The sequence below is a fragment of the Amblyomma maculatum genome, chromosome 1 (genome assembly GCF_055883805.1).
Source record: "Amblyomma maculatum isolate TAMU_Amacu chromosome 1, ASM5588380v1, whole genome shotgun sequence".
NCBI classification, from domain to species: domain Eukaryota; kingdom Metazoa; phylum Arthropoda; class Arachnida; order Ixodida; family Ixodidae; genus Amblyomma; species Amblyomma maculatum.
The window spans coordinates 243,421,754-243,555,476 of record NC_139344.1 but is presented as its reverse complement, the minus strand read 5'-3'; the positions used below and the strand labels follow the sequence as shown (position 1 = coordinate 243,555,476).

The 133,723-nt window shown below is 47.6% G+C and overlaps 1 protein-coding gene across 6 annotated transcripts; it reads left to right on the top strand.

Moving 5' to 3' along the window:
- Positions 1 to 20,078: 20,078 nt before the first annotated feature.
- On the top strand, positions 20,079 to 102,860 carry LOC146206089 (transmembrane protein 163a-like). 6 transcript variants are annotated; one of them, XM_084590735.1, is made up of 10 exons: positions 20,079 to 20,525; positions 40,724 to 40,904; positions 70,694 to 70,830; positions 92,896 to 93,033; positions 94,601 to 94,644; positions 94,723 to 94,808; positions 97,914 to 98,010; positions 99,434 to 99,545; positions 99,815 to 99,956; positions 101,653 to 102,860. In XM_084590735.1, the coding sequence occupies exons 3-10, from the start codon at positions 70,773 to 70,775 to the stop codon at positions 101,705 to 101,707; spliced, it is 732 nt and encodes a 243-aa protein (XP_084446861.1). In that variant the 5' UTR covers positions 20,079 to 20,525; positions 40,724 to 40,904; positions 70,694 to 70,772; the 3' UTR covers positions 101,708 to 102,860. The 6 variants fall into 6 exon arrangements, with proteins under 6 accessions (XP_084446861.1, XP_084446860.1, XP_084446864.1 ...); XM_084590736.1 differs by lacking the exon at positions 20,079 to 20,525 and adding an exon at positions 37,683 to 37,818; XM_084590734.1 differs by lacking the exon at positions 40,724 to 40,904 and having other exon boundaries at positions 20,080 to 20,525.
- The last annotated feature ends 30,863 nt before the right edge of the window (positions 102,861 to 133,723 follow it).

Genomic DNA, 133,723 nt, shown 5'->3' with positions numbered 1-133,723 from the left:
CCAACTCTGCACTTAACTGGCAATCCTCTCGACCTCCTCGCCTACCCTTTTGTGGTCGGTTTAATATAAGGCCTACATGGGTACCACGTTACTGCGCATAGGCCCATAATGCAATACAAAGAGTTTATCCCATCTGACCCACGTGAATAAGATTCGTATTAGAAATAAAACAAGCCAGTTCTTACTATAAACTGAAAAGACAAATACTGTTGACCCTAGTGACGACGACAACAATGACGATATGCTCTTATTCTTTTCATGCCACATAGCGCTAAACAGACAGGGGCACAGCGAGACACACGGGACGGGCGCTTTTTTTTTAGCGCCCGCCCCGTATGTCTCGCTGTGTCCCTGTCTGTTTAGCGCTATGTGGCAAGAAAACCGACACCAACTCGCCCAAGCCTCCATTCTTGCTCTCTTTATTATTTCGAAAAAAAAAATTGATTGCCGAGCTTTTTTTTAATACACTGTACGTTGTCTTACGCCAGAATGCATTAAATTAGGAAAAAAATAGGAATACAGTCGTGCCTCGTTAGTATGGACGTTTTAGTTTCCGACCAAAACTGTCTATAAAGCGAGTCATCCATAATAACGAGTCGTGAATAAAAACGAAAAGTATATAACTGAGAAAAAAATATAATTAATGGCTGCTGTTTTAATTAATTTGGGTATTTAAACACAGCCGAGATGTCGATGCTACCCTCTTCTCCATGAATCCGTCGACCCGAAACGTCATGTCTGTTCTTAAACCTTGTCAGCCATCCTCTTGAGTAGCTGAAGCCAGTAACGTCTAGACATAGCGTAGAATAATATTTCTCAGTAAACATCCCCCTGTTTTACTGAACAAAAATTCCGTAAGTCATCACAAGTAAAGCCTATCAAGGCGGAGGAGAAGCACCCATAAGTTACCGAGGCAGCGAGCCTTCTCTTGAAGCATTTGTCGCTCACGACAGCACCATTCGCGTGCACATTCCCGAACCACGTTAACAAGGCTGACTCTCTTCGAACTGTGCTGGGCGCTGTCGGACTGTGGCTTTCGCTGCGATGCCGACGTTGAGCCATTTATCGGAGTCCTGTAGTATCGATGCTACCGTCGACCTGACGAGGCTGAGGCCTAGTTGAACTTCAGTCCAGTCTTTCACGGCTTGGATTGACTGAGATGGCTTTTGCCACTTGTATTCACAGATTTCCCGCTTCGCGCCTAAGTTCAGCTCCATTCTTTTGCGTTTAACTCCCGCTATGCCAAAAGTCAAACAAAAGTTGAGGGTTACAGGCATCTGCTTCTTTGCACTCTTTTTCCCTATAGTTAACCTCCCTGACTTTCCGTTCTTCTGATTCTCCCTTTTTTGCCTTGTACTGTTTCTGTAAGGAAGCGAGGGAGTCAAGCTGGCAGGCTACTATACAGAGGGCTATCAAACAGCCCTTTCCTGTGCCGTTTGTATGTGTTCCTATGAAACAAACACTGCAAGCTGAAGTACAGTTTAGAACGACGGCTAGCCGACTACGAAGAGCTCAGACCTTGTCAAGCCGCATCTTTGACTCAAGGCGAAGCCGACATGCGGATCACTGTGGTGCAAAATGTGGTAGTTCGGCAGCGCAACAGTGACGAAAACCAGGAGCATGAGAAGGAAGGGCGTCCAGGACGGGACGCCCGGTCCTGGTTGCGTGCTCGTCGCCTTTCTTTTGTCGCTCTACTTCGTGAGTGTGACTTAACCCTGACCGAAAAGCGTTAACGGCTTCATGGAACACACTTTGTGTTCTGGGATAGAAAAACTTCTGTTCCCACCCCAGTTTTGGCACTTGTCTTTCTTCCTATTATTTCTTTCTTACGCTTTTACCGGCCTCTCTTCTGTTCACGTTCAGCAGAATTTATTGCGACCACATGTTGCTGTTTTCCCGACTGCGGCCTCTCGTTGCGGCGCTGCCGCTGCACCCAGAAATCTCCCGGTTCCCTCCTATTGGGGTCTTTCTTAGTTAGCTGACCCTCGGTTTGCTGTGTACGATCCCTGCTATCCACCCTCCTTTTCTCCTCCTCCTCCCTTCATTTCCGCTCTTGCGCCCCCCCCCCCCTCCCCTCCCCTCCTAAAACGACGACACGCCCGCTTTGGTTCTTTCCAACTCCACAGGAGTCGTTCAGGCATCCGACCGTATCGGCTGTCGCATAGGTTCCCGGTCTGCGCACCCGTTCGGACTCCCCTGCTTTTTAACGCGGTAGCGTTAAGGAGCTCGTGTCGCAGAAAAGCCGGTGTCGTCGGCGTCGTTGGCAGTGAGCGATAAATCCCGGCATGCACTTCATAAATAAAAAGCAACTTCCAAGCAAGACGTTTCGCCGTGCACCCTCACGGGTTGTAAAATCAAGCGACTTTCCTTTCTTTAGATCACTATCTTCGCTCACCCGCTTCTCCCCTTCGGGCCGCGCGGGTACCGGTGCGAGGATGCCCCAATACCCTTGCGTTTAGTAAGTTTTCTCGACGAGGTGCAATAACGCTATTGCGTTCCACTCTTGAAGGCGAAGCTTAAGCGTCCTCCAATTTTTTTTTTTCGATGTCCATATTAACGAGACAAAAATACATGGGCCGAATAGGCTGTGTGCATTCATCCCCTGTCCATTGTTCAGAGAGCGAGTTTCTATATTAACGAGGCATAAATACATTGAAAAATCTTCGCCCCCAGAAAAACTGTCCATAATTCGGGTCCTCCATATTAACGGATGTCATATTAACGGGGACAAATTTTCCATAATAGCCACTCATGAAACGGGACTTGTGAAGACTAAATCCCCAACGAAACAAACAAAAGAGGAAAAGACAGCAAAACACCAATTAATCATAAAACTCGACCAACGCCGAATAAACCTTCAGAAAATTTCGAAGAGGAATGCTGTTTATCTTATGAGGTCCCAACCGGCCACTCCTGGGCGTTTGTTATAATTCTGTGATCCCGTGGCGTATTGCAAGAATTAGCGAAATTGCTTCTTCGAACACCACGCTTATATTAAAAAATTACAAGAGTCGGAACTGCTAGGAAAGAGGGTTAAACGTGAACCACTTTGCTGTCGCGAACATCGGCTCGCCCGTAAAATTTCGCCGGAGCAAAATGTCCAACTCCCACCCGCCTAAAAAAAAAAAAAAAACACGCGATATAAATACTCGTACGTCTGAACTGAATACTGGATGCCATTTCGCCAACAATTCTGAGACGAGCTTCTCTGTGGTATTCACTTGTTTTCCTTTGAAGACTGAACTAAAGAGCGTTTCCTGCTCCAAACAAGCACCCTGGTTCAGCGTATCGCTAAAGCGCCTCCTAAATAAGAAGAAGCGCATTTTCCGGCTGCTGAAAAATTCAAAAATTGCTGATAAATGGCCCCTTTATCGTGCTGTCGCGTCACAGTACAAGCAGGCGCTGCAGAGCGCTAAGCATGTTTTTTGTCATGACACACTGCATCATTTGCTCGTTTCTAACCCGCAAAAATTTTGGAACGTCGTAAATATGCGCAAAACAAAATAGGTCCGACTTCGCTCTATAAATAATATCCCGGTTCCCCCTCACAAGTGTTGCATTGCTTTGAACAATACATTTTTATCATCCTTTAGTAATTCCGTGGTTTCCACCTTACCCGATATTGCGGTTTCTGAATCGATTCAGATGGAGCCTACAACTATCAATGATGAGGGTGTTGCCAGGCTTATTCAGAAAGGAAAGCTTGCTTCAGCTGCAGGAGTCGACGGTATTAGTTATAAGTTCTTGAAGAGTACATGTTTATATTCATCCATGATGTTGTCCGAAATTTTTACGCAGTCCATCCGCAGCGCATCACTGCCTGACGACTGGAGGATCGCCAAGGTGGTTCCAGTCCACAAGTCTGGTGACGTTCATAATCCTAATAACTACAGGCCTATTTCCTTAACATCTATTCCACGCAAGCTCCTTGAACATATTATCTATTCACACCTTGTTGACTATCTGGAAACTAATTCGTTTTTTACAGATTCACAGCATGGTTTTCGTAAGCATCATTCATGTGAAACTCAATTAATTGCATTCACTAATGACTTGATTTTTGCACTGAACCACTCCCCTCTCATTGATTGCATATTTATCGACTTTGCAAAGGCTTTTGACACCGTGTCACACCAACTGTTACTTTATAAGTTAAGTAAATTAAATATTGATAATGGTATTTTAAAGTGGATTGAGTGTTTTTTAAGTAATCGAAGTCAGTATGTAAATGCTAACGATCATGACTCCCCCATTTCCCCCGTAACCTCTGGCGTTCCGCAAGGATCAGTTCTAGGACCTCTTCTTTTCCTTATCTATATTAATGATCTTCCTTCCTCAGTTACTTCCAAAATAAGACTTTTCGCTGATGACTGTGTTTTGTACAGAGAAGTTACTAACCAAGATGATGCATGCGCTCTTCAAAATGATCTGAACATAACTGGAACTTGGTGTAATACCTGGCTTATGAAACTAAATGTTAACAAATGTAAATTAATGAGAATTACGCGCACGACTAATCACAACATTCCGTGCTCATACTCTCTTGATGACACCCCACTGACCAAAGTTAACAAGTATAAGTATCTTGGTGTTCAAATAACTGATGATCTGTCCTGGAAGGCTCACATTGAATATATTACTAACGATGCCAACCGCATGCTCGGCTTCATTCGTCGCAACTTTTCCCTTGCCCCTATCTCTGTGAAACTACTGCTCTACAAAACACTCGTCCGCTCAAAAATTGAGTACGCTACTTCAGTGTGGGATCCATACACTAACTCTCTCATTGTGTTGCTCGAGTCCATCCAAAATCGCTCTGCAAGGTTCATAATGTCTAATTACTCCCGCCATGCCAGTGTTACAGAAATGAAAAGAACGCTTAATCTTCCGGATCTTGCCATTCGGCGCCGCATTTCGCGCCTTTGCACATTTCATAAAATATATTACGGCAACGAAAACTTAAAGCAGTCCCTTACTCCTCCGGCGCACATATCGTCCCGCAGAGATCACCACATAAAGGTGCACATCCCACAGTGCAGGACTGTCCAATATCTTAATTCCCCAGAACTGCCTCGAACTGGAATCACCTGCCCTCCACCGTCGTCGTCATCAATGATTCTGAAAAATTCAAGGATACTGTTAATGCTTATGAATTGTAACTGTTTATTTGCTTGTTTCTTTTTATTCTTATTTTTTTCCCCACTCCTCTCTGTAACGCCTGACCGGCCTTGAGAGTAATAAAATGAAATGAAATTGAAATAAACTGCACGGTGGTGTCTCCGAAGCAGCTTCGCCGCATGCACCGTACGTGAATCTAGAGAAACCGTTTCCCAGTTAGTGTCGTATACAACAGAAAGGAGGCGAGCAAGCAGCCCGGAGGGACCGCGCTCCCTGTTGTGCACGCGCTCCTCCCTTCGCCGTCCGTCTCCATGGCATCTGGTTTTGCTCAGAGTGAATGCCGAACTGTCACCAATGCACACCAAAAGGCAGTGGCGTATGTGTGCCAGCTCCGCTTTCAAGATAGATCGCGCTTTCCAAGACTTGCAAAAGAAAAAGAAAAAAAAAACAAACTAAATGACCGCGCCGGTAAGTGGAGAGGAGGGTTGTGCTATGGGCCTCTGAAAAGATGCCAAAGAAAGAGCCTAATGTGAGGGAAAAAGCCTGTTTTCTTTTCGGCAGTGTACGAACTTAATTGACATACAAGCAAATATAGATAAAGAAATACCATGTTGACGAAAGTAATAACAAATGTCGCACACTAAAAACAGAAGAGAACTGCGCTTCCCAGAGCGTATAGAAGGTTTGAGACATCGACTTAGTACTGCATTCCCGAGTACCAGCATGTGATTGGTTTCATTCACGTATATCTAAATTGATTTTTAAAGAAAAAAACAAATGTCTGAAAAAATTATTCCGACATCTGGCCACAAATATTTTCATCCAATTGATTTGTCCGTCTCGAGCAGACGGGAGCACAAAAGGGACACGCTCAGTTCGCCACACCAATTCGTCCGTCTAGACACCAAAATGTCGAGCCGGAAACCATCTCAATACTTTCTAGCTCATAAAAAGATCTAGGAGAACGCTTTTCTTTTTTTTTTCTGCGCCTGAATAAGAGATTTCAAGAGAAACCTGATATTATGAAGTTAAGAATCCCTTACTCTCCTCCTTCCTCCTGCATTGCTTGATTTCACTAGAATTTGAGAGAGAATCAAATGGCCTTAGCGGTGCAAAAACTTTTTGTTTTTCATTGGGCTTTACTGTATGCAAGCCCCATATATTTTTTGTATCTTCTATCTCGACAAATAGTTAACATGCGCAGGCTTCTTTCCTGTATATCAGCTGCGTCTTATAAGCTGTGCCGTCCGTTTCATCCTGTTGCACGTTTTACCGCTACACTAGCACCTTCATCCCATTGCAGTTTTTCGGGGCCACCTGTGAATATTGCCGCGAAACCTTCAAAACAGTATTTGTTGTTTTTTAACAGCCGCCGGCATACAGGCTTATCACTCTGATTCTGGACCGCATATCAGTTCCGTAATCTTTGTTTGTTAATGCTCGATGTCGCGAGTCACACCTTTATCAGTTTTGTTGTAGCGCAAGATGCACCGAGATCTGTCTCGAAGGTTCCGGCCACTTGGGTGTCTTTCCACAATGTTCCAGCCCGTGCTGGTAGCTGTTTGCGACGTTATCTAGATTGTTCTGTGCAGCCTTTAAATTGAGCGTTGCCGAGTGTGACGAGAATTCTTTGTTCGACGATCGACGAGCACGTTAGTTTCTATCGCCGCCGCCGAGTTGCTTAGTTCTTTTGCGGGCGCAAGTCAGCCCAAATAAACAGTTTCTTTAGTGCAGTCATCGACCCTTCAATTGTGTCGTCGACCTCGTCACCACTACGTGACATCTGGTGGAGGTGCTGCCTTTGATCCTTCAAGCGAAGACCCAAGCCGTGTTCCTGTCGCCCTGCAAGACCAGCCTACAGGTCACCGAGCCAGCCGCCGACTTCAAGGCCTACAACCCGAACACGGTCTGCTGCTTGACCCCAGTCGATCTCGGAAGGCATCGACGCTGAAAATGGCCCAGCCTACAGCACCGGTTATTTTCGTCCAACCCCGGGAGCCCCCCTGCTTCCATGGACTACCGGATGAAGATGCGGGAGATTGGATGGACCTTTTCGACCGTGTGGCAGATTTCAACGGCTGGAATGACGCCGCGAAACTTAGGCAAGTCTACTTTGTTCTTCAAGGACATGCCCGAGTTTGGTTCGAAAATCATGAGGCAACTATGAAGGATTGGGAGACTTTCAAGGAAGCGTTTCTGACTGCCTTTTCAAGCATCGTCCGAAAGGAAAGAGCCCAGGCCCTCCTTCAGTCAAGACTGCAACTTCCTAACGAGTCTGTCCTGGCGTACGTTGAGGAGATAAAGCGCCTCTTTCGCCGCGCCGACCCTAACATGACTGAAGGTGAGAGAGTCAAACTTTTAATGCGAGGCGTCAAAGAATCGCTTTTTGGAAATCTTGTCCGAAATCCGCCAAAAACAGTGGCGGAATTTGAAACGGAAGCGTCTGTCATCGAGAAGACGTTGTACACCCGGATGCGCCACTACGAGCGGCCACTTCTGCCAGACTACTCAAGCCACTACCCCAGCGCATCTACAAGTGGAGAGAACCTTCGTGACCTCATCCGGGAGATCGTGCGAGAGGAGCTCCGCCGAATGCAGCCATCATCGCAACAACCCCAGGTGGCGACGCTCGCGGACGTCGTCCGTGAAGAAGTGCAGCAGGCGCTGGGCGTTCCTGAAGCGACGGCTGCGACTTTTCCAGCACAAGAGGCAACAGCGATGAACCACGCTGGTGCATTACGTCGCCCTCCGCCCCGACGTGATGACTTTCCGAGCCCTCGCCGCTACCGGCCTGTTCCTGAAAACCGCACCTTGGCTCCCGCCCGCCAAGCCTACCAACGACCAACAAGCCCCAGGAAGTGCGACGCATGGAGGACAGCGAACAACCGGCCATTATGCTTCCACTGCGGTGAGGCCGGCCACATTCTGCGGCACTGCCCGTACCGACGAATCGGTCTCCGCGGATTTGCAGTCGACGCTCCACGACCACGCCCAGGTGAACGACCGCAAGAAATCGACGACTATCTGCGTAGCGGTGAGATTGCGCCACCAAGCCGTCGATTCAGGTCTCCATCGCCGTTCAGGGCCCGCTTTGCGTCGCCAGGACGTAACTATGATGATAGTGTGCGCGGAAGGTCCCCAAGCCCCCGTAGGGGAAACTAAAGGCAGCAACCTTTGGAGGTGCGGTTGCTCAACGGCGAAAAGACGAAGATCCGCCGACGACCACTAACGACGACGCTACCATTTCATCGCCGCTCCACACGACGACATTGGCGTCAACACGACCAGAGTGCAAGCAGACACCGCCGCCCAGCGAAGTACCGTTTATGCCCCGACCATGACCTGAAGAAACGACGGAGCCGAGATCGGACACTAAGGCGCACGTGCAATGCGAGGACGCGAACAAGTGACCTTGAAGTATGTCGACGGTCGCAGAGTCACTGCCCTAGTAGACACCGGAGCTGACTATTCAGTCATTAGTGGACCGTTAGCCGCTCAGCTAAGAAAAGTTACCACCGCTTGGGATGGCCCGCTGATTCGCACAGCAGGTGGCAACCTGATTACTCCATCGGGACGATGCACTGCAAGAATAACCGTAAATTGGCGTACTTACCCCACCAGCTTTGTGGTCTTGCAGCAGTGCTCCCGCGACATGATTTTAGACATGGACTTCCTAAATGAACATAGGGCTATCATCGACCTGCGATCCAAGCTCATCAAGCTCTCTGCAGACAAAGCCATTCCTGCTACGACGACGTCGATGCAACACATCCCTCTAAACGTCCTCGACGAAGAATTGAACGTCCCGCCCCGATCGAGTATCGCAGTCTGCGTAGGTAGCGCCAACATCGAAACCGCTGAAGGCATCGTCGAAGGAAATATCCAATTGCTCTTAGAATGAGGTGTCGGCATCGCAAGAGGCATCACGAAATTCCGGAGAGGTCAAGCTCAGGTTCTGGTAACAAACTTCACCGAAGAATATCGGCATCTCAACAAGGGCACGACGATCGCCTTTCTCGATGAATTAGCGGACCTCAAAGATGTATTCACCCTCCACGACCAAACGCTGGAAGACGCACCGGACCTATTCCGTCAGCCCACATTTGACATCAACCCGGCATTGACCCACAACAGGAAAGACCAGATTCTCAGTCTGCTTCAAAGCTACGAGGAGTGCTTCTCATCGTCATTGAAGGTACGACAAACACCACTGGCCAAGCATCGCATAATAACTGACGAACACGCCCGACCTCTGCGCCAGAGCCCTTATCGTGTATCGCCGCGAGAACGCCAGACCATTCGCGATCAAGTTGAGGAAATGCTGCGTGATGACGTAATCCAGCCATCGAACAGCCCCTGGGCGGCACCAGTCGTTTTGGTCAAGAAGAAAGACAGCACACTTCGCTTCTGCGTTGATTACCGCCGCTTGAATAGCATAACGAAGAAGGATGTCTACCCGCTTCCCCGCATCGACGACACTCTCGACCGGCTCTGCAATGCAAGGTACTTCTCATCGATGGACCTGAAGAGCGGATATTGGCAAATTGAGGTCGACGAAAGAGATCGCGAGAAGACAGCATTCATCACACCGGACGGCCTTTATGAATTTAAGGTGATGCCATTTGGCCTCTGCTCCGCACCAGCCACGTTTCAACGAGTAATGGACACAGTCCTGGCAGGCTTGAAGTGGCAAATTTGTTTGGTATATTTGGACGACGTTGTTGTCTTCTCGTCAAACTTTGAAGACCACCTAAAACGACTACAGACAGTGCTGGAAGCCATCAAGTCATCGGGGCTAACGCTAAAAGCAGAGAAGTGTCACTTCGCCTACGAAGAACTCCGATTCCTAGGTCACATCGTTAGCAAGGACGGTATTCGCCCAGACCCGGAGAAAACAGCTGCAATCGCACAATTCCCACCGCTTGCCGACAAGAAAGCTGTGCGCCGATTCCTTGGGCTGTGCGTTTATTATCGACGATTTGTCAAACTTTTCGCGGATCGCCGAACCGTTGACGCAGCTTACAAAGGCTGACGTACCTTTTAAATGGGAAGCGCCGCAAGGAGAAGCCTTCGACGAACTTAAGCGCCGCCTGCAATGCCCTCCTGTACTTGGCCACTTTGGTGAAAACGCCGAGACCGAAATTCACACCGACGCGAGCAGTGTAGGCCTAGGAGCCATTCTCGTCCAGAAGACTGCCGGACAGGAAAAAGTAATCGCCTACGCTAGCAGGTCTCTCACAAAAGCCGAAGTCAATTACTCGACGACCGAGAAGGAGTGCCTTGCGATCATCTGGGCTACTTCTAAGTTTCGTCCATACCTATACGGCCGACCATTCAAGGTGGTAAGCGACCATCACGCGCTCTGCTGGCTGGCTAATTTGAAAGATCCTTCCGTCCGCCTTGCCAGATGGAGCCTACGACTTCAAGAATTTGACATGACTGTAGTCTATAAGTCGGGCAGGAAGCATTCCGACGCAGACTGCTTATCCCGCGCTCCCGTCGATTCTCCCCCGAAGGACGATGACGATGACGCCTTTTTGGGACCGGTAAGCGCCAGCAGTTTCGCAGAACAACAGCGATCAGACCCTGAGCTGAAAGCGCTAGCCGATTACTTGGAAGGAAAGACCGCTTCCCCTCCTGGTGTGTTCAGGCGACATTTATCATCCTTCTCGTTAAGCAATGGCCTTCTCGTGAAGAAGAACTTTGCACCCAACAAGACCGCGCAGCTTCTCGTAGTGCCTAAAACCCTTCGGCAAGAAATTCTGCAGGCGTTGCACGATGAGCCCACAGCAGGCCACCTCGGATTTGCGCGCACGTTGCGTCGAATCCAGGAGAAGTATTACTGGCCGCGACTGCCTGCCGAAGTTTCCCACTACGTGAAGACGTGTCGTGAGTGCCAACGACGCAAGACGCCGCCGATCAGACCAGCGGGACTACTAAACCCGATTCCGCCCCCAATCCTGCCCTTTCAACAAATTGGGATGGATCTCCTCGGCCCCTTTCCATCTTCGTATATGGGTAACAAGTGGATCATCGTGGCCACTGACTACATTACCCGTTACGCCGAAGCAAGAGCACTACCAAATGGTACCGCGGCAGAAGTCGCCAAATTTTTTGTCGAACAAATTCTCTTGCGACACGGCGCCCCAGAAGTGCTCATCACGGACAGGGGAACGGCGTTTACGGCAGAGTTGACGCAAGCCATCCTGGAATACAGTCACACAAGCCATCGACGAACAACTGCGTACCATCCCCAGACCAATGGCCTTACGGAGCGCTTGAACAAAACGATCGCGGACATGATCGCTATGTACGTCGACGCTGAACACAAGACCTGGGACGCCATCTTGCCGTACGTGATCTTCGCGTATAACACGGCAGTCCAGGAGACGACTAGAGCGACCCCGTTTAAGCTTGTGTACGGCAGGGAGCCCACGACGACGCTCGACGCAATGCTGCCGCACGTAACCAACGAGGACAACCTTGACGTCGCCGCCTACCTGCAGCGTGCAGAGGAAGCTCGACGACTCGCACGGCTGCGTATTAAAGACCAACAGCGCACCGACAGCCGACGATACAATTTACGACGACGCCACGCAGAGTACAATCCAGGAGACCAAGTGTGGGTTTGGACACCAATTCGCCGTCGCGGATTAAGTGAAAAGTTGTTGCGTCGATACTTTGGACCATACAAAATCCTTCGCGGCGTCGGACCACTGGACTATGAAGTCATTCCCGACGGAACGTCAGCATCACAACGGCGACGCGCACGCCCAGAAATTGTACATCTTGTGCGACTGAAGCCATATTACGCGCGTTAAAGAATCTGTGGTGTTTAAACTTTGCAGTGTTTATGTTTAAGTTTCTCTGTTCTGGAACATCGAGGCGATGTTTTTTAAGTGGGGAGTAATGCCGCGAAACCTTCAAAATAGTATTTGTTGTTTTTTAACAGCCGCCGGCATACAGGCTTATCACTCTGATTCTGGACCGCATATCAGTTCCGTAATCTTTGTTTGTTAATGCTCGATGTCGCGAGTCACACCTTTATCAGCTTTGTTGTAGCGCAAGATGCACCGAGATCTGTCTCGAAGGTTTCGGCCACTTGGGTGTCTTTCCACAATGTTCCAGCCCGTGCTGGTAGCTGTTTGCGACGTTATCTAGATTGTTCTGTGCAGCCTTTAAATTGAGCGTTGCCGAGTGTGACGAGAATTCTTTGTTCGACGATCGACGAGCACGTTAGTTTCTATCGCCGCCGCCCAGTTGCTTAGTTCTTTTGCGGGCGCAAGTCAGCCCAAATAAACAATTTCTTTAGTGCAGTCATCGACCCTTCAATTGTGTCGTCGACCTACGTGACAATATATTAGAAGAAACAAGCAGCATAAGGCCAAATAGAGGTTTTTCTGGAGAATACAATATAAATTTACAGGACCGGAATATAGAACGATGACGTACAATTCGGAAGGGAGGACTTTGATAAAATGCTCAGATGGTATTGTGCCGGTTTTCCTGGTTTGGTCATGTTTTCCTTTCTTTGTATACCTGTCAGTATCACGTGCTCTAACAATTTCGGTGCACCATTTTCTGTTGTTTCCGTGTAATGTACAGCGGGGTCCTTTATCGAATGTAAGGCAGCAGCCGTGACGTTAGCGCCTGAAAACGGGCATGCACACGACAAACAGTTCTGCTTCGCGCCGTCTGCGCAAAGACAATTTGCTTCGCTTTTTAGTTTGCTTGTTTCTTTGCGGCATCCGACAAAGGCACCCCAGTTAATCAACGTGAGTTATGTGCTTTGCACGCTCCTGGGTGTTTGAGTCTGCGGCAAGCATCGGCACAAACAAATCAGAGAAAACGGGGGTGGCGGGGGGGGGGGGGGGGGGGGGGCATGAAGAGTTCGCGAAGTAAAAAAAAAAAAATATCTCCTTCCAAGAAGACCAGAGGGAAGCGTCCTCGGGCTGCGGACATTACGGTGGAATGCCGAAAGTTGGGCAGGGGCTGCGGCATCCGGTCGTCCGAACGAGGGGTAACCAAACACCGAGAGTCTGCGGGCACACCGCGGCAGTACGCTCGAGCTCCGCGTCAAAAGGGGCGCTCTTCAAAGAAAGCCGCGGCAACAGCAAAAAGCCTGGACCTCACAATTTCGACCTCACACAATGACGACCTCACTCAACCTCAAACTCACGCGTCAGTTCGAGGTCCAATTTCGTAACCTCACTCAAAAATTGGAGGACGCTTAAGCTTCGCCTTCAAGAGTGGAACGCGATAGCGTTATTGCACCTCATCGAGAAAACGTGTTAAACGCAAGGGTATTGGGGCATCCTCGCACCGGTACCCGCGCGGCCCGAAGGGGAGAAGCGGGTGAGCGAAGATAGTGATCTAAAGAAAGGAAAGACGCTTGATTTTACAACCCGTGAGGGTGCAAGGCGAAACGTCTTGCTTGGAAGTTGCTTTTTATTTATGAAGTGTATGCCGGGATTTATCGCTCACTGCCAACGACGCCGACGACACCGGCTTTTCTGCGACACGAGCTCCTTAACGCTACCGCGTTAAAAATTTCGAGCTGTCGCCGACCTCACCTCAATCCGTGAGGTTGAGGTCATTTTGAAGTTGAGGTCGACCTCATGAGGTTGCCCACCTCTGGTGCCCGCTATCCCCCGGCATTTGCCGGGAGAGGCGGCGGAAGACGACCGCTCTCGTTGCCGGCTGGATCCAGAAGCTCTCTCGTCTTCTCGCGGGAACCCGCGTAGACGTCTTGGTGGCGCACCCATCGCTGGTCTCCTTCCCCCAAGGGGAGGTATTTACCTCCTCTCCCAGCCGGCGCTGCCATGAAGCTCGTTGGGGTGGTGGTGGTCGGTCGCGGCGAAGGGGGAGGAAACTGGTTTTCCACAGTTATGACTACGATATGTTGCAATGGCCTCTTTTCAAAAATAGGGGACGTACGCTCAAGCTTTGCCTTAGATGCGATAGCACTTTCAACAGCGTTTTTTCATGCCGCGAAGTTTTTAAATATTTTTTGTTTAAATTGGTCTTCGGGGAAAGGAAGGCGCAATATCTGTCTCACATCTCGGTGGATACCTACACTTACAATTAACGGTATACCTTTGGAGGCATTACATATGTCGTCGACTCGAACCCCTATCGCAAACTAGCCCCCGTCTTGGCTAGTAGACCTAAACGTATGCTAAATAGAAAGGGAAATGTTATATGACACCACCTAGAACGGTGCGTAAATAACGGTTGCGTCAGTTGCGTCGAAATCACGTGCGTTTAAGCGAGTTCGATTCCACGGGTCTGCAAAAATATTTCTTTTGCTTCCTAGCGATTTTCACATATATACGTATAACGCCGACACCGGCTTTCTGCGCCACGGAGCCCTTACGCTATCGCGCAAAATGGGATCCATATTGTTTTCTACCGACAGGCAGTGACACTCCCTTGAACCAAACTACACCAATCCAGAAATGCTGCGCCATCCTGATAAATATTTAGATAATTGTGCCAAACTGCCCCTGAATTTTCTCTGAATTGCTCCAAAAATAAAACGGAGCAGGCGAACGCACACAAAAAACAAAACAAATTTGCGGCGCGGTGCATCAGCGGATGCGAATGCACACGCCTTGTGTACATGTGGAAAATCAGGAGCCACACTTTTGATGACCGCTTCATCAGTCTTTTCTTTTTTATCGCTTCAGCAGCAGTTCGGAAGAAGCAGCGCAGTTTTTACATGAACGCGTGTTCCATACGTTTTGCTTTTGCGGCAGTCGTGCATGGTCGTGTACAATGTTGAAGAGAACGTACACACTAGCATGTATGGTTTGGTTTGTGAAGTTTAAAGTCCCAAAGCGAATATGAGAGGCGCCGTAGTGGAGGGCTCCGGAAATTTCGACTACCTGGGGTTTTTTAACGTGCACTGACATCGCATAGCACATGGGCGCCTAGCTTTTCGCCTCGATCGAAAAGCAGACTCGCGTGTATACATTGGCAAAAGTTTGCAAAAGTTTTCCTTACTCACTCAGAAAACGCACGTACAGAAAATGACAGAATTGTAAAGCTTTTTCGAATATCTACGAATACCTGTTTGAATGTAGTGGTATGATGACAAATTCAGCCCGATAAATTGCGTAAACCATTTGCAGTCGCAGTTTCCGCCTCTTGGAACCGGATCGCGCCTGCGTCTCCCATGTACTGTCGTTGCCAAAAGTGTAGAGCTCAGGGGGTCTGCTTCTGAGCCGTGTAGTGGCGCTGATTTAGAATTAGTGGAGGTCCTTCCCATTGGAGAGGGTACGTAGGACAAAAAATCTTGTCATTAAGAGATTCGGAACAATGGAAATGTATTTCAGGCCACAAGAAGTGGCTTAGAAGCACACCCTTTGGGCTCTACACTTTTGACAAAGACTGTACCTTCATTTTTAACCAGTTTTCTAGGTGGCAGAAAAATTTAAGTGCGCTCCCCAGAGGGCGTCACATCTCGTGGAAAAGCTTCGCGAATAATTTCGCCAATAAAACGTTCGCCAACTGTCACAATAAGATGTGGCTCGTGAACAAGATGCTCGAGACTATTCATCATTTCAAAGGCCATTTACGAGCTCATTTACGGGCGAAAAGCAGCAGCGGCCGCGTGCTCGTGTTGTTCAGGGAGCACAATCCCTAAAATTCTACAGTGTGTTTCACTTTTAGGGGAACACGCGAATGTGCGGCAGCACTGTTCGAGCGCGCCAGTGGGTCCGTCCAGGCCGCGAAGAGATGTGAAGTGACGGACAACGCAACATACTACTTTCAGTTACTTCTGCGCCTGTGCCACTTCTTTTTTCTTTTTTTCCTACCCTTTTTTTTTACGATGCGTGGCTTCTCGCATGCACAGGCGCTGCGAAGAGCGCGGGCCGCACACTTGCGTGATAAGGAATTGACGGGAGTCACCACCCTGCACACGTACTGTAGACATCTTCACCCATGGAGGACATGTGTCATTTTGGTGAGATGAATCGTGCCTCTCTGATTCTGGGTCATGGTTCAATACAATTGGCGTTATAAAGCACATACCGCACTTTTCCAGGACACACTATACCTCAAAATGCCCAGCACAGTCATGGCACTATAGTTCCGCGCTGCTCGTTACAAGAAATTCGGGACAGCCTCTACTTCGAGCCGCTGCTTGTAGCTCTTCAATCTGAAAAGCCGCATTTTTCGTTACAACTCATCTCACAGATGGAGGACTAGGATTTTCCACTGAATTTAAGTTCTCGGTGAACTTCTGCATACCACAAAGACAGCGGTGTCTCGATGCCTCGACTAATTTTGGTTCCAAAACCATGCAGTGACGGCGCCAAGAGGAGGTGAGTGGTGGCGGAGGTCATCCCCAAATATGCTGGACCCCATCAATGTCACAAAACTACATGCCTTCGAAAAACTGAATGTTTCTTCCTCATCCTCACCGTATGCGTCGCCTCACTACAATTAAATTTTCTAACGCTGCTCCTGTCCAAATCGAGTCCTCTATATGGAAACGTAGAAACCTTAGAGCCATCTGGGTGACAGATAAACCGTATTTTTAAAGCATCTTTAGCTCCAATGGCGTTTTTTCATCGCCCTAAAATAGAATACGGACTAAGCTTTCTAATGCCTAGTACCGTGTTTAAGGGAACAAAAAAGAACATTGTCCAAAATATTTACCTTTTCAGAATGCTGTTAACCCGTCGTAAACGAGCGGTGTAAATGCTCAAAAACATTCTCAGACCAAATTTTCGCTGCCGTCATGAGCCCCCCCCCCCCCCCCCCCTTTTTTTTTTCTCAGAAATAAACACAGCCGATAGTTTCTTGTCATGGGCTGCGTGGCGGCAAAATAAATCAAATTAGACAGCTTCCCCAATTGATGGTAACTATGCATGCGCCCATCTTGAACATGTGTGAACTGTCACTTCATATAACGGACATGTGGCGAGTTTTCAGTGCTCAGGACGTGGCTTATGCCGCGATTGCCCTGCCTCTTTTAATCGGTAAGACCAAGTCGCCATGCTCGGCGACAAAGAGTGGCACGAGATTATCGGACAGTTGAGATAGGACCAACCTTTGTTGAATTCATCAAAAGTATTTCTTGGCGCGTCTCGAAGAGCAAGGCTTGTATGGACTGTGGGCTCGTTTCATTCACGGTCAGTAGGGGCAAGCGTGAGCCGAAGCAGTTTGCTCGAACTTAGCGCACAATTCAGAACAAAACATCCGTTTTCACGACTCGCTCGGGCGCTGTTGAGAGGGCGTTGCAGTAAGAGCGTGCGTTTATTATTTTTTTTTTCTGCAATTTGCCGAGTGGAGGTGAGTACCTGGGCACCGGTTTCGTCAATCCTCGACCGTAAAGTGCTAGGAACGGCGGAACGGTGAGCCGACGCGGCGTCGCTGGCATCAACATATGCAAACATAGGCGCCTTTGTTTTCCGCGGACGGAACTCGTCTCATAGCCTCGCAGATAACGAAATACCAGAAAATGCTTCACCCGAAGAGGTGCTAGGTGCACTCGTAAAAGCAAGGTTTGTAGAAAGCCGCCTTATATAGGTCGTGGTTAAACTTTAGCGTACGCTAAAGACAAAAAAGGTATACTACGAGAAAAAAAGTTTGATAAAGTAAGTGCTGGACTTGAAGTTTCGGGGTGCATTAGATATGGTTTCTTTATGCGAGGAAATGTTTGCAGCGAGAAGTAGGTTGGGATGCCGTGTAAACACGGTGCGCAGACGCCGGCTATACTCTGCCTCATCTCTACCGAGTTATGTGGGCGAAAAATAAAAAAAAAAAGACAAAGTGTGATTTTAGAAATGCAACAAATCAGATTATAAAGTACGAAACTGGACGATTCAAGCTCAGAGAGCTCGAGATAAGTACAGCTAACAACATGCGCGTGCGCAGCTACTAGAAATAATTCTCGCAGGAGGTTCCAATAATTCTTTCACTATGGAAGTGTAAATACACAAAGTTCGTGCGTCAAAAAGGCTCTTTGAAATCTGGAAGATGATAACGTAAGCCGCATTTTCGAGCCTTGGGATGAAGTTTTCGAAGCTGCGACGAAAAGGTTATGGGCCACTCTTTGAGTGGTCCATGTATTCTTATAGTTTGTAGCAAAACGATTGCCGTATGAGCCGATAACTTCCGTGATTGCGATTGTGGAAATTGCTGTGGCATGGGCCACATTATGCTGCGTGTCGTGCATATGGTGTATCTGCAGAGAGCGTGCTGCACGGGCACTGCTCGCCAAGGAGAAGCCGGCATTGCGACCGACGAGTAGTCACTATGTGACCTCTCCGAACAACGGGAACTTCCGCAAGTTCAAGCCGCATATTTCAGTATCATGCTTATTCAGTGCATGGACGTAATGAACATGGTCACCATATTTTACCTTTTTTGCGTTCCAAAATGCAGAGGCCGTTTGGGTTCCAATTTCTGGCGTAGTTCCCTCAGCGAGCAGTTTTTTATCTGGCTTGCAGATCTCCACAAGATAGATACGCTTATTTCTTTTTTTTTTTTGTCTCTCTTTTGAGGCAAATGAATGCGAAAACAGTGCGGTCGGTCTTCAAAATGCTACTGAGAGAGGGTCTTTATATGCCTATGCCCTATAGGCATGGTGTTGCTTCATTATCTGTTTTGTGGGATTTACTAAGATTAACGGGCCCGAAAAAGTTGCAAAGCTGCATTGATGCTACATTGAAACACGTGTATACTCGCGACGCTTCGCGCGAATGCACAACGCGCGGAAGCTTCTGTGAATTCACGGTGGTGGCTAACCGCAGTGTGACGTAGATGGTTGCCAGCAACGAGCTGAGTGCCAGGGTTTCTTTGCGCGCACTCGCTGCGAGCGAATTTTTAAAGCGGTTGGCTGTGAGGCAGGATAAACGAGATATTGGCCGCTGTTCTGCTTGTGCTTCCGACTTTGGAGACTAGCTGTTGCTTCGTGGCACATTGCCTCATTTGCACTGCAAGCCCAGCGCTTAGCTTGTGAGTGCATCGCTTCGACCCGACGTCGAATCTAGACAAGGCGGAAGGAAGCCTCAGCGCCGGTCCCAGAAAAAAAAAAAAAAAAAAAGAAAAAAAAGCTACGCATTTAAAGGTCAACGAGGTCATTGGCTCGGTGCGGATCGCGTTTCTGCTCATTGAAGGGCAGCAACAGCAGCAATAACGAAGCTTGGCATTTTCCATCGGTATAGGAGTGGATGCATCAGGAAAAACAAAACGAATATGCAGATAAGAGCAAGGTCAGGCGTGTATTCACCGGCAGCCAAAACCTTTACTTGGAAGTGGAATAAAATCTTGGGAAAAAACGGTGCACATGATCACATTTTTGCCATACTGGATATTCTGTATTCGTTTTGTTTTTTCGTTTCCTTCAATAAATGATAATAATAATAATAATAATAATAATAATAATAACAACAACAACGCTACAACGGTTGATGGCATATGTTAAAACCGGATAAAAGAAATTGGTACTGCTACGTTATACGCTACATATCTTAGGCGAACGTCCGCCTGTTGGATCAGGTAAGGTGGCAAAGACAGACACAGAAAAGGAACATTTGCGAGTTGTGGCCTTACCTTTAGCATCACATATGTGGCATGAACCGATCTGTCATTAGCAATGATCATTTCGGACACAATGTTCCTATTGAATACTTGGATACGTGACACCGGGCACCATGAATTGAGCTTTGAAATGGAGGTTAACTTGACCATTAGTGCTGAAGGGTCAAACTGTGGCACAAGTTCTAATCTGACGTTCGTGCATTGCGGGCAAATCGTCGCGCATCCCGCATCCAACTACGCTTGGAAAACATCTAAACTACGTTTGCGGAAATAAGTAGTGGCTCAGGTTAGTTTCGTGCTCAAGTAGACGCATGCATGTCGCCGCTGAGATATCACTTGCACTTGCTCTCAGGATGACTATCAATGTGAAGCATCGTACAACAGATATGACCGCGTCGGCGGCGAGAGTGCCGTCCTGTTGCCGCTTGCCGCGTGTGACCGCACGGCACGTGGAGTGCGGGAATGAGTAGCAGGCTGCGGCCGTCTCTGCTTGGCGGTAGAGAGGACTGCGACAGCGGAGGCGAACGCTGACAATCGCGGCTGTGCCGAAGCTGCAGCCGGCGGAGCCCAACTTGACTGACACACAGAAACTTCCGCCCTGTGTCCACACGCCTGCAAGCTACCGTTCGAGCGTCGTCTTTTTTTTATTGGAATACCGCATTCCACGGTGCGCAAGTGTGCGAACAAAGCGACGCCCGTGTGAAATCGGAGGGACTACCGCAGCAGTCTGCCTTGACGTGATCTTCGTCTGCATGCCGTTCGCGCGGGTTGGAGTCGCTGACATTCGCTCGACGTGAGCTTCGGAGCTGAGGGTATCACCTTGCGGCCAAGCGCAGCTGCTGCTGGCAATGGTAAGAACTTTGTGCATACTCTCTGCAGGGTTACTCTTCCTGCCAATAATGTTTTTTTTTTTCCTTTGTTGTCTCCTGCAACAACAAAGAAATGTATCCCTGCGGTAAAGTTCAGGTACCTGGAATTTGCACTGCCCCTACTGCATCCCGCACCTTTCTGTGCAACGTAGCATATTTCACTTCAGCTGTTATTGATCAAGTGTGATTTTACGCAAGTTCCTTTCACCTGTAACGCTAAGTTTAAGCTCTTATGTCATTGAGTACTAATACAACGAAAAGGGGGTGGGAATGTGCAGAAGACACGTCTTCCACACGTTGTATGTTCCACATGACGCATAGTTACCTGGCGCCCTGCATACCTGCTGTCACACTTATAGCAAAAGCTTCATTGCGGATGCTGGAAGCCTTGCAGAGTTGTGTGCGCTGCACAGGGGCCGATCTGATGATCTGCCCCCTTCAAAGGAATGTTTGTACGAGCAACTTGCAAGCGGGCCTTTTGAGTATCGTCAAGCGCCACATTATTTCAACTCGGGACTTGTGGACAGCTAATGAATGTACAGTAGGAAGCACAGATTTTTTTTCTGTTGAACAGCTGGCCACTAAACTTATAGGTAAGAAGCGGTATCCGAATTTTAGTAGAGCGAAATGCAAAACCATGTGCTCACCTCTGACTGGATTTTACGGAGATAGCTGATCTAGTGGTGCATCTGCGTAATTTAGGAGCCATCTGTTATGAGTGTAACACATTTTCTGTGGTCAGTGATATTCCGAGCATATCTGCCTAACCAACAAGAAAAAGGAAAGTGTATGCACGAAGGTACGGGATATACAACGAGGTGGTCGGTCCTGCATCACTTTTAGGCGACTCGGGCAAATGTTTTCGCATGGGTCACTGTTTCAGCATCAGAATATAAGTTCCATGCCAAACTTGTTGGGACGTCACCAGGACGCCATAAAATGAGCGAATAGCCGAGTTGCACTTGTGCCAGTGCGCGTACAGTCAAGTTGTAAGCTTTGGCCACTAACACTGGAGCACGTGTCGTTCATTACGCAGGTCCAGTACAGCGAAGGCCCACTGCACTATCGCAGTTAGCACTTAGGTCGCACGCATTTCTTGTTGCCTGCAGCTGGTTGTCCGCTAGAGTAATTGCTGTAATAAGAGTAATTACTTATCGACATCCACCCAAGCGCTACAAAGGAAAAGCTCTACAGCTTGCCTTTGTAGCCGTATGGCTACGCTTGGGTGGACGTCAGTGAGTGTAATTATTCCCTTATTACAAATCTACTTCACCTTGGGGAATTCTTCTATTTATTCGACCAGTCATTGCTGATAGCAAACCGCGGCTGTGCTGCTATAATGGACGCCAGGCCATGTGCATGCCGGAAGCAGATTTCGAGCTACTTACCCGTATGCATGCCATGGTCTGCAACTAACTAGGCGGCCCATCGTGGCGCGTTCCAGCGAGGGTACAGAGAGTACTGGGTAAGATGGGAAAGAACAGTGCCACACTGCTCAAGAAACCGAGGCTCGCTAGCTGGAAGATCGTCGAAGAAACTGCGCGCTATGGAAACACTGGGCCACGCTGCAAGTATCTAATGCACGTGCGTTTACTCTCATAAAGCTTACGGCTGTCGCGTTCACCATTTCTTTCAGGATCGATGCGTCAGTATCGTCGATAAGAGCGTACAGGCGCTCCTGAAAGAAGTGGAGAGCGCAAGCGATTGCCGCCCCCCCCCCCCCCCCCCTCGTGATACTGCTGCCGCCGCTGCCAGCGCCCTGCAGCACAAATGTGCTTGCACCTAAGCTTCCAACCGCGCTTCACTTAACATGGGAGGATGTTCCATCGGTGGACGACAGCGGAAAGACATGGTGTCTAGAATCACTGAGGCTAGGGGCCATAGCACTGCTTGCGAACACGTACCGTAGCATCATTGGTCGACTCGTTCCTTTTGTCACCGAGCATATATATGGTGAATTCAAAGCCCGCTGCTTGAGCGCGTCCCTGATGGGTGGGCTGTTGAGGACAGAGAAGCAAGCAGTAAAATTATTTGCAGTCATTAGTCTAAAAGTTGCATATTGAGGGGGTGTATTCAGAAAAATAAGTACTGTTCAGACTGCTTACAGGAACTCTGGACAATTCTCTCGTGCTTAGTGTTACGACCAAGCATCCGCATTTGCGCGCTCTATTGTTCGCCTGTGGGCATGGATAAGTGCTGTGAATATGTGGTGATGGTCCAATGGCTCTAAGTGAGCCTGTTTCCAGGAATCCTGTTTTGTAAGCCTGTTTTGCTTTGTGGACACTCTGCAAATGCCAAATTGACCCTGCCAAGAGAACGTCTGGAAAAACACAAAGAAACGTCCCCCTGCGGGAAATGCAGGAAGTGCTTTCTTTCTTTTGTTCACCCTTCCAGTCGATAAGCCCTATCGTCCAGTGAGGAATGCCTCCTATGCAAAGGAGACGACAGAGTGACATGTCCGCTGACGTGCAGGACAAGAAAGGAGCATGACTCATACGGCCATTAAGTGATTTCCCGGGAATGCAGGAAAGATTTGCAATTGTCGAAAAGGGACAATGTTGGGAGCCCTATGCGGCGCGCACGTGTACTTGGGTTTCTGAGAAGTAAATCCTCTTGCCGGAACCAGCTGCCTATCGATTCTTGGCTGAAGAATAGAAATGTACCTCCTCTCCTCGCCGTTCCCAAGCTTTTCCCGCCAACAAGTGATCACGCCCAACGAAACAATGCCGGACCAGTCAGTGCTTCAGACCATCAGTGCAGTGATGTGTTCGATTGGATGCCGATATCTGAGGGGCGTGCCCTGGATTTGGTTGGTCAGCATCTTCAGAGAGGGGCTGGACATAGGGGGGGGTTTAAGGACGCTGCAGAGCACGAAATGTCGCTCTGGGCCCTGGGTAAACGGCTCATCCAGTCGCTTCTCGCTATGAACTCTTAACGCTTGCCATTTTGCTGATGTACCCTTCTTTTTCGTGTAAATAATCTTGTAAATAAGTTTCTCAAAGTGCCATTAAACCTGCTTGTACATATTTCACCAACTTCGAAGATTCAATCCTACTTCAACCCCGAGTCTCTGCACGCTACCAAGTGAAGGCCGGGTCGTCATAGCCCCAGCGTCACGACAACTGGTGACCAGCGTTGGGATCTGAATCTACAAGCCACAACATCTGATGACTGGAGGTGGGATCTGGATCTACAAGCTACAACATCTGGTGATTCGAGGTGGATCAGAATCTACAAGCCACAACATCTGGTGATCGGAGGTGGCATCTCAAGCAACAAGCAGGAGCAACAATCGGCCAACAAGAGAGCAGCTCGGAACATCGATCGCATGTGTGGGTGAGTGCTTGGCTTTTCTTCTGATGTGGACCAGGTTCTAGAACAGGGTTAGATTTTAGAACTGGTAAAGAGAGTGTGGAAACGCCTTTAGGTTTGGTAGTTTGCACAGTTGTTTTGGAAGTAGCCGACACTCGGAGCGATCATGGACCTACAAAAGCTGCAGAAACCGGAACTGTTGCAATTGTGTGAGGAATTGGGAATTGATACAAGTGGTTTGGCACGAAAACCTTTGATTATAAAGGCAATCACAGATTTGGGAGCCGATGATGAGGAGCTCAGTGAAGCATGGAACCTCATCGCCCAAAAAAAGGAGGAACAGCTCAGACAGCAGAAAGAGCGGGAAAAAGAGGAAAAGAGGCGTGAGCGTGAACTTGAGAGGGAAAAAGAGGAAAGGGAGCGCGAACGTCAGAGGGAAAAAGAGGAAAGGGAGCGCGAACGTCAGAGGGAAAAAGAGGAAAGGGAGCGTGAACTTGAGAGAGAAAAAGAGGAAAGGGAGCACGAACGTGAGAAGCTTGAGAGAGAAGCAAAAAAGCGGGAGCTAGAAATTGAGCTCCGGAAATTAGAAGTAGAGTTGAGCAAGAGGTCGGGCAATTGTCCCCAGCTAGCGGTACCTCTTCTCAACAAGGAGGCAGATTTCAAGATGTCAAAGTACATGCAGCCATATGTGATATCAGGGGATATCGGTCTGTATCTGGGTAACTTTGAGCGAACTTGCGAAGAACTGTCCTTCCAGCGAGACACGTGGTCTCAGAGATTATTGACGGTTCTGCCCTGCGAGGCAGCGGAGGTTGTCGCGCGGCTAAACAAGGAGGACGCGGACAACTACGAGAAGGTCAAAGCTTGCCTTCTGATTTTCGGAGACAGAGATGTGCAGGCCTTAACACGTTCAAAGGCGCGAGAACTAGCTACACTGCTCATTTCAGAAAAATCAACAGCGGAGGAAACGGCAGTTAAAACAGTGGTAAATGCGGAAAATAGCGGGCCAGAAAACTTTGAGAGCGAGGCATCTCAGATAAGTCAACATGAAAGTGAGCTTGATAAGACACGGAATGAGGACGTTCTTGAAAGTAACCTCTTGCCGCCAGTGTCTAGTAATCTCACGAGACTTTTAAGTGGAACCCGAGAGGACTTAGCTATGGAGCAAGCCAATGATCCCAAGAATAAGCTCGAAGTACAGTGGGAAGGACCTGCTAAAGTCGTTGCAGAGCTTTCTGACACTAACTACGCAGTGAAAATCCCCGATAGGCGTAAAGCAGTGCGCATTTATCATTGCAATCTTATGAAGCCTTATGTGCAGAAGGAAGCCGTGGTAAATCTAACGTTAAACCTTCCCGAGGAGATGGGGGATAACTTGATTTGCCTCAGCGGAAAAGGAAGCAACGCTCAGGAGCTTCACAAAAAGACGGAGCAGAGAGGAGAACTAAAGAAATCCCAGCTGTCCGATCTGGGCGAGCTAATAACAGAGTTTGAGGCCTGCTTCGTGGACAGGCCAGGCAGAACTGATTTGACTGAGCACGATATTGAGCTGACTTCAGACGTGCCAGTGCGATCAAGGTGCTACCGATTTTCTCCAAGGCAAAGAGAAATTCTGGATAGGGAAGTAACTCGCATGCTGGAATTGGGAGTAATAAAACCCTCGGAAAGCGATTATGCTTCGCCTATGATCTTAGTAGAAGCTCCAGGTAAAGACCCTAGGCCTGTGGTAGACTACCGAAAGCTAAATTCTCTCACCAGGGATCAAGTGTATCCTATTCCGAATATTGAGGAGAGAGTAGAACAGGTCAGTAGAGCGGCATATGTGACTACGCTGGACCTTACTCGAGGATACTGGAAAGTACCGCTCACTGAACGCGCCAGCAGATACGCGGCTTTCATCACTCCGACGGGCAGCTACCAGCCAACAATGATGAGTTTCGGGCTCAAAAATGCTCCATTTTGTTTTTCCCGACTCATGGATAGGGTTTTAAAGGGGTGTGAAACATTCGCGGTGCCTTATTTAGACGACATTGCGGTTTTTTCCGACTCATGGGCGGACCATATGGTACATCTAAGAGCTGTACTGAGCCTTTTGCGTCAAGCTGGACTAACCGTAAAGGCCGAGAAATGTTGCCTGGCAAGGGCGACCGTGGACTACTTGGGTCACAATGTAGGTCAAGGTTTCAGGAAACCCAGCGAGATTAAGATTTCTGCGGTAGCAGACTACCCGCGGCCGAGCACGAAGACGGAAATTCGGGCATTCTTAGGGCTGACGGGATACTACAATCACTACATCCCTAACTATTCAGCTTTGGCTAGCCCTCTGACCGACGCTCTCCGCAAGACAGAACCGACAAATGTAGTCTGGGACGAACAAAAGGAAGCCTCCTTCGTAAACCTGAAGGCTGTGCTGATTAGCCGTCCGGTATTGCGAGCTCCAGACTATGGCCGAGAATTCACGGTCCAGTGTGATGCCAGTGATCGAGGGTTAGGTGCCGTTCTCTGCCAGAGAGATGACGACGGTAATGAGCACCCCGTGCTCTACCTGAGCAGAAAACTGAGTTCTAGAGAGAGGGCTTATTGCGCGTCAGAGAAAGAGTGCGGTTGCATTGTATGGGCCATTCAAAAATTGCAGTGCTATCTTGGAGGGGCCAAATTCACCGTAGAGACGGACCATTGTCCCCTGGCTTGGCTGCAAACTGCGACATCGAAGAACAGTCGCCTTCTTAGGTGGAGCTTGATTTTACAGCAGTACAATTTTGAAATAAGATACAAAAAGGGGAAGTTAAATGGGAATGCGGACGCGCTTAGCCGCTCTTTCTAAGCGGTCCGAGATGTTCCTCACCATGTATCCAAATTGATAATCAGGTTTTTTTTTTTTTTTCGTGCGCTTGTATATGTGTGGCTATGTAAAGCAGCACGTTTGGTTTTCTAGGAATACGTGGGTCCTGAACGTCTTGAGAGTGGGCTTTTCTCGAACAACAATGGCAGTTTTCTTTTAACCTGGTCTCTTCAGACGGGAGCCGAGTGCTTGCTTCGACATGTGGTTGAGTTTCAGACAGCTCGAGCAATTTGGCCTACAACAATCAAGACAACGCGACAAGCAACAGCGAGCTTCAAGCGTTCACGTGCAGGCCATTAAGTCGTCTCTTCATGCAGCAGCTGGGACTGCTGCCCTCCGAGACTCTTCTGGCGGGGGAGGAGGCTGTTACGACCAAGCATCCGCATTTGCGCGCTCTATTGTTCGCCTGTGGGCATGGATAAGTGCTGTGAATATGTGGTGATGGTCCAATGGCTCTAAGTGAGCCTGTTTCCAGGAATCCTGTTTTGTAAGCCTGTTTTGCTTTGTGGACACTCTGCAAATGCCAAATTGACCCTGCCAAGAGAACGTCTGGAAAAACACAAAGAAACGTCCCCCTGCGGGAAATGCAGGAAGTGCTTTCTTTCTTTTGTTCACCCTTCCAGTCGATAAGCCCTATCGTCCAGTGAGGAATGCCTCCTATGCAAAGGAGACGACAGAGTGACATGTCCGCTGACGTGCAGGACAAGAAAGGAGCATGACTCATACGGCCATTAAGTGATTTCCCGGGAATGCAGGAAAGATTTGCAATTGTCGAAAAGGGACAATGTTGGGAGCCCTATGCGGCGCGCACGTGTACTTGGGTTTCTGAGAAGTAAATCCTCTTGCCGGAACCAGCTGCCTATCGATTCTTGGCTGAAGAATAGAAATGTACCTCCTCTCCTCGCCGTTCCCAAGCTTTTCCCGCCAACAAGTGATCACGCCCAACGAAACAATGCCGGACCAGTCAGTGCTTCAGACCATCAGTGCAGTGATGTGTTCGATTGGATGCCGATATCTGAGGGGCGTGCCCTGGATTTGGTTGGTCAGCATCTTCAGAGAGGGGCTGGACATAGGGGGGGTTTTAAGGACGCTGCAGAGCACGAAATGTCGCTCTGGGCCCTGGGTAAACGGCTCATCCAGTCGCTTCTCGCTATGAACTCTTAACGCTTGCCATTTTGCTGATGTACCCTTCTTTTTCGTGTAAATAATCTTGTAAATAAGTTTCTCAAAGTGCCATTAAACCTGCTTGTACATATTTCACCAACTTCGAAGATTCAATCCTACTTCAACCCCGAGTCTCTGCACGCTACCAAGTGAAGGCCGGGTCGTCATAGCCCCAGCGTCACGACATTAGCTTTCAGAACTCAGCTTTTGCGCGCTCGTTCCTGGCTTTAGCGGCCACACTGTCGGCGTAACCGGTGAGCAGCTATTGGGTGGCTCAGGGGCCACACTATTGCAGTTGGCAATAGCCAAGCTGAGGTGCGACATTCTGCTCTGCCTACCGCAACCCGCCATGGTCACCGAGAACACGCACTTCTCAAACAGTCTGGTGAATTGTAGCGTGGGGATCCTGAGGCGCCGCTTGGCGCTATTGCGTCCTATAAAGGCAAATATAATAGGTACCCGAGATGGGGTGCCCCGGGTGGCCACCCTATATAAGTATTGCAAGCATTGTGAATGGTACAGCTGTGACGCCTGGGACAGCTGTGGAAATGTAGAGTGAAGCGGAGGAGGAGGGTAGGCGATGGGCATTGTGAGTGAAAATCACGACCACGCCTCTGTCAGCAAGTTATCAGGCCACATGGAATTCAGGCATGGAGGGGGTATAGGCTGGTATAGATTGCTGGCCGACAGTTCAGCTGCCAACTCGGCGGCTGTCAGATGAGAGGGTGACATGAGAATCTAACCTGGGACCCCTGGATCCCGAGTCAGACATGCAGCTTTTAGGCCACGTAGGGACATTCGTACGACTTTGGTAAAGCGAGTATTCATATCTGCTATATGCTCCTGCACATAACTTGGAAGTCTATGACTCTATGCTGGTATGTATGTTTTATGACGTGTGATATAACAGGGGCTCCGATTAAGAAAGCAGTGATTAAGCGGGCAGCAGAGGGCATGGGCGGGAACGTAAATCGGAAAGGGGAGCCGCAAACGACAGTCATTAAGATAGTTGCATCATGCCCTTAGAGGCAGAGCATAAGGATTGCTCAAATTACCCGAGGAAAAATGTCTGGGCTGAAGAGAAACGCCCACGCGCGCCGCTCGAGGCAAGGTGGCTGAAACACGCCGACGGCTCCGGCAGGTGTCATGAAAGCGCCTCCTTTATAAAAGTTACGAAATGGGAAATTGAGTGTTACGTGAAGGATGGTTATGGGGGACAATATGTAGGCTCAATCTGTCCATGTATGTAGAAACATGCCTCTCAAATTCTTTCCCTCTACATATCGCAAAACTAAAATGCCTGGACAGTTGCACTCAAATTTCGCGTTACCGAGTATCGTAATCGTCGGTCAAATATTTTCCAGAGTAAAAGTCACGCATGCGCAGTTATTGTTAAGAGCCTATAAATGCCGTGAGTATTCATATCTGCCAGCGTGTTGGTCGCAGATAAAGACCTATGCATTATCGTTTGTCGTTTCTTATGTGATCCATTTAAATTACTTGCTGGTTATTTCGCCCGGAGGAGAAAATACTGTTATCGGGCAAAGTAGTATTTGTTCAGGGGCGGACTTGTGTAAACGTGCAAGGTGGGTGTGTTTTGTGTGCTCGTGCGTGTGTATGTGTGTGCGGGGGGGGGGGGGGCGAGGGCGTTGCAAATGTCTACTATTTAGAATTGCCTGTTGTGTACTGCCAGCATTGCCCTTGTATGCCAGCATTAAGCAAGTTTATAAAAATGTGCTTTCTTTCAGTGAGAGGAGGGGGCGTCATTTTATTTGTGACGGCAACATGGGCTTCAATTTTATGGTCGCATGCTGCTGAGCCCAATGAAGCGGGACCGATTCATTGCCGCAGCGGCCGCATTTGATGAAGGCGAGATCCCAGAACGCCTGCATGCTGGGCAGCTTCTATACACGCCAAATTACCGCGGATGCTACTAAAAAATCAAAGCCACCACGGCGTCTATCATGGTCGATGTGCAACTTTCGGACGTTAATTAAACCGCGCGTAACATAAAATTTGGAGGTCGCTTAAGCTTCGCCTTCAAGAGTGGAACGCGATAGCGTTATTGTACCTCGTTCGCACCGCCCACTCATTCGCTCGGTATGCTCTGGAGTCACACAGTGTTCGGCGCGGCAACGAAACGTGCGCCTGAGCAAGCGGAACGAACCAAAGAACTCGGTGTCTCGGAGGGAGAAAGCCGGGCAGCGACGCGCCATGAAGGCGGACGCGATCATGGGGCTGACGCCTTGATGGGATCGTCCTCTATATCGCTTGGGAGCACCACGCAGAAGCACGATTCCTCGGAAGCAGCTCGGCACACATCGCAGGGGACGCTTTCGCAGCAGAAGCGCTACGGCGCAGCGATCACGTCAGAGGCGTCCGGCATCAGACGCTGCACCTAGCAATCGCGCTGAGAGCGGAAAGAGGAGCCGCGTCGCCTAAACACCACTGTTCGAGTGACGCACGCTGGATGTTGGAAGGGGAGAGAGCGAGAAAACTTAATGAACGCAAGGGTGTTGGGGCATCCTCGCACCGGTACCCGCGCGGCCCGAAGGGGAGAAGCGGGTGAGTGAAGATAGTGATCTGAAGAAAGGAAAGACGCTTGATTTTACAACCCGTGAGGGTGCACGGCGAAACGTCAGGGGCGAGTGGCGCGCCACGTGTCGGGGCAGCGCCGCACATTGCGAGGAGGAGTCTTCTGTGTTTGCCGTTTATGAAGTGCATGCCGGGATTTATCGCTCACGGCCAACGCCGCCGACGACACCGGCTTTTCTGCGACACGAGCTCTTTAACGCTACCGCGTTATAATGCGACCGCGTCTTCCAATCGTCCCCCTCAGTGAACTGTCCACAAATCTCCCCCTGTGCATATTCGTAATTCCACAAGCCCGTGGCGCTCGATTTACAAGAAACGTATCAGCATCTTTGAAACAGTGCGTAGTGAGGCTGAAAGAAAGACACCACATGCGCTTCTATTAACGGCTGCATAACTTATAGCGGAGAACATGTGTTCGCGATGTCATTTTTCTTTTCCCGAGGAATATATGCTATGTGCCTCTAATCGGTGCCTTCGTGCTGTCTATCATTTGCATCGCTCCGAAGATACTCAGCTGCTTAGCCTAGCTTCTAATTCAGTGACTCGAACATTTTCTGGTACATTCATAAACTCACCAATCCAGAAAGCCTATCGTACATTCTCGAGAGCATGTCGTCGCTTTTTTGCTTTCGTGGCGTGTGCGTGTGGAGGGGGAGGGGTGTGTGTGCTGTATCTGAAGCTGTAAGGTTTTAAAACAAGCCTATATAGGGAGGCTTTTTCTTTTGCTGCTCTGCTCGTTGCTACCAGAAACTTTGAAGCGAATTCTGCCCAGGAAACACACTGACAGGCAAGTTCTGCGAAGCGTGCTGCGTAGGCCCAAGGCAAGCACTTTGCAGCCGTTACCGGCAGCTCGCGTTCATGCGCGTGCTAAATTTATGCGCGGGTAAAATACCATCGTCGTTCGTACACGGCACCCTGAGTTGCGCCTGAGTTCGCGGCTCTCGGCTCGTCCTGCGCGTGTGCCGCGAACGCCGGCTTTTTGCTCGCGCGTAAATTTCATACGCGATTAAACGGGCTGCAGCAACGAGTGCTCCACGGCCCCCCCCCTCCCCCCCCCCCCCCCTTCCAAGGCTCTGTGCGCTTTGTTGCCACTTGCGTGCGTTTGCTTAGGAAACAGTGCGGGGAAAAGTTCGAGGCGTGGCTGGCAAATGTGGTCTTTTCTCAATCTGGGCACATTTGTCCTGTTTTCAAGAGAACGGCATGAAGCTGTCTCCTGAACGCTGTTCTCCGCACTTTTTTTTTTTTCCCCTTCTTCCAACGTCTCTTGCGTACGAGCAATAATTATTAACTCGTTCCGAAGAACGCCGCGGCTCTGAACGCCGACAGCTTTGCTGGTCGGCGTTTTCGACTGAGTAGAATAAAGTTTCCCCAGCCACGAAGCATGCACGAACGATGAAAAATACATCGCCAGCTCGGGCCGTTCTTATTCGTGCTGGCTAGGAGAATAGAAGAGGATGCCTTTCGAAATGAGCGGCATACCAGACGAAGAAAGCTTTCTCTTCGTATGCGCTCGCTGCAACGTCTGACATTTTCTCAACGAACTGGTATACCCTGCTGGGATGGCACCAGACGGTCACACTGCAGTGCGTTTTTAGAGCGTCGAGCTGTTTGCGTCACTCGACTTCGCGGAATCTCCTGCGGGCAGGCCTCTTGGCAAGCGACGCAAGGAAGAAAAGGGTAGATTGCAATGAATTTTTCTTTTTTTTTGTGTGTGCATCTGTGTTGAGTATGTTCTGCTTGCGTTGCACCGAGGGCTTTGAGTGTTCGTTCAGGCGCGGTTCCGTATTGTGAATTATTCGAAGAAACAGAGCCCAGCACTGGTATGAAGCATTGTGGCCCGATTAAAAACGAAACAGACGTCAACGGCTGAGTCATGCCGAACAGTCGTGAAATCAGTGCATTGTTTTTTTTTAATGCTAGATGGCGCCAAAATTGTAGCAAAAAAAAAAAAAAAAGATTCTCAGCATTTATTACCAGAAATAAGAACAAGGGGAAACATTAAACGTATTTATACCTAGGTCTGTCTTATACGTGATACTGACAATGGCCAATCAAGAGCTGAAACTTCTATTCGCAAAGTTCATGGGGCACTATGGTGATATTTTGAACTTACATTTTGGAGAACTTTTGCATGATTTCCGTCATTAGAATGACCTAGCTGCAGCAAAAACGGTCAAGCAAAGCTCGTGCTCCCGAGGAGCGCCCACAATCACTTGCCATGGGGCTTTTGGGGTGTGTCGAGTTGAGGATTCTTTGAACGAGTATTGCGGCCTGTATGCAAGCTAAAAATTGTCCAACCGTGCAAGATGCTGGAGCGTGCATGATTCCTAAACTTGTGAAAATAGTGTGACCGCTTTTATTATTGAACTTTTATCTGATTATAGATACGTGCACGCTGCTCACGTGCCTCAGGCTGCCTTTGTTGCCTTTAAAGGTGACGCGACAGGGCTAATGGTTCCTCGTTCGCATACACGCATTTTCTAATCACTAATCCCTCAATCTGTGTCTCTGTTATCTCACATATACTCCTTAGCATGCAGTCGTAGCTAGCTACCACATCGTGGGGTAGATCACCCGCCATACATCACCCGGCTTAACAAAATCCATACGAAGGAAGCAAGCAGTCACTGACACCAAGAAAGCATTTTTTTTATCAATTTAAAAGAATGACATATCTGTGGAGATAGTTGATTAGAAAGTAGAAGAAACAACCGATTGCCACCGGTGGTATACCATCCCACGACCTACCGATGTCGGAGGTCCTCCCACCATACAGACATCATAAACCTTGCGTTTGGTGCATGATGCCCTTAGCTGCTTATGTGCCATACAATACAACACTACTCTTTCAGACACTCGTGCTTGGAGATGTGGGCAGGTCACATGGATTCCTGTTCGATATAAGTTCGCGCTGCCATCTGACGAACTTTAGTCGAAATCAGGCAAAGGATTCAACTTACACTACTGTGCAGTCGCCGTGCGTTTTTTCAGAGCAAGCACAACAATGATATTGCTCATAGTGCTCGAATGTGTGTTAGGGCGGTCCATTGCGTTAACTATTGAGAAAGGTCCGCCCGTGGTTTAACGCCTGGAAGCGTTTTCACTATGTGCACCTCCTAACGCGACGGGTTTGACAAGTCTGTCTTCGCGTAAGATATTTCGGTTAGCATTGCCTATTTTAATTCCAAACAATTTCCAAACAAGTGAGTCAATACTTTACAAAGGCGAAGAAGAGCACCCACTGTCGGAAAAAGAATCAAGGAGGCCGAGTCTTTTCTTGACCGTATCACTGCGAAGTCAAACTGACGCCGCCTTGGCTGAATCTTCTCAGTGTACTTTTGAGTGGAGGTTAGCTTAGCTCGAAGTACATGCGCTTGAGGCATCACCTAAGGGAGACCTCGAAAAATGCCATTCGTCGGGCACTTTTGTCAGACGAAGGGACTAATATATGCGACGAGGTGCATCATGAATAGAGTCGTGACTATGCCAGCATCATCGTTTTACTGGCCAGTCGAAACAAGCAAGAATAGCCACACTGCTGTGTATGTTTCTACCGAAATGCGCAACTGAGTGAAACGCTCAAAAGCGATAGAGTAGTGGTGTTACTAGCGCACGACGACAGCAACATACAAGCAGTCTGTGGTACTGTTGTAATTGTCGCATATCCCATGCTTTCAATATGCGGCTCATGAATGATCTGGTAAAGATAAAATTATTAGTGATGTTTATGCTTTTTAGCAAATAAATCCACGCTGTTCTTGCCAGTTGCCTAAGTTTTCATTAAAAAAAAATGGTGTTTATTTTGCACAGCTATAGCCACGATGGACAAGCGGCGAAGTCGAGGGGAAGATTACCTCTGCACGTTTAGGGAAGATGTGAGAGAAGGGTAGAATGAGATAAAGGGGCAGACGGTGTGGGAAGCTGCTGGGGGATTGGGAGGTTATGAGTACAGCGGAGTAATGCGCAAGCGGAAAGTGACAGCGACGGGATGTAATCGGAGAGTGGCTTGCGCACAAAGGGAAAGTTACGGCGAAGGCGGAGGAGCGCACAGCCTATAGGTTGGTTTCACGGCAGAGAATGCAAGGCTATATGGCTAAATAAAACCTGTAACAGTTTTCTATGGTCGATGGACCAAGTCGCTAAGAGTACTTTACTAATTTCATGTCAACCTTTACATTTTAAGTTTGTATATCTTTTCTTGGAACGAGAAAATGCTTAGTACCGTTGTCATCAGGGATTACGGGAAAACATCATACCTTTTGGAAGCGCTGAGGCAGACATACACGAGAGATGTGGACGGGACAAACGCTACTTGCAACTGTGTGTATTAATGAACGCCTCAGGGAGCATGAACGGTCCTTGGGATCAGGCAATGGTTCGAACCTGTCAATCCACTGTAAAAAAGTGCTCAGGCTGCTCCACTGCACTGCACAAAACTACTATCGTGGGACGAGGCAGAAAACAGCTCGAAAGATATGTTGGAAGCCTCGCTTATTCACGGCTTGAGTGAAAAGTGTGTCAGCGATACGCCAGTGAAATTGCTGCAGGAAAAATAACTGTTTATGTGCAAAGTATGTTAGCGGTTCGGACACGTTCCTCATTGTTTAGCGGCACGGCACGCACACGTGGCATCTACCCCTTGATTAGATGATGGTTGTTTTATCTTTGATGACTACGTTGCGTTAATCGATGCTGTTGCGTCTGCGCAGCAAGACTGGTCTCAGGACAGGAAGGTTCCAATTAACACAGTTGCAAGTAGCGTTTGTCCCGTCCACTTCTCTCGTGTATGTCTGCCTCAGCGCTTCCAAAAGTTATGAAGCTATACCAACCAGCCCAGCAAATAACCTTGTTAAATTACGGAAAAGCTTCAACCCACCATCCATGTGCTTTAACTTGATAAGATGCTATGTGCTTACCCTCAATTGTCTAATGTAGACAGCGTGAAGCGTCTACTCGAGATGGGGCGCGATGTTGTGCTCCCTGCTGGACAATTTCAACCTTCTGGGCAGACGTCATGGATGGGATGGACATCATGGAAAGGTCGGAGAAGTCAGCAACAGCTGCTAAATGATATGATCCGGATGTCCTGACAGCGGCCTACAAATGAGTCGCGCCAGCGAAAATATATATCTTTTCGCGCTCAAACCTTGCGCGGATACTTACTTTATCGAATGCTTCGTTCGACGGAACGGTTTGCTTCCTTTGTACGGAAGGAATGGTAATCTGATGCTTCGTACGTGCGAGGCCGTGGTCAGGCGCCCCGAGGCGTTTTCGCGCATCCCAATTACGCTTCTCATCGCAGCCCGCCACTGCCCATATCAGATTATGGCTCTGCTGACCGCTAGCTAGGCCCGAGCAGCCGCGAAGGTCGAGGTGGATAAAACAGTATGCCAAACACTGTTCTTTCCGAGCTCGAAGGGAATTTGTGCTCCGGGCAAGCTTTACAAAGCGACAAATGATTATGCTAGACCCCGCTATTAGCGCTATTTATAAGGTCGCCGTAGTTATCTGCGTGAACTAAGGGTGGAAATGAATGTGCCAGACAGGAAACCCAATTGTAAACACTTGGCAGGCGGATGTTGTAAAAAGAGTGGAAGCACGTTAATAAATTGAAATTCGATTTTTTTTTTCTCTTTCTTTGAGCCAAAAGAGGGACAGTGCTGGCTGCACAGCGTGTGCCACATACGGCGACACATATTGCACTAGTCATGTAACTTGTTTTTCCGGCTTCTCCACTGGCGCAGTTCGAAACGAAAGGCGGGATGAATTCAGTCTGCATCGATAAGTCCACCTGTGCGGTATAGAATTTTCCGGCGTGCATCGGAGGCCGCATGTACTCCAGAATCAAGCAATGAGGTGGCCAGCACGACTCCGTTGACGCAGTCCGCGTTCGGCTAGCGTCCGTTTCTGTCTTGGCGAAAGGAAAGAGTAAACAAACAAAAACGTTCTCGTACGTAAGCGAAACGTCGCAGTGGAAAACTTTCTGCGTAACTGGAAGGGCAGACATGTAATCGCGAAAGGCCGGCAAAACGTTTTGCCTAGGCACTCTTTATCAGACCTTAGACCTTTTTCGGAATCGCTCGCGCAGAAATTGCTTCGCAGTAAATTTGCATCGTTCACCTGAGTGCAGCTCCATTTATTGCAGCATCAATTCTTATAGCGCTCAGTTCTTTGTCTTCGCAACCAACTGCTTCGTAAGTAAGATGTAATCGTGCAGCAGAAGAACGACCATTGAACGACTTATGGACGCTTGCATGCTTACTTATTTACCAAATTAAACATTCGGCGCAATACTACCCTGCACTGTCGTTAATGTATCTTCATTTTGCCTTGGTTTCTTGAAAAAATAATTTAGGATCTATCCTTCGTTACTTCTCTTTTGCTGCTGTTTTGAATATAAATTTGTATCGCTTCTTGAATTGGACGATGATAGTAATGGCCGTTTTCTTCGGTAAACTTTGCGGTTTCTACTTCTAATGTACTAGCTATAACGAACCTAATCTACTAGCTATAACGAACGTTATCGTTTCGACGTGATCTGTCCCGAGTAACCTGTAATAGCGCTGCATGTGAAGGAGCGTTTTTATTTTGCTTATGTTTTCGAGAACCGAAGTTGTTGAGTAGGGGACCGATCGTTAGTTCGGACGGACCTATCAGAGCGAACAAGCGCAGTTGTAATTTTAGCGACAGCACGTCAATAGTGCTGCGTCTAACTGTACCAGGGATGGCTATATGACAAGACGAAGTAAAACGTTTACCATTTTAGCACGACACTGACTTCTCACACATATTTAACGCATGTAAGAGTACGGCAATATTAATTGCGGCAAAAAAAGAAAAAGAAAAGAAAACGCGGGACAAAATAAAATCGGGAAAATGTCAGTATGGTGTATATGCAACCAAGATATCGCAATATCTGAGTCAGCATTAGCACATTCAGTGTCATCTGAGTGGCCCTCCACCGTCGTGTGGCAAGCGCTGCTATCGCCGTGATTGGCGAGCGGTCAGCACCGTCGAGGCGTCCGACAAAAGCCGACTACGTGCAGACGCATCGGCGCTTCTTTCGGGGGAAGCTAGACGGCGTGAGTTATGCAGATTTGCCGAACTGGCCTCGGCTACGTTTGTCTGCAGCCGACAGGAACAGGCTGGCGGGCACGCCATCGAACGAGAGAAAGCAAGATTAATGAAGGGGGAGGGGCGTGCAGATTTCCCGCTCGCCCCCTCCCGCTAACGCTTTCCTCATTTCGCACGGCGGCCACGGCCAAGGTCTGTGGTTTTTCATCCCGCGTACACAACCTCGTCGAAATTACGATCCGTCGTCCCGGATGGAATGGCTCTCAATTCATCCGCTCCTTAGGTTTGGTGAGTCACGGAAAGCGTTATTCACAATTGCTGCGCTAGCGCCGAGATCTGAGATTTCTTTGGACGGGTTCACTGCTCTTCTATAGTTTAAATTGGCGCTTCTGCTAAAGGGACGCCGCAAACACTATTCCTTCGTCCACCATAGGCTAATCCAGTTTCGAGTTCTAGCCCGAGTGCCGGACACATAGAAAGGCAGCATGTTTACTGTTGCGGTTCAGGCGGTAACCGGCGTTGTAGAAAATTCAGCGGTGTTGTCCCCCATAAAAAAAAAAAAAAAAAAAAAAAAGCTTTAGACAGCAGTATACATTTTCCTCTGAGGTGTATGCATGGGATAGTGTTCCGGATTTGCGTGTTATCTAAAGTGTCGCTATCTCGCTGACCTCGAATCATATAATTGGTGGAAATGCCGGATCCAAAGTTCTGGCGTTTGCATGAATCAGATGACTCGCGGTCAGGAAGATAGCGACACTTTCTATAACGACGCAAATTCGGAATACGGACCATAATTTGCCAGCACGCGTTATTTGTTTTCAGGCGCTTAGTTGTTCTACAGTGCTGGATGTTAATGGGACGAATGACGGTTTCGCGTCGTCAGGAGCTGTGCGCTTTTACAACGTCAGATCGCTTGGTTCGGGAGGCTTGGAGCGTTGGTCTGGAACGTGCGCCGCCACCAGCTCGCTTGCTACTCGGGCAGAGATGGGTAACTTGTATTACAGTCTTGGCGAATGTCGCCGCGTATGCGTGCGCTCTCGACAACGGGAAGATAAAGCGTTGCACACCCGAGAAGCTGAACGATTACGTCAGCGGCTAGAGGATTCGGGAATGCAAGCTCGCAATACCCAGAAGACGCGCCCGCGAAGACAGACTCCAAAACTGGAGATATGGCCGAACCACGGTGTGGTGCCACTCGTGTTTGGGGGTTAGTTTGAAGGCAGCGCATACGGCTTTGCGTGTTGGCTGAGCGACACTCTAAGATTCTGCGCATTTTAGAGGTAGCTGTACGCTTAATCAACTCGTAAATCAATGACATAATAGGGGCAGGGTTAAACGACCAGCTGGGGCCCGAATACGCAGCATTCTATTTTTCTATTATATCGAATATGCATCAGATCTAGCGTGCCGGAATCTTGGAAGAACGCTAGCAATCTACTACGCAAGAAGGGGGACGTCAAGGGCTTGAAGGAGATAATAAGCTTAATGTCAACTGCTGAAAGGCATTGCCAGAGGTAATTTCAAATAGAAATAGGGCAACCTTAGACTTTAATCAACCAAATACCAGACAGTCTTTTGTAAAAGCTACTCAACACAAAACCATTCACACTACCAGTCAAGTAATGCAAGAGAAATGCGGAGAAAGCATGACTCGGTCAAAATCTCAGCAGTATGCTGGCATTACGGAATCAGGGTGTATAGGCGCCATATATAAAAGTACTGGGATGCATCTATAACGGCTGCGCAACTACCGCCCTATTTAAATACAGCAATAAAATTCCCACAAGGTAGGGCGTCAGCCATGCAACGATCTCTCCAATGCTATTCACCACCCGTTTACAGGAGGTATTCAGAGACCTGGATGAGGACAGTTGGAAAGAAGGGTTAAAATAGCTTAATAATCGGCTTCTCGCTTATGACGCCGCCTTCCTAAGGAACTAAGGGGACGAACTGCAAACCATAGTCGGGGACTCGGGCAGGCAAATCGGAACAGCGAGTCTAAAAATTAATATGCGGAAAACTAAAGCAATGTCCAACAGAAATTACGGTAACGAGGCGCTGGAGGTGGCAATTAAAGGGATGCATCTACTTTGGAAAGATAGTGACCGCAGATTCGGGCCACGAAAGTGAATTAACTTTAATAACAGGGTAGGCGAATTTGCTATCTACGCGCCACCATGAATGAGTTTGCATTATTGCTCAAAAGCGAAGTATATGAAAGCTGCACTTTGCCGGTACATGTCTATGGACCAAAGATTGGGAGACTAGCCGAAATGGCTCAGCTTAAATTGGCGACTACGAAGCGAGCTATGGAAAGGAAAACAATAGGTGCAACGTTCCAAGGCAGTAAAGGAGCAGAGTAGGTCAGGGAGCAAACGACAGTTAATACATCCTAATCGAAATCGGAAAGAAATGGGTATGCAGTGCGACGAGAAGATAAACGATGGTTGATAATCGATGACAAGACAACCGAGGGAAGGAAAGCGTAACGGGGAATTGCGAAAAGTTTGCTGGGCGTTATTAGGAAGTCTGCGGGGAGAAGATGTGCACAGCTATTACACAGGCTCGGGTAAGTGGAGGGTTATGGGTTACGGCCTTTGCCCTGCAGTGGGTGTAGTCAGGTTGCTGCTGCTGCTGCTGCTGCTATGAAATCAGATCATAGCTTAGCGATATGCTGTGGAGAGGAAAATTAGTTGTTAATAGTGGGGTGTAACGTCCGAAAGAGACACACGGGCTTAGAGAGGGCAGCCCTAGTGGAGGACTCCAGAATAAATTAGACTGCCTAGGTTCTTCAGCGTACATTGAACTTTCATAGCACACGGACGCATTTTGTATTTGCGATGTCAACAGCCGGACATCACAGCCACTGAGCCACCGCAACGTGCATGTTGTTAGCATTCGATATTACTGAGTCTCTGTATACGGTTGCCTGCGTAATCTGACGGTAGGGTAGACGTAATGTGACAGGCGGATAGTTGAAATCTGACCGTCTTTTTAGTACATACAAATTGTACATTGACCCAAATGTGAGTTGTGCTCGTATACAGTGCAGTACAGGAGTCTAACCGCTTAATATCACATGCAATGTCCCACAAAGGCGTGATTGAACGTATATGCTTAGCAAGAACGAGCTCATATGAGTCACCTAGGCTGCGACATCGCAATTCTATATTTTCTTCCATTTTTATTTTAGGCATTCGTCACTGCATCAAGCGCCTAGTACCCACTAACGCCGGAATGTAGCTGGAAGTAAACAAGACGGAGGATAGCCGACCGAAGTTAATTGTTATATTATGCTAACTGTGCTCTGTTCAAGCCGAAAACAAAAGAGCAACGATTTCAGAAACCTACGGTCACCTTCAAGGGCCCGAAAGGTCGGTGGTACCCTTTTGACACTAGTTGGGTTGGTAAATTTACCGACATCACTGTGACACAGAAATGGTCTGACATTACGAAAGTTTGCCTGGTATGGAGAGCTGTCTAATTTTGGTTCTATTTCGCATCCTTCCTCGTTACCGTTGCTTTATTGTGGTTGTCGCCCTCGTATCATTCCCATATCATGCCTCGTCGCGTCGTCCTGAAGTCTGTACGAAGTGGCGCGCGAAGCAATCGCGACCGTCTATGATGTAAATACTGATTCCAGCAATAAAGAGACTTAGTGTCAGGCATATACTATAGCCGTATATCGGGCAGTCCACGGAACCAACCGCGCATGGGCACAGGCAGGGGAGCCTTCCTGCTTGAATCCTGGCCCGTCGGGGCAGAGTATTGGGTGCTGCAGTGTGTTGCCGCCCTCAATGAGGCTCTGAGGAGCCTTTTCCCAACTTAAATGGTCCTTGCATATGTAAGAGACCACCGACGACACGAACGACGGTGCCTTCTTGATTTAGTTGTCTCACCAGGGATATCAAAGTTAAGGCGACAAGCCAATGACTTACCTACCGGGCCAGGCGGGAGTTACAGGAAGCTAATAAACAAGAGCGCTATAGCTGCGTTCTCACGTCTATACAGAGGCCCACGTGCCAACATGGCATTCCCAAGAGGTGCTTGTCGGCAGGAAAGTGTTTCGTTGAATGCGAGCGTGTGCCGGCTCGTGCAGAGCTGTCGAAAAACAGTTGCGCGTTTACCCACTGTCTTTTGCCGTTGAATGCGTGAGCGGATCGCCCTCGGCTTTAAGATGCAAACACTGTCATCTTTCATCGGCGCTAGCCGGTGCGGCACAATGGGCCGAGGAAGGGGGGAAGTGCGGGCTTCGAAATAAAACGATGCTCGCGCTTCTATGTCAAAATCCGCGAGTAGCACAATAGAGAAAGGCAGCAGCAGCTGCGTTCTCCGGCGCTAGCGGTGGCTAGGATGCGAGCCCTTCTATAGCCCGGCTGCCTGCCCCACTGCGCTCGGTGTTTGCGGATAGACCCGGCCGAACTGCTTCTCCGCGCCTCGTCGGTGTCCGCCGGCCCTTCCCGCCGCCTTCCGCCGACATGCGCTGCGGAGATGCGTCCGACCGAGCGCGGAAAGTACGTCCATGTCTCCTCCTCCTTTTTTTTTTTCTTTCACTGACATCACTAGAAAAAAAAAAATTCTCTGTACTACGCGATCGTTCGCTGAGGCCTGATTCTCTCCAGAAATGTGAAATTGCCTGCCTACCGGGCGATATATAGCTAGTACGCTGTCGTCTCCGAGATCGATGGGTTTACGGTGGCCCTCTGGGTTTCCTTCATATGGTTGCGATATGTACTGCATCCATCGCACGAACGGTCGCTCGCACTCGTTTCTCTTGATACGCAGCTTCCAGCAATTCGGCCCGGATCGTGCGATATACACGCGGACGCATCCTCTACGGATCAGGAAAGCAAAGGTGACCACGCTCGCTTCGATGGGGCTGGGCGCGTGCTCCTTAATGAAGTCTAAGCGATGAACGCATTCTGCAGCCTTTTATGTGCGGGCCATAATTCTGTGGTCGCAGCTGCTCCTTTAGTTTACCCACGGAAGAGTAGCGTGCTTTTTTATAGCGTGTTATTATTGCTCACCTTCGCGGCTTCTTCGCAATAATAAAGATTCGGGGGGAGAGAGATACACTAGTACTGGCGGAACTCTGCCTGCATCCAACAGTTGTTGATGAATATGCAGCAGTACAACCGCCAGCGCGCACACGTCGGCGACAAGTCGCCGCGTTGGGGCCTGCGCTGAGTCAGCGCCGGCCGCGTCGGGCGTCGATCGCGTCGATCGTCATGACCAGCGAGAGGCCGTAATTCGTCCCAACTCTTCGCTGAGAACTGCAGGAGCTTGAAAGTTTCGGTGGATGTCATTCTTTCTGATTGCGCGTACCGAATATTGATCGCAATGTCGATCTGAAATACGGTTTCTGCAGCGCGCGCTTGTCGAATCATATTTTCCGCGGGGCAGTGCGTCGCGCATAACTGTGCTCTTAGTTTTCAAATCGTAGCGTTATTATTCATGCGCATATTGCATCATCAAAACACGTCTATAATCCAGTAAATGAGATTAAATGTTAAAAAAGGTTGCGATAGAAACGTTAACAATTACTGGCAAAGTTTACGACTCCAGTACCTTATGGCATTCATCTTGGATTTCGAAAAATAACAGCTTTATCACGATGTCCATGCACTTTTTAATACGCCGCTGCGTTTTCAAAAAATGTGGTGGGGATTTTAAATCAGCTTTGCCAACGGCGATAATGTAAGGAAAATGTTTTTGTTGCGTCGAATGCACCGAAATTGGCGAAGTATAAGGGTACGTAAATATCCGAAAGCTAGCCGTTGCAGTTTTATACTTACGAAAGCAAAATTTCGCTTTCCCCAAATAAGGGATGAGAAGTCTTTCCTGTGGACCACTGTCTGGCGGTGGCTGAAATTTACCAGGGCACTAATCTAGCTTCTCTCGTCTACATGAACTTTAAGGCGCGGTAGTGACTATGTGGTTCGAGTCAATCTGGGGAACCGTCCGCTACGCCCCTACCCTAATTATTTCAAAGCTCAAGGCCTAGCAATTCGTTCTCCATAGGCTTTGTAGCTTGGCATGTCGCCGCAGAAAGTAAAAAAAAAAATATATATATATATATATATATATATATATATATATATATATATATATATATATATATATATATATATATATATATATATATATATATATATATATATATTATAAAGAAATTACATTTTTTATGACTTCCAAATGTGTTCACGTGTCTTATGCTTGCTTTACGAGTGCGACGCGTATCAATCATTCCTCGACGGGCGTGTGCGTTGGAAGCAGTGTGTTGCGTTGAGATCCGTCATAATGACAGCAAGTAAACGAATCGAGCTCCAGCACTGCTGTGCTTCACGACCGGCTGTGTTCACGCGGCTGCCGGCGTGCAACACGGAAATGGATGGGTTTGTTCTGGTCGCCACGTGATGGCAGGTGTCTGTCAGTAAAAAGCGCAGAGCCACGCGGATATTTTTCGTGCATAAATAGCACTGCTTTTCTGCTTTTTGCTGCTTTGAATTTCTGCTTTTGTCCGTGGTATGATAGCGATTTTTAATAGTTGCACTTATCCTAAATTAGGCGATACCAAGCCTCCTAAACATGAATCATTACTTTTCTTTGTAGCCGTATGGTTGCACTTAGAGGGATGCTGATGATCACTTATTAAAGATACCCTCCACCTCGGGGAATTCCTCTAAAACGTTTGGACAAACGGCGTTCCGTCTAGAAGTTGGTTGATGAATTTGCTGCCGCCCTGCCATCTGATCTGCTTGCCGTCCTCGTTAGCACAGTTGGCTGGGCGACAGCTCCAGATAGGTGGTCCCGGGTTCGTACGTGCAAGGATGAATGGTTTTCCTTTGTAGCCGTATAGCTGCGTTTGGGTGGATGCTTTGTAATTGGGAGTGTACGCAACCTTGCAAGTAGCAGCCTTCATTTTCAAGTACTTGCTGGCCTATTTGATGAGAATGTTTTGAAAGAATACCCTTATAAAAACGGAAGGAATATAATACGCACATATGCGCTGGCTAGCAACTGCAATGCATTCACTTGCTAGTCAGCGCTTATGAGTCTACTCTTCTCCCGTCCGGTTTATTCGCGCCGTGGTCTTCCAAAAAAAAGGACTTTAGGGAATATTGTGAAAAACCATCACAGACACGACGCTGTTAGTGCGATCGTCCCTCCGGAAGAATGCGGAAGCCTTCGCTATTGAGTCATTATTAATGCGCAAGCATTAGCATGCTTTGTTGGCGCCGGAAGTATGAACAAAATGTGTCACCGGAAGTTCGTCCCCTTTACGCCAAGCGACGTCATCAGTCAATATGACCGGGTGAGAGTTGTAAGTCATGGTATAAAGAAGTGCCGTATCATCGAGTCATGAGCCATTAGCCATGTTAGATGAATGTGTCGAGTCGTGTAATTCACGAGTCACGCGAGACATGAGTCATGAAACAAAAAGTGCCGAGTCATGCTATGTGGGTGAGTGGATGCAGAAAGGCGTCGACTAGGAGCCACCAACGTACGTCGCGCCAACGCCAATGCTTTCGCATTCTCCCAGTGCAGTTCCTGCAGCGATCGAAATTTTCGGCACCCATGTCGATACTACCGCGACATGACAGTAAACAAAAGCTTAGCGTTTTAGGCTTGTTTGCACACAGCAGCAGTAAATTGCCTCTGAGCTTTCCTCTTTCGAGCATCACATTTTTTATGGTAAATCGCGTTTAGTGGAATTCCGGTTCGATTGGAACGTCTGTACCTGTCTATGAACTATATGAATATTTTGTAGTGAAATAGAATATTTAGGTGATAATTATAGTTCAGTATAGAACACGAAAAATTTTAGGGAAGTGCGCACCGAGGCCACTTTCTTCGCGTGGCCGGCAGGCAAGGCGAAAATGTGTAGGCGAATTCATGGGTTTGACAGCTCAGATATGGGCTGCCTTGAAATAGGCGTTACCGGATCGTCTCTGTGGAGCCTAAAGCACGCCGTTCGAGATTCCGTTTGTCAAGCTGTTTGCAGCACTGCGAAAGGTAAAGTCGACATAGGGCAATCAGGATGACGCAAACTGCCTGATTGTGCTCCCGCCACATTCTTATACTGACGTCGAGAGGTGCGTGTAGGGACGAGATCATGTAGTGCACACGCTGTCCAGACTGGCCCATGCAGCCCTTAATTTCATAGTGACGCAAACAGCCCAAGAAACGGAGTATAAGTAAATGCGAAACAAAAATAAAAGGAACGTGATCAAGAAGAGCAAAGCTATAGAAGGGCAAAACATGCCAGCGAACCTAAGTAGCGGTTATAGCTTAGCCGTTTAAACCTGGAATAGACAGCCGCGCCGACAACTCTAGTTTCGTCATTTACGTTCCGGTTACTTGTTGGAACATCAGCAGGAGCTTATAAAGTTTGGCTTCAAAAGAATGGAACAATATTCCACATAGGTGTATCTTCAAAACCGTGCCGCATTAGTCTGGAGATTATGGAGTGGATGCGCGTTCCGTGAAAGTTTCCCGGAGGGGCTGAGCCTCGACCAGGCACACAAGGTATACTAATGAATACAATGTATTTCCATCCTCCACTCGCACCATTTTCCGGCGCATGTTTCGAAAAGCGCATGTTCTCTTATTGCCGTTGCCATTTACAGATCACCACCAACAGCAGCAGCGGCTGCCTGACTACTACTGTCGAACAGAGGCCCTCCCCGTGTCTCTCCGATTAACCAGGCCGTTTGCAAACTGCAGCCACATTATACCTGTAAACTTCCCAATCTCATCCGCCCACCTTAATCTTCGTCTTCCCCTGCTACGCTTGTCTCCCATGGAATACGTTCCATTACCCTCGGCGACATTCGGGCTCTGTTATATTGCCTTCACATTACATGCCCTACCCATGTACATTTCTTCGTGTTGAGCTAGCTGGTTTATCTGTGTTTATTTTTAATTATGTCTACCAATCCCATGAAAGCGTTTTCGTCCACAACTTGCTGCCTTCACTTTATAGCCTTCCTTGTTCAGGAAAAGTTCAAGAATTTCGTTTCCTGCAATTGTTCTTTTCTTCGCAGTTTATGTTTTTGATATGCATCGAGCAAGCTTTTCTGATATTGAGAACATTTTCTTCCTCAGGGAACCAGTGATTTATTGCTTCATCTGCCGAAAACCAGTCGCTGCGTCGATATGTGGATGGGGTTGAAATAATATTTTCACACGACGTAAGCAACGCCAGCAGGGGCGTGCCTACTCGAAATCTAAAAGCATGCAGGAGCTCGGTAGCATTAGAAAATAGTATTCATCACTTTTATTGCTAGAACATTGTTACTATGTACCTGTCAAACTTGCATGCGTTACTCCCTGCCTTCAAGGCATACAGGGCGCTGTTTATACCTCACAGCCACTGGCTTGAATGACGAAGTGTGCCTGTGCTCCACGTCCATTTTCTCTTCCCCTCTTTAATCCCCTTATCCCTTTTCCCAGTATAGAGTAGCCAACCTGATCCCTTTCAGGTTTACATCCCTGCCTTACCTACTCCCTATTTATTTATGCGTTACTCCCACGAACCGGATCTGTAACATTTCTTCTTGTGACATGCCCCGCAGGGGGCATCTGTTAAAGCAGATGTTTGCGTGTACTGTGCGACACCACGGACCCCGAGCACCCACGCTTAGCCGTGCGTGGCATCGCCGTGTCTGGGGAAAAGGGGATCCTGGTGGTTGAGCCGATGCCGAGTGTTTGGACCTTTAAGGCCCCTCGGCGGAGGCAACACACCACTTTGGCCCACGCTTCCCATAGACGGCACCTCCGGGCTGACCCACCCGGGGGGAACCGGCAGTCGCCTTTTCCTATCCTCCCCTCCATCTTTCACTTTCCTATCTTCTATCCTACAGCTCTCCTGTCTTCTTCTCTCTTCTTGGATTCTTCCTTCTTCCGGGCGGCTAGGGTTAACCGTGTGTGGTGTAACTACCCTGGGTTACCCATATTAGGTTATAGTTACTGTGTACAGCTGGCGAGGGTAGGACTTATTTATTTAACTCCTGCCCCGTCCCCTTGTTGGGCTCGATGATGGGTGGCTGGCACTGTAACCGAACAGCATACTTACTTTATGGCTTCTTCAAGACAAAATGATCGCCAAACAAAGAAAAGGCGGACCGAAGTAACCTCTCAATTCTTTAATGAAAAACTAGAAATATTCCCCAAGTTCCACGTTATCCACAGTGAAAAACCAGAAAAGCCAGCCCGCATGGTGTCTCCCTTCATCGTGTCCAAGTCTCTCACACAAGCCCTGGGTCCAGGATACAAAGTATCCAAGCTGGGCAGTGGGGACCTCCTGCTTGAAGTCAAAGACAAAACTCAATATGACAACATTCCAAAGCTTGAGTCGTTTGGGGACATCCCAATTGTAGTGTCTATGCACACATCATTGAATACTGTCCGTGGCGTGATATCTGAGAGCGATTTCTTGAACCTCACAGAAGAAGAAATGCTTGAGGGGCTTAAAGAACAGCATGTAACCAATGTCCACCGAATAAAAATAAGAAAAGATGACAAAGAAATACCGACTAAGCACCTTGTCCTAACTTTTGCCACCTCCACACTTCCCGAATCTATTGAAGTAGGATATATCAAAGTGACTGTGCGACATTATATCCCCAACCCCAGACGCTGTTTCAATTGTCAACGCTTCGGTCATGGCTCGCAGAGCTGCCGTGGCCGTCCAAAATGTGCAAGATGTGCTGGAAATGACCACACCTCTGAAAACTGTGCAGCTGTGCCACGTTGCGCCAACTGCGATGGGGAGCACCCTGCCTACTCGAGATCATGCCAAACTTGGAAAAATGAAAAGGAAATCATAGCCATAAAAACAATAGAAAACATCAGCTTCAAAGAAGCGCGCGAAAAACTGAAAAAGAAAAACCCATTCGTTTTTACAGCGAAGGCAGACTACTCCAAGGTGGCGCGTGGGGGCGACATGCCACGCTTGAATCTGGCTCCTGTCCAGGCAATGCCTCAGACAGGACCACCCCCGCCCCAGGCAGGGACAGCGAAAGCTTCCTTGCCATCTGCAAAACAGGGCCTACCGGTCTCACAACCGCCAGCCCAAAAGGCTTCCCTTCAGAAGAAGCCTGAAACACAAGCACCCGCAGCTGACCAGCGGACGTCCAGCGCCTCCGAGGAAGCGATGGACACTAGTCTTAGTTCGCCGCCGCTTCAGCGCCGGCACAACTCCCTTGAAAAGAAAAAAAGGGACAAACCCCGAATAACGGGCCCTGATAGACCCGAAACCTAAATTTTTAACTCTCAACAAAATCCACCTAATATGGCGTTCCTCATTCACTGGAACTGTCGAGGTCTAATTAACAACTATAGTGATGTAAAAGATCTCTTAAACACGTTCTCTCCATTCGTAATCTGTTTACAAGAAACAAACCTAGGACCTGAATATAAAAACATCCTAAAAAATTATAAAGTCTTTCGGTGTGACCGGGAGCAGTCTGGTAGATTATCAGGAGGTGTCGCTATTGTTATCCAGAGTGGTGTTGCAACCAGACAAATCAAGCTCAAAACTAAATACGAAGCCGTAGCTGTTACCACTTTGCTTTTTAAAACGATAACGATATGCTGCTTATATCTTCAACCTCATTCACCAGTAAACCTCCATGACTTAGAGGAGCTTTTAGACCAGCTGCCAGAGCCTTATCTGGTAGTTGGTGATTTTAATGCCCATTTATCTTTTTGGGGCAGTGAATTAACAGATACTAGAGGCCGCATATTAGAAGATTTTATATTATGTAACAACATATGTTTGCTGAACACCGGAAAGCAAACATACTGCTCACCAAGGTCTGGAAAAATGAGCTGTTTAGATCTATCCCTCTGCTCGCCATCGATTTTTATTTATTTTAAATGGGACGTGATAAACAACCCGTATGGAAGTGATCATCTACCTGTTGTTATTGAGCTTTTATCTTCTCCATCAATCATCCCTTCTAAACCACGTCGCTGGAAGCTCCACCTAGCCGACTGGTCATTGTTCAAATCAGAAGCCAATTTAGAAAACATTTTTTCAGACAGCCTCAGTGTAGATGAATTAAATGAGCTTTTCACGACCCGTATCCTTGCTGCTGCTCACCTTGCTATCCCCCAGTCCTCGGGCAAAATACAACCAAATCATAAACTGTGGTACACACAGGAATGTAAGGAAGCAAAAAAACAACAAAATAAAGCCTGGGGTGTCTTTCGCAGGTACCCAACGCACGAGAACCTATTGAACTTTAAGAAAGCAAGAGCAAAAGCAAGATATATTCGTCGCAGCGCAGAGAAAACATCTTGGAAAAACTATGTTTCATCTATAAACAGTTCCATCACATCCAAAAAGGTATGGGAACAAGTTCGCAAACTAGATGGTACCTACTCCCCCTACACAGTCCCTCTCCTAACCCCTCCAGGTGTGCAAACTAGCTTGCAGGAGCAGGCAGATGTACTCGGTGAGCATTTCTGCAGAGTGTCTAGCTCTAACCACTACACAGAATCATTCTTAAGATATAAAATCACAGCTGAAAAACAGAAACTCCCAACTAGCGGTGGCAGCAACGAACTGATTAACAGTTTAATCACAGTACAAGAAATTCATAGAGTTCTATCTACTGGCAAAAAGACTGCCCCAGGCCCCGACGAGATACATTATGAAATGTTGTCCCACCTCTCTGAGCCATCTGTAGAAGCCCTTCTAAAGTTTTTCAACAAGATATGGGTAGTAGGACAGATACCGGAGGCGTGGAAAAAAGCTCTTGTTGTACCATTTTTGAAGCATGGCAAACCACCAACTTCGGCCAGCAGTTATAGGCCAATATCATTAACTAGCTGTCTGGCAAAATCATTTGAGAGTATTCTTAATATTAGATTAATGTTTATCCTAGAATCCCAAGAGCTTCTCGATATTCATCAGTGTGGTTTTAAGAAGGCATGTTGTACAACTGACCATCTTGTCCGTCTGGAAAATACCGTCAGAGAAGCATTCATACACAGACAGCACTGTCTAGCGGTCTTCTTCGATCTTGAAAAGGCATACGACACAACATGGAGGTTCGGAATATTGCGTGACCTTGCAGACTTGGGCATCCGTGGGAGAATGCTAAACATCTTGCGTGATTTCCTCTCTAACCGCTCATTTAATGTTCGTCTAGGCACAACTATGTCAAAAACATTTATCCAAGAGAATGGCGTACCACAGGGATGTATTTTAAGTACTACATTGTTTGTTGTAAAAATGAATAGTATAAGTAAAGCAATCCCAGAGTCTGTTATGTATTCACTCTACGTTGATGATTTGCAAATTGCCTGTACATCATCCAACATATCATCCTGTGAGAGGTAAATACAGATAACATTGAATAAGTTAGCTACATGGGCAGACAGGAATGGGTTTAAATTCTCCCCTCAAAAAACAGTAGCTGTTCTTTTTTCACTGAAGAGAGGCCTACAGACAGATCCAACTTTATACCTAAATGAAGCTGAACTGCCAGTAAAAAATAAACACAAATTTTTAGGTATAACTTTTGATAAAAAATTTACATTCCTGCCTCACATAACTAACCTTAAGAAGAAAGCTTCTAAGTCCCTCAACATACTCAAAGTTCTCTCAAAGAAGCACTGGGGATCCGATCGAACATGCCTTTTACACATTTACCGCTCTCTTGTACGCTCCAGTTTAGATTACGGTTGTATTGTGTATGGCTCCGCGAGGTCATCATATCTAAAGCGATTAGACCCAATACATAACCTCGGCTTACGTCTTTCTAGTGGTGCATACAGAACATCCCCCATTAAAAGCATCTATGTAGAAACAAATGAACCACCCCTTGCCGACAGGAGGAGCATGCTTACATGTGAATACATACTCAGGATAAGATCTTTACCAAAACATCTCTGTTTCCCCTTAGTTACAAAGTGCCCTTCCAGAACACTGTTCATAAACAAACCCCATGCTATCAGGCCTTTACTACTCCGCTTTGAAGAAATATGCAAAGATTTAGGAATACTGGATGCACTTCCAACTGTAGCCCAGAGACAGTATCCATTTCCGCCCTGGTACAGCCTTCCCTCTACATGTGACCTCACACTGACAGCCTTCCGAAAAAATCAAACAGCACACGAACACATATTACAGGAATACCTAGCACTACGAGAGAAGTATATGAACTTCACAGAATTTTTCACAGATGGATCAAAAACAGCTAATTATGTTGGATGTGCTGTCGTGCAAGGCAACAGAGAAAAAGTTGTAAGGCTACCTAACAGTGCCTCAATATTTACTGCAGAATGTTACGCTGTCTATGTAGGTGTAAATAAAATTATGCAACAGAACTGTGAAAAGAGCATAATCTATACCGATTCTTTAAGTGTGCTTACGGCATTACATTCCAAAAATGCAGTTGAGCCTATAGTAGGGAACATCATTCACGGCATAGAAAAAATCACAACGCAAGGCCAAACCATAATCTTTTGCTGGGTTCCTAGCCATGTTGGGATAGATGGTAACGAAGTAGCCGACTCATGTGCTGCACAAGCTCGAACTAAGAAAATAAAGAAAATACCAATTCCCTACAAGGATTGTATTAAGTTAGTAAAAAGAAGCCTGATAGATAAATGGCAGAAAAAAATGGAATAACGAAGAGCAAAATAAACTACACACAGTAAAACCCATAGTAGGAGAATGGAAATCATGTACACAGAACAAACGCTTCAGTGAGGTGATTTTGTGCCGTCTTCGAATCGGACATACACACTTGACACACAATTTCTTACTGAGAAAAGAGCAAAAACCATTATGCAAAGAATGTGGAGGTGAGCTCACCGTGAACCACATTTTGATCTCGTGCACAGAACTTGAACAGTTAAGGAAAAAATATTTTACTCCATTCTATAATGAACGCATCCCATTCCACCCCTGTTTACTATTAGGAGACAACCCGCTTGTTGAAATTTCATCTGTTTTTAGTTTTCTTAAAGAGTTAGGGATCCTAAATCAGCTGTAATTTTCTAAACTTTTCATTTTCACTCATAAAGAAGCTCAGCAACCTAGTGTTTGGCGCATGATGGCCATAGTAGCCTATGTGCCAAAAAACCCAACCCAACCCATCTTCTTGTGACATGAGCCATAATAGCCAGAAAATTGCTCTCATTGCAATGCAAATAACGCCGCCGATGGTAATTTTGGTCATCCTGACCACTGCTCCGTTTTCAATATATTTCCGCATATATTTGTTCCATATATTTACGATATATTTACTCCAGTAAGGGATGTATTTAATTTTCTACAAGATCAAGTACGTGTATGTGCTGCCTGCGGGAAGTTTGGTTATTGAACTGCAAATCCGAAAAAGGGAACACGAATGTGTTTCCAATTTTATTTCGTTCCGCGTCGCATATCAGGATATTGTTGCGTCCGAAGTCCTTTGAATTTGAATACAGATACACAAAATGATGAGAATACCCACAAAGTATTAATTCGCCAAGAAAATGCAGATATTACAGAGGTTCCCGCGTATTTATCCTTTATTTTCTTTGTGATCACATAAGTCAACATGCGCTACAGAAGAGCGCAGCATGACACTTACATACTGCCCAAACCGAATGTTTGCGTACCGATGTGTACTCTCTCTTTCTTTATATATATATATATATATATATATATATATATATATATATATATATATATATATATATATATATATATATATATATATATATATATATATATATATATAAATTATTCTTCGGTGCTTCGGACATTTCGGAAATGTATCGCATATGTCTCTTCTCCAAACGGCACTTATGTTAGAACCTTGAGGAAAGCAGTAACTTTGCAACCCCCTCCTCTTCGCTGGTCAAGCAGATGCGGGGATCGGTTTCGGGTTCAAAAGGCTCGGGGCACAATCTGCTACAGAAAGTGACAGCATTCCCAGGGCGTCACGTCGCTTATACGTGACTCCTGGAAGTGCTGTGCCGCGTACACAGCTATACAGGAGGCGCCCGCCGTAGCAGGCAGACCGGACGAGGTGGCCGGGCTGAGCTCGGAGCACGGTGTCGGGTGGCTCGGAGGCAGGGAAACGCGTGACGTCACAGCTGCCGAGGAGCAGTAGTTTCAGGCCTCGCCGCCAGGTGCAAAAATAAATGATGAGGAAGAGAAGCACTTTCGCTGACTGTGTAAGAAACGATGATATTTTAGTCATTTTAGGAACGCCAGCTCTCATTGCAGTACAAAAGTAGGTTACCTAAAATTCGATGCAGTATGCCTTTAAGGCTCCCATTCAGCTGAAAGCTCGGCATTGTACCGTCGGCGCCTGGCTCGTGTCGCAAAAATCCTGATCAGTCGTAATGATCACCATCTCGCAGGAATTTTCAAGCACCCCATAACGCTCACGTGAAACGTGACGTCACGCGTGTAACGAAAGCAATTCAAACGTAATATGGAAGGGGAATTACAACTTGCCACATGTCTCAAACGATGTAACCTCATGAAGAAATTTGTTTCGCTTAACTAAACGTGTCGAAAACTCTAGGTTTCAGTCTGCTATCGCTTCGTGCCTTTACGGTGGAGGTTAAGTCTCCTTATTTTTTCAGACCTCCTTAAATTTTTGCATAATAGCATTAGGTGCATTTTCAGCTGGCCTCTAAAAGCAAAAATTCTGGAAAATTGTGCTGGCTTTCTAACCAGATGAGGTATGCGTTCTACACAGCTGTCTGTTCGCGACACACCACTGGATACTCACAAGCGTTCGCCGAGGCACTTGCTTTCAAAACCCGGATTTTAAGGTTGCTGTCTCGTATAGCCGTATCTCGCACCGATGTTTCTGGCTAAATTGTTTAACATGCCATCAGAGTAAAGCTAATAGTAAAATCCGGAAGCTTGACACGTGGTTTCTTTCTTTAGTGGGAGGGTGTGCGAATACGTTCCTTTGCTTCCTGGCAGTCAGGGCATTTTGATGCGGCTAGCATCTGCGTTGTGCAACATTCTCTTCTCGCTGAGCCCCGCCGCGGTGGCGCAGTGGTTAAAATACCAGACTACTGTGCTGGATATCCGTATTCTATCCCGACCGCCAGCGGCAGCGTTTCGATGGAGGGGATCGAAACTGAGTGGCGTCCGTGTGCTGTGCGATGTCCGTGCATGTTAAAGAAACTCGGGTGGTCTAAATTGCCGGAGCACTCCACTACGGCGTCTCATATCCCGAGTCTCTTTAGGACGTTAAACCCTACAAACCAAACCACCTTCTCGCTGAGACGTCTCTATTGATGAAACGAAGCCGTCGCTACGACAAACATGAAACACAGCCTGTGCAATAAAGCTTGAGTTAGTTGGTTTGCCAATTATGAGGTGACTGAAGGATCCAGACAAGCTTCTTTTTATACACATTACGCATTTTATACACTATGGTAAATTATTCCAAAATGAAAACAACATGCGAGAATGACAGCTGTCACATGTATTGCAGACATTGCGCGTACCTGAAGAAATTCTGTTTATTTTAGTTGACGGTGACTCAAGAACATATTTGTATAGTTCTTTTTTCTAAACTTGTAATAAACTGTGAACGCGCAATGCTTAACGAAGTCATTCTCGTGCTTATCTATTTTGCGGCTTTCGATATTTTTTCTAGTTCTTTTTGAACCCCCTTTTTTTTTGTTCAAAATATAAAAGAACTGCAAGTGAGAGTATAATCAGTCTTTATATATTAGGCTCCCAAGGAGATGGCCACCGCACGGACTCCTTTGTACTTGTGTTCTCGCAAACGATCATTCAGGTATCGGCCTGTTTGCCAGGCTTAAAGACCTCTTCGTGACAGCCGAATCAAATATAAGAAACAATCTGCGCCATTCACGAAGCGCTTCACGTGCTTCTTGGCGGAGGCTGTACCTTGCTTATAATAAAGTAGTAATTACTTACAGCATCTTTCCAAACGTAGTCATGGCTACCAGTGAAAACTGTGCTGCTTTTACAAAAACTCTAATTAAAAAACGTTTGTCCCGCTTCGGGCTTCTCACCAAGGACCGCGACCTGTCCTACGGTCGCCTAGTCAACTGAGCTAACCAGAACGGCGAGTAGGTCATGGCGAGACAGAATTGATCAATAACTCGATGTAGAAAGAGTGTACCATATCTGTTAGCGTCATGGTTAGCTTAGCTAGTCGACCGAATTCGTCAGACAGCTAGTAGTTCGAGGTTGGAGACCTGGTCCAGGACGATTTTCTTTATATACGCAGTTTCTGTCAGTGCTGGCTTTCCTTTGCCGCCGTATGACTGCGCTTGGGTGGATACTGGTTACGAATTCCTCCATTATTAAAGGTCCACAGAAACGGCCCCCAAGAAACCACTGATAAACGTGTTCAGTGTGTAGAACACATCCCTTTGAGCATTAACGCAAAGTATAACTCCTTGGAACAAAGCCAGCGATTTATTATTAATTTTTAAAAACAGCGTTTTTTGAAATTCGCGGGCAGAGGGAATGTCGCTTGGCGGTGTCGCATGGAACGATTTCCTAATCCCGTGACGTCACGGGTCGGTTGACTGGCAAGGCTTGCTAGAAGCTGCCATTCGCTGCGGTCACTGCAACCATGACGTCACGAACACACTTCCGGTAGCTGCGAAAGTCGTCTGCTCGTGCGCTGCTCGAACTCTGTGCGGGCTGTTACAGCTCGCCGCCCTTATCGGTTAGGTGGCCATTGCCCATTAAGTGCAACAACCGAAGCGACGCAGGGATCGGCAGAACGAAGCTGCATTTACAAATATCTTATTTATATAACGTGGTTTCAGGAGTATCGAAGTGTCGTCCGACGAGGCGTCAACAGCACGGTCAAGCACCGCACGATGGCAGCACCTCCTTGACCGCCGTAAACATTGCCGCTGTGGCCCCTCCTCCCGCATACCGTTCGCGAACCACACGGCGGATCGTTAGCACCGATGTCCGAAATAAAGCGTGCTAAAATTTGTTGGCGTCTGGAATACTGAGCCGAATATCAAGTATGAAGCCCTCGTGAGGATCGCTGACCAGCAGCAAATTGCTGGTAAGAGCGATAGCCGTGATACAAGCTAGTTTCTGCTCAAGCCAGCTGCCGCTGGTGCATTTCGGCTGATCCGATCTGCTCGTACTAGCTCTGCGATTAATGCGTCGGCAGAGTTAATCCTATAATTATTTTACTATGGCAGGATAGGAATCACTATAAGGCAGGTTTCATAAGTAGACGATTTACGACAGCGTTGATCATGTTCCAAAGCGTCGACCGCCGCGGCTTCGAAGCGAAACAATAGGCCTAGCGACGACTAGGGACGGTCACGCACGGCGCCGGCTCGCACGTTCCACCCCCGCGGTAATTGTGTAACGTACCTCAGCCTGCTCGCGGCATCCCGTGCTGCAAGCGTTGCAAACTCGTGTACTTTCATAGCTAAGGCCGCGTATTTTTTGGCGCGTTCTGCTCAGCAACAAGCCGTTCAAACGATACTGTAGGCACGACAAGGCTTCAGTACGCAGTCGCTGCGCTGTCGGCCGTAATCGAAGACGTCGGGCGGCACCATAATCTATACATCGATCTTTAAACGTGATACAGTGGGCAAATGAATAACTTTGTGAAGCAGACCCGCTCGTAGGTTTCGCGCACTCGGGCGCCGACGAGTAGCTTCCGTCAACAGACGCCGTCATAACCTCGGTTAACGACGCAAATCGAGGTCGTCAAGCTCGGTTTGCGGTAACCGTGGTTAGTGGTGCAACCATGGTTTGGTCCGCCGTGTAACATAGGATAACCACGGGTTTGCGGTTACACTAACCGTCGCTGCGCGAACTGGCGAACTCCTCAGGCGTGTGCAAGCGAGGACGGGTTGGCGGAGTACGCCAGCGAGCGAGCGCGCGGCAACCGGAAGTTCGTCGAAGTGACGTATGTCTGGGCGGAGCTTTGAACTTGCTTGTATTCTTTGTTTTTTTATGGCTCCCTTCGGCGTACGAGTTGAGAGGGAAAATTGGAAAGGTCATTTTTAATCGCCGATATCTCTGGTGTTGCAGAAGGTAGATTGAAAATTTTTGCGGGACAATGATGGGTGGTTCAATAACTATCAGTGTTATGGCGTTGTTTACCCTTCTTGGTGACCCCTTTCTGGGGACCTTTAACGTACGCTTGCTTGGGTGTTGCGCTAAAGCATCAGGCTAATACCTTGGTTAATGCCTTGAATGATTAATTACACTTAAAAGCTTAGCTTGTTTTCCAGGCGCGGAGAAGACATTCCAAGCCCGAGATCCCACTCTTGAGGCTTTGAAAAGGTTTGAAGCAGCATTTAAGCTAGGTGTAGGGTAATACGTTAATAAAACACCGTGGGGAAGTTTAACCTCTGCATTAAGGATGTGACTAGATAGAGGCGCCCGTGGTCGTTTGGGGTGCTTCTTACCCGGGAAATCAAACGAAGTGCAGTTTTCTGCGAAGCACCCTCGAAAGGAGAAAACCGAAGTCGGATAGTGTTGCAACCGGGTGCAGGTTCAGCACTGCGAAATGAATCGAGGACAGCGCGCAATTCGCGCATCACCTTTTGGAGCCGCGGCGTACATTAAATCGCGGGAGTTTCGGTGACCGCCACATGCCAGCGCCATTTGTCATGCCAAGCAAACATGGTATGAAACGCCGACATGCCCTTTGCTACTCGCTTAATTGCTACTTCTGTAATTGCTACATCTCTAATTAAACACTAATTAGCATACAGTCGTAAGATTCCACTTTATGAAAGACCACAAGTCATACTCAAATGCCCGCTTGTTCCCAAGCCGTATACAAGCAAGCCTTTCGTGGCTCGCAACGTGTTGGCTCGCAACTCTACAGTCGTAGGTTGGAAGCCCGCCTAAAATTTTCAAACAACTTCTTGAGGCGAAATTTGTTTAAAAATGACCATGTGACCATGTGGCATTGATATAATGACCCTGTCGATCAATCATTTTTTTTTTTTTTTTGCTTACGACGGACGGCAGGTTCACTGCGACACAGGCTGCTTAACGTTCTTGCGTTAAAAGGCAGTTTTATGAGTATGAAGCTGTATCTACGGGCTCCTTCTGTTCGTGCCCCATGCGCTGCTTGGTTTGGTTTCAGTTCATGGCGTACACCAAAGTATGCCCTTAGAAACCGCATTCTGATCCGGATTTACGCAAAGTTTGCCTGATCTGGCTGTGGTCTCACACGTGCTCCCCTCACCGGCCTAACTCGAGAGTTTTGTAAGGGCCGAAGCATGGATAAGTAGATGGCTAATAACGTTGCCACTTAGAATAGCGAATTTATTTGTCGCGAGTCTCGCTACATTTCTTGCTACCACAATGTCTGGTTGATAGTTACCGTCGCTTTGGCACATGACAAGCAATCTGATGTTTTTCTTTATTTAGTTAAATTAGCTGCTGCTGGTCCAGGCTTACGTAGCTTTGAAGCAGCTGACCGCCAGTGTGCCGTCCAACGCTCACTCGGAACGCTGACGATACCACGAGGGTGTTGAATTCTCGTCGCACTTCCTACAGTCTTTGCGTTCTACTGCAGACTGCATAAACCTGCTGCTGCCGGCTACCTGTTCTCGCCTCATCATGCTCAGATAGGGTGACATGAACGCGAAACATGAACTTTCCTCCTTGACTCTACAAGTGGCTATAAATTGCGAGGGAGTGCAGTCTCCAGACCGGCACCAATACGGCCCCACCGCCTCTGCGCGCCTGGACAGCGCGGCGGCTGTGACGGCGCTAAGTGGCCGCGGCAGCTTGCTCCTGGCCGCGCCGCAAGCGTGTGCTGTCGGCGGCGGCAGCGCTGGCGCCAGGCGTGATTTATGGGCGCCGCTTCCGGTGTGCTCGAATTGTGATGGCCCGTTGTCACGCCCGAGCTCCTCGGGAACCAAATCAGGGAGGAACCGAATCATGCGTGCCTGCGACCCTCGCAAGATACGCGTGGGCAGTGCGTTGAAAACTGACGGACGCACTACAGGCCCAACTAGTGCAGTCTTCTAAAATCGATTGTATGAGGAAACTGGAAGCTCCAACCGACTTGGGAGCAAGGGATTGACTCTTCCCTTCCCTACATCCTCTAGTCGAGGTGACAGCACGTTTTTAATGCTGTAGTGTTGAAGGCCCCGTTCATCGAAAATGTGGCGTCGGCGTTGCGAGCGAAAAATTACGAGCTTGGCGCTTGGCAGGCGGTAGCTGGCATCTGACATGACCGCGAACTGACTGGACGTTAGGTGCCTGACGTCACTTTTGTCAGGGGCTGTCAACACGGGCCTCTCCTTTCACGTGGGAGAGCGATATCAGAATCACCCTGGCAGGGCTGTTACATTCACGTTAACCCTATAGGCTACGCAGGCACGTTCATACGGCTTGGTTAAAGCGGTGCTTTATATGTTGGATGGTAGCCTACACTATCGCGTTATACCTTTAAAGGCGCTACTGAAGTGTTCGCAATAATTTTTTTGTGGACATCGTTAACTGCAAGTAGGATTCTGAGGGCCAAGTGTAAACTGCATGGGTGTATGGCAAAATCTGGGTCTCTCTAAATCATTTTTGCATAGTTAACGCAGCAGAAGATTATGCAGTTTTCTTCAGTTCATGTTCTTGCTTTTTTCTTTGAGCATTTTTTTCTTCGCGTTTGTTTTCTTCACCAAAGGGTTTAGGTCGGGCAGTCGCTGAGTGGTTTTGCTGATCTGAAGGTCGCGGGTTTGATTCTGCCCGTGGCGGCCGTATTTGAATCGAGGTGGAGATAAAAAAAAAATTATCAGGGTTTAATCTACGGTTTAACTTCGCTAGTTTGTCGAGCGGTGGTTCGTTAAAAGAAAAGTTAAAGATCAGAAGTCAGTGCTCAAAGGTCAAGGGGCGAGATAAAGGGTTATTTAATAGCCTAAATCTTGAGGGGCATTTAAGGTATTAAAATGATGTCCACCATGGTAGACATTGATCTCTATGGGGAAGTGCTGAGTAAGCTGTGAACGCCAGACTATACCTTAGTGTAACTTAGATCTGGGCTATCCTGGGCTCCTTTAGGCTGAATCAATGTCAAAGCAGGTAGATCCTGGTGAACGAATTTCGTGTTGAGTAGAGGTACCGCTATAAAGTGTAGTGCTGTGCGATGCTAGCGCACGATTAAGAACCGCACCTGATCCAAATACGGAGCCCTCCACTACTGTCTCTCTCATAATCCGCGAATCGCTTCCGAACTTTAACTTCCTCATTTTACAATTTACAAATCAGGGTTTATCGTCGCACAGCAACTTAGAACCAACGGAGGCACCCGAGAATAGCCACCTTTAAAAACTGTAGAATGTTTAGACTAAGTGTGCTCGCATACTTTTACTCTAGAAATGCAGTCACGCCGCTACTTCAGAACATTATAGCAGATATAACAGCCGTAACACGACGACTTATTATAAAATTCTGCTTGGTCGCATCGGAATTTTAAAGGCAACGAGAGTGAAAATTTTCTCGCATTCTCAGAACTCTTATTCTCCGACCCATGCGTGCGTGTTTCAACTTACACGGCTGTCGTACTCTGCGCCATGTTCACCAGGAATGGTCGTTTATGTAAACGTTTATTGCAGAAGCATTGCACTTGTTCCGCAATGAGAAAAGCCGGCGGCATCGTTCGTTCATGCTCGCAATATGGTCATAAGTCCCAGCAGCGGTAAGAAAATTAGGGTGCGGCCGTATGACCCGCACAGCCCGCCGAACATCTAGGATGCATCACTGAATGCATTCAGTCCCATCTTCGACCGAGGCCGCCGCCAACCCGCATGAGTCTGTACGTGTCCTTCATCGTTGCCCCGCCGTGGCGAATACGGCTCCTAAAAGCCCCGTGAAGCGTGTCAGTCTGTGTGACATACGCAGAAACGCGCACGCACGCGCGCAGTACTAGCCGAAAAAATTTTAATGCATGTCTAATACGTTACTCAAAAACATTTCACCCGCGTTATTGGACTTCAACACTTTCGCAGCATGCACGTAAGTAGTCTGAAGTGTTTCTGCTGAAGTTTTGTAGTTCATGTTGCTGAAATAGTTTTATTACATCCTCAGGATGCTGTGAGATGTCAGTTCAGTTCAGGCGTTCAGTCGTGTCCGACTCTTCGTGACCCTAAGGACCATGTCACGCCACGCTTTCCGGTCTCTCACTATCTTCTTAACATCACATAGCTTCATCTGCAATGCCTCGAGAATGCCATCTAACCATCGCGTTCGCTGCCTACCCCTTCTCCGGCGACCCTCAACCTTTCCCAACATCAAATCTTTCTCCAGCGACTCCTCTCTTCTCATCAGATGACCAAAGTAGCTGAGCTTTAACTTTAGAATTTGACCCTCCAATAAGCAGTCAGGGTTTATGGTCGACAATATCGACTGATTTGATCTTCTGGCAGTCCAAGGAACTCTTAAGAGTCTTCGCCAGCACCACAATTCAAACGCGTCAATTCTTCGGCGGTCAGCCTTTTTCACAGTCCAACTCTCGCATCCATACATCACAACTCGAAACACCATAGCACGGGTTATACGGATCTTGGTTGGCAGACTAATGTCTCTGCTCTTTACTAGGCGGTCAAGGCTAACCATTGCTCTCTTTCCCAGAAGCAGGCGTCTCCTAATTTCATGGCTGCAGTCTCCTTCCGAGGTAATCTTGGCGCCCAAGAACAGAAAATCTGTCACAGCTTCCACTTCTTGTCCATTGATGCTCCAGGACTTGATAGGGCAAGACGCCATGATCTTCGTCTTTTTAATGTTCAGTTTAAGCCCAAACTCCTCACTCTCTTCTTGTACGCGGATCAGAAGTCTCTTGAGTTCCACTTCACTTTCTGCCATTAAAGTGGTATCATCCGCATATCTAAGGTTGTTGATACGTTTTCCAGCAATCTTCACTCCAGCTGAAGACTCGTCCAGACCGGCCTTCCTCATGATGCACTCTGCATATAGGTTAAATAGGCAGGGCGACAGTATGCAGCCTTGCCTCACTCCTTTCTCGATCGGAAACCAATCAGTAAGACCATGCCCAGTTCTGACTGTGGCCTCTTGCCCTTCATACAGGTTCCTGAGGAGACAAATGAGGTGAATTGGAACTCCCATCTCTTGGAGAGCTTGCCACAATCTGCTGTGATCTACGCAGTCAAACGCTTTCGCATAATCAATAAAGCAGAAGTAGATGGGTTTCTGGAACTCTCTTGCTTTTTCCATGATCCAGCGAAGGTTAGCAATTTGGTCTCTAGTTCCTCTGCCCTTGCGAAACCCAGCTTGCACGTCCGGAAGCTCCCGATCCACATACTGCTGCAGCCTACCTTGGAGGATTTTCAACATCACCTTGCTAGCATGCGAAATAAGCGCGATCGTGCGGTAGTTGGAACAATCTTTGGCACTGCCTTTCTTTGGAATGGGGATGTAAACTGACCTCCTCCAATCCTGTGGCCACTGCAGGGTTGTCCAAATCTTTTGACATAATGTATGCAGTGTGTTAACAGCGTCGTGGTTGAGGTTTTGAAGCAACTCAGCTGGAATACCATCAATTCCGCTAGCTTTGTTCTTAGCAAGGCTGGCTAAGGCCCATTCAACTTCACTCTTCAGGATGCCCGGCTCGAGATCAGTAATCACAACCGTCCTATGTTGGGTTTGCACATCCGGGTCCTTCTTGTAAAGTTCTTCTGTGTATTCCTGCCACCTCTTCTTTATCTCTGAGGCTTCAGTGAGGTCCTTGCCTCGTTTGTCCTTTATCACGCCCAGCTTAGCACAGAAGCTTCCTTTGATATCTTTGATTGTCTTATACAGAGCTCTTGTGTTCCTTAATTGGCTGTTGTCCTCAACTGCTTGACACTGTATGTTCAGGAAGGCATTCTTATCTCTCCTTGCTATTTTCTGAAAATCCGCATTGAGAACCTTGTATCTTTCTCTTTCCCCCATACCTTTTGCCATCCTCCTTTCCTCAGCTATTTGCAAAGCCTCTTCAGATAACCAGTTTGCTTTTTTGCATTTCTTTTGCTTTGGAACTACCTTAGTAGCAACTTCTTGTATTATATCACGAACATCAGTCCACATCTCTTCGGGCTCTTTGTCTTCTAGATCTAATTCTTGAAATCGATTCCTCACTTCCACAGCATATTCTAATGGAATCTGATCCAGATCATACCTGAAAGGCCTTCTAGTTTTCTGCGTTTTCCTCAATCGAAGCTTAATTTGGGCAACAAGAAGCTGATGATCGGTGCCACAATCGGCCCCAGGCCTTGTTTTTACTGCTTGTATAGCGCTTCTCCATCTCTGCCGGCAAATAATATAATCGATCTGATTCCTGTACGGACCGTCCGGTGAAATCCATGTGTACAGGCGCCTCTTGTGCTGTTGAAAATGAGTATTCGCTATGGTCAGGTTGTTTTCTTGACAGAACTCTACTAGCCTCTGCCCAGCTTCATTTGGCTCACCAAGACCGAACTTGCCTGTAATTCCGGATATTTCTTCATTCCCGACCTTAGCATTCCAGTCTCCTATGAGAAAAACGTCTGATGATGGGGTGCGGTCTAAAAGGCATTGTAGGTCCGCATAAAATCTCTCAACGTCAGCTTCTTCAGCAGCAGTGGTCGGTGCATAGACTTGGATAACTGTTATGTTGAAAGGGTGACCTTGGATCCGAAGTGAAATCATTCGGTCGTTTTTGGGGTTGTACCCTAGCACTGCTTTGCCCATTCTTCTCTTTATTATGAGAGCGACCCCATTCCTTCTCTTGGATTCGTGCCCACAATAAAAGACATGATGGTCGCCGGAGTTGAATTCTCCCATTCCGGTCCACTTGAGCTCGCTGATACCCAAGATATCAATGTTCAATCTGTCCATTTCTCGCTTGACGATATCCAGTTTACCCTGCGTCATAGATCTTACATTCCATGTTGCTATGTGATATATCTCCTTGCAACATCGGACTTTCCGGTCGCTTCCCGACACATCCACAACTGAGCGTCCTTTTGGCTTTAGCCCAGCCGCTTCATTCGTCCTGGAGCTACTAGGAATCGCCCTTTGTTCATCCCCAGTAACATGTGGGACGCCTTCCAACCTGGGGGGCTCATCTTCCGGCGCCATATCGATAATGGTATTGTGACTGGCCATAGGGTTTTCTTGGCAGGAAATACTGGAGTGGGTTGCCATTACCTTCTCCAGTGAATCACATTTTGTCAGAACTCTCTGCCGTGACCTGTCTATCTTGGGTGGCCCTACACAGCAGAGCTCACGACTTCATCGAGTTTCGCAAGCCCCTCCGCCACGACAAGGCAGTGTCAGTGCACGTTAAAGAACTCCAGGTGGTCGAAATCTTCCGCAGCCCTCCACTACGGCGTCTCATAGCCCGAGTCACTTTGGGACGTTAAACCCTACAAACCAAACCATACATCCTCAGAAAAACTGTTAAAGCAAAAAAAAAAAAAAAGTTGAAAGGGAAGGCGATGTCAGAAAGAGTTATGGCATATTCAATTTTTTTCTTGCTGTACTCCGGTAAAAATGCTCAATCGAACTGCAGTTTGAGTGTGCAATTTTATTAAAAAATGCGGAATAAGGCTGGAAGAACGTTACGTGCTATTTGTAACAAGTCTGCACGACGCTTGAGCTACAGAAAAAACAGGCGCTTTTGTTGTTAGCCAATGACTAGAGACCTAATTTATGGATGTGAAATTCGATAATTCGCGTACTGGAATGTGTGATGGTGGAAAGAGGTAATCGCTGAAAAACACGGCACCTGTGCGCGTAGATTATTCTGCCGGTATTGTGGAGATATTTCTACGAGATAGTGTATAAGGAGAGCTTGGGATCATTGAGTTTGGTTGGACCAGATACTCGACGTTTGTATATTCCGATCTACTTTTTCTTCGTGCCTTACTTTGTTCACTTTGTGCAAAAAGGCAGATGCGAGCGCTGAAATTTCGCGTGATGTTTCGGCAAATTATTCTTTCGGCTACGCCATTGACGTGAACACTTTTATTCTTTATTAGCTACATCCTTTTTCTTCCAGCTTTAAGTGTTTATTTAATTGTTTGTTAGGCGCAAATGCATTCGAGTGCCTTTTATAGCTGTCCTTATAATTTCGGTTGCGATAATTCGGCCCAATGCCTTAACTAATACAAAAACATGTACAGCTTTTATAAGCTTGCAATCCCAACATTTTAGCGTTGAAACATCACGCTATTATGAAGGTATCTATTATCTACACTGCGCTCTGTCCTAGTTCTGACTTCATCGCATCCAGTGTGAGGTTTTTCGGCGTAAGAAATCTGTATCTGAAGTCCCACATGCCTCTCAGTACAAAGAACCGGCTCATATGCGTCGAACTTTCTTTTTTTGCCTGACGCGCCTGAATCGCCTGGTTAGTTATTGCCTGATGGTTTAACACATAAAGAAGGCACGAACGTCGACGAAACGGAATCCGGTTGGCGACGCTGCACCACCGAAGGGATGGATGGAAATGTCAGGTGGAGGGAGAGGCGAGAGCGTGGGCGCGCGCAACCTCCGTAGGAAGTGCGCTAGTGTCAGGGCGACCGTGCAGGCTTTAGGGGACAAGAACAGTCTGTGGCTTTCCGCGCCAGTAATAGGATAGACTCCCGACTGGGGAGCTTCTGTTTTTAGGTGTGCGATTGTCTAGCCCGTCGAGCGTAGCGGGCAGTAATCGTCTTTGCTCACTGTAGCTAGGTAGCGGGAAACTGTCTCAGGCGGTCCCGTCGCATCCTTGGAAGGCACAAGGGCGGTCTGCTACACTCCCTATCAGTAATCTGGCGCGCGCGCGTGGTCGAGCATTTCTTGCAGCGCCCATTCGCGGTATCCGGACAGAAAAAAGAGCGGTGTTCTGGTCGCCAAGCATATAGTCTTTGCTAAGATAGCGGGGGAGCAACTCCTGACTTGATTTCGGGCTCCAAGTGCTTGTTTTTTTTTTTTTTTTTTCGATTTGTGGCTGAAAGCTCAATGACCGTACACCACATTCCTTGAGGTACACGGGCACTCTACGTAAATCTCCTTTCCGAAAGACAATTAACCGCAAACTTCATCTCATGTACAACTGCGTGTATGTGTGCAAACTTGTGCACATGTGTTCTCGACGACGCCCAAAGAGCGGTCACTGCACTCCTCCCCGTGGTATATACGAGCGTACCGGAGAGTTCGATTCTCATCTCATCTTCCCATCTCTGAGAAGCTTCAGTTGACAGCCGCCTGCTAACTCGGCCATGACACGTGATCTTGTGACGTCACACAACCCGATGATCATTCAGTGAATAGCTATGTCATCTGCTAACTACCACCTGCTAGAAATAAGCCCTGAGTTTTCGCGGACGCCGTATTTTCGGCAGGACAGTCTTTAACCCTATCGCAGTTATCGCTGAATTTAATTGAAGCCTTGACAATCGCCTTACAATCTAATGCGGTAGCCTTCTGTCGCATGTGCGATCAACGTATACCGTTTTCAATGCTAAGAGGGGGAGGGACACTTAATCGCCGATTACGTGCGAATAAACAGTGGCCAGACAGGCATATACGAAGAGCCATAAAAATCGGTCTTTTCAGTCGGGAGCCGCAGTGGAAAAGGGAATGTTCTTTATTTGCACACAAACAAGTCAGTGGTCGTATGTTGGAAAGAGTGCCCCTACAGCAATAGGCAGATATGGCGCCAGCTCGAATTGGCTGTCTGTGTGCGCGCCTCTTTTAAAACGTCGAGGACTGCCTTTCGGGGCATCAATATGGGGAGGGCCGGAGAGTTGAGAGCCGCGCTTGGACCCGCGCAGAGCCGCATGCACATCGCGAGCCGCAGCTCAGCCGCAGCTGGCATTCTGCACTTGTATCCAAATATCCTGAATAAGTTTTTTTTTTTTTTTATTTATAGGGAAGTTGCTTCTGAACGCATTTTCCCCCCATTTCTCCACATTGCACCATAACAATCAGTACATCCGCAGTTCATCCTTCAGGACGCTTGCAGTTTTGTCCTAATTATTGTCAAAAGCGCACCTCATTTATATTCTATGACAGTTTAACTGCCCAATGTGAGTACAGGAAAGAAATTTTAAAGCAAGATTTCACAGTGCATCAAAATGCTAGACCATTCCTATCAGTACATTAATAACGGTATGTTACAATGTTGCTCCGTAGTTCACCTCACAATTAAGCCATCTTCAAGATATCTGGAATCGACCACGTACTACTCGTTGTACTTTTATTGAGACGTTGCATACATTTTTTAAGGTGTAATTCCGCGTCGTACGGATACTGCTCCGCATCCCTCACTCTCATTTATGCGTCTGCATGCCGTTCCGACTTCTGCCTCTTGAGCTCTCCTTTTGGCGTGGGCCTGCTGCTGTTGTTTCTGAACTCACAGCAGTTGGCGCATACCCACTTCAGAAGGATCGGCGAAGAACTAGTTGGCCCAGAGGGCTGGCTATTCAGAGGGGCTGGGAAAATAAAACAAGAAGCGAAACACAAAATTAAAAAAATGTCCTAACGAACGCGGGAGAACAACACCGAAGAATCTCTTGGCAAAGTTAATTTTTTGAAAGTTTAGCCATTTCAACAGTTTCAATCCCTCCTTCGCTCTCATTCCGGCACTGTCCTGTCGCTTCAACCATTTGGTCTCTGCTCCATTGAAGCTTATGGCTGTTCTCAGTAGCAGCGCACTTCCCGGGAGTTCCTCCGATTCAACGCTTCCGGAAGTATACTTCGTATGTACTGCAGACGGGTTCAGGAGCATCTGGACCAAACCAAGCGCATCTGCCCGCTGACACAGTCCGCCACTGCACTCGGCTATGGAGCATGTCCGATTCTCCTGCCAGCTCTGGGAGGTGGCGTACCTGTCAACTAGGTCATGTCACGTGGTATCATGGCGTTTCACAGCTCGTTGACCAACCAGTACTCAGACATGTCACGTGGTCTCACCACGTCATACACTTCATCGACCAGTCAGAGCTCGGCCATCGTTTCGTGGTCGCTCAATGTACGCCGGACTTCTGGTTTGGTTTGGTTTGTGGGGTTTAACGTCCCAAAGCGACTCAGGCTATGAGAGACGCCGTAGTGGAGGACTTCGGAAATTTCGACCTGCTTATTTTATGCTACTGCTTATACTGAATAAAACCACCCGCCTAAAACCACCGGCGTTACTTAGCGCCCATGTGTCGCTTAGGGACGGTAAGCATGGAGCATGGAGTCCCAGGCATTCTGTAAGAGGCTGTAGCCGCTCCAGTCACGCCTTTGTGTACTCTTTTATGCGGCTGGATAAGTCTTTCTTAAATCGCGAACAAAGCCGTCGTAATGGTAGTTCGGCCTCTCGGCTTATGTCCTGTGAGCCGGCAGCAGTCATTAATCAACAACTGATATGTGCAGGGGGCGTAGATATTCGATGGGAACAACAGTTTACGACATTAACCAATGCAATGGCTAGATTTCGCGTTACTCATCAGGTTAGTAGGAAGGGTATGCGTAAATGTGCTGCACAGGATATCGTTAGCCACGATCAGATCTGGATTGACATACAGCTAGTGGTTTCAAATATGCACAGGGTCGTCCACTCTATAGGATGAACATGCGTGAGGGTAGCAACTCTGTTTGGAGCGTCAGTTCCCCCGACCCGCCTGCGCTTCAATTCCAAATGGTAGACGTACCCTGCGAAACACGACCTCCAGGTCCTTCTGTGTGTCATTTTGCTTCGATACACGGCAGTGTGGGATGTAACGGCACTTCGAAGAGAGCAACCACCTGCTCGCGTGTTTACTCTGAGTGGGCTACCCTGTGCATTCCTATATCTTCTAAAAAAAAAAAAAAAAAAAGAAATTGTATCCAGGAATACCGAGCAACTCGAATTGCAGTAATTCTAAACTCCTCTACTGCCAATTAGAAGAGATGCCCAACGACAGTTTCTAAAATCATGGGAAATGGCATATTAGGTACACAGCGGCTGAATATGAAAGGGGACTATCAGAGTTTACAAAAAGGTGAATGTCTGTATTATTCATCTACTAAAAGTGGAAAATAACTTTTGGATATTACACGGCAAGGGGAAGTTTGGCTGGCGAATAGGAAAAAGCGTGCTTGCTACACTTAATTACAAAGTAATCCGTTATTTAATGCTCAATAATTCTTTTTTCCTGTCATATTGAGCGACCCTGTACGTATTTGTAGTTTTCTTGAAGAATGAAATACTGCGCTACGTTTCCGTTTTATGTGAAAGAGATTTGATGAGCAAAGATCAGGTGAACGACAGCGAAATAAAATAATTAACTTTTCAAACACTGAAAACTTCCAATTAAACTCTCAGTTAAAAAACTGTCGCTGCTGCTGCGGTGGCGGCGGACTGTTTCAGCTTTTAATTATTGTCAAACGGTTAGAAATTTTGTGTGGCTATAAAAAGGAAACCAACCCAGCTCTTATCATACTCGCAACGTGTAGTTCGTGATCATTGGTGCTCGCTGCGTGGGACGCTCTACATGAAGATGATACCGACTGGAACACACCGGCCACTGGAGAGGCTCAACGCTCCAGTTTAGCGTGAGCCGTGCGCTTAGCAGCCGGTGCTATCTCCGCTTGGTTGTTTAGTTCATTGCGTTTTGTGCAACTGAGGCTCAACGTGGGCTGCAGCGGCTGTGACATTCGCAGCCGGCCGGCGCCAATGCTTGGCCTGCCTTGCATGCGTTCATTCCATGCGGCTTCCGACGCGAGGCGACAGGTCGGGCTCCCTGCTGTCCTCAGCCAACATCGACTAAACGCTATACGCTCGCTGCGACCTGCGTTGAACGTTACTAGCAAATACACTTTGTTCGCGCTTTTTACGCTAGGTTGCTCGTTATTTTGTCGGCTCGCGCGTAATTTGGTTAGAACACTCTTTTCGGCTTTCAGGAGCTTACTTTTTAACAACGTGCGCTGGCTGATGTAGTGTTGTGGAGACCTTGTGGGAAGACTGCCGGATCACCACCGACTGTCGGGGGTTTCGCTTCCTTTTTGAACGGCTCTTTTATGCTCGGTAATGCTTCTCACAATTCTTGCCTGCGATGTACGCAGGTTTTATGCCAATATCCTTCACTTTTCTTTCGCTTGTAGGACTCAGTCTTCAAGCTTTACGTTTTCCTCCGAATTTTGCTGTAAACGTGCGTGTTCGACTAATTCATGATTGCTGCTAAAGTGTCGTTCCATTCAATTGTAAATTCTCTGACGCAGGCATAATTTTGGCAACTTGTGCGTCGTCCAAGTTCAGCTGGGTTGGACTGCAGCCCACCAAAGCGAGCTTCCTTGTGCCATGGAGAGGAATGGGTTCCTTACTTCAGGAAGTAATGGCAAAGTGCGCGCGCTGAATGGTGAGTTTTTGAAAATCTCCTCTTAAATTTTGCTCAGTCACTCTAAGGTCTCTACAGACGAGACTAAAGCATCTGAACGACAGTGTGAAAGGCAAGCGCAACTCCGGATAGGCCGTAACTACCAGTTCTTTTGGCAGTCACCACCCGACTTGTCAGGCGTGTGCCTTTCTTGTCCTCGTATAGTTCTACTGGTTTTATATTTTTCTTGCAATCAAGCAGACGTCAAAGCCGATACTGTCATTCCTCGGGGAAGGTGCATCTTGGCTCTATCGGAATTGCATGCTACCCGCGTTTGTAATGCATGAATAGGTCATGCTATTGTTACCTAATGCAACCCAAATTTATTCCAGCTTTTGAAAAAGAAAATCTTCCATAGCTTTCTATAAAACTCTATTATAAATCGAAAGAAAATCGTTGACTTTTGATTCAATTTCTACCGGTTGTAACTTTTAACGCTGTTAGTGAGTGCGTTCGCTGACACGCCTGACAGTGGGCGAGCTCTTCATTGCCATTTTATAATTGTGCACATATTTCGTTTCTAGAGCATGTCACATGTGTAAATCCCAAGATTAAAAGGGGTGTTACTGAGCTGAGAATGGCACCCAACTGTTTTCCATCTCTTCAGTGCGCGGTTTTAGGTGATGATTGTATCTAAAGCTAAAATTTATATTTCATACATGTTTTTGTTAACATGCTATCTGGATTCTCGGCTACCCTAGAAACCCATTGCGCATGAAGGGAACCACCATGTGACCATAGTTGTCCTTGTTTCAGGACCGAAATGTTCAAAACAAAGGATATCAACTCAAGTTATGTTAGTCTTTTCTGCAGAGCAAGTGCTAGACGTGCGTGTAGGGATATGGACGAAGTTTTACCGATGCTGAGCTCTCTGCGCCTGTAACGATATGTCTATTGGGTCGCAAATCTGTTGAGCTGAATAAATATTTAGCATGTTGCGGGCGCGGTTGACTTTCCATCTGTGTTTTCCTTGGAATTTGCCGCCAGATGCCATTTCCCGGGTGAGTATACTGGTATGCCCCACGGTATAGGCAGTCTCGTCGAGGCTTCGTGGACGCAGTTGCTCGTAATAGATTCTGCCACACTCTTTGAAAGACACAGGTACAAAAGTGGAATATCTTTGACAGTTGTTACTTCGGCGGCCGTATACGAAGGTGTAATAATAGAACTTGTTATACATTGAAACGGCGCAAAGGACACACAGGAAAGAGGGACAGAACGAGCACCTTTATTTCATAGGCGCTCTTTCTGTCCCCATTGTGTTTGTGTCCTCTGCGCCGTTCCAGTGTATAGCATGAACCAACTGGCCCTGCAGCAAGTACTTCTCGAAGTTGTTGTTGAGAGAGTTGGTTCATAAGTGCATTGCAAACAGAATAGCGTTACCTGGACGAGTACAGACAGAAGCGGATTTAAACTAAATAAAGTTGCCCTTGCCTCTGTTCGACTATGTAGCGCTGTTCTGTCTTACGATGATGTATTGATGCGTAGTAGGCAGTTCACTTGTAAACGCTTCTAAACATCTCAACTCTTTCCTGAATGCGCCTATTCCAATGGCTCAGTTTGAACGGTGTTGCGAAATGGCCCATTATCTGCCTGATCCGGACCGCTTTTGAACAAGTACTACCACTTAGCATGACGCAAAAGAGCTGTACCTCAGATTCGAATTGTCTTTTCGGCAACAACTTGAGGCAATATTTTCAAAACTTAACCGACCGAAACCTGTCAACGTGGAGTGGTCATGGCGAGCATAGTGTCCCGGGCGGCGTCCTCACTTTGCCGGATCGACAGTGTTCTCGCGATTCTAACTTCTTCTTTCGCCGTGGTCGAGGATATCCGCTGCTTGGCGAGTCTGTCTTAACGTACCGGGCTTGTTCTTAATTTCTTGCCGTCAGCAATGTAGAAGATCGAGTTGTCTCTAAGACGCCCTGGTACCGACCTTTATATTGCGAGGCGCAGTAGCCTAAAGCGCATAGCACAAGCGTTTTTTTTTTTATTTCACTGATCAAGAACTTTAGCATGAAGAGTTCCGTAACTTTGTATTCTGGTTTCCGACATGAAATGTATAAAATTCGTATTCTATATTTTATTACTCTCCTGTTATATTTTTCCTCATAACACCTAATATTTATGTGCATTTTTGTGCGATTCCCTGAAATTTTGCCAGCAAGATTTTTTTCTTGTGTGAGCTTTGATTTTTTTTTTTGTTCTTTTCATCATTAGAAAGAAAATTCGATTAAATTCATACTGATTTCCTGTAATAAAGAAAGGCAGGCATTTCGTAACATGTGATGCTGTTCGTAATGAGTGTTGAATCTTTAACCACCGCTTTTTCTTCAGGATTTGAGCATGCGGTTGTGAGAAGCGTGCTGCGATCGTGATGTCTGGGATGAAGGAATATGACTGTAATAAGACTGACTAATGTTCAAGCGCAGTAGTAAATACTGTAATGCGCCATTGCTATCTTATTCAGGCACCCTGATACAATCGCTTACATTACCTGAACGGCGGGACTTGAATTGTCTTCAGATTTTGTTTTTAGGAGCTTACCGCATTTAATAAAACCCTCAACATTCTACGGGCAGCCAGTATAAAAAAAAGCGAGCATAAGTAACTTTTTGTCGATCGTTAAACCGATTGGGGTGTCATGCAAATGTCAGTGCATTTTTGCGGTATGTGCGGCCTCTGGTTGGAATCGGTTTCGTTCTTTACCGTGAGACTTGAATATCGATTATTAATACGCAGTACGAGCTTCCGGGAGCTTGTGGTCATTAAACGCTGTTTGGAGACCTTCACGCAAACCGTTACAAATGTCTGGCGGAGAGCTATGAAACATTAAGCGCACCTGACATGTGCCACGGACGACAGGGTCGTTTCATTTCAGGTGTAGTCGCCTATACATAGTTGCAGGTGGCGTGGGTCGCGGGCAAGCTGTGGTCGGGTTGCGCACTCTGGCAGCTGCGGCACTAGCGCGTGGAGAACGCCACGAGACTGATAAGCGCTTCGACTTTTTTTTTTTTTTTCATGTAAACCGTTTCAAATAAGATTTATGTGTCTAAAAATGCTCGAATTCAAGTGCATTTATGCGCATGTACCCAGTGGGGTGGCTCAGTGGCTTTGGCGTTAGGCTGCTGAGCCAAAGCTTGTCGCCGGTTAGACAGTCCGCGACGTCTCTGTATTGCTGGCACTTAAATATAGAAACGTCTGTATGCTGTACCGATGTAAGGGCACATTAAACGCCCACATGTGATCGAAATTAATCGGAAGCTCCCCACTATGCGGCTTTCCTCATATTCTTAGTCGCTGCCGGACGTTAAAGCACCACGATTAACAATTTCTATTTACGCGCATGGTCGTTAAAACTCCACACGTGCTTGCGTAAGTTGGTGTAGAGCATGGGTAATTACATTTCTTAATGATGAAATAACGAAAGTTTAAGAACTGAAGCTTATTACATGATATCTCCAGCCTTCGATACGGAAACTTAACAGTTCTTCTGTGGCGCTAACAAAGAAAGGCAGGAGCGGGCAACGAGTCCCGCGTGTTCCGAGTTCCCTCGCTGCGCCCAGTAGAGGCCCGTACCTTGCGAGGCTTGAAAATACAGCCCGTAGTGGCGAAATTCGGACCGAATAGCCGCATTGTAGAGGTCATAAATCGCGACCATAGTGAAACGCTGCGGCATTTGCGCTTTAATTTCCAGGTCGTCTTGGTGTATACGACCACGAACGGCGTTCTGAGTGAGTTAATGCATGTGAACCTCGCTGTACTGTCTCGGGCCGCTTTGTATTGGTGGCCGTAAACTGCCTCGTAGACGAGCCACTGCGGATCGATCTTTCTCACATCACGTAGTTGGCTTAACTCTAGTGTTGCGAACATCGTCCTTTTCACGTTCATCAACTGCGGCTGTGTCTGCCTTGACGTTGCGTTCCCCGGTTTCCGTAGAGCCTATACAGTATGGTTCGTAAACAATGTCTTGCGCGATATGCTGTTGGGCCTTGCCACGCGCGGTAGTCATCAAATTAACTAAGCAGTCATAGGGAACCCATGACGTGATATCGTACATTGTAGTCATTTTAGTATAAGTGACAGGGTACTCGAGCATTTTTTTTCATCGCATTTTCTTGCACTTAATAAATGGCAAGGCTGTGGCGCGTGTGCTTGACGCGTGGTTCATTGTATTGAGTGCTTGAAAAAGTAGCATAACTGGTGCAAATACGCACATCGAGTATAGGTAGCCCTAACTGAGCGATGTCACGCGTATTACTGATTTAAATACTCGTAGATGATGTTTCAGGCAACTTCAATGGAAACTTTTGAAACAGGATGCACGTTTGCCGTAACAAAATATAAATAGTACTTTTTAGTGTCGCTCACAGTGCCTGGAATTCAGGCGAGGTTAATAATTTGAGCTTGAACAATGAGACTACGTGAAAAGTTTCAAAGGAAATATGCAGTGTGGCGTTATATTTGTGAAGTCAGCTATACTCGGGTCATTGCAAAACGAAAGTAAAAGAATTCTAACACTGGAAACGAGAGGCAAACATAATTATCGACTCCTGCGGCCGCATACTTTTACCGACTCCTTCACTGGCACTCCTAAACCGCATGTTTAGGAGTGCCAGCGTATACAGACCAATTCCGATCTGTGACGTAGGCAAGATTCGGTGGCGCTGCTGTCACCTCGCTGGGCCGACGGGATATGAAAAGTAGGCTTAAGGGCCATAGGAATACATGGGAAGCAAACGTTTCAAAGCTGTGCTCCGATTACCTAGCGGGGTTGAGACGTTGCCTCATGGCGCAGAGAAACCATAGACACCAAAGAACAGATGTTCAAAATGTGATGCGTCGTCTCGAAGACGGAGTATCTTTTGAACACCGTATAACGTACGGGCCGCTGGAGAGCGACGCCTAAACAGATGCATACAAAACTTACCGAAATATTTTTCTCGCTTCGCAGGGCACCATGCAGTGGAGGTGGCCTGTCGTTTAAAGTTTGCGAGTGCTTTAAAGAAAAATGTGGCAAAGAGCGCTACGTCATTTCTCGGGTTATATAATTTTTGGTTTATGGGGGGTTAACGTCCTAAAGTAACTCAGGCCATAAGAGACGCCGTAGTGGAGGGCTGCGGTAATTTCAACCTCCTACGTCACTCAGCTCACGGGCGCCTTACTTTTCGCCTCTATCGAAAAGCAACCACTGCGGCCGGCATTCGATCCCGTATCCTTGGGCGCAGTAGTCGGGCGCCGTAACCACTGCACCACTTCGGCGGGGTTATATATGTTTTACATATAGGCATACATTTTTAAAAGGAGACGACAGATGCGTGTTGTGAGTCACCGGGATTGTGGAAAACGCTCACTATCCGCTCGGAGCTTTTCCGAATCGCGCAAACTGCTCGTGTAGCTCGACACGCAGTCGCGCACCCTGAGTTCCCTCGTAAATGCTGCTGTTCAAGCGATACAAAAGTTTACACCGAAGACAGATCAGACAGCACGATAAGTAAATCGCGCACACTTGCGTCGCCGTATGCAACAATGCACAATTCTGTTTCGTGTGCTTGCCGTGGCGTTTGAGAACGAATTGTTTACTGCTGTGCTGTTTAGGCTTGGCAGCCTCTCATAAAACGCGATCCCGCTATCTCGTGTCGTCATGAATCACGCGATTCTTTGACGTAGTGTTTGACTAGATGACGTTACTTGAGGTAAAAAAAAAATCAGTTCAAGGTCAACACTGACGTTACTGTGGTTTGTCCTTGAGGTTGGCCCGGCCTGACCCAAAATACGGGTTTTGTGTTGAGTAGAGTAGTCGCTGTAGGAATGAAACGCACCGAAGGATGCAGTGTCTCAAGGTATGCTACTCGCTTCATTCAGCGAAATGAGTTAGTGTTTTTTTAAACTTTCGGTGATGCAAGGCATTCGGCTATGTGGATGCCTTCTTTTTTCTTCATCTAAAGGTTCACAATAAGATACGTATGTCTGTAGACGAAACTTGCTTCGCCTTGTCTTAACTTTATATATGAGCAGAAAGGGAATAAATGCGACAGAGCTCTGTCAGTGTCTTCCCTACGATGAGTTTCTTCCTGATTTGTTCGCTGTCGGAGAACCAGAAGTTTTGCCTGTGGAGGCGATAACACAAGCTTATAGCACAGTACGTTTGATGCCTAGTGGAAAAGGCAGGCTGTAGGGTTCTAACCTGAAAGTGCAGAAGTAGCACGTGCGCTATTCTGTGCAGAAATCTTTAGCCCTTGGGTAGTATGCTGTTGTGCGGCCAGCAGCTTGCTTTAACCAGAGCTTGCGGGGACGCGGCTTCTTGTACTGTCGGCGCATTCCATGTTCCGGGTCTTGTTCTGAAGCGCATGAGCACGGCGCGAGAGACAAGAATACTATTGGCGCGCGCACCGTGCGACTGGTGCGCTCCATGTGTCCTTAACTGCGGTCATCACATGAAAGCGGGCGAAGCTCTGGGGCAAAAGCAGTTGCCATGAAACGAGCATGCATGGAGAGACAGCAAGTCCACCTTTCTTGCTATAGCGAAGTACGTTTTTGACCGCAAATAGCAGTAAAGAAGCGTACCGAGGGGGAAGATTTGCTGATGTAGTGATTATTTTTGTGAAATCTTAAGGTATGCAAAAAAAAAAAGAAAAAGAAAACAAAACTTGGTTATAAACAACATGCGGTTGCAAAGCGCTCGTTCAGATTTTCTGGACAATGCACTCGCTACGCGGCCATAGGCTGCGGTTGCCAGCCAGCGCTTTCACATGCACGAGGAGTGCAAAGACTGCAACAAACGGAACAATTCTGCTCTGCTTCTGTGCATTGTTAGTTGAGATACTTTAGAACAATATAGCACTTTGTGTTCCGACACATGTTCCTGCCAGGACCATCATATAGCCAAACCCATTCTTGCAATTTGATGCAGCTGGAATAATGAAAGCAACCGGCTGTGTACGACGTTCCACCTGTTCAAGAAAGGCGCCGTGACCTCAGGTAACCTTACCTGCTATTAGCGGTGCCGTAATAAGCTTTCTTTCTTTGGTCACCAGCACTGGCTCTTCCACCACGACCTTCTGTTATGATACATAATTTATTGCTATAGTTCCCCGAAGTCGAGCAACTCCTGCTGTCCAAGTTCCACCTGGTTCCAAGTTCCAGCGGCGGCCTCTTCATAAATCTCCGGAATCTCATTTTGAGGTCACGACTGCACAGAGCTTTGCATTTTTTTTTTTCATTTTTGAGCTGGTCCTGTTTTCTAATTAGTAGCACATAAAATGCACTTATTGCTTCGTTATGTCTAACTTTGAGCTGTGTTCTCCGTGCCAGTTCAAAAGCCGTCATAACTATGCACAGAATTCTTGAGTAATGTTTTGCATTCGCTGCGTCAACGCACTGAATTTGCGAGAAAAGGAGTATCTAGGTCTTGGCTGACACTGCGAAATTCGCCAGGACGTTAGTTTCTTTCAAGAATATCCTCGTCAAAGAACAGCCATAAGCGTTTTGTTTTTGTATACTGTCGAGATCACACTAAGGTGGGTACCGCTAGAGAGGAACATCATGTATCATTTAAGGGCAATAATCGCAGCCGAAACGGTTGCCAAGTACGCCACTGTAGTTTCAGAAAATTAGCAGACTTCCGGGAACGTACAGGAGAACGAAGGGTGGCGCCCTGTCTGCTTCCCGAAATTTAGTACTAGCTAAATATTCTTCAACGTGGACTTAAGCCACATTCGCAAAAAAAAAAAAAAAAAAAAAAAGTGGCCTTGTGATAGGGTGATAAGGGCTGCCACGTGGTTAATAGCTCCTAACATGGATTACAGATTATGCAATAAACAGAATTTCCTCTTCTCCCTAATTAAGCTATTTCACATTCTCTGCTCTTATACCTATGCTATGGCTGGACCTCCTTTTATTTCCCCTCCACGAACGTTGAATAAATTATCTCTTTTTAAAAATGATACCATTGCAGATATATTTAACCACTTCTACCGGGGGCCAAGTGATGCTATAAATATATACCTTCGACATTGTGGCAAGAATTTGGCCATGTTGGTGATAATGAAGTATAATTGCAAGCGTTTTTCAGGCACATGTTTGTTTGAAGAAACCTCAATCTGATTTGTTTCGGTGGCTGCTTGCACATGTGTGTTCGGCTTCTGCGTTGTTCAAGCTCTGCGCACTCTCCGCCGGCTCCATTTCTTGCTTGCGGTATACTCTATACATGCACTCTCACAGTCCGCACTATACCATTCACGGTTTCCCGAAAAGCGCCCTTTCCAGAGCTGCCGCAAGCATTTCTTTGTCTCGGGGCTTCCTTTCGCTTCGGTTCGCTTAGTCCCACGCAGGCAGCGAATGAAGTCCATAGAGAGTCGCCGAGCCGTATCGCGGGCCGTGCGATGAGCGTGGTCGCGTGGCTGGCTTCCAGGTTACGCGACGTCGCGAAATTGTGGTCGCGAGTGACAAATGACTCGCTTTGCGTTTGAGGTCGAATCCAGGTCGAGCGGTACGTGTAAGCAGCAAAACTGTCGCCTTTCACGACAAAGCGCAACTACTGCTGTTGGTGCAGCCCGGCGCGCCTACCGCACCAGCGGGCCTGCCGTTCTTTTAAGTTTGCTTATATCCGTTGAATTCCAGCCAGCCTGAGTGACGTTTATCGTTTCATAAGAGATGCTCCCTTAATGCAGCGTCAGCGCGGGGTCTTGGGCAAATTGGCGCGCCATATTGAGTAAAGGTAAACCAGCGCAGAACACGGGACGAAGGAAGACTACACACAACGCGCTAACTAAAGTTTATAACGAAACATAAGACAACCCGATACAAGAGATGCAATCATTATCCGCAAGTTAAGGGAGATCTATCTGTCCTTTTCACGTGTAGATAAAGATTGAATCTTTAACATCGGGTTGACTGTTATGTTTCGTTTTTGCTCTTTCTTTTTCCATTTACATCTTTCGCTCCTGGCGGAATGAAGTCCAGTTGTTAGTCAGCGCCTTGTGTGTCGTCTTCCTCCTTCGTCCCGTGTTCTACGCTAGTTGATCTTTCTTTAATGTTATGTATAGTGTATGCCATGCGGAAGCTTTATTGTTATACTTTTCGGATATTGATTATGCTAAGAGATCGGTCGGGCTTCAACTGAGCTACCGCTACATCGGGGCTGCGTCTGGTGTTGAAGGGGGAAGCGTTTGTATTTGCAGGCGTGTCAGTTTCCTAGTTTCGGTTCATCGCGGCTTCGAAAACGCCGAAAACTTGGAGGCGTAGTCTGTCAGTCGTTCATTTGGCACCCTTTAGTCCGTAGCGCGGCGCGGCTGCAATTTTCGTGGCTTTTCGGTCTGCCTGAACGGACATCACGCAGTCACGTCAATAAACATGGGAATGGGTGAAGTTCAGGTGCAGTGAGCTGGCTTATTCAAGGTGGTACGACTATTGAAAAGCAGCTCTCCAGACGCACAGTGACTAATAATAAACTGAACCTCATGTGACATACATGCAGCGCCCAATACATGCCGGCTTCGATGGGGCCAGCCTGTATCCAGAGGTTGATAGACCGAACATATTCTCTCCCTGCCCATCCCAAATGAATTTTTCGGCCCTTCTGTTGATTGAGGCTAAATAATTTTGACGTTTACAGTAATAGTTTAAAGCTTATGTCACGTGGATTCGGTGGGAAACAGCTTATTTCTTCATGATCAGGTGCATCGGCTCCAAGGAAACTGCAAAATGACGCGACATGCACGCCCCATCTTTTGGAGAGGGTGCTAGTTCAGAGCGTAGGCAACGTGGAAACAACTTTTTTCTTTTTGTTCCGCAGACTCGCACCCTGAGAACTTTATTCATGACCAACCGTCTACAATTCATCTGCGCTTTCATGCAACCGAAGCGAGAGGTGCGGCAATTAATTACGTAAAACTGCTGAATAGCGCAACTGACTGAAGACGATGATGCGCTTGGACATGCATGCAGCGTCTTTACGGGAATTATCATTTTGCAGAGAGCGCCAAAGCAAATCGGCAACATATCCCGTAACTGCCGATCATGGGCAAATCGCTGGACTTCACCCGACTAACCTCCTTAGCAGAAACTTATGCTTGAAAAAGAAAAGAGAGAGAGAGCGCCTCCTCCGGCCTGATCCGCCGCGGAATGCAGCCGAGGAATGTACCTTCGCTCGCTCCCTGTAACAGCGACGACGCATTAGGGGGCCCCATCTGCGCCCAGGGGCCACGTGAGGGGTGTAACAGGAGCGGAAATAACAGCTTCAGGAAAGAAAGCGAAAGTGTCGATGCATTCGCCACGCCAAAAGGCTTGGTGGCGCGGTCACCGATAGTTGTGGTGGGGTAGCTCCTTCGTGCCTGCTCTCGGTGCGCGTTCGAGCCGTGGTTGGCATCGCCAGACGTGAGGCCCACTGCGGTCCACTCCCGGTAGTAATTGGCAGCCGCTCCTTTCCCCGCGTGGCTGTGCTGGCCCGAGTGGAGGAAAGCCTTCTCTCTGCGCCCGCCGACCCAGATTTTCGCCCAGCACGCTGCCGGGAGGAGATTCTCTCGTAGCACCAAGGGCGGCTCTTTCACTCACGCGCGGGCCTTGTTTCGCGGCAACCGGTGGCCGCTCCGAAAGAGGAAAGCGGCCGCCTATATCGGTCAGCCGCGTCTGCATCGGCGGCCTTCGGGTAAACGCACTCTGGCCGCGTTGGCGGCCGCGAGGACGTCGCCATGGCCGTCGCCGCCCGCGCGGGCCGTTGAACCGCCATGGGCTTTCACTCCTGGGAGCCGTACCACTTCCACTACGCCGACGGTGAGTGCGACGCCGGCGGCCTTCGCGAGTGCAGGGCTGCGCACTTTCTCCCGGCGGTCGTCAGCCGCCGAAAGGGATGCGCCTCGGCTCCGCGTGGTGCTGCTTGTTCCGCGCTTTTCTTTTTTTGCCGTGGCCAAACGCTTTATTGCGCGGTTGGTCTCCTGGGCTAGAGCTTGGAGTCGCCCCCGGTCCACATTTCTCCTGGGCTGCGGTGATACTCGATGATGCGCGCGAAGTGATGCGAAGCGGTGCAAATCAAACCAGAGCGCGTCATCTCCCTCCAATCTTCTGGTAGCGTCTGAGTACGCTTTGGCATCAAGCTTATCGTGCCAGAGTTCGACGGCTGTGACGGCAAAGCAGTGTGTCGCCCGTTGGCTGCCCACGTTTCTTTCCAATGGAGAGCACTCGATTACCTAACTCTAAGGCTGAGCCCTGTCTTAGTCTTCGCGAGGTATGTGTGTTTGCAGCGTGTGCTTAATCCCATTTTTTTTTTGTATATTTGTGTTCGCTAGGAACGCAAAAATACGTTGTGATTATTGTTCGCACTTTGCTTTGCATGAACTGGAAACTGCGAATCGAAGAGTGTTATTTGGAGGTTCCCTCGAATAATATTTGACGTTTGCCAAATAGCTCTGATAAAATAGTGATCGGTAAATCTCGTTTATCGTTCCGAAAGTGAAACACCTGTATTGCACGCTTGTAAATGCACGCTTGTATTGCACGCTTGTAAATGCACGCTTGTATATGCACGCTTGTATTGCCCTTTTTATTTAGTGTAATCAATTTTAGATGCTTATTGCTTGAATAGGGTTGTCACGGTTCGCCATCTACTTCATCTGTGCAGCCTTCTGAAGTCACTAGGCATCTCGGTAGAAATATATTCGTAGTCTTCATTCAGGCCTGCAAGTACAGTCTCATGATTGAGGATGCTGGAATTTGGTAGTCCAGCATAAACATACATCATCTAGCCTACGCGTTCATTTTTACTGTCAGTATCGTCACACCAAATATTCTGTTGATGAATTATTGTTAAAACATTACACATTTAAATCGATGACCACCAGTGGACCTCGCACAAAGGTTCTTCCGAGTGTTAGACTAGTTCTGCAAATCAAGACGCACCCTCGGCTGCGGGCGCATTCAACGCTAGCTGGCATAGCATCACGACTAATACAGTCAGTTCCTTGCTCCGTGGCCCATATTTAAGCACTGAGAAGCGTACTCGATTTGGCTCCGCACGTGTTACGCGCAGCTTGAGGCTTTCATTTTCTCGACATTTGTTTCTCTTTTGGGCGAAGGCGAAACCTTGCCGCGAGGAATACACGCAGGTCTATACACCCCTGTGCGCCGCATAAATGGCCAGGTTCAGCTCGAAGCCTCCGAGAAACTTGAGCGTGAAGCTTGCATGGGAAGCGGCGCAGCTGTACGGCTCGGAGTTCGTCTCTCCGTGCATTCGTTTCGGCGTGGCTGTGCACCTACCAAGAAGAGGAAGTTTGAGGGCGTGTTCTCTGGACTCCGTCTTGCACAGAACGTCCTGCACTTGATGAACGTACGCGCGATCATCACTGGGAATGGTTTTCCTGCCCGCGTTTCTTCCTCGATGTATGTAGGTGCGCGTTCTCTGGAAGTGCGGCTTAGCGCACTCTTTAAATGAACGCTGACGCAATATTTCATCGTTAAACAGGTGCCCTATAGCGTTGCGGCTCGGGTTTCTTTTGCCCGACCGTCGTTTCAATGGTGTGCTTAGCATAATACTGGGTGTATACGGCTGCTTAGTGATACTTTGCAACGCTTTCCAAGGATCTGTGAAGCTCTTCTTCGTGTATATTATGCACACGTGATTAGTTCGTTAGGGCAACTAGTACTGTCGATTTCATCATTTTTTCGAGGTTGTATGATTAACTCATTTTAATCAATTTTGTCGAGAACCGGTAGCTAATGTTCCGCGGTTCTGCTGCATTGAAAGGTTTGCCAGCAGTTTCTTTTATATGAGATCTGTACAAAGATATCACTCAGCTGGAGTAAGCGCTCATGTCAGGAACTAAACTGAACCTGAACTCAGTGAGTTGCGCGCGGGTTTATGAAGGAAGCACTGTACAACCTTTGCCACATTTGGTTGTTGTAGCAGAACTGTTAGAACCCGAAAACCACAATGACTATTGCGGACTAGATAAACGTACAAAAAAACGTGCTACTGAAAAGAAGTTGCTTTCGCTTCATTTACCTTGGCTTTCATTGCTAGGATCGTTCCCACCGAAATCGTAAAGACATTTCACAGCGCTAAGGGACCTCGTTGCTAATTTTCATGGTTGCGAACTTGTGTCCAGTGACAGTTTTTTCCCCCCTTCGTCTTCGTGTCTCACAGCAACTAGCGGCGTTTTTAATAACCCGTCGAAAGAGCGCTCGTCAACTTCACCGTTCAAGGTTAACATGTGCTGCTAGCCGCACAGCTGCGCACAGCCGAAGAAGTAATATGCAATTACGGCTAGAAGCCACTGTTCAAAAATGTACTGAGGCCAGCGCATTTAACTCGGCTACACGCCAAGGCGCTCTTTTGCAGTTTTTGGACGGCGGTGCCGGGAAAATGCTAGCCTGACTATACTTCTTTTCGCAACTGTGTATGATTGATTTTGACATAGCCAGCGAATTTTTTTGAAACAGCCATAACAGAGGAGCTTAGAAAAGCATGCATTGGTCTCGCTTAGGGACATGGAAAGGGTTGAAGGCAGTATTGCGCGAAGAGATTTAGAAATGTTTGTGACCGCTGAACAGCAGTAACAACAACAAAGAACATATCGACGAAGTCGGGCAGACAGCAGCCAACGAACCGTCGCCGCCTAGGAATTTCCGCGGAAAGGGGAAGTGTGTTCGCTGTCGCCGTTCTTCCCGCGCTTGCTCGCTGTTTTTTCTTTTTTTCTTTCTCGTATTCTCTGCGCTTTGCTTCAGTCAGTTTCTGTAGAAGGGAAGAGAGCTATCTGGGGCATGGTCGGTGGTGCAACGCAGGCGCAGTACAGTTCATTATGCGCCAGGGCGCTCAGCGCTCGGCTTTGTTTTGCGCACACAGCGACGCTGCTCTTCTCGCAGGCGTTATGTGTTTGGGATGTGGTCGTTATGTTGGCTTTCATAAACCAATGGGACGTTAATGTCTGCGGCCAGCATTAATTTCTCCTCGCCCTCATTGTGTGGGACTTGGTGAAACCGACCTTAGGGCATGCAGCGCATTAGCGAATTCCACGTTGCCTACGTTCCTAGTTGTACCGCTTGCCAAAACAAGATAGAATAAGTGGGGGTTTTCCTCCCCTCTTTTTCTTTCCCCCAGTGTGGTTGTAGTCCAGAGATACAGCTCGGAACAAACATGTGCAAATGAATTCCCCATCTGCCGACGTTTTCAGGATCCGTATACCAGAGCGAAATTAGAGTATACTTATTATAAAGCGTTTTCTGTTTTCATTAATGACAACTGATTACAAGCTCTACTGAGAGCGCAATGCGGCGTTACTCAAGAAGCGGCGTAATTTCGAAGCGCCGTCATAGAGAGAGAGAGAGAGAGAGAGAGAGAGAGAGAGAGGGAGGGAGGGAGGGAGTGTTTTAATGAGAAGAAAGGTGGAGAGGTCGGCCGACGGTAAAGAAGCGCAGTCATAAAATCACGAGCCAACAGGCACCTGCCATAGTCATTTGAATTGAACGCTCTTTGTGCACCACAGCAAAATAAATTGAAGAGTGCTAGAGCCAGGGCGTGCTACATTCGAAGAAAGGCAGCAAAAAAAACTGGCGGTGGGAAAGTGTCTTCTATAAACCGTTCGCTGCTCCCAAAGAAATTGCGCGAACAGGTCCATAAATTAACTGGCAATTATATTCCTTTCACACTTGCGGTGTTGACAGCACTCGGTACGCAGACGTTAGAAGAGCAGGCCAATATATTGGGTGAAAATAAAATCCAAAAACACAAAGCAGTAGCAGCTTTTTTGTAATACAGGGTTTAAGAAGTGTCAAACTTTGGTAAAAAAAAAAAAACAAAAAAACTGCCAGGCTCAGACGATGTGCACTACGCAATGCTTTCCCATCTCTCTGAACCAGGCTTAGAGGCACTGCAGTGTTGACATTCTTTATTGAAATATGGGGGCCTGAGATAATACCGATATAGCGTGTCCTCTGCAAAATTATCGCTCTGTGTTGCGCTGTAAGTTAGACTATGGGTGTATAGTGTATGCCTCAGCAGGAACGCTCTGTTTGAAACTACTAGGCCTTGTTCATAATCTTGGACTGCGCTTATCATCTGAATCATGCATAAAATTTCCCGTAGGCAGCCTTTCTGTTCAAGCAAATGAGCCTCCGCTAGAGGATCGAATGACCGAACTGACAGGTAGTACATAGCTCCTAAATATTCATTCTCTCCCTGTACATCTTTGCCATCCCATAGTCACAAAGTACCTATTCAAAGCTTTATTGAAAGAATAATAATTAATCGGGCCGTTAATACTGCGCTTTGAAGGTAAATGCGAAGAGTTAACCGTTATGCATACCATTGCACTAAGAAATGAACAGCTGCCACGTTGGTACGGTGTCGCTGCGATATGTGACTTCACAGTGGCACAGTTACACAAAAAGCAAACGCCACAGGAACACATACAAGAATACTTCGTACTAAAAGAAAAATGACACCAACAGCAAAATTTGCACCTACAGCTCAAACAGAAAGCACATTAAATGTGCCACAAATATTTGAAACAAAAAGTAAAAACAAAAATACTATTGCCGCAGTGCGTCTATTTCTACTGCCGAGTGCTATATGCTGTATGTGTGGCTGTAGACCGGAAAGCAAGAGAAAATCAAACAACGTTATTTGCAGATTCTCTGAGTATGTATGCTCAGGGCACTGCAACCAAGAAATGCTGTAGAGCCTTTAATAGGAAACATCATAAAAAAAAAAAAAAAACATGGTCATAACATAGTCCTGCTGGGTCTCTAGCCATTTAGGCTTTGAAGGTAAATAGAAAGCAGATGCGTGCTCCATAAGCCCGATTTGGACCAATAAAACAGGTGATCATAGCACAAAAGGGTTGTTTGAAGTTCATATAGACGCAGAGGGCTATGGAAATAAAAATGATAGGTGTAATGTTAAGAGATAGGAAATGTGCAGAGTGGGTCAGAGATATACTCAAGCTTCTGACATTCTAGTGGAAATCAAAGAAATTGGCGTAGGTAGGACATGTAGTGCGAAGAGAGGATAACCGATGGTCGCTGAGGGTAACAAACTAGATTCCAAGGGAAGGAAAGCGTAGCAGGGGGCGGCAGAAAGTCAGGTGGGCGGATGAGGTTAAGTTTGCAGGGGTCAAATGTATGTAGCTGGTACAGGGCCTGGTTAATTGGAGGAATATGGGATAGGCCTTCGCCCTGCAGTGGGTATAGTCCGGGTGATGATGATACAGTTAGTTGACACCTAAATGGGGCAGGCTGTACGGAAAGATCGGGCAGATGTCAGGAACGTTTTACAGAAGTAATTTTACGTCGCTTATGCAGTGGACACACATTTTACAATCAGCTTTTTACTGATCATGCGAAAGAAACCTCTCTGTGAAAGATGCTGTGGTGAACTCGCAGTAAACCCTATTTTAATTTCTTGTACTCGACTTGAAGGACAACGCAAAAAATGTTTTACAATGACTATAGTGTATAACCCATTACACCCTAGTTGCTTCTGGGTGAACAAGCACTTGTCCATTTTTGCATATTTGTAAGTTTCTCAAATAAACAAGTGTTTTAACAAACTGCAAGTATGGAACACTTCTGCCCTTAACATGGCATTCTAACCCTGTGCTTGGAGCATCATAGCTTTAGTCGCTCTGACACCATAAAATTCAGTGTAACTCAACTGAATCAATCAATGCGAAAACATTGGAAGCTCCATTGGGAGGGCAAAACTATCTGCCAAAAGTGGCGTCACCTGTAAAATGGTATCATAAAATCGCCTCCCAATATGACGTGATTCCGCAAAAAGTGGCGCCATGAAACAACTTGCCGAAAGTGGCGTGATCAAAAGTAGCGCGTCATCCCTCAAAAAGTGGCCTCGTGAAACCACATGACAAAAGGGATTTCATTCCTCAGGGGTGTCATAGAAGCACCTGCCAAAAGTGGAGTCATCGATAGTGACACCATTCCTCAAAAACTGGCTTCATAAATCTATCTCCCAAATGTGGGTCAATTCCTGAAAGTCTTGACCGCGTTATGACGTCATGAGACCGCGTGACATGGTCGAGTTTGCAGGTACCGAGAGCGGTGGTGGTAGGCAGGTACAAATATCTCATAAGTGCTCCCAATTAACAAAATTTGTGGAAAACGCAGCAAAGTTGGGCTGCAATGTATTCCGGGACGTTCACGTTCAGTACGTGCAAGTTCAGAGATCTTTGGCGCAATATAGCTTTCGAGCTTTAGGGGCAAACCTTGTTACAAGAAAAAGAAAATGCCACGAAAGAATACAGCCGTCAGGAAATCAATATCATGCAGCGGATATCTACACTGTTAACCGGAGGTATCTTTGTGCAAAACTATGTGCATCTTATATCTGTTTATCAACGTTGTTCGCAGAGATGTCAATAATTCTTTCTATCACGAGCGTGAAACGTCGATAACTTCCTTTCAATCTTCGTGCTACTGACCGGAAATCCTAGTAGGCATATACGATGTCAATAGCACGCCATCAGCCTGTTATGGGCATGAATCGTCTAGGTCTCTAGGGGTTTCATTTACAGCGCGAGATTACAATTTTGTCGATAACTTGTCAACATCAGTGAATCGGTTCCTTAAAATCGCGCAAGTGACGACACTCCGGCTCAGTCGCAGCTCACAGTTCACGCATGCGTTTATTCTTTTCCTTTTCGAGGCCTTCTCCAGCCTCAGAAACACGCTTGCGGTGTGACCAGAGTGTAGTATATGTAGCAGTAGATGCTTCATGCATAACGCCGCCACTCATCATTTGAAGGATCGGATTCTGTTTGTCCGATCCTTGTAATAGCAAATCCTTTTTATCATTTACTGATCAAAATGCACGCCTATGATTGGGCGCTAACTATGAGGTTGACGTTCCAGCTTATCTTGGTAACATGTCATACTATACTCTGATGAGCCATGTGCGAAACAGCCCCGACGAGGCCAGCCTGTTCCATTTCTATCATGGCACGAAAAAAAAAAAAAAACTGCTCAACAATTTGACGCTTCCACAAAAGAAAGAAAAAGAAAACACCTATTCGTGTATTCTGGCAGTAGCTTCATTGGTTAATGCGCTTTTCGGTGTAGACCTTCACTAAGGTTTACGTCTTTGGTGTGGGCCTTCACCAAGTAGTTCACTATGCAGTTGCACGTTAAAGGACCACCTTGGGCTCTTTAACATGTGATGCAATCTTGCTACACAGGTGTCGTTTTTTTTTTTTTTGTATTTAGCTTCCATTAAAATGTAGACATCGAGGCAGGGATCAAACTCTCGTTCTCGTGGTCGGCAGCTGAATTTTTGCCAGACCAAATGCCGAAACTTGCATTGTTTTTGCAATGAGTGTTGTTCATATCTGATCCGGCCAATTCAGAGGAGTAAAACACTGGTTAATAGCTGCTAAGAACAGCTGCCTTCGGCACTGGCGCAAAGCGCATGGAGCTGCCTTTTGTTAATACGGAGTAGATAGTGAGTGAGAAATACACTGAAGTCTGAACGTTTTCTTTCGCGCTTCATATACTGCAGTTTATTACCGCCTGGTGAAATGAATGAGTAACTAAGTCTGTATGCAATTTCATCGCCCTCCCAAAAAGTAAAGATTGCCACGAGACAGTTTATAATGGTTTTGTGTTTCGTTTTTGTTCGGTATTTATCGCTGCTTGCTCAGCAGCAAAGCAAGAATTAAGCGGCAATTCTGTCTGCAAATAACAGGGCTGTGGGTCGAATGAGCGGAAGGCTGCTCACGAAGTAAATGCCTTTATTGAAGGGAGGAGGAGGAAACTTGAGGATATTAAGTTTGCTTTTTGCTTCCTGAATGGAGCCTTCAGTCCAGGGGCCCATTCGCTGCTAAGGATATGGATGATCAACACCATGTTTTCAATGTGAAAGACTGGACATTGTGAGGTCGAGCGGTCATTTATGTCTGGGAAAAAAGGGAAGTAAGGAAGAAGTGGCGCGGGGAACCAGTCAAGCGTGTTTGAATTGTCGCAGTTGCTGCCTTTCAATGCTGGCCAGTGATTTCTCACGAGAGCCCTGTAATTTCTCGGCTGCAATTAAGTGCGATCTGTTTCGGCTGGCCCAAGTAAGGTTAAGAGTAACTATGACTTAGCTGCTAGCTGGCGCTTTGAAAAAAACGTAAAGCTTATCGTATTTCTTGAGCGGAGAATTCTGTCGATTCCCCATAGCTGCCATTCATTGTTTGTGTTTCAAGCAGAGACCGTATCAACCGGGCCTATGCCTGAAGTGTGCGAGGAGTTTGACGTGTGTAGTATTTTGCAGATTGTCAAACTGACTTAGGCGTTAGCAGTGGCATACACGCCGGGCGACATAAACTTTGCTTGATCACACCAGGAATAGAATTATGCTCTCATATACATTTGAATTCAGCCTTGTGTAGGTGCGGCCATAGTAAAACTTATTGGTACATTTAAGCTTCGCCTTAAGGGTATGACGCCAACGCGTTAATGACTCTCTTCACCAATTCTTCACACAGCAAAATACTTTGTTCTTTGTTCACATTACCACGTTGCTATGCCTCAATCAGGCCAACACCACAAACACAATTATTTATCGCTATAATGGCAGGATCATCACACATCCACACTTGGGTGCGTGAAATTATACAGTAAAGTTATTCTATACACAATAAAGCAGTGACTGCCTTGGCTATGCGTCGCACGACACCGACGCCGTCGCCTGTTGTTGCTTCTAGTGAACCTCGCACAAGCGGTGGGACTCGGCGACGCAGTGGCTCGTTTTCAGTGTTTCTCTGTTACCGCCGCCTCATCGTTCGGTTAAGTCTAATTATGATAATACCCTGTTTTTGAGACTACACAGCATGAAGCTCGATAAAACCACTCGTGAAAATTCCGGTAACGCATCACATTCAAGGGAAACGGCGCAGTGGTGCCAAACTACATTTTGCGATGCAGATACTTGCAACAAGTGACTTTCTCCCGCTCCTTTCGATAATTAACAATGTCTAGCCACACTAGCCTTTCTTGTCCTTTATTACCCTACCAAATGTTTACTGAACTGCCTCGATGCGCTTATATATGCACGGATCAAACGAAGCGAGCGTCTGCAGGGTCTTCGCTCAAACTGGACTAGGAAAACAAACTGCACTCACAAAAAAAGTCAGAATGGAAGTTGCGTACCTCCAAACACTTTTGTGATTGGCTGCCTCGCGAGCTGCTTCCGGACGACGGATGAAATTTTCTAAAGACTTAGAACCTGAGCGATGCTACAAGCGGCAATGCTTTGGCGACCCTCAGCGTGTTGCTGCGAATTGTTGCCTCGTGCGGTTAGCGCTTAAGGGTGAAGCTCCGCCGTGGTGGTGCAGCGCTTAGGGCGCTCGGCTGTTCTGCTCAAGGATGCGGGAGCGAATCCCGGTCGCAGCGGCCGCTTTTAGATGGAGGCGAAAAGCAAGGCGCCCGCATTCTGTGCAATGTCAGTGCACGTTGAAGAACCCCAGGTGGTCGAAATTTCCCGAGCCTTCCACTACGGCGTCTCTCATAGCCTGAGTCACCTTGGGACGTTAAACCCCAAGAACTAAACCAAACAATAAGGGTGAACAAAGCTCTGAAAGTAAAACTGCTTGCATTCGCCAGATCTTGAAGAGCGTAGCCGAAACTTGCAAATTGGCAGCATACGTGTTCAATCTGCGGGTGACTCAGGTCGCGTATGTAAGTGCATCTATGAACGATTTTTTTTCTAGGAAGTTAAGTGAATAAGTTGGTAGATCGGTCTTATTTTTTCTATTGCCTTAATCTCACACAGTAAACAAAATATTCTCTAAAAGCTTATGTTTAGGTTTTGAAAGGGGCTGATGAAATAATTTTTGAATGGTACTATATTTAAATATGCTCACGGAATGTTTAAACCTGTGAAAACCACCAGCAGGTCTATAGAAGATGCCCTCATAAGCGCGAAAAGAAGTAATACTTTTTTTTTAATGCCCTCTGATTTATGTGTGCGCCAATTCTAACTTTGGCTAGCTGCGTTTCATTGTCTTCTCCCGTGATGCAGGAACACCAGAATAAACTAAATAATGGAGCTCGCCGCATAAAGCATAATGCATGGTTGAGCTGCACAAGAGAACCAGAAGATGCTACACTGAGGCACGAAAGTGGCCCATTACGAAATTTGGTGACAGCTACAACATCGCAAGCGCAAGACAAGTATCTATTCCAGCTGTGCGCACTGAAAGGAAATAATGAAAGGAAGATAAGGAAATTATCGAGCAGTTTGAGGCGCAGGTTCTAACACGCTAAAGTTGGAGCGCAGGAGTGAATCTGTGGCAAGAAAACAGCGCAGGCATTCGAACATTGTTCCTGTTAGTCAATTCGATACGTGTCCACTGGTGTAGCAGGTAAGTTACATAGTTCTGGTCACGGGAACTATCTTGAATGCAAGTCTTACGAAGGAGGCTCACCGACAGTGTACAATCCTTAGTGAACAGTAGCAAACTATGGAACACGTTAGCAAAATTAAAAGGTTTATGCCGCCTGAATTTGAAAAGATGCGAATACGAGATTAGTACTAATGTTTAAAAGTACTAAAGTGCAGAAATTAAATGCAATAGTATAAACTGAAATGATTCCCAAAGAGATGAAATATTCTATATCGAAGCCTATGGATATGAGCATAATGAAAGGCAACTGCGTAAACCATAAACTGAATTTTCACACATTTTGGAATAATCGTGGCATGAGTCGGGCATTCTTTTTGCGACAACCTTAAACAATCCACCCCGCCTCAGATACATGTAGGACAACAGCACGAAGGACGTCCGAAACGGCTCATGGTAATGCTACCAGAGTTCTTGCGGCTGCTTTGAAGTGCACTGTTGTTAATTTCTTTTTAAAATCGGTTCCACGAAAATAAAACCCCCCGGAAACATAAATATGCCATACGCATGTCATCCATTTTATAAGCTGTGCGTACTGAAGAGCGGTTGATGCTATCAAAACTGGGCTGTTCAGAACCGTTCCTAACATTATACTCTGAACGAACTGACTTCCAAAATTTTCCGCGAATTTCATGAATTACCCCCTGTCTTCTTTTTGCAGAAACAACACCGCTCAAGCTCGATTCGCAACTTTTGGAAAACGGTCCTTTCGAGGGAGCCGACCTCAACCGGAAATGTGTCCTCACGTTGAGCATCGTATCTGTCGTCTTCAACATTGTAGTAGGGGGCACGGGCTTTGGTGAGTTTGTTCAACGTCCCACTAATTTTACTGTCAGTCATTAAGCGACTGAGTGGCTTTTTTGTTTTGAGGTTTTGTTTCCTTTTGCTGGACAGAAGTGAGAATCTGAATATATGTATGTATGTTTACAATAAAAAAAAAGTATAATTCCAGCTCCGACGCCGCACGTCATGCAGGCTACCGCGATCTGTCTGCGCGGGATGAAAGGGTTTAGCGCTTCGAAGAGGTTAATTCGAGTTGCGGTGCTCACACTAATCGCGCATTGCCTCCAGGATTAGGCAGCACGACAGGGCTGAGCCAGGTTCAGCAAAGCTTCCTTTTTATTCAAGACCTCAGAGGCCATGGGCCACACATAGCCGCCTTCACTCTCATCTAAAATGACTCTATACAATACTCGCTGCCGTCAGCGTTAGCAGTCAAAAGTTCTGGCTTCCTATGCTTATGATTGGAGGGTCACGAGGTAATATCTTGGTTTCATGTTTCATATACTCCATAGTGCAGATCAGCGTCCGTTTATTTAGCAGCTTTAGCAGCTTTAGCTATAACTGTGACTTACAGCGCTGTACTGCGTGCCACACTGCCGCCAACAACACTTCGCTGTCTAGTACGATTGTTGTTCGCAAGTGGTGAACATCCGTAAAAATTCTCGATTCTTAGTCGATTCGTATTCGATTCTGTTTTAAGTACTATTCGTCCGCACCTACTCAGAGGGAACGTCGGTTAAGTCTTCAATCGTCAGTTTGGTGACGTATGTTTTCCTGCGACTTCGTGATCTCACACATATCGCTGCAGGAGCGCCGTTATTCAAGCTGTGGTTCTCGGTAGAAATATGATAGCAGCATCAACAAAGAGGCCGCCTTACGATCAATATGTATAATCCGGGCCACTTAAAGCGAGACAACAGAGCGGTGAGAGACAAATAGCGGAGTGAACTTTGTCTAAGATGGTTCGTTATTTAGATGGTACAGATGGCGCTATAGTAGCTTTTATTATACAGCCTTTCGCCAGCAAAGGCGAAAAGTAAACTGTAACGAATCCGGTGGCTGTATTTTATGAGCTTCTGTTTCCATTTCGAACCCATTTGGTCCTCCAACATTGGTCACCGCTGTTGGGTGACGAAACTGTGGTTCCAGCGTTCTTGGGAAGCGACTGCTGGCTCATTACCGTCCGCTTCTAAGCATTCGCTGCAACACTCAGCCGGTATTTTGCCTGTGCGACGAGTGACGAAGGATCCATTATGTGACTTGCCGCTCGCTGCTTTCGCGTGATTCTGCCGACATGCTGTCTTCCGGCGAAATGAAAATGGGAGTTTATGGACTACGGCCACTGCAGCTTTTCACGTGGGTGGTGATTGGCTATCTTACTTTTCAATTAATTAAGCAATGATACTTAATCGCTCCGGCTTCGCTGAAGTGCTCGCTGGGGGAGACGCTACCAGTACAAAAGGGGTGCAGTCTTAAATGATTTCCAGATATTTTCGCCGTTCCTAGCTGAAATACAAGTAGACTAACAAAAAAAAAAAAAAAAAAAATGTTGCATATTATAAATTATTGTTTTTCGCTTGCAGTGTTCGCATTCCAGAGGAACAGCGCTTCAATATACGCCTTTGCGGTAAGGTAGCGACTTTCTTGATTATTATCATGTACGTGATCGATACTGCAATGAAAAAGCTGTTTTTTTGTTTTTCAGGCCGAGTGCCTTCTGGACATGTTGTCTTCTATGATTGTGATATGGCAGTACTTAACCCCGCACTACTCGTTTGCAAGAGAGCGTGTGTAAGTATGCGCCCAGCACATTAATTACGCTAGACCCAAACGCTAAGAAAAGGCCTTTGATCGCTCCATTCTAGTTAAGTCAAGATGATTGTTCTTCCTTGCCATGATCCCTGCTTTCTAGGTCGCATAATTTGCTGGACTTATAGTGCGTGTGAAATTACCGTATATTGTTATGAATAATTTTTTTTTTATGATCAGTACAGAGAAACCCCGAGAGATCGCAGGATTTCTGTGATTTAATTATATGTTGTATCTGTCATACCAGGAAGTTCTCCTTGCCGGGTCTGCGATACTATGAAATTTCAGGACATGGTTTGCAATGCAGGGACGCATAAAATATAAAATATTTCTTGCTTTGGGCATCCGTTTCATTGATATTTAGCGTTTTTGTAGCGCACAATGTTCTTCAGTACTAATTGATTTTATGGCGTCATTAAATGAGGCCAAACGTACTAATGGCATCCGTCGAGAAACTATCAACCCTCGACAGTGAAAGAAAGTTCTAGACGCAGTCATAACTCATTCGTAAGTATTATTACTTGTCCTTGCGTCATAGACGACCAGCCAGTTTATTCCCACAAACCATAATATTCAGGTGAGTGTCTTATGATGACATTGTGAGTAAGGAGCAAATCATCTATGAAACTACAAGAAGCAGGCCATAATATTTGGTCACCACAACACATGCAACGCATACCAGATTTATGAACACTATTAGGAAACCCTTACCACAAATAACACTCAACAAATTTTGGTGGTTACGGGTAAAGGGTTGTGAGATGTGGACAAAGGAGGAGGAGGAAGATCAGGAGGAAAATCAGGGAGGTTAACCGGTAAAGGAACTGGTTTGCTACAATTTGTGGACAAACATTACGTTTACATGCTTTGCAAGTTTGTAATTATTGGAGTACCATGTCGCCCAGCCAGTACCGTATGCGTAATTATCTCCAATTCAATACTTCAGTTTTCGTTTCATTTTGAGGAAAGAAGACAGGACTAAAAGCCGAGACAACGGCTTGATGCAAGTCCCGCACCCTTAACAAAACATTATGCAAACAGATGCGCCTGTGGTGCAAGTTTTTCACAAGCCAAAAAAAGAACGAAAGCACAGGTATTACAAACGTGCTTGAGCAGTCAGCACACAGCAAGTATGAAAAATGAAACCTAATGGAATGGAATAAGCAGTAGTCACTAAAAGAAACTATGTAAACGAAACAGCATAAAATACTACCCACCAATAAAGTGTGTAGGTAAATGCGAAAAAAAAACAAACTTGTAGAATTCCAATTAAACAAATGATCAAACGCCTCTTGCTAGAACCGAAGAAAGGAAGGGTTTATGGTATGCGGATTTCTTACGGTAGTTTGCACGTGGCGTGGATACTTTGATGTTTTCGACATGTCGGGTATGATAAGAATTTTATTTTTCAGCTTCGTTATTTTCAAGATGTAATCGCAGGTTCTAACTGAAGGCTTGCAGCATACCAATAAATTGTTAATGCGCATTCTAAAAATGGGACCAATGTCATATAAAGAAAAAGATCGTGGGAAGTATAACGGCAAGGGTCATTAGATGTACATCTCAAGTTTTTTTAATTTGATGGAGCAATCCTACACAACAAAAATGTTTCGAAAATAGGTGCTGGCACTGTTTCTTGACGTCGAGAAGGCCCATAAAGGCGCGTGCTTCATGAATTTACAACCGTCGTTCTCCTTGTGTCGCGACCGTTTGGTGTCGCTGAGACCTGACGGAAGACTTGTGATAGGTGTACGTGGAAGAGATTCCCTTTCCCACATCCCGCCGGGGTGGCGCAGTGGTTACGGCGCTCGACTACTGTTCCCAAGAATGCGGGATCGAATCCCGGCCTCGGCGGCCGCTTTTCGTTGGAGGCGAAAAGCAAGGAGCCCGTGTGCTGTGCGATGTCAGTGCACGTTAAAAAACCCCAGGAGGTCGAAATTTCCCGAGCCCTCCACTACGGCGTCTCTCATAGCCCGAGTCGCTTTGGGACGTTAAACCCCACAAAACAAACCGAATTTTTCCCACAGTGGGGAGTTTATGGCGCCCTAAGTGCTCGAATCTGTTTTATATTTCTTGTGCCATTTGTACGCTCCATTTGTACGTTCGAACCAAGTTAACTGGCAGGGCAGGGGCAAGTTTTAGTCCGAGGAGAAACTTTCCTTCCTCTCTTTACGGGCGAAGTTTGTATTGAAGAGCCGGAGTTGATCTACTCACTTTCTTATATTCAACACTTAAATCCTCTGATCAACGCCCTCTCCTGTACAGTAGCCAAGTGATAATTTTCTGGTTCATCACTCTGCCTTTCTCTTATTGCTCGCGTCCACATTCATCTTGACTGGAACACATGTAACTGGGTTGTTGCACATACTCATGCACTTGTGACAATTTTAATTCGATTCCTTCTTCCACGCTCGCGCTTGGATACAATGATGAAGGCATTCATATTTATTCTCTCGCAGGTAAATATGGCAATGTTGGTGCATCGTACTGTAATTAAAAGGAGTTTTTTACAGTCAGCTGTTAAGCTAAAGTATTTAGCTTTGTGCTTAACTGAAGGATATTTTACAACTGAGAATTCCATATGCAACTCCCGGCACCAGCAAGGAAAAAAAAAATTTGTTCTTCGCAGCTCGAAATGAGGATGGAAGATCGCAAGACGCAAACTATTTCAGCTGAGTCGAAATCGTTATAGCTGCGGTATCCCAAGGCCATTAGAAGACGCCGTGAAGAGCTTAGTAGCCGCTGAAGTCGATAACGCGACAGCGCAAGAAATTCTTGCTTTGCCGTTTTGGGCCGGTTACTTTGATGTAAAAAATGGTAAACAGTCCGGCGCTCAAATTTCGTGAAGTCATGCGCGCTGGGCGGTCCGCGTACACGCGCGGTCATGATTTGTTGCTGTCGTCCTTGCGTCTCACCTTTTTCTTTGGGCTGGCGCGGATTTATGTGGCCGGCGACGGTGCGAAACTAAGCACTGTCATTCGTCTTCCCCTCTGGCAGCTCAGCGTAATCGGCCAGGCGTTTCAGAGCGGCTCACGCTCGCATTATCTCCATTCGCTCTGCCTAACGAATGTTTCGTTCCTCCCATAGCGCCTGCATCCTTCTGGGACTGTTCTTTATACTCTCGGCGATCGCCATTATCAGCAAAGCCATGGACGACCTAATCGTGCGAGAGAGCCCCACTTGGGTAAGTCGGCGCTGGCGTGGACTCCCCGTGGGATGCGAGATAGATGGCGGAAAATCGCGAAGCCTGCTACGGACTGCGGAGCCCCGCGGGGTGTTAGCTTTTAGCTTCCGCGCTTGTCTGGTCACGCTTCACTGAAACGCTTCCGAGGCACCCTTACCTGAGCGCTTATGCTGATGAAACAGTGCAAGATGGCAGGAAAGGAGGTTTAACGAAACTACGTTGTCCTAAAGCGCAAGAAAAAAAAAGTGGGGAGGGGGGGGGGGGGATTGATAAATTTGTTTTTCGTCAAGATGTTCGGTGCAGCAACCTTTCTTGCACAAAACAGTCTCGCACTTGACATGCGGCCAAACGCGCTGATATATAATAACCAGAAAAGATCCTCGTAGACTGCCATGGCTCTGCGCCTCTTCACACATGGAGAGCCAAAAAAAACATGCGTAAGATTGGCAGCTTGCTTTCTCTACTGCAGCCGTAACCTGTGGAAATCGCGTTGCGTTAGGAAGCAAATGAAACTGAAAATTATCCAGGTAAATACGAAGAATAACTTGCTACTCACTTCAAACAAGCAGGTGAACCTCTTCAGTGAACTCTTGACGAACTTGTTATTTAAATATTTCTGCTAATTGTTCACTACAATTTCAGCAGAGTGCCTGCTTGTTTACTAAATTCTTCAGTTTCTTATTCATAATTAAGTTATTCTTGGTTTCACAGCAACACAATAACCAATTCATGGCGGACGAAAAGCTATGTAGTATTCAGCATAAGAACGCAGCGGCAAATAAACCTCGGATGTCCTCCAGCCACTGGCGTAGTCCTGTTCTCATGACGTCACGGTTAATCCCATGGAGCGAAATCGCAGGTGAATAGCAGGCGCACGCTTTGAAATGTGAATAAGCGTAATGTCATGACAGCCGTGGAAACACCTGCTTCGATGGTTATTTGCCGGTGCGTTCTTGTGTTGTATTCGACCGCATGAATATCTCCTTAAGCAAAAGCTCAGCTTGCTAATCTAGATGTAAGGACTAATTAAAATACAATATAGGATGCACGCGCAAACCTTCAACTGCGAACGGCTACGAACGGTGACAGACAAAAAGCGAGATTTAAAAAACTACACTCGAGTAAGAGCACTCCATGACTAGATGGTGTATTTCTCGTTGCCCATAAAGATGGATTGAGGGGGGGGGGGGGGGGGAGGGGGCGATACGGCTATGTGGATTAGCGCAGGCGTTCTAACTTAAAACAAACTTGAAAGTGCCGCCCCTGTTCTGTGCCAGATATCAAAATAGGCTGGGAAGTCTTTCAAAACCATGTAACCTTCACGAACACGAAGTATCCCACAGGAGTATACGTCGCTTTTTGTCTCCTCTGGAACGAGCACATGTTTCTTTCGCGTGCTTCTCTCATTCTGCCTCTTTTCCAGATACCCGTCCTCATTATACTTGCCGGAGTCGGTGCAGCTGCCTGCTTTCTGCTGGCAGTCGTGAAATTAATCCTGGCTAAGCGACTAGGAAGCTTGTCTTTAGTCCTCGACGGTGAGTATACGAGGTTTCATGTTCCTTGGAAGCGACAGCATGCCATCATTAACGGCACCGACAACTCAGATTACGGCCGTACGCATGTGTATCAGGGCGCGTTTTGTATCAGTACGGGAGGATAAAGCGGCCTGCTTTGTGCCGTTCCTGGAGAGTGCGGACAAGTTTGATTACATGAATTCTTAGGCCGCTGGTCAGTCGATAGCTGAATGCACTATATGTCTCACTCCTTCAAGAGCTCATTTTCTCGATGCACCGCCTTCTTTCAGGGATAAACTCTTTAATTAGCAGCTTTTGTGCCGTGGCCATAATAGTGAGCGACCTGGTGTACGACTCTAACCCTGAAGTCTGGTACATGGACGCCGTGCTCAGCACCGTCGCAGCCCTCATCATGCTCCTCGTGGGAGCAAAGTGAGTCTGCTTCCTGAATCCCTTCTTCAATTGATGTAGGCGCGCCATTCGCAGCCACGGCAAGTGACCAGTGGCGCATTCCATACTGTGCACTGCGGTTGGTATTATGCAATGCGTTGGTACCCACAATATGGATTCGATATCCCTGGGGTGAAATTTTCCTGAATATTGAGTAGCTGATTTCACTTCGTGCAGGCCAAAAGAAAAAGTCTCATTAAAGATCATCGCCAGCAAACTTTATGCATTGCTTTGTCCGTAGAACAAATGTCGGCTATTGCTGTCGCTGAGCCTTCATTCAGCCTTAATAAGTGCGGCTGTTTTGACGTCCTGACGAAGCATATGTGCTAAGTATGAAAATAATCTCCAGAAGCTTTGTCTTTACGCCACAGAGGCCCTTTAATTTGTACCTAAACTTCGGCCTGTGCGTTCCGTCCCGTGTGGACTCTGCCTGCACCTCCGTGTGACATTTCGGGTCGCCTTGTGCGGCTGCTCCTGCTGCTGCTACCGCGTGTACCGTTGAGCAGTTGCTTGACGGTGTATCCATCCCTGAATTTGAGGGCATTTCTTTTATTAGCACCTCTTTCCTGTATCTCTCTGAAGCTGTGCTGCATGTTTTTGGAAACTCTGTTAACTAGGTTGGTCATCAACAAAAACCGTCCCAGTACTATCTTAACGTGAGCGAATCAAAAACGCTAATAGGAGGCAACGTGAACGAAGTTAAAGAATAAGGGACGCATGTTCCGTAGATGTGAAACGCGGTCTAAGGTGAGCAAATACACATCTTGCGATTTTCTCCTGCCTAGTTACAATTCTGTCCCCTCATTTTCCACACCTTTCTCCCCTAAGGTGGCGGAACTGGCTAGCTTCGAACCAGTTGACAGACCAGTTGGCTTTGGTGAACCTGATTCAGGACCCCATTAAAGTTCATCCTCCTCCTCATTTTCTGCAGATATCTTTTCAGTGTGTGCGTTTTTTTTTGTGCATATCTCGTAGCAACTCAGTGAGTTCTGAAGACCCCATACACGTTCGCTACAGCAAGGTATATCCTACTCTTTCACACGCGACTTTGGGGCGCCATCGCTAATGAACATGCTAACGTGAAATGGGCCGCTGGACATGCTTGACTGGGGCATCATGTCGACGTTGAGGGCAATCGTACTTGCGGTACGGAATAACCAGTAGCTGATTTTCAGTGAAGTGGAGTCCACATTTTTCTGTTTCTTTTGCTAGCTGCAGCAGAGTAGCAGTGAGTTATCTTCTCTATCATAGTTGTATTGCTTTTGCCGAAATCCATCGGGCGTAGGCTTGTCGTCGGCAATGTTAATGTCGTTGATTCCTGAAATAAGGAAACAAAAGCTCATAAGTGTGTTAAGTGCTTAGCTGCCCGTGACCTGCATGTGCCGCTTGAGAACGACTGCCTCATACTTTGTTGGCGTGTTCTCCTCGTGCATCAACGAATGGGCGTCACATGTTCATCTTTCGGCTTCATTACTTCGCAGTTTGATCACGCGCGTGTATTACCGGAAATGAAGTGTCTCCACTACCCGCAGTGAAAAAAAATATAGAAAAACTGACAGGGAAGGTGGACCATCGACAACCTACCTACGCAATGCGTTCTTCACAGCAGTTGCTCCTATTATGTCACGCAGCTGCTTGTTTAGCCGCGCCCTCTAATATTTCGCTCGTCCCTTTCCAGGGTGCTGTTTGAAAACTGGTCGATAGGACGTCACGGCCATATGACACTTCAGTGAAAGACAGTGGCTTCGGACAGTGTATTTCGAGTGTGGAGCTCGACGCCTGCTTGCCCCTTTTCTCCTCCTTCCCAGTTTCCTGTACTCACGCGCTCTGTGAAGTGGCGCTGCATCTGCGTCCTCTGGCGTCCTCAGCTGGCTACACGGCGCCACGGGACCCTGCATATTCTCTGCTGGACAGACTGCGCAGACGATGCTGTCGTGTAGGCCTGCACACCACACGGAGTGACCATTTGTGTAGTCTTCTTATTTAAATCGAGAAGAGCGTGTGTCGGGCGTTACACTATGTGGTTATGAAGCCACACGTTGTCTTCAAGAGGCTACTGCGAAAGGAGGAAGGCAACTTCTCGCGTGAACCTGCGAGACCTTTAGCGGTAGAAAATGATCTTCGTTGCACGTCTACAGAGCGGTCGAGAGAGTATAGTTTTGAGTGCAGCACTGGGGACCCTTGAAGTACGGCACAGGGCCGCCGGTTTATATAAAGAATTCTCAAAATAGCGTCAGTTCGGCTTTATATTGCTGCACAGATTAATTGACAGTAACTGAAGAGCAGCTGGTCACGCTGGCTTTCGTGATTAGGTTTATTCGGTGGCTCGGTGGCAACGATGAAGTTGCTACCTAACCGCAAAACCTGTATCGGCCTATAACGCCACCTTTGTATTATGAGGTGACTCGTTAAGGATGAGTGAAATATTACGCACTCGTTTATTCAATATCGGCAGTTTCTAAAGCCCCGCGAACAGTGTGTAAGGCGGCACAACTCGTGTGAGTCCAGGACATGCTTGGCAAATGTCCTGTCTCATTACCGTCGAGCATTCGAGTCAACTCGACACGGATCGAATCCTGCAAATGGGTATGCAAAGCAACCAAACCTAGCGCCTGATAATCTGCTTTCATGGTGCAGTTGTATCGTCTTCAAAAGCGCTATATTCGAACGAGAATTGTAATTGCATGTTTAATACGTTTTTATTGTTTTATTCTGTTTAAATTGTCATCGCGTGAACAGTGTTTAAAACTTTGAGTATAACATTGACATGTAGTGCAATTCGAGCACTTGTGACCGAAAAAAAGCTACGAGAATATTTATTTATAGTTTTGTTGTTTTTTTTTGTAATGCGTCAACTATGAACACAATAAAAACAAATACCATCGGCATCCGTTCCCTTCCTCTCAGCGCATTTTGTGGTAGACTCAGTAGAAATTTGAAATCTCCTGAAAGAATTCGCTGATAACCAAACAAGCAAAAGGCAAAGAAATTAGGAATTATGCTCGAATTATCTCTGATAAAACGTTGGCAGTAGACTGGTAGTTACCAGAACGAAGTTAGCTGGTTTCAATGCTCTCGCGAGCCAACCTGACGAGTCTCGAAGCCGCTTCCTCGTGCTCGTACATTGATGAAGTATCGATTACCGAATTCATTCTGAAATACATCCGATGGTATTAAATCTGATGCACGAGAGAAATGTGGAGCTTGCGTAGCTGCGATTCATGTGAACACTGGTATCCAGCAGCATACGCTAACGTAGAAATACGAAATTGTTGTGGCATAAATAACAAATCAAAGGTGCGCTTTCCTGAGTACTTGGTAAATTGACGTTTTTTTTTTTTTTTTTTGTGCTGATGTACTATAAGCCGCGCATGTATTTTACTCTAATATGTTTCATTTTATTTGCGAAGCCACATGCTCACTTTTTAAGTGTACCTTGTATCTAAAATTAGCTCTCGGGAAAAGAGCGATTGGATAGCGCAAAGATGGCGGTAAGGTGCACCTACGAATATAGCCGTTTAATTGGCCCGCGATCGTCTTGATGTACGACAGAGTCGATAAGCTGCCTGCCTGCGTCACTCTCGGCCGCAGGACTCCACCCGGCAGCTCAGCGAAAGGGCTTTCTCGTTAGGAGCCAAAGTTTGTTTAACCGTGATCCGCAGCACGCCACCATCCACGGGGATCGATACAAGGTTCAAGGCATGTTCTTCATCCGTTGCGGTGGCTGCGGCGTGCGGCTGCTGTGCTCGATTTCCCCAGTTGACACCAACACAGTGTGGCATTTCAATGGAGGAGAAATGAATAAACGTACTGAGATTTTGGTGAGAGAGCCCTTCAGTGTGGCGTGCCTCATAACCCAAAGTATGATATAATGCGTATAGCTCACAAAACGTTATTCTCGACAATTCCCCAATCACTTCTGTATCGCAGTGGAAGTAACCACTCGACACTAGTTCAAACGGCTAGGTTTCGCTACTTGCACCGCGCTGCCTCAACACGAATTTGTCTGAAGGCGCGACGTCATTACACATTTTTTTTGTCCAAACAAGATGGCGAGTGCAGAAATGCTATCGGATTTAAAGATTAGGTCCTCAAATATACGAGGAGTATTCATGAGTTACGCTCTCCATTGTACCGCTCTTATTCAGTGATGCAACTGGAACATGCTAGTGAAAGAAGTTTTGAATATTCTTCCCAGGAGAGCACAATTTTTTTACATGTCCCTACACTGAGCACTTCCGCCACTGGTGCACTCTACATGCCAATGCTGAAAAAAACAAAACAAACCAGGTCTGCTATTTACGAAGCTGCATACCTGAAACCTTCCTACTTCGATCTGTTTCCCAAAGAAGGAAGACTGAAGGCTACGTACGCCTTTCTCGTCCCGCTACATAGGTCAACAATAGCGTAAACCACTGCCCTCATTCTACGACGGCGTGATGGTATAGGTGGGCAGGTTGCGGATTGAATTATTGTGGTTCGGAATTGTACGAAAGAGTCAATTATAAACCCCAAGTTTTGATGCGACATCCTTCAGTTTGCTCCTTAAAGTAGTCATAAGCATCACCCAAGGGACAGTACTTATATTGAACACATTTTCCTTTGGCTAGTCTACTGCATGCTTCCAGCTTATGCGTGATCAAGATTTGCTCTCATTTTGCAGCAGAAACCCAGATAAAGAGAGAGGGCACTTTGATTTAGCTGACATGTATATAGGAGCCATAATTGTGGTACTCTGATGTGGGGATTAGAAGGTACACCTTCGTGGAGGCGTACAAGTGTACGCGAGGAAGGTGAAATGAAATGCACATTCTTTGCCAGCAGTAACCAGGCTGCATGTTTTGCTTCTCGCTTGTATTCTAAAGTTCATATTGATTGACAGAGGATGACAACAAGTGAGGACAGGAGCTCATTTTTACTTTGCACAAATTTACATCTTCAGAAGTGGTATGAATTCTCTGATACCAATCTGAGAAGCAGAACACGCAGCCTGGTTACTTTTGGCAAAGACTCTACTTGCGCAAAACTTTCGTACACGCATTCACAGGCAGCATATTCGCCGGGTGCGTATAAGGCATGCGTCCCTTAGAAATTTTAAGTTTCTTTTTATGCAAAGATGGTAGCATAAGGATGCAGAAAGTATGGAAAACATCTAAAAGAAGGAGAGTAACAGAATCGGGAGGAGGCGGAAATATCTCTAGGGGAGACACGAAAGGTCTTCTAGCTTGTGTCTGGCGGCCCCGCAGATAGCAAAGAGTGCACTTCCGCTTCAGTGAAGGGCAGGACGATGGACCCAGAGCACACTATTTCATTGAGTGGAATATGCGTGTCTCCGTTTGGAAATCGTAATGGTTCTGCTCCTTTACATAAGCTGGTCAGTCTGACAACGTGCTGTACAGCTCCGACCTGGACTACGGTTGTCGCAATGCAAACTTGTTCATTATGTAAACGCGCAACGTCCTTATGTCAGTTTGCCGTACAAAAGATATACCCCCCCCCCCTCCTCCCTAAAGAAAAAAAGAAGAGACAACAACCAGGCTCTGGCTGATGACTTGACGAAAACGATCATGCTAAGCTAGTTTTTCGTCGGCTGATCGAGAGAGGCAGAAAGTTAGGTGGGCGGACAAAATTAGAAACATAGCTGGGGTAAGGTATCCGCAGCTTGCACAGAACAGGGCTAACTTGCAGGGCCATATGCATGAAAATGGTTTTGTCCTGAAGTGGGCGTAGTTAGGATGATGAAGGTACGTTTACCCGAACCTGCACAGTGCCAATTTCATGCACCTTGAATTTCAGCTAACTTACTCAGAACACCTTTCTCTGCGGTGTGAATAGGAGCCAACTTTATCTGAAATTGTTAGAGGTCATCCAAGCAACGTCAGGTCTGTTTTTCATCTATGATTACGGACCCAGCGGACGAGCAAACGCTGAAGGATTCGCTTTGACTTCTTGGCATGACTGTGCATGCGAAATCCTCTAAAGGTCAGTCTAAGGAAGTGCATCTGTGGCCTTTGAGTTGTCGCGCTATCAAGATGAAGGGTCATCGTTATGGTGAAGTCACGTGAGGTCACACCAGCGGTAGGCGCGTAACATGTATTGGCGCTTATCGAGCCCGTAGAGCTCGGGATTAAAGGAACTCGTTATAATAAAGAAATGAAGCTTCACAGTCATTGAAACCAGAGAAAGCATTGGGGAATAATTTACGGGAGAAAATTTAGCGCAAAGCAGACGAACACAAGGCAGGTAGACAGGATTTCTAACATTTCAAGCGCTACAACGACGGTACACAGATATAGAGACGACAGGACATGCGCTAACAGGAAGCGCATGTCCTGTCCTGTCTACCTGCCTTGTGTTCGTCTGCTTTGCGCTAACTTTTATCCCGTACGATCATGAACCAACTAGCACAAGTTTTACTTCGGGAATAATGTTTTTCTTCATAGGTGGCGGGGCTTAAAGCAGGCAATCTGAAGTGTAACCATGAAGGTAAGTAAACAGATGGAGGAAATAAAGTTACATGCTGTCTGCATTTTTCATTTCGACAACGCAGTGCAAATGAAATAAGGGCGGAAGGAGGGACTCACACAAGCACTGCAAACGCACCAACGCACCCAGTTTAGCATCCTTGTACATGCTGTCAATAGGTCCGAACGCAAGATTCACATATCGCGTGCAGTGCTTGGCCGACTGAGCTACCACGGTGGCTTTCGAGTGCGCACGTGCCCACGTATGTGCGCTGTATGGTGTATTTGTCTTGCATGTAGCCTGATTTGCGAGTGCCCTCAAATAGGGTTATCATACGAGGGTCCTTGCACAGAAACCGCCCTCTCCATTTGATAGCGTTCCATGTAGCACTTGTTGTATGACAGGTTGCTACACGCCAACCGTTGAGGTTGGAGACAATAGGTGAATGCTGCAAAGATCCGATCACACGCAACTCCTAGTAGAAAAATCCCACCACCTACAACTATATGAATGCACATCCTGCCAAATACCGAAAACCCTACAGCATATTGTGTGGTAGTGAAAAGGACCGCATGGTACCATAACCACCAGAGACCTAACAGAAGAACAGTGGGAGACCTAACTGTCAAGCTAGGTCTCCCACTGTTCTCCCACATGGATGATTAGTGTAGTCTGGTAGACCAGACTCGGGAGATGGCTCGGGTCTCCGGCTTCATGGACTGAGGAGGCCTGCCCACGTGTAGCGAATATTTCCAGTCTTCTAGAAATAAAACTTCTCTCTCTCTTTCCTAATTTCTAAGTTTAATCGGTACAACCTGCAAAGTATAGATATCCCTCTATGCTGTCAGTTACGGTGGCCATGGCTTCTTTGTTAACGTCCAAGATGTTCAACAAGACACTCCATGCAGAGGAGTGGGTATTCGATCTATGTAGACGACAGTTCGCGTTGTTAACAAAAAGTGGCCACGCTTGTATACCTTCTCTGTCTCCTGCCTTCTGAGCCAAAATTTTCCCCGCATTGGGGAGCTTAAGTATGAACAGCGAGACGTAATTGCTGACGTGCACGAGAGAACAAAGATCGAGGACGACAAAACGACAATAAAAACAAGAAAATAAATGAACATCTGGCGCGTATATATAAAAAGATGCTTGTTATATGAAGGGCACGTGTTCTTGTATTCCGTTTTGGCAATGTCTTCGAATTTTTATACAGTTTAATATTGACAGGCGGTCACCTTTCATGTCTAGTACAATTCTCCGCGAAGACGGAAAATTTATGCTTTGGCTGACTCTATAGTGATCAATATTCGCCTTACTTGAACAGGTCTAAACCGAACGCCTGAAGGTAGTCAAGCGGACCAAAATGGTGCAACGGAGGAAATAAGAGTGCTTGAGGGCCTGCTGTCAGATCCCAGTGTGATTTCACATTCATTTTCCGATCATATCCTTTTTTGCAATCTTCAGTTGAGCGTACGCACACTGGCTTCTGTGGTTGACGGCTAAATACTGAGACCCTGAGCTGCCGCAGCATTTGCACTGCTTGATGGAGTGGTAGATAGCGGACCTATCATTCGGCAGAGCAGGCTACAGAGGACCTGGGGCTGTTATCATTCTTATCAGTCAGACTGCGTTCAGATCAGGAGAAAGGTTTCCTTGTCGGTCTCCACCCGTCTGGCTGTCAGCCACTCCCACGTTTTGGTTTTCTTTCTGCTAGAATCCATTTTTTTTTTGTTGCTTGAACTGGCCATCAGCTACCTGTTCTCCGCCCAAGTTCATCTTCTTTTTTAAGCTTTGGTTTGGTTTGTGGGATTGAACGTCTCAAAGCAGCTGAGGCTATGAGAGACACCGTAGTGGAGACTCCGGAAATTTTGACTACCTGGGGTTCTTTAACGTGCGCTGACATCGCACAGCACACGGGAGCCTTGATTTTCGCCTCCATCGAAAAGCTGCCGCCGTGACCGGGATTCGATGCATCTTTGGGCACAGTAGCCGAGCACGCTAACCACTGTGCCACCCGGCGCGGCTTGTCTTCCTTTAGGTTCTTAAAATATTATATCTCGAGTTGGTTTTCTAATCTATGCTACTCCATTCCTTTCTCTTATTTTCCTCGGCCGTTTTTCTGTCGGGAGATCGCTTTAGCTGTCCTGAATCTAATTTCAAGAATTTTCTTCAGCCTTCAAACTTCGGCCCCACTGCCGCCATTATATAAGATAGATCGGTAAGCTCCTGCTCATGACCTAAATGTGTTTGTCGTTTTTATTATTTCGGTTACCTCTGTTTCATGGCCATGACCTGCCATCGCAGCTGCAAGCCGATGGATGTACTTACTACTTGTCGTAAATAACCCGCTTTCTAGACCTAATGAACAATAATTTCCTTCGTATTAATTTTTGAGCCTGCCGTCGTAATTTCTCCATTCATTACTTCAAGCTAGGGGTATACTTTCTGCCTGGAAGACTGTATGACAAGTACAACGGGAGGATATACAAGTCCTGTCCGTTAATTTGCATAGCACGAAAATGGGTCCTGGGTTTTCTTTTTGTCCAAGCCTTTTTGTCTTTTTGTCAGATACTTAAACCCCGAGATGTCCGTCTCAAGTATGTCCGCATACCGCACAGCTGTGAGATAGTAAAAGGGGGCCAATTTACAGCTTATTGGGACGAAGGTTTCTTCTTTTTTTAATTCTCCATTTCAACCGAAGCCTCGAAACCCTACTCACATCTACTCCATACGCCAATAAAGAATTATTCTCATTCTGATTCAAGGACGCGAGGAGCCGGCGAGTGTGTACTCATTACTCTAAGAAAACGCAAAAAAAAAAAAAAAAGATAAGAAACGGACATAGAGTCTACACTAATAAGTGATAGCTCGTTTCAAAGAAAATGAAATACTTGCGCTTTTTGAGAAGTGGCAGAACACAAATCAAAAACAGAATTCGACTCGAGGAGGAAATGCCGCTTTTCTTCATCAAGCACCGCAAAACATCCTAACCTCATGTTGCGCTGATCTAACGGGGGAAAAAAAAAAGAAAAAAAAAAAAGAAAAAACCCCAAAACGTCTGGTCTTAATGCTTCAACTGGCGCCACTTGTCGCGGTCTCCTGCGGCGGCGCTCCACAGCGGAAAAGTTGTTTTCCTGAAGCACAATGCCATCAACGTCGCATCGTATTCACTGTTGCATTAAGTGCGTAGTGTTTGGGATAATAAATATCTTAAGGTTGTTGAAAATAAAATGGTCTGGGTAACCTGATAAACACGTCGACATTACTCAGTTCATGCAGGAGCTGTATGAACTATCAGGCTATCTTGCAAGCTATCTGTGCAATTGTTCTCGGCTACGGCAGAGCTCCTGCTATACAGCTGTCTATATGCGGGCTATACAGTCCGCATACATCGTGGCTCCCTGCTTCACCTCCAACCTCAGCTTAAATCGTCGCTGACCTCTTCTAAAGCCCCTTTGGAAGGCTTAACTTTCTTTCCCGCCCCGTTGGACTGCGGCCTTATACAAAAGCGGCAGCAAGCCTGGATGGTGAGTTGTATTAACCTCAAAAACCGCTCTAAAAATCGGGAGCTATTAAGGCGAAAAAAATTAATCGTTTCTTTCCTCTGTCAGCTACCTGTTCTTGAAACTTAACCCGGAGTAGCCGTTCTTTCGAATTACATAGCAGAAACACTTGACGAGGAGGAGGGCCTCTTAGCCCCACACATTAATATTTCGCCTTCACTTGATCAAGCTTGTAGCCAGGCATTTGGGCATCGCCCACAGCCGTGTGTTTACACAGATTCACACGGTAATCAGCTCCAAGTTCACGCACATAATAGATGTGGGCCTAATTTTCGTGGTGTCATCGAATGAGGCCATCAATTCGGGCCAAGTGAATTCGGCGTAGATTCCAGACCAGAACGTCTGGAATGCGGGAGTGGCTTACTGGGCTCAAATGACGACATGAGACAACTTTTCGCGTAGTTATCCTGACATCTCCTTTTTGAGATGCGCCTAGATATCGTTCCTTATGATGGACGGTCCTGAACGCCGATGACCAGAATTCAGGTAAGACTTAATTCACCCCTATTCGATATAAATTTTCGGCGGCTGTACAATATCGTTAACTTCCTTGCCATCCTAACGCTCATTAAAAGGAGACTATGACCAAGACTCTGAGCCGCCAGAATGTACTTCAGCATAATGGCTCGAACAATGGATTTGCCACTTCCCAGATATCGAAATCTAAACTCAGTAAAAACACTAGCTTGTTCTCACTCACTCTTTTAGAGCGCAGCTCTTTGGCGCCCGTTCCTGCGTTCCGCGTCGTCGTCGCCAATGTCCCTCGTAACTAGCTCCGCAGCCGGGGCAGCGCGCGCTCCTGCCGTCACCGTTCGCCGCTGCGTGCACCCCCTTTCCCTCCCCTCCCCCCTCTTCTTGCGTGGCGGCTACGGGGTTCTCCGGTTACCGATGCGCCGGCTCTGCATCAGCGGATCACGGTGTGTGCATCCCAAGCCGAAACGGAGAGTCACGTTGACTTGACTCGCTAGCGGCGTCAGCGGCATTAGTCAGTCGCTGCTATCTCTTCGCCGCGCAACGTTCTTATGGGCCACGCGCTGCCTACCGCGACCTGCCGAAAACCTAACTGCTCTCTTCGCTCCTCCTCCAATGCCACCCCTGAGCGGCGGCAATCAGAGCGCCGGATCGGTGGCGGCGGATATCGATATGTGCACCGGCACCCGAGCCGAAACGCGGCCGCCGCCGTTCGCCACTGAGCTGCGCTCAAATTTTGCATTAGGAAATAACGTAATCGTCGGCAATTTTTTAATGTTTCTGAAGATAAAAGTGGACAACCAGCGACCCACACGGTTCTCTAACAAGCTCTAACAAGGGCGCTGTCAAAGTTTTGGAGCTGAACAAGCGCAACATGCCAAGAGCAGCACTTTTACGGTTTGGACTGGGACACAAGTACAGCGATGACATCTAGATGTCGCCACGTAATCGTCGCTATTTATGAACTTCTTCGACCTTTGTCAAATTCCGTAGCGTCGTCCTTCGCAAGCTTTCACGAGACCCGCGACGTCACTGAAATGGACCGGAAGCGCCTCGGTTCTGCGGTAAAGTCCCAGACTGATCCTATAAGACATTCGACGGCCCGCTATCGTTTTTTTCTGCGCTTGTGCGAAAATACCAGAATATTTTCGTGAGCGGCCGGGTAAGAACACAGCTAAAATCCGCCGTTTACGTTGCTCCTGTCATGCAATACATTAGCGTTCTATTATTTTATCATGCGTCTAAGACAACTGTTCGATTCCGCTTTTTGCTGGTATTTTATCTTGTCTTTTTTCCCTAAGGATTATAGACACGGAAATTATTCTTTTGCCTCTGAGAGTGCTTTCCTCTCAGGTCGCAGTCACTCATATTTGGTGTCTTACCCTAATTTCGCTTTAACCAAAAATTCTAAAACAGCATCTGAGTCATTTTTTTTAACGCCTTCAAACAACAGTTTCCGCTCCCTATTCCCACCTAGATGTGCTTTACCTTTCGATAAGATTTAGAGAGATTCTGTAGCAAAAAATATCGTATTGAAATGCTAGCAGACAGGCCAGGAGGCTGTAGTGCGACGGACGATAGGAGGCCGTTTTTGCTATGGCTGCGGGCTGTTCCCTATTTGCGCTGTCTCTGATTTCAAGAGTGGGGATTGGCCATTCTCTAGTGTAGTTTTTTTCAGCCTAGGTCCCTTCCTGCCGCCTATGGCGGGGACATTGCCTTATCCAAGGCTCTTCGCCCTGGTCGGCTAGTAGCTCAGCGTATCCGGTCTCTCTCGAATGTTTCTTCTGAAGTGGTGTGAGTTCCATCTCGATGTCTTGTCCCGTATATGGTGGCGCTATTGGTTTAAATGAGACAGAAGTGATCCAAGAAGAGCTTCGCTCGTTTACTCTACATTTTTTGGACATTTAGATGTAAAGCGATACGGGAAAACAGGCGTTTCATGAATGTCAGCTAATGTTCGGTACTCGAGTGACCTACTAGCATCTGCAAAGTTTTTCACTTCGATGGTCCGGGCTTTCATCCTTCCTCATTTCACTATGTGGAAGGCATTGCCCGCGGCGTTCCAGCAAGGCTTTCCCCTGCAACGCTGTGAAAAATGATTGCATTCATAAAGTGCGTATACCGGTTTCACTAGGAACGGCCGGTGATTCACGCATTCCTGCCGAGAGTGTAATTCTGAATTTTCCCAGTGCGAGCTGGCCATGAAATCTATTGCGAGTTGAGTCTTCGACCCCTCGTCCGCTGCAATGCCGCAATTGCTGGCGTTCTTTTGCGCAGCGGAAATGCCTGCAAAAACGCCGTGTGACGTATACTTCATGTGCTGCTGCTCTTCACCCCTCAACACAATGTGCTTGCCATGTGTGAAGCTGTCGTCGCGGCTCTGTCTCGTACACAGCCTCTGGCAGCAGCTGCCTTGCTCCTAGCAGTGAGATTGTTTTACTTGAAACCACTGACAAACGTTCTTGCGTTCATGCCGAGGCTGCTGCAGTGTTAAACGAGCCCGGCTCTGGGTTTGCTGCTGTTCTCGCCAAACAACTCCATTAGGGACTTCTGCTTCTACAGCTGTGGCTGCAGCAATTGTGACGTCCGTTCCGGTTGTGAGGAAGCGCCTCTTTCTCCCTTCTTCTCAGACATATTCTCGGATGCTGGCGGCAAGGGAGGTTTATTTTCTTTAGTTTTTGACAGCCAGTGCCCCTATGGTCTCTGCGTGTTCGTGATCTCCGTCATGCAAACTCCTTCGGACGAAAAGGTCTCTGTGACTCCATCTACAGGCCATTTTTAGGCGTCTGGACCTCTGGCCGCACGCACTTCTGTCACAAGGCCCGCAGCAGCTTGCAATAAGTGCAGCAGCTCCCATCCCCTCTTCAAAACTTGCTGAATCAGTCTTTTAAATCTCAGCCAAGCGTTAATTCTGAGAGTGAACCTCAGGTGCAGAGGTGGGCAACCTCATGAGGTTTCGACCTCATGAGGTCGACCTCAACCTCAAACTGACCTCAACCTCACGGAGTGAGGTGAGGTTGAGTTGAGGTCGGTGACAGCTCGAAACTTTTTGAGTGAGGTCACGAAATTGGACCTCGACCTCACGCGTGAGTTTGAGGTTGAGTGAGGTCGTCATTGTGTGAGGTCGAAATTGTGAGGTCCAGGCTTTTTGCTGTTGCCGCGACTTTCTTCGAAGAGCGCCCCTTTTGACGCGGAGCTAGAGCGTACTGCCGCGGTGTGCCCGCCGACTCTCGGTGTTTGGTTACCCCCCAATCGGACGACCGGATGCCGCAGCCCCTGCCCAGCTTTCGGCATTCCACCGTAATGTACGCAGCCCGAGGACGCTTCCCTCTGGTCTACTTGGAAAGCGATGTTTTTTTTTTCTTTTTTTTCTTTTTTTTTTTTTTTTTTTTTTACTTCACGAACTCCTCATGCCCCCCGCCAGCCACCCCCGTTTCCTCTGACTTGTTTGTGCCGATGCTTGCCGCAGGCTCAAACACCCAGGAGCGCGCAAAGCACATAACTCACGTTAACCTGCGGTGCTTTTGTCGTATGCCGCGAAGAAATCAGCAAACTAAAAAGCGAAGCAAATAGTCTTTGCACAGAGGGCGCGGAGCAGAACTGTGTCTTGTGCATGCCCGTTTCCAGGCGCTAACCTCACGGCTGCTGCCTTACATTCGATAAAGGACCCCGCAGTACATTACACGGAAACTTAACAGAAAATGGTGCAGCGAAATTGTTAGGGGACGTGATAAAAAAAAAAACATGAACAAACCAGAAAAACCGGCACAATACCATCTGGACATTTTATCGAACTCCTCCCTTTCGAATTGTACGTCATCGTTCTATATTCCGGTCCTGTAAATTTATATTCTTGTATTCTCCAGAACAACCTCTCTTTGGTCTTGTGCTGCTTGTTTCTTCTAACAGATTCACAGGTGATGAAGGTGCTAGTGTAGCTGTAAAACATGCAACAGGATGAAATGGAGGGCACAGTTTATAAGGCGCAACTGGTATACAGGAAAAAGCCTGCGCATGTTAACCATTGGCCGAGATAGAAGAGATAAAAAATATATGGGGCTTTTATGCAGTAAAGCGCAATGAAAAAAAAAAATGATTTCGCTCCGCTAAGGCCCTTTATTTCTCTCTCAAATTCTAGTGAAATCAAGCAATGCAGGAAGAAGGAGGAGTATAAGGTATTCTTAACTTCATAATGTTAGGTTTCTCTTGAAATCTCTTATTCAGGCGCAGAAAAAAAAAAAAAAAAAGAGAAAAGCGTTCTCCTACATGTGTTTATGAGCTAGAAAGTATTGAGATGGTTTCCGGCTCGACATGTTGGTGTCTAGACGGACGAATTGGTGTGGTGAACTGAACGTGTCTGTTTTGTGCTCCCGTCTGCTCGAGACGGACAAATAAATCGGATGAAAATTTTTGTGGCCAGATGTCGGAATAATTTTTTCATATATTTGTTTTTTTCTTTAAAAATCAATTTAGATGTTCGTGATATGAAGCCAATTACATGATAGCACTGAGGAATGCAGTATTAAGTCGATGTCTCAAACCTTCTATGCGCTCTGGAAAGCGCAGTTCTCTTCTGTTTTTAGTGTGCGATATTTGTTATTACTTTCGTCAGCATGGTATTTATTTATATATATATTTTCTCGTATGTCAATTAAGTTCGTACACTGCCGAAAAGAGAACAGGCTTTTTCCCTCACATTAGGCTCTTTCTTTGGCATCTTTTCAGAGGCCCAGAGCTCAACCCTCCTTTCCATTTACCCGCGCGGTCATTTAGTTTTTTTCTTTTTCTTTTGCAAGTATTGAAAAGTGCGATCTAGTCTCTAAAAGCGGAGCTGGCACACATACGCCACTACCGTTTGGTGTGTATTGGTGACTGTTCGGCATTCACCGCATGGGCAAACCAGATGCCTACAGACGGACGGCGAAGGGAGGAGCGCGTGCACAGCGGGGGGCGCGGTCCCTCCGGGCCGCTTGCTCGGCTCCTTTCTGTTGTTCTTGTCTTTATTTTACGTTTATGTGCTGTAACTATACGACACTAACGGGGAAACGGTTTCTCTAGATTCACCTACGGTGCATGCGGCGAAGCAGCTTCGGAGGCACCACCGTACGTGCAATTTATTAGTTCAGCCTTCGAAGGAAAAGAAGTGAATATCACAAAGAAGCTCGTCTCAGAATTGTTGGCGCAATGGCATCCAGTATTCGGTTCGGACGTACAAGTATTTATATCGTGTGTGCGTTTTTTTTTTTTTTTTTAGTCGGGTGGAAGTTGGACATTTTGCTCCGGCGAAATTTGACGGGCTAGCCGATGTTCGCGACAGCAAAGTGGTTCACGTTTAACCCTTTTACCTAGCAGTTCCGACCCTTGTAATTTTTTAATGTAAGCGTGGTGTTCGAAGAAGCAATTTCGCCAATTCTTGCAATACGCCACGGGATCACAGAATTATAAACTAACGCCTAGAAGTGGCCGGTTGGGACCTCATAAGATAAACAGCATTCCTCTTCGAAATTTTCTGAAGGTTTATTCGGCGGTGGCCGAGTTTTATGATTAATTGGTGTTTTGCTGTCTTTTCCTCTGTTGTTTGTTTTGTTGGGGATTTAGTCTTCACAAGTCGTTTCATGTGTGGCTATTATGAAAAATTTGTGCCCGTTAATATGACATCCGTTAATATGGAGGACCCGAATTATGGACAGGTTTTCAAGGGGCGAAGATTTTTCAATGTATTTATGTCTCGTTAATATAGAAACTCGCTCTCTGAACAACGGAGATGGGATGAATGCACACAGCCTATTCGGCCCATGTATTTTTGTCTCGTTAATAAGGACATCGTTTGAAAAAAGCTGGGGAGTCCGAACGCAAGTTAAAGAAGGGTGTGCAGGCCGGGAACCTATGCGACAGCCGATACGGTCGGATGCCTGAACGAGTCCTGTGGAGTTGCAAAGAACCAAAGCGGGCGTGTCGTCGTTTTAGGAGGGGAGGGGGGTGGGGGGCAAGAGCGGAAAGGAAGGGAGGAGGAGGAGAAAAGGAGGGTAGATGACAGGGATCGTACACAGCAAACCGAGGGTCAGCTAACTAAGAAAGACCCCAAAAGGAGGAAACCGGGAGTTTTCTGGGTGCAGCGGCAGCGCCGCAACTAGAGGCCACAGTCAGGAAAACAGCAACATGTGGTCGCAATAAATTCTGCTGAACGTGAACAGAAGAGAGGCCGGTAAAAGCGCAAGAAAGACAAGCGCCAAAAATTGGGGGTGGGAACTGAAGTTTTTCTATCCCAGAACACAAATTGTGTTCCATGAAGCCGTTAACGCTTTTCGGTCAGGGTTAAGACACACTCACGAAGTAGAGCGACAAAAGAAACGCGACGACCACGCAAACAGGATCGGGCGTCCCGTCCTGGACGCCCTTCCTTCTCATGCTCCTGGTTTTCGTCACTGTTGCGCTGCGGAACTACCACATTTTGCACCACAGCGATCCGCACGTCGGCATCGCCTTGAGTCAACGATGCGGCCTTGAGAAGGTCTGAGCTCTTCGTAGTCGGCTAGCCGTCGTTCTAAACTGTGCTTCAGCTTTCAGTGTTTGTTTCATAGGAATACATACAAACGGCACAGGAAAGGGCTGTTTGATAGCCCTCTGTATAGTAGCCTGCCAACTTGACTCCCTCGCTTCCTTACAAAAACAGTACAAGGCAAGAAAGAGAATCAGAAGAACGGAAAGTCAGGGAGGTTAACTAGGGAAAAACAGTGCAAAGAAGCAGGAGTCTGTAATTCTCAACTTTAGTCTGACTTTTGGCATGTTAGGAGTTAAACGCAAAAGAATGGAGCTGAACTTAGGCGCGAAGCGGGAAATCTGTGAATACAAGCGGCAAAAGCAATCTCAGTCAATCCAAGCCGTGAAAGACTGAACTCAAGTTCAACTAGGCCTCAGCCTCGTCAGGTCGACGGTATACCATCTATATATACTATACCGGACTCCGATAAATGGCTCAACGTCGGCATCACAGCGTAAGCCATAGTCCGACAGCGCCCAGCACAGTTCGAAGAAATGGGGTCAGCCTTGTTAATGTGGTTCGGGAATGTGCACGCGAATGGTGCTGTCGTTAGCAACGAAATGCTTCAAGAGAAGGCTCGCTGCCTCGGCAACATTATGGGTGCTTCTTCTCCTCCGTCTTGATAGGTTTTACCTGCGATGACTTACGGAATTTTTGTTCAGTAAAACAGGGAGATGTTTGCTGAGAAATATTATTCTACGCTCTGTCTAGGCATTACTGACTTCAGCTACTCAAGAGGATGGCTGACATGGTTTAAGAACAGACATGACGTTTCGGGTCGACGGATTTATGGAGAAGAGGGTAGCATCGACATCTCGGCTGTGTTTATATACCCAAATTAATTAAAACAGCAGCCATTAGTATAAAGTTTTTCTCAATTATATACTTTTCGTTTTTATTCATGACTCGATATTATGGATGATTCGCTTTATGGACAGGTTTGGTCGGAAACCAAAGCTTCCATACTAACGAGGCACGACTGTATTCCTATTTTTTCTTAATTTAATGTATTCTTTAGCAAAACAATGTATAGTGTATTAAAAAAAAGCTCGGCAATCATTAATTTTTTTTTCGAATTAAGAAAAAGAGCAAGGATGAAAGCTTGGGCGCGTTGGTGTCGGTTTTCTTGCCTCATAGCGCTAAACATACAGGGACACAGCCAGACATACGGGACGGGCGATAAAAAAAAGCGCCCGTCCTGTGTGTCTCGCTGCGTCCCTGTCTGTTTAGCGCTATGTGGCAAGAAAAGAAAAAGAGCATATCGTCATTGTTGTCGTTGTCACTAGGGTCAACAGCATTTGTCTTTTCAGTTTATAGTAAGAACTAGCTTGTTTTGTTTCTAATACGAATCTTATTCACGTGGGTCAGATGGGATAAACTCTTTGTATTGCAATATGGGCCTATGCGTAGTAACGTGGTACCCATGTAGGGCTTAGGTTGAAACCGACCACAAAAGGGTAGGCGAGGAGGGGGAGAGGATTGCCACTTTAGTGCAGAGTTGGACATGTAGTGTCCAGAGTTTCTCTGCTTTTATCCAGGATATTATTTGTAGTATAAAATTAGGAGTTAAATACAGCCGTCATACGACAAAATTCTGGCTAGCCTATATATACCCCAGGATTACCGAGAAATGTATATTTGCTTTAAGTTACGGTTTAATTTAATGATTCTTTTTTTTTTTTGAGGTCGAGCGCCCGACCTCAACCTCCCATTTTGAGTTTGAGGTGAGGTTGAGTGAGGTCGCCAATAGTCACCTGAAAAGTGAGGTGAGGTCGCCTGGGGGGCCTCAACCTCAATTGATGAGGTTGAGGTTGAGTGAGGTTGCCAAATATTTTTTGAGTTTGAGGTGAGGTGGAGGTTTTTGAGGTCAAATGCCCACCTCTGAACATATCAGAGCCCAGTACCTGTTTTACAAATTCCCCCGGGCGAAAAGACGCCATCCTGGCGGATTATGGCGATGTGACGATGGCAGGGTCGTAGTAAGGCTTCAGGCGGTTACTGTGTACTATTTCACGATTGCGGCGACGGTGGTCAGTGGATGGCGTAAGGGGTTCGATGAGGTAGTTGACGGGGGATGTTTGCTTGACAATACGGTAGGGGCCCTGATACTTGCTCAGAAGTTTGGATGAAAGGTCGGGACTGGAGGAAGGCACCCATAGCCAGACCAAAGAGTCGGTACGGTAAGTAGGAAGAAGTGCAGATTGATCTCGGGTGGTTTTCTGCTGTTGCTGAGCGTGAGAAGTGGAGGATTGGGCAAGCTGGCGGCATTCTTCGGCATAAGTTGCAGCTTGTGAAACAGTCGTGAATTCGGAAGAATCCGGTCGGTAAGGGAGAATAGTGTCCATGGTACAAGAGGGCTCAGGACCGTAGAGAAGGAAGTATGGCGAGAATCCTGTGGTTGCTTGAGTGGCAGAGTTATAAGCGAATGTGACGAATGGAAGAACGCGGTCCCAGTTGGAGTTGTCGAAAGCGACATACATTGCCAGCATGTCGCCCATGGTGCGGTTAAAACGCTCAACCATTCCATTTGTTTGCGGATGGTATGCGGAGGTGGCGCGATGTACGATTTTGCATTCTCTAAGAACAGCTTCGACAACTTCGGAAAGGAAGGCGGGACCTCTGTCACTTCGCAATTCTTTGGGAGCCCCGTGGCGAAGAATAATGTGATGAAGGATGAAGGAGGCAATGTCTTGGGCTGTAGCAGATGGCAAAGACGCCGTTTCGGCGCAGCGTGTGAGATGATCAATTGCAACGATGATCCAGCGATTGCCTGCTGATGTGCTAGGAAGCGGGCCGTACAGGTCGATTCCAACGCGCTCGAAGGGCTGAGCTGGGCAGGTCAGCGGCTGCAGAGGGGCGGCAGGCGGGCGAGGTGGGTGTTTTCGGCGCTGACACTCTTGGCAGGACTGGACGAACCGACGAACATAACGGTACATCCCGCGCCAGTAGTACCGCTGTCGCAGGCGAGTGAAGGTTTTCAATAAGCCTGCGTGGGCACACTGGGGATTGTCGTGGTAATGGGAGCAAATTACAGAGCGCAGATGGGTCGGAATTACAAGCAGCCACTTTCTACCATCCGGAAGGTAATTCCTACGGTAGAGGAGCTCGTCTTTGATGGCGAAATGGTGAGACTGGCGACTGAGAGCGTGGCAAGGAGGTCGCGAAGCGCGGCCAGATAAAAAATCCAGGAGTGAAGCGATTCATGCGTCTTTGCGTTGCTCGGAAGTCATATCGGTGGGCATGTCGGTGGGATGTAGAACGGATATAGCAGGAGTGGCTTCAGACGGCAATGGAGAACGCGAGAGAGCATCAGCATCGGCATGTTTACGGCCAGAGCGATAGATGACGTTAATATCGTATTCTTGGAGCCTCAGAGCCCAACGGGCCAGTCGACCAGAAGGATCTTTCAGAGAAGACAGCCAGCAGAGGGAGTGATGATCGGTGACGACATCAAAAGAACGGCCATACAAGTAGGGGCAAAATTTTGCTATTGCCCAGATGATAGCGAGACACTCTTTCTCGGTGACGGAATAGTTTGCTTCAGCTTTTGTTAGGGTCCGACTGGCGTAAGCGACAACGTACTCATCAAAGCCAGACTTCCGCTGAGCAAGTACTGCGCCGAGGCCGACGCCACTGGCATCAGTGTGGATTTCCGTGGGAGAAGGGTCGAAATGACGCAGGATTGGCGGAGTCGTCAGAAGGTGGCGGAGTGTCGCGAAGGCATCATCACAGTGTGGAGACCAGGCTGGAAGATAGTGGCTGGACAGAAGCTTGGTGAGAGGGTCGATGATTGTGGCGAAATTGCGAACGAAGCGGCGGAAGTACGAGCAGAGGCCGACGAAGCTGCGGAGTTCTTTCACATTAGTTGGCTTGGGAAATTCTGCAACAGCGCGCAGTTTTGCCGGATCGGGAAGAACGCCATCCTTGGAGACGACATGCCCGAGAATTGTTAGCTGTCGTGCTCCGAAACGACACTTCTTTAAATTTAATTGGAGGCCAGCGTCGGTCAGGCATCGCAGAACTGTCCCAAGGTGCTGGAGGTGAGATGGAAAATCTGGGAAAAAAATGACAACGTCGTCCAGGTAACAAAGGCAAGTGTGCCACTTGAGCCCTCTGAGTAGGTTGTCCATCATGCGTTCGAATGTGGCAGGGACATTGCATAGTCCGAATGGCATGACATTAAACTCATAGAGCCCATCGGGTGTGACGAAAGCGGTTTTTGGGAGATCGGCCTCTGCCATCGGCACCTGCCAATAGCCGGAACGCAGGTCTATTGAAGAAAAGAACTCAGCTCCCTGCAGGCAGTCAAGGGCATCGTCGATACGAGGGAGCGGATAAACGTCCTTGCGCGTAATCTTGTTCAGTCGACGGTAGTCTATACAGAATCGGATGGAACTGTCTTTTTTCTTGACCAGGACGACCGGAGACGCCCAAGCGCTGTGCGACGGTTGGATCACGTTGCACTGGAGCATGTCAGTCACCTGTTCGTCAATAATGAGGCGTTCGGCGGCTGAAACACGGTACGGACGCTGGCGCAAAGGGGCATGCGTGCCGATATCAATGCGGTGAGTAACGGCAGTTGTGCGCCCCAACGAAGGTTGCTAGGAGTCGAACGAAGCCGCGCAACGTTGTAGGATGGCGACAAGCTGGGCTCGTTGTAAGGGCGTCAGGCCAGCGTCGATGGACCGGTGGAAAACTTCGAGGGAAGATGGAGTGGCGACAGGAAGAGGCGTTATGGCGCTGATGTGAAGGCCGGCAGTGTTATCGACGAAGGGATAGGTGGGAGTGGAATCGAGCGAAGCAACGCTACCCAGTGACTGGCCACGGAGCAAAGTAGTTGGGCAGGGGCACGGGTTACAAACAAAAATAGCACTTGAGCTCGAAAAATTGTTAGCACAGCATGGGGCAGCAACTCGGATTTTTGGTCAGCGCATCGTAACGAGGGTGTGTAGATAACAGTGGCGTCGGAAAGGGCAGCACAATAAAGAGGCACAACCACTGAGGAGAAAGGCGGAACGTCGGTGTCCTCTGCGACGTGCACGGTAGCGGCAGCAGCAGCGAACACGTCGAAAGAAGTGTCACTGAGGGGTGATAACTCAAGTTGAGCACGGGCGCAGTCTATTATGGCGTTATGATTGGAGAGGAAGTCCTAACCAAGGATGACGTCGTGTGATGAGCGGGCGAGGACGAGGAATTCTATTGTGTATTTAACGTCGTCGATGACAAGGCGGGCGGTGCAGGCGGCTAATGGTCGAATGTCCTGAGCGCCGGCGGTGCGAAGAGAAACGGCAGGAAGCGGCGTCGTTACCTTTTTGAGTTTGCGACAGAGGGTGTAATTAAGAACTGATACTGCTGCGCCAGTGTCTACAAGTGCTTTGACAGGAACTCCCTCAATGAATATGGTAATAATGTTGGCTGGTACTGAAACAGGTCTTGTGGTAGTCCCTGATGGCGCAGTTCTTGCCTCCGGAACTGCGGCCGTTAGTTTTCCGTGAGACCGGCTGATTGGCGGCGGAGCATCGGAGAACGGGAACGACGGCCAGGTGAAGGCGAGCGGTGGGATCGGCGATCGTAACTTGAAGAGGACTGCGGAGGAGGCTCAGGGAACACGGGAGAGGGGGACGGGGTAAGATTGCACATCGGCTCACGTGTATAGTCGTAGGGACGAGGGCCACGATTGCGGCACAGACGAGCCACATGGCCGGCGACTCCACAGGCGTAGCAAATGGGTCGGTTGTCTCGTGTGCGCCAGGGGTTGGAAGGCTGTGGCTGTAATCGACGGCGGAGAACCGGACGATAAGGGGAGATTGTAGGCTGCTGAGGTTGCTGATGTCCCTGAGGCTCGTATAGGTGGGGAGGCCGGCTGTATACAGGGGCGACAGGGGGTGGTGGCCGCACCAAAACATCAGCGTACGTGAGAGGAGCCGCCACCAGGGGCTGCTGAGGAGGTGAAGGCAGAACCTCAGCGACCTGCTCTTGTATAACAAGCTGAAGGGTGGGATTGAGCGGCGGCGCAGGCGCAGGTGCTGGGGGGCAGGTAGACAAAGAACGCTGGCGTGCGACTTCCTCACGCACAAACTGTTGAATCTGCTGAATGAGCGACTGCTGATCCAGGGCACCGTCCCCGGAGAGAGCCAAGCTGGAAAGGGTGGCCTGCTGAAGGCCAGCACGTCGTGTGGAAAGCCGCCTTTTGCGCAGCTCATCGAAGCTTTGGCAGAAGCTGGTAACATCGGACACAGTTTGGGGATGTTTGGCGACGAGCATATGGAAAGCGTCATCGTCAATACCTTGCATAATGTGCTCGATCTTCTCGGCGTCGCTCATGGTAGGGTTGACGCGCTTGCAGAGGTCGACGACATCTTCTATGATACTGGTGAAGTTCTCGCCGGTTTGTTGTGCCCGACTTTGCGAGCGTTGCTCGGCGCGAAGCTTACGTATAGCGGGACGGCCAAAAACTTCGGTCAGGCTGGTCTTGAGAGCCGCCCAAGTAGGAATGTCACTCTCATGGTTGCGAAACCATAGATTGGCCACGTCGCTCAAATAAAAAATGACGTTTGTGAGCTTCACGTTGTCGTCCCACTTGTACGCACTTACGCGTTCATACGACACCAACCAGTCTTCTACATCCGTGTCATCGGTGCCGCTGAAGATGGCTGGGTCGCGCTGACGCGCTGCACCGTGACAGATGACAGGCGGTTGGCGGTTGGTGGGCGATCTCAGGCATCGCGGAAGTGGTAGGCAACGCTCAGCTGCGAAGCGCCAGGTTGAGGGGGTTGCTGTCACCTCCACCACTTGTAATAGGAGTCCTTAAACAGGGCGCTACGCCGTCAACAGTCAATGGAACGTTCTGCGATCAGTCGTTGCACTTCTGTAAGCGCACGCCCGAGCGTCGGAGAGAGCTTCGTTGTCGTTTTCTTTCCTGACCGTCGCGCGCGTTAAACATGGTTGTCATTCTCTTCAAAGTATCAGGCGCTGAACATATCAGAGCCCAATACCTGTTTTACAATATATATATATATATATATATATATATATATATATATATATATATATATATATATATATATATATATATATATATATATTGTGGGATTCGGGCTTGCTGTGGCTGCCCTTTGCGCGGCCGCCACCCGCTTCCCAGTTGTTCTCCTCGTTCCCTTTCTCCCGCCTGAGGCGGTGGAGAGAGGCTCGGACGACTTCTCACTGTCGTTCGGGCCACAGCTCTGCCCTGGCGTCCCAGTGGCTGTTCCCATTGGCGCCTTTTGGCTGGAACATGGCACCGCTTCGACGGCCGCGCTCGCGCGACCCTCCGAGCGGGGCCAAAGGAGAGACCCCTCCGAGACATCGCAAGGTGCGTACGCAACTGTTCTTGTCTGCCGGCCTTTGTCCGCGCAGACCAGGTGTACTCGAGTTCGTCTGCTACGGGTCGTACCTGAGAGCGAAGCTCGAGCCTGTCGATCGTGATCGAACGATCCGCGACAGGCGTACCTTGCGGTGGTTGCCCACTCTCTCTCAAAGGAACCCTTTGGTCACTGCGAGAGAGAGAGATCGCAGCACGCCCTTGCATGCTTGCGGAACACGGTGACTGAGTATGTGTGTGTATATGTGCGTTTGTATATATGTGTATGTGTGTGCGTATGTGTGTGTGTGTGTGCCGCTGGAGGATGGCGTTTCAATAAACGTCTCCTTTGTGAACTTGGAGGCTTGCGTTCTTGCAGCGAAGTGCTCTCCTGCCGGTGGAGGTTGAGTGCGCGCTGCAGTGTTTCAGTGTGCGCGGGGTGACGGCTGATCGGGGCTTCGGCTCGCGCGACGCTTGAACCCGCGGTGGTTGGTGGCATATGTCGACGTAGAAATAGTCGATTGGAACGTCTAGCGCTGGCAGTAATTCGGGCACAGCAGGATCGGAGTACCAGTCGCAGGGCACAGCTTCAGCGCGAGAGAGATGGGCGCCGGAGACCAGCGATGGTGATGGCGATGCCGCAGCGTTGTTTCTTCTTCGTCTTCTTTACATTTCCCCCGCGTGAAAAAGTTGCCATCCTGGCGAATCATGGAGAAGAGACAACCAGAGGGTTGTAATACGGCTTGAGGCGGCTAACATGGACAACGGCGGTGTACGGAAGAAGGGGTGACTGGCTCGATGACGTAGTTAACAGGGGATGTGCGTTCCAAGACGCGATAAGGTCTGTGGTATTTCGTTTCTAGTTTGCTGGTGGCAGGAACGCATAGCCAAACGAAGCTGTCGGCCAGGAACGTCGGAGTAGGGGTATCGCTATCATGCTGATCTTTGCGTTAGCCTTGAGTGTTGGAGGTAAACGTGTGAGCTAGCTGACGTCATTCCTCAGCCTTCTGTACAATATCGGACAAAGCACTGTACTCAGAGGCATCTGGATGGTATGGCAAGATTGTGTCCAGAGTACAAGATGGTTCACGGCCGTATAAAAGAAAGAAGGGCGAAAAACCAATTGTTGCTTGGGTGGCAGTGTTGTACGCGAATGTTAGGAATGGCAGTACCTGGTCCCAGTTGGAGCTCCCAGATTCAGATGTAACATACATTGCGAGCATGTCCCCAAGCGTACGGTTGAAACGCTCCGTGAGGCCGTTGGTTTGCGGGTGGTACGCGGTTGTAGCCCAATGTATCGATTTGCAAGACGACAGGAGCTCTTGGACTACTTCGGAAAGAAAGACACGACCTCTATCACTGAGTAGCTCGCGCGGGGCGCCATGTCGAAGAATGAAGGGGTGCAGAAGAAAATGGGCTACCTTTCGGGCTGTTGCCGCGGGAAGTGCAGCAGTCTCCGCATAACGGGTCAGGTGGTCGCCGGCGGCGATGACCCATCGATTACCGGCGGCACTGCATGGTAGCGGACCATAGAGGTCGATTCCCACGCGATGAAACGGGCGCGCTGGGCACGGTAAAGGCTGGAGAGGACCAGCAGGGTGGCGAGAAATCTTGCGTTGTTGACAGGCGGTACAAGAGCGAATGTAACGACGTACGAAATTGTACATTCGCCGCCAGTAATACCTCTGACGAATTCGATCATAGGTTTTCAGGACGCCGGCATGAGCGCTTTGCGGGTCAGTGTGATGGTGGGCACAAACCTCGGAGCGGAGGTGGCGCGGAATGACAAGAAGCCATTTTCTGCCGTCTGAGTTGTAGTTATTTCGGTAGAGGAGGCCGTCCCGAATGGTAAAATGGGAGGCCTGTCGGCGGAGTGCCCGAGGATGCATAGCCTCGGAAGTAGTGCCAAGGACATCTAGCAGGTTAGAAACCCAAGGATCTTGTCGTTGCTCGAAAGGCATATCCTCAATGGTGAGTGCTGACAAGGAGGCTTGAGAAGGGGATGATGAGTTAGGCGAATGCACCGGTGACCGAGAAAGAGCATCGGCGTCAGAGCGCTTGCGGCCAGAGCGGTACACTACACGGATATCATATTCCTGAAGCCTGAGGGCCCAGCGCCCGAGACGGCCAGACGGATCCTTGAGAGACGCGAGCCAGCAGAGAGCGTGATGATCTGTAACTACCTCGAAGGAGTGGCCATATAAGTAAGGGCGGAACTTCGTTATAGCCCACACGATTGCTAAGCACTCCTTTTCGGTAACGGAGCAGTTGGACTCGGCTTTGTTAAGAGCACGACTTGCGTAGGCGACCACGTATTCGGAGAAGCCAGGCTTGCGCTGGGCGAGGACGGCGCCGAGGCCGACACCACTGACATCGGTGTGAAGTTCTGTAGGTGCAGTAGAGTCGTAATGGCGAAGGATTGGCGGTGAAGTCAGAACATTGCGCAGTGTCGCGAATGCATCATCGCAGGCTGGCGACCAAGAGGAGAGGTTAGGGGTGCCTTTCAAGAGCTGTGTAAGGTGGGCTATGATGGTTGCGAAATTGCGAACAAAACGACGAAAGTGCGAGCAGAGGCCCACGAAGCTTCGCAGTTGTTTCAAAGTGGTCGGTTTCGGAAAGTCAGCAACGGCGCGGAGCTTCTCAGGATCAGGCAGAACTCCATCTTTGCACACAACATGTCCGAGTATTGTGAGCTGGCGGGCACCGAAGCGGCACTTTTTGAGGTTCAGTTGAAGACCAGCGCGGGTTCAGTTGAAGACAGGAAGACTTGAGGATTGGCGCAGTCAATGATAGTATGATGCTGGGACCGGAAATCTCAGCCGAGAATGACGTCATGTGAACATGTGGGGAGAACAACGAATTCGATTATGTACAAGGCTGCAGCAATGACGACGCGAGCAGTGCATACAGCTGTCGGCTGTATACTGTGAGCGGATGCGGTACGAAGCGATAGTCCCTCGAGGAGCGTAGTCACTTTTCGGAGAGAGGGGCAGAGTTTTTGGCTGATAACTGATACAGCGGCACCGGTGTCGACGAGCGCAAGAGTATAAACACCTTCAACGATGACAGCAGTAACATTCGCGGGATTAAGACGAGGACTTTGAAATTCTGTCGAATACGCAGTTCGTGCCTCGCGAACTGCGGCGGTTAGTTTTCCGGCTGAGTAGCGGGTCGTCGGCGCATTGGCGAAATGGAGCGGCGACGTGGTGATGGCGAACGACGAGGCAGGAAGTCCGGAGGATCGGGAGATGCTGTTGAAGGACCCGATGGAACGGGGAACTGGGGGGTCAAATAAGGTGGCGCAGGCCGTGCAGCAAAGGCCATATTTATTCGGCGCCGGCAGTAGCGTGTAGTGTGTCCAGGGATGCCGCAGTGGTAGCAAATAGGCCTGTTGTCTGAAGTGCGCCATGGAGATGGTGTCTGACACAAGGAGGGAGCAAAAGCTATTGGTGCCGAACGGATAGGGGGCGAAGCATAGGCATATGCTGGCTCAGGAGGTGGACTTGAAGTAGCTTCGGCATACGTGCGACGCAATACCCGAGGAGGAGCCGGCGCAAATGCTGGAGCGTAGCTCAGTGGCGCAACGCCGGACGATGAAATTGTGGGCGTGAGGAACGGCATTGAGGGTGCGACTGGAACTGATTGAGGAGGAGGATTAGGGACGACTTCAGATACATGTTGCTGGATTGCGTGGCGAAGCTCGGGAACAAGGCCAATTGGTGTCGACTCCTTAATATATGGCTGCAGAGACAGTTGTCGCGCGACCTCCTGACGTACAAAAGCCTTGATGTCTTCAGAGAGGCTAGATGACTCCCGCTCCGCGGCTAGTTCAGCAGGTGATGCTTGAGACTTGCGAATCAAAACACGCTCCTTGCGGAGTTCGTCGTAGCTTTGACAGAGGTCGTATATTTCCTTGACCGTAGTGGGGCCTTTGGCGACGAGCATGTTGAAAGCGCCGTCATCAACTCCTGTGAGGACATGACGTATTTTAACGGCTTCGGTCATGGTCGGGTCAACGCGGCGACACAAATCAACAATGTCCTCAATGTAACTGGTGAACGTGTCACCGGGCAGCTGTAGTCGCAATCGAAGACACTGTTCCGCGCGGAGTTTTGGGACGGTGGGGCGGCCAAAGACATCAGAAAATTTGGTCTTGAAATGCGCCCAGGTGGTAAAGTCCGACTCGTGGTTTCGGAACCACAGATTAGCGACGTCGCTCAAGTAAAAGATGACATTATTGAGCTTACGATTGTCGTCCCAGTTATTGTGACGGCTGACCCGTTCGTAAGTGGACAGCCAATCGTCGACGTCGTCATCGCTGCTTCCGCTGAAGGTAGCGGGGTCCCGTTGGCGAAGGGCACCTGTGCAGGTGACTGGAGGATGTAGTTGCGATGAAGTAGGCTCCGTCATTGGGGTAGTCAACGTTCTGCTGCGAAGTTCCAGGGCGAGATGTGTACAGGGAACCTCAGCTTGGCCTCCACCAAGTGAAATGTGGTTTTAATAGTCGATTGGAACGTCTAGCGCTGGCAGTGATTCGGGCACAGCAGGATCGGAATCCCCTTCATGGATCACTGCCTTGTCGTGGCGGAGGGGCTTGCGAAACTCGATGAAGTCGTGAGCTCTGCTGTGTAGGGCCACCCAAGATAGACAGGTCACGGCAGATAGTTCTGACAAAATGTGATTCACTGGAGAAGGTAATGGCAACCCACTCCAGTATTTCCTGCCAAGAAAACCCTATGGCCAGTCACCCCGCCGGGGTGGCGCAGTGGTTACGGCGCTCGACTACTGTTCCCAAGGACGCGGGATCGAATCCCGGCCTCGGCGGCAGCTTTTCGATGGAGGCGAAAAGCAAGGCGCCCGTGTGCTGTGCGATGTCAGTGCACGTTAAAGAACCCCAGGTGGTCGAAATTTCCGGAGTCCTCCACTACGGCGTCTCTCATAGCCTGAGTTGCTTTGGGACGTTAAACCCCACAAACCAACCAACCAACCTATGGCCAGTCACAATACCATTAATGATATGGCGCCGGAAGATGAGCCCCCCAGGTTGGAAGGCGTCCCACATGTTACTGGGGATGAACAAAGGGCGATTCCTAGTAGCTCCAGGACGAATGAAGCGGCTGGGCTAAAGCCAAAAGGACGCTCAGTTGTGGATGTGTCGGGAAGCGACCGGAAAGTCCGATGTTGCAAGGAGATATATCACATAGCAAAATGGAATGTAAGATCTATGACGCAAGGTAAACTGGATGTCGTCAAGCGAGAAATGGACAGATTGAACATTGATATCTTGGGTATCAGCGAGCTCAAGTGGACCGGAATGGGAGAATTTAACTCCGGCGACCATTATGTCTTTTTTGTGGGCACGAATCCAAGAAAAGGAATGGGTCGCTCTCATAGTAAACAGAAGAATGGGCAAAGCAGTGCTAGGGTACAACCCCAAAAACGACCGAAGGATTTCACTTCGGATCCAAGGTCACCCTTTCAACATAACAGTTATCCAAGTCTATGCACCGACCACTGCTGCTGAAGAAGCTGACGTTGAGAGATTTTATGCGGACCTACAATGCCTTTTAGACCGCACCCCATCATCAGACGTCGTTTTTCTCATAGGAGACTGGAATGCTAATGTCGGGAGTGAAGAAATATCCGGAATTATAGGCAAGTTCGGTCTTGGTGAGCCAAATGAAGCTGGGCAGAGGATAGTAGAGTTTTGTCAAGAAAACAACCTGACCATAGCGAATACTCATTTTCAACAGCACAAGAGGCGCCTGTACACATGGACTTCACCGGACGGTCTGTACAGGAATCAGATCGATTATATTCTTTGCCGGCAGAGATGGAGAAGCGCTATACACGCAGTAAAAACAAGGCCTGGGGCCGATTGTGGCACCGATCATCAGCTTCTTGTTGCCAAAATTAAGCTTCGATTGAGGAAAACGCAGAAAACTAGAAGGCATTTCAGGTATGATTTGGATCAAATTCCATTAGAATATGCTGTGGAAGTGAGGAATCGATTTCAAGAATTAGATGTAGAAGACAGAAAGCCCGAAGAGATGTGGACTGATGTTCGTGATATAATTACAAGAAGTTGCTACTAAGGTAGTTCCAAAGCAAAAGAAATGCAAGAAAGCAAACTGGTTATCTGAAGAGGCTTTGCAAATAGCTGAGGAAAGGAGGATGGCAAAAGTTATGGGGAAAGAGAAAGATACAAGGTTCACAATGCGGATTTTCAGAAAATAGCAAGGAGAGATAAGAATGCCTTCCTGAACATACAGTGCCAAGCAGTTGAGGACAACAGCCAATTAAGAAACACAAGAGCTCTGTATAAGACAATCAAAGATATCAAAGGAAGCTTCTGTGCTAAGCTGGGCGTGATAAAGGACAAACAAGGCAAGGACCTCAGAGATAAAGAAGAGGTGGCAGGAATACGCAGAAGAACTGTACAAGAAGGACCCGAATGTGCAAACGCAACATAATACGGTTGTGATTACTGATCTCGAGCCAGGCATCCTGAAGAGGGAAGTTGAATGGGCCTTAGCCAGCCTTGCTGAGAACAAAGCTAGCGGAATTGATGGCATTCCAGCTGAGTTGCTTCAAAACCTCAACTATGACGACGCTGTTAACGTTCTGTATGCATTATTTCAGCAACTTTGGACAACCCTGCAGTGGCTACAGGATTGGAGGAGGTCAGTTAACATCCCCATTCCAAAGAAAGGCAGTGCCAAAGATTGTTCCAACTACCGCACGATCGCGCTTATTTCGCATGCTAGCAAGGTGATGTTGAAAATCCTCCAAGGTAGGCTGCAGCAGTATGTGGATCGGGAGCTTCCGGACGTGCAAGCTGGGTCTCGCAAGGGCAGAGGAACTAGAGACCAAATTGCCAACCTTCGCTGCATCATGGAAAAAGCAAGAGAGTTCCAGAAACCCATCTACTTCTGCTTTATTGATTATGCGAAAGCGTTTGACTGCGTAGATCACAGCAGATTGTGGCAAGCTCTCCAAGAGATGGGAGTTCCAATTCACCTCATCTGTCTCCTCAGGAACCTGTATGAAGGGCAAGAGGCCACAGTCAGAACTGGGCATGGTCTTACTGATTGGTTTCCGATCGAGAAAGGAGTGAGGCAAGGCTGCATACTGTCGCCCTGCCTATTTAACCTATATGCAGAGTGCATCATGAGGAAAGCCGGTCTGGACGAGTCTTCAGCTGGAGTGAAGATTGCTGGAAAACGTATCAACAACCTTAGATATGCGGATGATACCACTTTAATGGCAGAAAGTGAAGTGGAACTCGAGAGACTTCTGATGCGCGTACAAGAAGAGAGTGAGAAGTTTGGGCGTAAACTGAACATTAAAAAGACAAAGATCATGGCGTCTTGCCCTATCAAGTCCTGGAGCATCAATGGACAAGAAGTGGAAGCTGTGAATGATTTTCTGTTCTTGGGCTCCAAGATTACCTCGGAAGGAGACTGCAGCCATGAAATTAGGAGACGCCTGCTTCTGGGAAAGAGAGCAATGGTTAGCCTTGACCGCCTAGTAAAGAGCAGAGACATTAGTCTGCCAACCAAGATCCGTATAACTCGTGCTATGGTCTTTCCAGTTGTGATGTATGGATGCGAGAGTTGGACTGTGAAAAAGGCTGGCCGCCGAAGAATTGACGCGTTTGAATTGTGGTGCTGGCGAAGACTCTTGAGAGTTCCTTGGACTGGCAGAAGATCAAATCAGTCGATATTGTCGACCATAAAACCTGACTGCTCATTGGAGGGTCAAATTTTAAAGTTAAAGCTCAGCTACTTTGGTCATCTGATGAGAAGAGAGGAGTCGCTGGAGAAAGATTTCATGTTGGGAAAGGTTGAGGGTCACCGGAGAAGGAGTAAGCAGCGAACGCGATGGTTAGATGGCATTCTCGAGGCGCTGCAGATGAAGTTATGTGATGTTAGGAAGATAGTGAGAGACCGGAAAGCGTGGCGTGACATGGTCTATAGGGTCACGAAGAGTCGGACACGACTGAACGACTGAACTGAACTGAGGATCGGAATACCAGCCGCAGGGCACAGCTTCAGCGCGAGAGAGATGGACGCCGGAGACCAGCGATGGTGATGGCGATGCCGCAGCGTTGTTTCTTCTTCGTCTTCTTTACAATATATATATATATATATATATATATATATATATATATATATATCTAAGTTTGTGATTTCAAACGTGAGAACTCACCATTTCAAGATCTTTGATTATCGTATACCATTCTGAAATTTTCTTTTTATTTCTTCAACTGCAATTATAGCATGACGGGCCTTGTCGCGCCTTAAATCTAAGTGTCGGAGCGAGCCGGGCTCAGTCACTTTCAGAGTCGGGCTAGGTCGGGCTCGGGTCTGCAGCGTCGGGCCCGGGCCGGACTCGGGTTTAAAATTTTTGCCACTCCATAACTCTAGGCTTCATGATGACCATGGCGGCTTCCGCTCCGTACCTAAGCACAACTTGTGGCTTCCAACGTTTAACTTGAGCTTGCTTGGCGTGGCCGTCACTGCCTCCACCGTGGCTGTGGCTCCTTCGTTGTTCGGAACGGGCACACCTCAAGGCTGCTCGCTCCCACTCTAGGTTTGTAGCGAGAGCACGCTACGCCAGCCGCTTCATTTCTTCGCTGTGATCGCACTTTCGTTGTGGTCGCACCTTGGCCATGTTCGTACTGACCTTGAGCCGTTGCCTAGCAACTGCTAGAACAGATCGTGGGAGGCAGTAGCTGGCAGCTGACATGGTCGAGCACTAACTGGACGTAGACCGGACTGGTTTTGGCAGGAGCTGTCAACTCGGGTTTATCCTTTCATATAAGATGGTGATATCACAATCAGCCTGCCAAAACCCTCGCATTCACGTTATTCGTAGGCCACGCAGGCATGTTCATACGGCTCGTTTAAAGCGAGGCTTTATATGTCGGCTGGTAGCTTACACTATCGCATCATTGCGAAGGTGGGATTTGAAATAGAAAGAGGTGCCGTAGTGGAGGAGTTCGGACCACCGCGCAACAGACGCTTTCGCCTCATCGCACTTGAGTGGTCAATAGTGCCCCCTAAGGCATAAATAAAGCTGAAACTATAGAGTAGACTACTATGTGCAAAAGCCATGTTTTTAGTTTCAAGCCGAAACTAAGCGTAGCCATGCAGATAGCACTCGCATAACTTAAGGTTTAACCACAAGCTAAACCACAGCTTTGACTGCGTAGATCACAGCAGATTTTGGCAAGCTCTTAAAGAGTTGGGAGTTCCAATTCACCTCATCTGTCTTCTCAGAAACCTGTATGAAGGGCAAGAGGCAACAGTCAGAACTGGGCATTGCCTTACTGATTGGTTTCCGATTGAGAAAGGAGTGAGACAAG

Excerpts from the sequence above, each read along its gene's own strand:
- LOC146206089 (XM_084590733.1), top strand. The coding sequence starts at position 42,022 with ATGCGTCCGACCGAGCGCGGAAA. Across the intron at positions 94,645-94,722 it reads CTTCAATATACGCCTTTGCG|GCCGAGTGCCTTCTGGACAT; the intron begins GTAAGGTAGCGA and ends TTTGTTTTTCAG. Across the intron at positions 99,957-101,652 it reads ATGCTCCTCGTGGGAGCAAA|GGTGCTGTTTGAAAACTGGT; the intron begins GTGAGTCTGCTT and ends GTCCCTTTCCAG.